We start from the raw sequence: 144179 nt of genomic DNA, 5'->3' as shown, positions 1-144179 counted from the left end.
GGTCTCACTGTGGGCAGACCACAGGCTCACTGCTTTAAAGGCGACCCGCGACAAGCAACAGGGCAACCGAAACTCAAAGTGGCACCTGCTTTATTTAGACAACATCGCTCTCACTTGCACTCATTTCATGAAACATTTTACTGATTTCTAGCGACGAGTGGCCTGGCTTGGGCGACATAAAGTAACAAAGCGCGGGCTGCAGGTGTGGATTCTGCAGTGCTCACGTGTCTTCCAATCGTAGCCTGCTTCAGCACACCTTGTGACTGTGCTGGTGCTTGAATGGCCTCTCCTTTGTTATGGCAGACAAAGACAGGAAGGACACGCCGGTCTCACTGTGGGCAGGCCACAGGCTCACTGCTTTGATGGCGACCCGCGACAAGCAACAGGGCAACCGAAACTCCAAGTGGCACCTGCTTTATTTAGACAACATCGCTCTCACTTGCACTCATTTCATGAAACATTTTACTGATTTCTAGCGACGAGTGGCCTGGCTTGGGCGACATAAAGTAACAAAGCGCGGGCTGCAGGTGTGGATTCTGCAGTGCTCACGTGTCTTCCAATCGTAGCCTGCTTCAGCACACCTTGTGACTGTGCTGGTGCTTGAATGGCCTCTCCTTTGTTGTGACAGACAAAGACAGGTGTAGGAATGAATGGAGAGAGTTTGTCACGGGCTCCTAGGCTTTGTGACAAAGCACATCTTACATCTCACATTGTAGGGCTCTTACGTAACACACCTGCAGGTATTTGTGTTCTGCAGTTTCCACTATGGAAACAGAAGTGTTTGCAATCCAGGTATAATTGCAGTTGCCTTTGTGAGCTGCTTTATAATGCTCTTGTTAAAGATGATATGTCCGCATGCTAATTCAAAGGCTGAAAATATTTATTGACAAAAGAAAAAAATCGAGCTGTGAATCACAGAAACAGGCAACAGAGATCAGCCAATGCCAGAAATGTGCCACTGATGCTTAAGGAGAGTCAAGGCCTAAACGCATAGGTTTTCGTATACAGGGCTCCAGTGGAGACCAAGTGATGAGTCTGAAACACGTGTTCCACCGGGCAGAATCTTACAATCATTAATACATAGGCAGACGACCTTCAAGCGGGTTCAAAAATATAAATTAGAAAATCCTAGATTCAAGAGCCAAGCATGGAAGCTGGACTTTACACGACCTACACTTCCTCGAGGGCATGGCTCAAGAGAGCAGAAAGATGGCTGCACCGGATACAGGTACGCTATGGCAACATTTTAAATATCAATTGTTGCGAACAAAAAAAAAGCGGATGTCTTTCTTTTTGTAATATTTATATGGTTGTCGGGATTTGCAGAAAACATCAACTATATAGAATTGTATGCTTTAAGGAAACGTGGACAGAAAAATCAATGATGATTTTGTTTAATGACTTAGGACAGCAATGTAGAAATATAGCTTGGCTAAGCAAAGCACTGTACTTCGAAAGGTGTTAAGATACGATGATCAGCGGCACACCCACCATGCTGATGCCCATTTCCCTCAATAAAAAACATACCTGCCTCCTATCACCACTATTCTTCATGAAACTATTTTAAATTCCTGGTCTTTCCCTCTCCCCATCTCACTCTGATACCCCCCCTGGTAAATTGCATCAAGGTAGCTGGCACCCTCTCATGCTATCCTGCCTGCCTCCCTCAGCATCCGCATATCCTATCCTCCAGCACACAAAAATACCCATCTTCCTACCATAGACAAATGCATGGTTTAATTCATGGCCATTTATAACGGCCTCACCTTTGCATGTGAAAGACAGGTCTTCCATGTTCAGTGTGGCAAAATTTGACAATTTCTGCAAGCGTGACGGATTACAGACCTGCTATTGCATCATGCGTGTATGTATGCATGTAGTAGTACTTATGAGAGCCTAGCTGTGGAGCATTGGAGCGCTGAACAGTAGGTATGAGCCCTTATTTACAATCCAGTAGTGTGTGGTACTTGTGTTTGAAGTGAGGGAGGTAGAATGTAAGTTGTATTGTGTAGTGTTCATTGAAAGCTTTGTCTGCATTTTTCTGAACTACAGGTTGTCGATGGGAATGTTTCATGTTCTAGGTGGGTAGATGGACAAGACCTTCTCCGTCTTCTCCATAGGTAGTTCTTCTCTTCCAATCTTGTGATGTCATGGCACTTGGTGTAACACGTTCCACCTAAGATGGCTAATTTCACAGTTAGGTATGCAAAGAAGTAATTTCTGATGGACTTATAAACTAGCAGCAGGTCTTGAAGTTGATGGACACCTGTAGGGGAGCCAGCATAGTACCTTCAATATTGGGATTATGTGGCCAGGCTTTTCAGGACGTTGATGCAGCAGCGTGTAGGATGTATTTCAGGAGTGCCAGTGTGATGTTCAGGATGCTGTTAAGCAGAGCATTGCCTCTACCTAACAAGGTAAGGCCCAAGGCTTGCACTGTTGTTCTGAAGTTGGGTTTCAGGATTGATGGGTGTTACCTGCCCCCTCACTGTGCTTGCTTCCCTGCCCCCTCACTGTGCTTGCTCTCCTAGGTGTGTGTGTGTGGCTCTGGGTGTGTGGGTGCAGAGTAGGGAGTGCAGAGTAGGGAGTGCAGAGTAGGGAGTTCAGAGTAGAGAGTGCAGAGTGACTAGGGAGTGCAGAGTGACTAGAGAGTGCAGAGTGACTAGGGAGTGCAGAGTGACTAGGGAGTGCAGAGTGACTAGGGAGTGCAGAGTGACTAGAGAGTGCAGAGTGACTAGAGACTGCAGAGTGACTGCAGAGTGACTAGGGAGTGCAGAGTGACTGCAGAGTGACTAGGGAGTGCAGAGTGACTGCAGAGGGACTAGGGAGTGCAGAGTGACTGCAGAGTGACTAGGGAGTGCAGAGTGACTGCAGAGTGACTAGGGAGTGCAGAGTGACTGCAGAGTGACTAGGGAGTGCAGAGTGACTGCAGAGTGACTAGGGAGTGCAGAGTGACTGTAGAGTGACTGCTAGGGAGTGCAGAGTGACTGCCGAGATTAAGCTAATGGCAATGTAAATGACAATGCCATTTATTTATCTGTTTTCAAAACCAACACATAAATACAAATTTTGTCATTTACAATGCCAATAGCTCTAACTTTTCCAAAGGCGAAACCATTGCATTGTAAATGCTTGTTCTTTCTCCCACTACAGACAACAGCAATCAGTCAGCCCACTTAAGCCATTAAGATAACTTCACTGCAAGGGAGAGCATTATTCTCTTTCACAAAGGGCACCTCTACAGAAAAGTATTACTCTTCAATGCCAGGATCTGCTATGGCAACGCATGCCTTTTTGAAGACCAACATTTTTTTTTCACCCAATTTATTTTTTAATTGGAGAGAGCCTGTAGCTTCAATACAATAACGTTTAATAAAAGCTGTAAGAGAAAAAAACAACAATTGAAAAACCCAAAGATTGGAAGCCAGTGCCAGAGCCATTGGCTTTGCCAGTGCTTGTTTACAATCGGAGTGCAACATGCACCCATCTGTGTATTTCTCGCCTGCCTAGAGAAAGGAGTTCTGCCTGCATTGGGGAATGGTGACACTCTTCCTTGGCAACTATCACCAAGGTTAGTGGCACGAGGCATAAGATTTCTTTTCATGGACCACTGGGCACTGCTGCCACCCTCCAGCCCCAGGTATGGGAGGCCCTCTCCTGTCAGCACAGCCTGCACACTTCTTTGGTCGCACCTCGGTGGAGTTAGGGAACCACACCATGCTCTTAGCCCCTCATTCCCTTCAGGAAGTTTGAGGAGTACTAAAGGACTACAAGGCCAATGAAATTCCCTCCCCACCAAGGAACTTCCCAGACTGATATATTTTCCAGAAACGTGCCTAAATACCTGCCCTCTTCTCCTTTTCAAGGCCTCAAGAGTTCAATAATTCAAAATTCTGAGTAGTGTAAGTCAGGGTTAATGCAGATTTCCCCCAATACAAAAAGTACAATAATTGACATGTTTATGCCAGTCTGAAGTGGTTTGGTAAGCTTTACTTGGGTGTTTTTATTTAGAAAACCAATTTTAAAAAAATTGATAAAAAGAGTACACAAATGGTACAGCATGACCATGAGTTCACCTTTATTCCGCGTGTTCAGGGACAAGGATACTCAAGAGAACACCTTCACATTTCTGTGTCAGGTGCTTCTCGGGAAAACAGGTTTATGCATATGACCTTCTTTCACCATCCACTCTCCTCTGGCTTCTGTTCACTCTCCTGCCCTGTGTCTGAGCCCTCGTCACTTCCTCTGAGCCTGTGTCCAGCTGTCAGGAACGGCTGCGTCTGGCCCTGGCTCCAAGGATAGACACACCCTGGTGCCATAGGCCACTCTCACGGTCCTTGAACCTTCTCTGTGCCGCCCTTAACCCCTCTCACATCTGATCTGGGTCCTGGTTGATGTTCAGGAGGAGGAAAGTCCACCCGTCTGTGCCTAGGAGTTTCTGCTTCTTCCTGACATCATTCAGAACACCCCCCCCCCCCCATTTTCAAGTTGTACTATAGTTGCTGGCTCGCTCCCATCTATGTGGCTGGTCCCTCTGCTTCCTGGGGGCAGTACAGACTTGTACTTCGAACAGAGAGAGATCATTGCAGGGCACATGCATTGGCGACTGTAGCCACTCAAATAAAAAACCCTTCACATTCGAACTCCCCGCCTCTTCTGTCAATTCCCAGAAATGTTGCGCTGCTTGAAGGCCTCGATTTAGGCACTTAGTGGCATATTACCAAGGCAGGCAAAATGAAATTATCGCCGCTTTTGCAGACGTTTTTCGGCCGCAATGCGGCGATAATTTCATTGCCCAATTAGCAAGCTGTCGCTAACATCAGTTAGCAACAGCTTTTAGATGATAGCGAGCGGTTTGGGGCCCGCTTTGCATGTCAGCGATTTTTATCGCTAATGAAATGCAAAGTGGGCGTACCCAATCTGTTAGCGACTGAAAGCACTCGCTAACATCGCTATCGCCTATTATCAACGCAGACGTAGCGACAAAAAAATTCACGCTAAGCGTGAATATCGCTGAAAACTAACGCCTGCTCAGACCAGTTCTTAGCCTGTATATCCAATGGGAGATGGATATTCAGGCTAAGTCCCCATTAGCGATAATGCCTGAATACAGCTGGATTTCCAGCGATATTCACGCATTTCACCGCTTTTGCCGGATATTTTATCGCTTTGGAGATAAACGTTGCTAATAGCACGTTATCTCTGCGATAAAATCCGGTTACGCGTGGCGATAAAAAAAATGTTGCTAAGCTTATTTAGCGATAAATATCGCTAGTTGTTGATAATAAAATGCTTTATTTCATTTGTCAATTCTCCTTACGCTTTCTCATGTTCTTTTTTTTTTTTTAACAATTCTCTTTATTAAAAAAAAGCATCAGAGAAAGGGAACACAGTACAGAAGAATCATGCCATAGCCAACACCTTCGGTGGGTATAGGAAGCCAGAGTACATACATGTCAGAAACTTTACGGAGATGGGGGTACATCAAAGACAGCATCCCTAGGTGGTACACAGATCTCTCCTCTATAGGTATTCCAAGGTCCCCATACTGAAACCAACTTTCGAGGGCGGCCTCTTGCGATAAAAACAGTCTTTTCCTGGAACATACTCCAATCTAAGTCATTTTTCTAGCTCTCAAGGGTGGGAGGCTGTTCGCATCCCCACTGCTGGGCAATATTCCTTTTAGCTAACATGAAACATAATGTGGCCCACTGTGTCTGCACAGAGTTAAGGTCCGTAGGTTCCCATATGTTGAGGAGGCATCTCCTCGCCTCTGCATCTTACGCCAGTACTCAGTGATATATCGACACTCCCAGATGATATGGAAGAACGTCCCAACAAGACCACACTTCCTCCTGCACAATCCAGAATCAAACAACCCCATCTGCATGAGGCGGCCCCCGTGACATAGACCCTATGTAGTATTTTTAAATGAACGAGACGCAACCGTGCAGGAATGGCAACCACTTTTGGAAAGGACACAGCGGATTGCCAGTCCTCATCATCCAGTTCTAGTCCGTCTCGCACCCACTAATCTCTCAACTCCCTAAGGAGATCCGCCCTGTGATTAATTAGTTTCTTATAGATCAAGGAGATCGTTTATTCGAGTAGGTGGCCCTATTGTAACTACCTCCAGGGAGGAGCCATTGATCCATAGCGTAGCCGGGATCGGCAACAGGGCCATATGTCCCGTGATTGATCGCGGCTAATTGAGAAGCCCAATAGTAGCGTTTAATATCTGGGAGGGCAATGCCTCCATCATACCAAGGGAGTGTCAGTTTTAGCTAAGGCGATGCGGGATCTGCCTTCCCATAAAAGACTACACTGCAACCCTTCCACCTCACGGAAATAACTGGCCGGAACTACATCTAGGGTATTCTGAAGGGCATAAAGTAAACGAGGCAGAGACATCATTTTAAAAAGAGCCGCTCGGCCCAACAAAGAGAGTGGAAGTTTCCTCCAGTTTGCAATGTCACTGTTAAGCCTCTGCAAAGGGGGAAGGAGATTCTTGGCGTACCTGATCGCTGGGTCAAGAGAAATGAAAATCCCCAAATATTTAAACCCACCTGTATTAATTTGAATGGGACAGTTTCGCGGAGTGACCAGAGGCTTCCCCCTAAGGACAAACAACAATGATTTCCCCCAATTAATGGAAAGCCCGGAGTTCTTACCAAAGGAGGCCAGGACGTCGCACACGACAATGAGGGACTTCCGAGGAGAGGTTAAATAAAGCAGAATATCGTCCGCATACAAGGAGATTCGGTCCTCCCAATCAGGGGACCACCGAATGCCCCGGATAGATGGCTCCCAGTGCAACCAAGCTGCCAGGGTTTCAAGTGCCAGCGAGAAAAGAAGAGGAAAGAGAGGGCAGCCCTGCCGAGTGCTCCGACCAAGACAAAAAGGCGCAGAGACCCGATTATTGACCACTATTTAGGCGCGTGGCTCAGTGTACAGTAAGCGCACCCAGCCAATAAAGTCAGGGCCAAATGCAAATTTAGTCTGGACCTCCCACAGATAGGACCTTTCTACGGTATCAAAAGTCATGGTTGCATCAAGTGAAGCAATTACAGCTGGTTCCTGCAGAGTATGGGCCCTGGCTATCACGCCATGCAGCCTGCGTAAATTCAGGGCTGTATTTCTGTGGGGAATAAAGCCCGATTGGTCTGAGTGGATCAGTCCACTAACCACTTTCACCAGCCTATTAGAGAGAAGCTTGGCCAGAATTTTGGGTTCGGCATTCAATAAAGAAATAGGCCTATAAGAAGCACAGCTAGTCTTTGGTTTACCCTCCTTGTGGATCACCACCACCGACGCAACTCTCTGATCACTGGGCAAGATCCCTTTTTCCCGGGCCTCAACAAACATACCTTTAAGGTAAGGGGCCAGTTTATCGGGCCTGAGTTTGTAAAGCTCAATTGGGAGTCCATTGGGTCCCAGTGCCTTACCCGAGTTCAAGGAACGAGCAGCTTGGGCTATTTCATCCGCTGTTAAGGCACTATCTATGAAATCCCGGTCCTCACTGGACAGACGAGGGAGCTTTATATCACGAAGCAACAAATGGGAGTCCTCCTCGGGACGATCTGAGACCGAGGTATAAACAGTTTGAAAGTATGCTGCAAAGCTATCAATGATACTCTGTGGATCGGTAATCGACACTCCCCCATCCCTAACAAGTTCCGTGACGACACGGTCAGCCCTGTCCTTCTTGTCCAACCAAGCAAAAAGTTTCACTGCCTTATCCCCGAGGTCATAAATCCTGCCCTGCTGCTCCCTACCAAGAGCCCTAGCACTATCAGTGACCAATAATTTATAATCATACTGCTTAAGGCTCAAAAGATGTAATTTAGCCTGCGTTACCTCCTGTTCCAGTTCCCCATCCAGACGACCAATCTCAATCTCTGCATCAACAACCTCTCTATTCCTTTCCTTTTTTGTTCCCTCTATCAGTGCCAGAGCCTGACCCCTGATAACCATTTTAAAGGCTTCCCAGAGAGACATGGAGGAGGACACCGAGCCTTCCTTATCCATAAAATAGTCATCCAGAGCCTTAATAAGGTCCTTGCAAAGTTTGGGGTTACATAGATACCCATGGTTGATGGGGGCTATCCTACCCGCTGTTCCGGAAGCGATACAAAGCCAAAACCAAAGCGGGGAATGATCAGAGATACCCTTGCGAGATGAACAGCTTCCGCAACACAAGACACCGTGGGCGCCGGAACCAAGCAATAATATAGACGGGAGAGGCTGCCGTGGGCACCGGAGTAAAACGTGTATTGTTTCTGATCAGAGTGAAGTAATCTCCAGCCGTCCACTAAGCCCATTGCATCAATAAAGTCGGGCAGCCATCGCTGAGCACTCCCCATATCCCGTGGGGAATGTCTATCCATGGTTCAAGAAACCACTGCGTTGAAGTCACCCCTCAAGATCAAGAGCCCTACCGGCAGTCCGAGCAGAAGCTTTCCCAAGTCAACAAATGAAGTGGACTGCATACCCGGGGGGACATAAACAGACAAGAGGTTGAGAACATGCCCTTCCCAACGGCCTGTAACGCCAACATATCTTCCCCTATCATCTTCCCACATGGAATCTACTACCAAAGGGAGCGCTTTCCGAGTCAGGATGCCCACCCCTCTGGAACCGGACGTGAATCCTGCATGGGCCACCAACTTGTACCCCATTCTGTGCATCGCCTTACATGAATTACCAACTAAATGTGTCTCTTGGAGCAAAACCACATCCGGCGTCTGGTGTTTAAGATACTGTAGAACCACACTACGTTTAATTTTGTCCCCAACCCATTCACATTCCAACTCAAAACCTTTAGGTCGCTACCCACCATTGTCATGTGTAAAAAGGAAGTGACAATCCTCTGACTGCAGCATGCTGATCAAATACAATATGCTGATGCCATCAACAATCCCCACAACTGGTGGAACCAACTGAAACAAACCCCCCCTGAAACTGAACCCTCCACCCCCCACCCTGCACCCCTGCATGAAGCTTGCGCTCATCCCCAACTAGCAGTGTGCCACTTCGCCCAAAGACTAATCTACAACTAACTAAAAGTAGTAAATGGAAGGAGGGCCCAAAATACCCCCCACCCCTGCCACTACTTCTTCAATCCAGGTTGGCTCCCAGCAATTTCTAATCTGACATAACAAAACAGGAGAATCATCGTGGACCCGCCCCACCCCTCCTTCATCCCATACAACAAATAAAGTCCTGCGATCTCCATTATGGGTTCTCCTATTGTTCATCCGCTTCATCTTGATCTCGATCCTCCGCATCGGTCGAATGCACACTTTCCAGCTAGTCCAACGCCACCTCAGGGCGATCGAAAAACCAGGTCTTCCCATTAAGTTCCACCCGGAGGCGGGCCGGAAACGTCATGGCAAATCTAATCCCCTTGTCTCTCATTTTCTTCTTATAGAGCGCATTGCTACCCAACCAGTGGGCTTCCCAGCGCTAATAGGAAACGTGAGGAATGACATGCTGTTCAAGTAATGAAATGAGTTTTTAGTTGCTTTCTGAAACTGAGCAAATTCTTATTGGCTGTTAGGCCAATTGGGAGGGAGTTCCAAAGCTTGGGTGCCAGATAAGCAAAGTATCACCCTCCGCGGGGGCGCTTGGTGGCGCACGAGCGGAATGGCCGCCATGGTGTGAGGCTCCTGCAGCCTGGTGCAGACATCCTGTAATTATACTCATGCCAAAGCTGAAAATCGCCCGGGAATGCAGTGACGAGTGTAGCCCACAGGTTGGAGCATCAGTGCTCCAAGTTTGAGAACGCTCTGGTGCGGACTGTCGATGCTGCAGCTGTTTGTTTGGACGGCCAAGACGGGGCATTGAGCGGCATGGAGCTGTCCCACGGTGCTGATCACCACGCAAGCACCGTGGCTCCCACGTGGCAGTGCTGGTGTAACGGAGGCCGCGGGGGAGCGGTGAGTCTATTCCCAACAGAGATGCTGCTAGCGTGCCCACATTGAGGCGAAGGGCCTGAAGTGTAGCGCTAAATCCTCCGAGAACTGTAGGGAGGAGGCAAAGCATATTACAGGCCTGAATCGGCACACAAGTGGCAGATCGGCCATAGGTGGAGGCCACAAACGAGCGCACATTGCGGATTGCACTGAGCTTGGTGGGGAGTGCCGAGTGCGACACGCAGGGGCAGACACCGCCTCAGACAGCGTCAATAGCCGGGAAAACGATGTAAATACTGCCTCAAACTACGGAAATACTGCAGTACACCCGAGTGGAGGGGCCGCAGTGGAGTTATTGAGAACTTGGGGGAAGGCGGTGCGCGAAGTCAGGGAGGGCGTGTTACCGATATCCCAGCTGCTATGTACTCCTGAAGTAAATTCCTCTCACTGGTTAATGGAGACCCTAAGTTGAGGTACTAGCCATCAGAGGAATAACTGCATCCGTGAAATCTAGGCAGGTACACAAGTTGCATATTGACTGACTGCTCTCATGTTTAGCATAGTTTCAGTGACTTGCGCTCCACATTCTTTCCAACTGCGACACTTAGCATGGGTAGAACAGATGCGCACCAGCCGCGCCTTAACTTTGAGGCAAAGAAAAGCACGTGTCTACAGACAACAGGGACTGATATTGGCGCAGAAGGGCCGTCGCAGGATTCGCAGTCCATACTGTGTAACAATATGCAGGCGATCCTCCAGGAAGTGCGCCAGGGTTTCACAAACATGGCAGATAAGATGGATACCCTATCCACATGCATGAATGCGATAGTCCATAAAATGGATAAACACGAGGAGCACATAAAAGATGCAGAACACCGCATATCAGAGACTGAAGACAGTGCAACCTGTATCCAAAGCACAGTAACGCAGATGGAAAAGTTGCTAAAAGTAATAGCCATAAAGAATGAGGACGATGAAGCGCGCAGTCGGAGGAACAACATTTGTGTGCTAGGAATACCGGAGAGTGCCAATACTGGCAAAATGGAGGAGTACATTGAAAAGTTATTGTTGGAAGTGGTAGGTGTGGAATTTCTATCTCCTCATTTCATCGCTGAGAGGGCACATCGTTCCCTTGGACCGAAACCTCCTCCTGGTAGTACCCCTAGGCCCATCATTGCACGCTTATTGAATTATAGGGACAGGGATGTGGCCCTAAAGGTGGAGAGAGAGAAGAAGCAGCTACACTTTGAGGGAGTACCTTTCACTATGTATCCGGATTTTACCACTCACTTGCAAGAGGATCGACGTAAATTCCTTCCTGTGAAGCAAAAGTTAAGACAAGCCCAAATTGATTATGCTCTCTTGTACCCTGCACTCCTTCGAGTTACCTACCAGGGTAAACAGATGTTCTATACCAAGCCTCATCAGGTTGAGGAATTCCTAAAACACCTAAAGATGCACAGGGCAGCATCTTCCTCACAGCCGGACTCGCCGAGATCACACTTACCGGCTTCAGAGTGATGACTACATGAGCAGCTGAATAGCCCACATGTCCTTGGCCAATAAGAATAGACATTGCACTGTGAAGACGAGGGAACTACCTCCCATATATGGCTTCATACTATTGGATAAATGATTTTTTGTAACAAAACATTACATTCGTTATTAAGAAAGTAAAGAGCACACAGCAGTGGAAGGTTATGTTTAAAAAAACATTTTGTTTATATTGATATAAATCACAAAACGAATTGATGGGGATAAAGATTGAGCAAAACTATACAATGACCATCATGAATAGCAACATATAAATATTTGATTGACAATTCTTAACAGGTTCTATTGCGTGAACCAAAAATAGTAAAAATAATTGAGTCCGATTCTAAAACAGAATCCCTTGTAGTCACCCTTTATCTTGATCGCTAACTGGCCTACAAGGGTACATTGGGTCTCCACGTTTGTATAGATTAAGACTATATCGGACAACTGGGAATCGGCACTTTTCCTCTTTAACAAAAATATACAAGGCAAAAATCCCTCCAGTATTGTCATATGCAACAGAATACATTCCGATGAAACAATGGACCTATATGGACCGCAAAGAGGGGAAAATCTTAAAAAAGATAATGAAAGTTTCTGATTCCACGCCAGTCCAAGCGCTGCGCTTGGAATTTTCAATCACAAGTTCATTCGCCACGGCAGTAGCCAACGTAATAAGGTGGACTTACAATCTTCTCCATGCAAAGGAGGGCACATTAAGATATTTGTTGAGGCAAGAAATCTTCGGGGGAGAATCTAAGAATCAGACGTTTTTTAAAAACATGACAATTGTAGAAATACTAAAAGGGTGGACAACAGCCCAAATGAAACTCTTCTTAAAATGCTTCACCCCGAAGTTAAGCTACGAATTAGACTACCAACATTGTAAAAAACTGTCAACATACAAATCCTATGTAGAATCTTTGGAATATAAGCATAACCAACCATATCTCGGGTTCTCATTGACTCACGGTGCAAGGAGGACAATCACCTTGTTAAGAATGGGCACATTACCCATACTAACTTACACAGTAAGATGGCTGCCAGGAGGAACATTGTTATGCCCCCTGTGTGAAGGGGGAGATCAAAACTTAGAACATTTGCTGTTCGTGTATCCAAACATAAAAGTATCTACTGCACGGACAAGATTCCTTGCCCCTATCTATCGATCTTGCAGAATCTCTCGAGTAAGCGAATTAATAGAACTATGTAAACAGCCACCAAATGAATTTGTCTGTTACAACTTTTACAAATTTCTTAAATCTTTTTTAACATTGTATTGATTGAAATGTGTAACTATTTCTTAATTTTTTGTAAATGTAAATTTGTGGTCCTCTGTTGAGTACCAATACAAATAAAACTTTTTGACTTTGACTTTTGACTTTTGTATAGATTCATACTGTTGGTGCGAACAATGGCAAGGATAAGATTTCTTACTCATAGGGGACACGTAGATTGGAAAAGACCAGGCACCTTCGAGGCCCACTAAGGGACGTGCTTGACGACACAGGCATTCCCCAAACGGCGAGGGGTACCACTGGACCACCTAGCAGTATTCCCCCCTACGGGTGATTCCCCTCTTGTTTAAACACAATCTGGTTGTTGATCAGGAAAAGTTACAAGAATGGTTTGTTTAATGGGCACTAGGGAGGGGGGTGGGTTGGACGGTACTGGCATGATTGGGATGCTTCAGTGGGTAGTGGAAGGGTGGTGTGTGGATTGACAAATATGCTTACAGGCATGTCTTATGGTATGGGTTTTTTAAATGTGAATCTCTTGCTGTTCGAATATGGTTCAATGTAGCTCTACCCTGTTTCAGTTATTACAATACACAAGAGTATGGTGGACATGGTGGATAACAAGTAACTGACTATCATGTCCTGGAATGTTAGGGCCCTGGGGGATCCAAGAAAGCGCAGGCAGATATTGTGATATTTCAGACAGTCAGCAGATAAGTATAGCATTGCTTCCGGAAACCCATATCGACCCACGGTCCTCGGGTGTGTTTGCTGGCAAACGGGCGGACAGCAGGTTTTTTTTTGTCATACTCCTCCTATGCCCGCAACACAGACATTGTGATAAAGAAACGAACGCCCCTTGCATTGGCGGGTGTAATGACAGACCCCCAGGGAAAATATGTAATAATATGGGGCCGATTGGGCAGAGATTCCATTACAATAGCTAACTGCTATGGCCCTAATATCTACACACCTAACTTCTTTAATAACATCTGGGGCAAGATTGCGGGTGTAGGGTCCATACATATAATATGGGGTGGGGACTTCAATGTAGCTCCTAACCCGACCTTGGATAGGACTCATACTGCAGCACATCACTATACCAACTTGCAAGCAACACTGCAGGGTATACTGAGAAGGGGGGATTGATAGATAGTTTACGCTATACCCACACCTAGGTAAAGGAGGGCACGCACTTCACGGCACATGCAGGGACGAGGGCACGGTTGGATTATTGTCTGCTCTCCAGAGGACTAGGACAGGCTATACGGAAGGTGCTTCATTCTCCCAGAATCTTTTCTGATCACTGCCCCGTGAAGCTTATGCTCACACTTCTGGGGTATGACACACCCAGATCCAGCTGGAGGCTGCAACCTACTGCCCTATTAGACACAGTCTTCCACACTGAATTGGGGGAAGAGATTTAAGATTTTTTTGTGCGAAATAAAGGTTCAGTGGAAAGTGTGAAAACGATATGGCAGGTCTTCAAGGTCACAATAAGAGGGTTTTGTATATCAAAAAGTTTTGGAGTGCTCAAGGATATTCAAACATGGCTCAGGCAACTGGAGCGGGACTTGAGGGCGCTTGAGGTGTGGATGAGTGATGGGGAAACGGGCCAAGCGCAGGCTGACTTCCGAGAGAAATTGTCGGAATATGAGGAAACTGCAGCGTGAGAGGTGAATTTCAGGGGAAGACACTGGGTGGCCCGCAGATACGGGGAGGGTGAGCGGCCAGGTAGAGCATTAGCCAAAGTATGCCCACTCTTTTCCATGGACATTTTAGAAATCACAGGACCGGGGGAGGTAGTGCATCGAGACACAAGTGACATACTTGAAGCGTTCACCTCACACTATAGCACGTTGTACACCACACAGCGCAGCGGTTCTCTAGATATGGATGACTGTTTGGGAGATGTTGCGCTTGGCTGCTTAAGCAACACGCAGAGAAAATTATTGTGCCTTCCGTTCGAACTGGACAAAATCAGAGAAGCAATAATGCAGCTGACAAATGGGAAGGCGCCTGGCTAGACGGCATACCCGCTAATTCTTTAAGCACTACATTGACATTATGGCCCCAGTTCTGAAGGAGATATATGAGGAATCCTTGGAACAGGAAGTGCTCCCTCCCTCGATGAGGGAAGTGCTAATCACATCCCTTCTGAAGCCAGGTAAACGCCCGAGTCGTGAGACTCTTTCAGACCACTTTCACTTATAAATTGTGACACGAAAATACTGTCAAAAATCTTGGCTAATAGGTTGACCCTTTTAATGGACAAACGTATTTTCCCCGACCAATCGGGATTCGTCCCAGGCAGAGCCACAACTCACAACCTTAGAACCTTGTTCTCTCTCCTTCAGAATGTGGCTTCTGAATTCCCATTAGCTGCAGTTTTTTTTGATGCCACTAAGGCGTTAGATTCTGTGGAGTGGGATTATTTATTCAGCGTCTTACAGTACATGGGTTTTCCCCTTCTATTTATCTCCTGGATTAGGTTGTTATATCAGCAACCTACTGCCAAGGTGTTGTTTAATAGTCATCTCTCTCCAGCGCTTTCCATTCCGAGAGGCACGCGGCAGGGTTGCCCATTATCTCCACTACTTTTCACTATAGTGGTGGAACCGCCGGCATCCAGACTCCGTCAACATCACCACGAGAGGGTGTTTCGCTGCTGTTTCTGTCAAATCCTGATATCCCTATACTCAGATGACATTTCGTTGTATGTTAGAGACCCACAACAAAATGTAAACCCTATATAACTGGAATTTCTCATCTTTGGCCGGCTTTCATGGATTGGTTTCAATTGGGGGAAATCTCAGTTTTTACCTTTAATGCCAGAGGTCGCCAAATTTACACTAGACTTCCCTCTGGACTGGTGCGACACTGACTTGCGCTACCTAGGTTTACAGCTGGCCAGGGACAGGACACTGTTGTACGTCTCAACTATGGTACAGCCATCACGAACCTTGCAGACAATGTTACTCGCTGGATATCATTGCCCCTCTCGCTCGCAGGCCGCGCGTCCCTCATCAAAATGGTTGTTCTCCCGCAATTTTCATATTTATTCATGAATATACCTTATAATCCTGGCCCACATTTCTTTAAGACTCTACGTACTGAGCTGCTATGACTTCTGTGGGGAGGTAAGCAGTCGCAGCTCAAGTGGTCTAAACTCACAAGGCCCTATGCTCAGGGAGGTTTTGACATACCTGACTTTGAAGTTTATTTTCTCAGTGCACAGGCCCACTATGCATATTATTGGGTTAACCCCCCAAAATACATGCAGCAGGTCGCTACGGAGGACTCTCCTACTGACGGGTCTTATACATTCCACAGCTCGTACGCGTGCGACACCACCCACCATGGTCACAAGTAAGGTGGATGCATGGAATCGAATTACGGGCCTCCTTGATGCTCCCCTGTTGTACTCCTCGATGTTGCCACTGTCTTATCATCCCAGCATACCGCTGCTCCAGGAAAAAAGGCTTTAACAAGGTGTGCCAAAAGGTTAATGTCGCTACATGGGGTGATTTGTTTCATGACGGTGTATTCCGCTCATCGGTCCACTTTTTTCATGAGGTTCAGCCCTCACCTCTGGATTTTTTCTTATACGTTAGATTACGACAAGGGATACCCGCAGGAACCCATGAATCTTGTACCCCTGCACCTCATGCTGTGATCTGTGGACGGCAAGCATCTAGTATCTGGATTATACAATAACATATGTATGCAGCAAGTGGGTGCTCCTAGCCCAGCCCAAGCGCATTGGGCTGCAGAACTGGGGAGGAAGTCACTGATGAGAAATGGACATACTGTTGTCTCCAGACCTCAGGGATCTCTGCTAGTTGTAGATTGCGTGTAGTACACTAAACATTTTTACACCGCCTGTACTACTCCTGGTTAAAATGTTCAGATATCAGCTGTCTGATCATGATTGTTGTGAGAGGTGTAGGAGGCCAGCAGCTGGATTTCTCCACTTAGCATGGGAATGTCCAAAGGTACAGGAGTTTTGGGAGCAGGTCCATGCTTGCGCTTGAGAAAATGACAAATAGCACATTAGCAAGGTATCCTTTGGTGGCACTCTTAAGATACCCAAAACACATTGCAAATTCCTAGCTGTATCTTTTTTACTTGCAAAACGCAGAGTGGCGTGTCGATGGGGCAGGGGGAGAGCTCCAAAGTTCAAAGACCGGTAGTGAAGAGGAAGGAAGAGATAGAGAAAAAGGAAAAGAGAGAGAAAGAGGTTGAACAAGGAGTGAGCAGAGAGATTAAGTGAGAGTTCACTTTGTACTTGCATGTCAGAGCTTTCAATCCCCACATTATACTTTGCTGGGCAGCTGAGAGGGATAGTGCACACGTTGCAGATATCTATGCTTGAGGGTCTGGCAGAAAGGTTAAAGTGGACAGTTTGTACTGGTGTTGTGTAGTTCTGCACGTTTAGACAACAAAAACTATGTGATTGGTGACCAGACTGATTCCAAACACCCCTATAGGATATGTTGGCCTGAAGACCATCTAGCTCACAGTGCCACTATAAGCCCCCACAACCTTACCAAGGAGCGAATGGTTTCTGGCAACTATAAAATATGACAACCCTGTCCCCTCAGGGATCTTAGAAACAGTACAGTCCTTTTTGCTCAGTCACTCGTGCTCACTTTGTTTTAGAGAGATATACAGAATAAACTATGGGGACGTTCTCAATACATATTTATTGAACCAGCGTCATTCTAGCTTAAAATACATGTGCTGCAACAACCATGAGACAGAAACAGATATATATGGTTATAAACACCAACAGAGTAAATAAAAGGTAGAATTCTACCATAGTGCTAAAACATTGAATACATGCAGGTATATAAATACATGACATTAGTAATGCGTGCCCCTACGATGCAATGCTAACTAGATGTACCTATGTGTACCTAGCAAGTATGTAGATGTATAGCCAAGCATCCCCCTAGGAAAGGGCCAACCCCATTACCTGATGTGAGAGAGCGTAGGACCCAGTCTTGGTCTCCAGTTGAACACCCAGCGAGGGATATCAGACCACGGCGTGCTGGAGTATCTGCATGTAGGTACTGCAATGTCCCGTGCCAGCATGGAAGTCTTTCTCCTCTGGTTTTCTCAGCCAATATGTGGTGCTTAAATTCCCAAAGGTACCCTCAGGGGTTCTACCTAGATGCATCATGGTATTGTGGGCACGTCGGCCAAAGATGGCAATCGTGATGAACCTTATACAGAGTTATTATGCAGAAGTTGGTAATCCTGCTGTGATACTGAGAATCCTCATGCATAATAAATGAGGCTAGTTTTCAGAGAAAATCACACAACATTTATGCAGCACCTAACTAGGGAAAAGGTTAGCACCAAACCCGGTATGTGGAACAATGGTAGGATGAATATAGGTAAAAGGTTGTGTACCTACCTAGACCTATATTGGGGTACATTGGGTTTCATAACACTGGGAACAACGGGGCATATTATCAAGGGGGTTTATCTCCGCTTTTTTGGCTTTAAAAGCCAAGAAAGCGGAGATAAAATTATCTCCCTATTACCAAGCTGTCGCTAACACCAGTTAGTGACAGCTAAAAGGAGATAGCGACCATCTTGGGCCCCGCTTTGCATGTCAGTGATATTTATCACTAATGACATGCAAAGTGGGCGTGCCAAGATGTTAGCGACTGGAAACAGTCCCTAACATCGCTATCTCCTATTACCAACTTTTGGAGATATTCGCGCTAAGCGCGAATATCTCCAAAAGCTAACACCTGCCCTGAGCAGTTCTTAGCCATGTTATCCAATGGGAGGTGGATAACATGGCTAAGAGCATTTGCTCGATAATGCAGGAATATCGCTGACTTTTCAGCGATATTCATGCATTGCGGCCGTTTTTTATCGCATTTGCGATAATCCTTGCTAATAGCAAGGTTTATCTGCGATAAAAATCGCCGATGTGCGGCGATAATTTTTGTCTCTAAACAAGTTAGAGACAAAAATTATCGCTAGTTGTTGGTAATATGCCCCAACATTCCCAAACTTTCTGACTTTTACCAAAACAGATTCCATCATTTTTTCTAAAACAATCACTCCTGAACAGTTAACCCTGACTTTCAGTAGCCTCAGACTACAAAAGAAATAGACTGTCTCCCATGGTGTGAAGTGAGAGGAGGGACCGGCAGCTAGAGAAGAAACACACCCTCTTTGCAGGGTGCCTGTTACCTGACACAAATGTAAATGTATGCAATTAGTTAATCAGCAAGTCTAAAAGCTGCTGGCTTATGTATGAAGTACACTTATAGGGCGAGCTTGGCAGAGAGTTCAAGAACTTACAGGGGCTTACAGACTGCCATTGCTTACTTTTGGTTGCCTTTATTGTCAGTCTCATTTGCTTGCCTCCATTTCAATGTCCCAACTTGTCCATCTCGTATCTTTTCCTCATTTTCAGCATTGCATGCTTATTATTTATCTTATTGGCTGGCTTCTATCCTTCCACTGATCACTTTTAGCAAACTTTTTTTCTTCGAGGTTGAGTATTACATGAGAGTGCGTGTGTTTTTTTTAACTCCTACCTTCCAGCCTCTATGTGCTTGTCCCAAATTCCCACCCCTGTGAAATGTTTCACTCATCCACCCCTCTCGCACTTTGTTGTTCTCCCCCTCGTGTGCATCTCTTCCCCCGCTTTTGATCTATCATTTTGCGTGCTTCTCGCTTTCTTCTTTGCTTCTCCCCCCTGTGCTCTGTGTTCTTCTCTCCCCTGTACCCTAGCGCTGTGTCCTTCACTCCTTCTTTGTTTCTCCTCCAATACCAGTGTTGCTCACTGCTATGTGTGATGCTTACCCTTCCTCTTTCTCATTCTCACCTCCATTTTGCCAACCACCTGCATCCCCAAAAAATGTGGCATACATGTGGAGATTACAGCCTTTCATGAGGCTTTCCTTGATTAGTGTAAGGTGATGAATTATGGGAGAGCTTTGTGGAAATAGGTATTTTATAAGCTAAAGGGCAGTAGCATTAGACAGGTCCTGAAACTGCTGCTCATTCATGGGCGGTGCATGGGCGCTCCCAGGCATCTATCCATGTATCTTGATGGAAACCCATATTTACAAAGACTTGTTAACATGGGTTTGTGATTGAATGGTGTGCCTATCTGAGGCTGGTGTAACGAGGAGAGATATCTTTAGTTCTCCTTGTTACTTCCTCTTTGCATTTGTCCTGCATTCTGCAGCACGCATGTGAAGAGGAAATAGCCGCAAAGGATAGGGTTCCCTTCCTGCACAAAAAACTTACCTGACCACAATGTTTTGGCACAATTCAGTCAGTTACAAGTGCCCTAGTGCTAGGAGAAAGCAGAACTGTGCCCATATCTTTGAAAGTACAGTGCTATTGTGCTCTTTCTGTTTTAGGTAACTTCAGTTGCTGTACTGTGTTGCATGAAATGTTAGTAAATATATCCCCATTAATAATTTGGCACAGGCGTCCAGAAATAAATGTTGTATTGGGCCTTGTACAGCGCTCCACTGCCTTTTTAGCTAGAGTCACACTACAGTAGTAACATATTTCATTCATACATACATACAAAAAATCAGTTTGTTAGGAAAAAAGGCTAATTTCCATAGAATAAGCAAGAAATGTATCCAAGGGTCCAGCTCCGAGCATTTGTCTGGCAGGTTACAGAGGGGCGATACATGATTTTGGGATTAGTGCACACCAGCTTTGTTATGTTTGACATTTTTATTTGTGCTCTTTGTTCTCCATTAACTGGAAGACGAAGTGGCCGAACGCAAAACGGTGAGAGGACTCCGCAGAATTAGATGAAGGCATCATAGTTGTACATTGGCCTTGGGCTGTATGGGGGCTTCCTGAAGGTTTGTGTTTGGGGTTCTCTTGAAGGGTTGGCCCCCTTCATTACAGGGGCTACAAGGGCCTTGGTATGCCCCTGCACCAAAGACCTCCTTCTGCAGAGAATCCTTCACTATCAACCTCCAATAGTGCCCCTCATCTCTATTTAGACCCTCTCTCATGTGTATTCCATTTCTTTTGTAGTGCTGCTCATCCTAATGTAGAGTGTGAAGAGAGCTTTACCTCAGACATATTATTCAGAGACAATAACTCATATAGGTGTGTAAGTCAATGTATAGGAAATGTTGCTTAACACAACGAGGGCTGCAAGGTGTAGGAGTCATATGTCACCCATACTGGTAGGTATTATATGCAGGGCCACTGGAATTATGCAGCAGAGGAGAGCCAAATTATGCTGCAGACTTGACTGAATTAACGTCAAGAAAAGGGAAATTATGCAGCCGAATGTGGCAAACTTCGTGATAGCATTACTAAAGTATTGTCTCCTTTTTACACTTGGTAACACTTTCTGGGCATAGGTTGCCCATCATTAGTGCCAGTTTAACACCCAAATATAGCAATATGCGAAAGAAAGGTGACCAGTCAACCTTTGCAAAGGACCTTTAGCATGTGTCACTGCGTTTTTAACAACTTTTGAACCATTTGAGCTAGAAACTATTTTTATTTTTAATTAAAATCTTCCGATTTTGCAGCAGATGATGGATTATGTGACAAATGCGGCAAATCCATAATTAGATGAAAAACGCAGCAGCCGCACAATTGCATAATTTCAGTGGCCCTGACTATATGTTAAGAGTGCTTGCCTTAAACAAATTCAAACTCAGAATTTCAAACATAACATAGTAGTTAGGATTGTCTTTACTAATTAATATTTATTATTATCCAAATGAATTATTTTATCTGCATGTTACACTTTGTGCTTTGCAAGAGGCGCATTATCCCTCTGCGCTACTTTATGATGACACAAAACTGGGATTAGGCAAAACTCAGATCTCTCCAAGAGGTACATTAATCACCAGAGTTAAAATTGAAATTTTTCTTATGACCTGAAAATTGAAGGCACAAAAAGAAGTCTTTTTTTTTCATTTCAGAAATATTTTATTATGCATTTTTCAAAAAACAAACAAGCAGGGGAAAAGAAACAGTGATATAATACATGGGTTACATTTAGAGGACCTCAGGTCTGATATGCAAAGCTCTGGATGTATAATTGGGACCCGATAGTCTAATACATAAACAGAGCTCAGGAGCAGGTAACCCATAAGAGTGTTTTCCTTTAAATCTGTCGGACATTTCGAAATGCAGCACAGTTCACCAGCATGGCTCCTTGACAAAAGCAGAATGCCGTGCCATAGACCGATGCAGGAGAAGGCACACCACATGCTGTAAATACAATGGGACCCATTGTCATTCTGTATGTGACAATCAGCCGCAGACACAATGGCCATGGGCCAGTCCGCAGTCTGTGTGGAGTCAGGGAGGGGCTGCTGCAGCCTCTAGAATTTAAAAGAGAAGTGCAAGCTGCCCCCACAGAGAGTACATTACAACTCTTGGGCCTTCTCGCAGGGGAACTGCACAGCTTGAGGAAATTCCCAAAATTGCAGACAAAAGGTGTCCTTGAAAGGAATTATGATGGACAATGGACGGTCTGTGAAATGTATGGACAGGTGTTCAGCCAAGGAGTGCAGTTTTAGGTGCCAGAATCCCAGAGGCTTGTGATCATGTTGGTTTTATTAGTGCTGGTAAGAGGCTAATCTGTTGTGTGAACTAACAGCAATCATTCAAGTCTCCAAGGTAAAAATTATAGCACCCTTCACAAACACCATGTATTCCCCACTTACAATCGAACAATAGCAGGAGGGGTAGCGAGAGGACTACAGGCAGCCAGCGTCCATGCCGCTGTAGGCTTCACCAGTGGGAAGCGGGCTGTGCCAGTGGTAGAAGTTGACAGTAGGATTTTTTTGTTCACTGGCGGGCGCCAAGAAGAATTGCAGGTGGTGTCACCAACAACCACAACCCAAATAATGTTGGTCGTACATGACGGTTGCAAAGCAGCTCTTCCACCAGCTGGCGAAGGAACGGAAAACGGATGGACCGCCTGAGGGTGAATATCAAAATATCGAGCTAAGAATATTTGAAAAAAAATAACGATTGGTAAGTAAATCTATATTTTCTATACCTAACTCCACATTTAGGCACATATGTGATACATATAGCTCCTAACTCCACATATATGTACATATGCGATACATATAGCTTCAAGGTATGTAAATGGGAAGTTCGGAAGATACTTCCTGTATGCACCTACCTCTCAATATTTTGTCCCTGGATTCTGTCATTATTATTCTTATATGATAATATTCTGTGGGGGGGGGGGGGGGGGGGGGCGTGATATCTAGTAGTACAACCTTGTCTGATGAATCAGTCTCTTTTTACCCCTATGCCTTGTAGGCCTCATGCACGAGATCAACCATGTCTCTTCAACAATCTAGGAATACTAATTTTGAGCACATTTACCATGTAAAGTGCAAAATACTCTTAGCCCTTGAATGTCACATGGTCTATTCGTCCTTTTGACTCTTTTGTGATCCCTTCTTGAGTGAGGAAAAACCCTCCAGCCACAGCAGTTAGGGGTCGGGTCAGTAGAGGGTCAAATTATGTCCTTCTCATCCAGTGTCATAAGGATGCACTAACTGAATTACATCGCATGGATACTGTTCCTCAACATCACTGCAGGGGGTTCCTTCTCTATCTGAGAACATGGCATTTCAGGTTTGGTAAGACTGCGACGGCTTTATGCAATGACCTGCAGGGGCACTTCTTGATCGGTTTCTCGTTGAGCCAAGAAAGACCCAATAAGCACTGCCATGGCATCAACAACGACTTCAACGCACACAGACGGGTCACAGCAAGCCATGTAGCTGTTTGCGTCTGCTCACGTCAATGCGGCTTGACATTCTAGAGACCAGCAGAATTCCTGTCCATTTTTTATAAAATCCCTTAATGGTCCACTAATGGTGGCAAAGATTCGGAGATATACCACTGTAGCTAGTGATGTCAAGAAAAGAGCAAAGAGGAAGCAGTGGGCAGTGTCAGCATAATCTTTTTATCAGCCAGGCTTCATGCCGTCATGATTAAAAAGGTGTCCTTAGAATTTCAGAAATTCTGACAGAAACAGCATTTCTCTGTGTTGAGTGTGAAGTTGGTATCAGCTAGAGCCTTGCAAATGTTTATGAGACTCTCATCATGTTCCTGTTGTGACTTTCCAAATAGTAAACTATTGCTGTAGTTCTGGGAGCTACAATCACGTTGCATATTTTCTCCTGAATTACCTGTTCTAAGACAGCTCACCAACTCCGAGGTTTGTAACTGGAGAGACCCATGGAAGCTGCAAAGGTGGTGCCCAAGCTTAAGAACTCTGCCAGATGTTGACGTCTTTGATTCAATTCCATTCAATCACTAATGACATGCAAAGTGGGCGTGGTGTGGTGTGGCTCACTGGTTAGAGGCGGCAGACCCGGAAGCAGAGGTCGGCCCGGGACCAGGGTTCGATTCCTGATGCGGCAGGGTCTTGGGCCAAGGTTAGCGGACTCGATAATTCTCGCCTCGGTGCCTTCTCCAACCATGGGTCCCACTCAGCAACTCTGGGCAATAGGTTGCTTAATCTCTACTAACGGCCCCATCAGTGCCGGGGATGCTTGTCTTCACCTTGGAGATGCCCAGGAGGGACCATCTCACAGGGAAAGCCAGGATGGGTTCCCCAGCTGTATACAGCGCCAGGACGCCCCTTTGCTGGGGCAGCTGTGCGCTTTACAAGTATACGACATTTAACATTTAACATTCCAGCTTAGACAAGACTGGCATCCCTTTATGGAGATGCATCATGCCTTGGACTGCAGGGACAAGTGTCTCTCTTGGTCAGGAGATCTTGCTGTCTCAAGTCCACATCTGCTGATCTGGCCACTGGATTGTCTTCACATCATCAAGGCAATCGCAGACAGCAATGGTGTCTGCCCGGCCCCAGCTCAATAACGTCTGGTTGCTGATTTCAACCTCAACTGACTTCTGGATGTTGAAAGGTGTGCCTCTGAAGTGCTGGGCCCTGGCTTGATGCTTTCATCTGTGCACAGACAGAGCTCTGATTCTGTAGGAGCTCAGGAAGGCGCCTGGTAGTGCCAGGACATTTCTCCATCTACATCAGTGACATTCCATGACATACCACCTGCAGCAATCTGAACGTCAGCGCGGTGCAAAAACTCACCGTTCTGTCATCTGCTGCACTGAAAATGTACCTTATATTCTCACTGTTTGACTTTATGATTTTGTATGAAGTCCTACATGAACTAAACACAATATCACACACTTCCTCCCTCGCACATGCATTCAGAAAGGGAAACCAGTCCCACTCCAAGTCGCTCCGCCGGTGATAATTCCGACCCGACAGTGCCCAGGACTCAAATGGCTAGGTAAAATTGCCCAGGTATGGTGATCAGAATAATGGTTGACTATGATTGGTCTCAGGGTCTTGGGAGAAACGCAAGGTGGGTCCAAAAGAACACAAAGGTTGCAAATGTGTTTAAAAGTCTTCTGAATATTGGTTAACGAACTTCTGTAGACATATAAATTCCAAGCAGGAAGTTAGAGCTTCAAGTCAAGTCAAGTCAAGTTAAAATTTGTATAGCGCACTACTCACCCGGAGGGTCTCAAGGCGATTGAGGGGGGTTGTTACTTATCAAATAGCCAAGTTTTGAGTTGTTTTCTGAAGGAGAGGTGGTTCTGTGTAAGGCGGAGGTGGGAGGGGAGAGAGTTCCAGGTTTTGGCCGCCAGGTAGGAGAAAGATCTTCCTCCCATGGTGGTTTTACGGATACGTGGAATCGTGGCGAGTGCTTGATTGGACGATCGTAGTTGGCGATTGGGGGTGTAAAAGGTTAGGCGCGTGTTGAGGTATTTGGGTCCTAGGTCGTAGAGGGCTTTGTGTGCGTGGGTGAGAAGACGGAACGTTATTCTCTTGCTGACGGGGAGCCAATGAAGGTCTCTCAGGTGAACGGAAATGTGGTTGTGGCGGGGTATGTCTAGGATGAGTCTGGCGGAGGCGTTCTGAATGCGTTGGAGTTTTTTCTGTACTTTGGCTGTGGTTCCAGCGTATAGGGTGTTTCCGTAGTCCAGTCGGCTTGTGACAAGTGCTTGAGTGACCGTCTTTCTTGTTTCGGTGGGGATCCATCGGAAAATCTTTTTGAGCATGCGTAGGATGTTAAAGCAGGATGTTAAAGCATGATGATGAGATGGCGTTGACTTGTCTGGTCATCGAGAGGGAGGAGTCTAGAATGAATCCCAGGTTGCGAGCATGGTCCGTTGGTTTGGGCGCGCTGCCTAGGGCTGGTGGCCACCATGAGTCGTCCCAAGCGGAGGGTGAAGATCCTAGGATGAGGACTTCCGTCTTGTCTGAATTAAGGTTTAAGCGGCTGTTCTTCATCCATTCGGCTACGTCTTTCATCCCTTCGTGTAGGTTGGTTTTGGCGGTGTTTGGGTCTTTGGTGAGGGAGAGGACTGTGTGTCGTCAGCGTAGGAGATGATGTTGAGGTTGTGTTGGCATGCGATGGATGCAAGGGGGCTCATGTAGACGTTGAAGAGAGTGGGGCTGAGCGAGGAGCCTTGGGGAACACCGCAGATTACTTCGGTGGCCTCTGATCTGAAAGGGGGGAGGCGGACTCTCTGGGTTCTTCCGGCGAAGAACGATATGATCCAATCCAATGCTTTTCCTCGTATTCCGATGTTGTTTGAGGCGTTGTACCAGGGTGCTATGACAGACCGTGTCAAACGCTGCGGAGAGGTCAAGGAGGATGAGGGAAACTGTTGTGGTATTCAAATAAAAGCAGTAAGAGACTGACACAGAATTCTGAAATATCAAAGGACAGTTTATTCCACTCATATGAGGTGAGGCTGCGTCGCCCAAAAGCCATGGCAAATGAATGAGACAGTCTGAGGAATTCAGAAGGCTGACGCCTTATATACATTTTCAGACTTACACAGTAAGCATACATGAAAAGGGGCAGTCTTGGCTCCTGTGAGCACACAAAGAATACCTAATATGGACATATAGTTTCTCTTTGTTGAACCAAGTGGGAGGAACTAACAGTTTCAGAACGTAGTAACACATTCCTATGTAAAACTAATCAGTAACAGATGCAGACTCTACCAGGCATTTCTGAGCATGCGTGAAAGTGGAGGAGGCTAAATATATCATGTTACTAGGCAGACTTCAGGCGCAGCTAAAAGGAAGGTAGGACAAAGCACATAGTGAGCACATGGCAGCACATGGTAGACAAGATGGCCTCCAGAAACTAAAATGGCTTCTAAAAAGCGGATAAGATAACTTCTAAATACAAGATGGCTTCTGCTAACGCTAACCCATTTTTACCAATTTACAACAGTTGCCCGTTTTAGCGTTTGCTGAAGACATTCATATGATCTAGTAGGAACACGGAGAACAGGTGCTCATTAATTTGCATACAATTTCCTAATTCATTTCTAAATAAGCAGTGTCCATCCTAATCATTTCAGCAAGGGTATGACCAGGAATACTAAAGAACGGGACATTATGTCATAAACATACATACTAACAGTAGGGGAAGTGATGACCACTATTACAGAGAAAATTAACATTTTCACAACCCTAAGCAACAGCAAATCCTAAAATCTTTCAGAAAACACTATATACTCATACGAAACAGTGGCAATGCAATCCTTCAATGCTCTCAAGTTGGGTAAGGATACTGTTCCACAGAGAATGAACTTCTATTCTACCTGTACTAAAAAGAATACTACTCTAAAATACTGCAAGCAAGATAATAAAAATTAATTCCACAACACCCAGTATCTTAACTTTTCAGGAATCACTTCTATAACCACGACTTATGCCCAGAGTCCAGTTCCAAGTCTCTCTGGCAGACTTTTATTGCTCATCGAATCTCCTCATCCATTGCAGCATGGGCCTCTTCATTTCAGGCCTTCCATAGAAATGTATCTCAGCATCCGTTGGAGTGCCCTTTTTGGCAAACACTCATAGTTCAGTCGAAAGTCTCAATGTCTCAAGGCAGTGCAACAGTGTCTCTCATCTGCGGCAGACACTACGGCAGACACTACAAATGATGTGCTCTTCGTGATCAAGGGCACAAAGCATTTCGTGCAGATCCAAACACTATTGCAAAATCAGCAGCACTTTCAGACTCCAACAATCCTTATTCAGTGTCAGAGGACGCTCAAGCTGCTCTTTCATGGGCACCAGAATGTAGTGCCTCTTTGCCAATCTCGAATTCTCCATTTCACTGCTCTTCCGTTAGGCAAAAGGGGAAAAGGGAACGATGTTGCCAAACTCAGGCAAAGACTCAGGCCAAGACTCAGACAAAAGGGCTCAAGGGGCTCAGGCCAAAACTTAGGCCAAGGGCTCAGGGGCTGTACACTGCCAGAGGTTGCCAGTACATAACAGGTACCTTTTTGCCCTTTTCTGAAATTTTTTCCATTCTGTTGCAAAATCAAAGAAGCTCCTTTTCTTCTGTCGTAGAATGCTAGCCAATAAGGCAAACAAAGAACTTGGAAATACCATTGATGGTGTGCAGATTCCTTACTGGGTGCTGGGACTATAGACCAAAACTTCCTGCTTTCATCTATGGCTGTCAAGGATAGGAGTTAGAATTCGTCTTGGTCATTCGTTCTGCAGGGGGACACTCTCCCTTTAACTCTGTAATATCCTGCAGAACCTAGTGATGTAGAAGATATGACACAATTGTTGGTAAACTGTCAAAATATCGATTTTTTTATTTCGACTTACACTTATATCGAGTTGCTAATATCGATGGGACAGAATATCGATGTCCAGAATATCGATGGGCAGAATATCGACCCTAAGGTAAGTAATATCGAAATTACTTATATCGATAGCATATATATCGATGTAAGTAATATCGACATTACTTATATCGATAGCATATATATCGATGTAAGTAATTTCGATTTACTAATATGTGTTAGAAATATTAGTTAAGTATTTAAATTAATTGTTATAATATGTGTTTAATATGTCTTTATAAATAAAAAATATATAAAAGTAAATAATATGTTTTACTACCAGAGCGGGTTGTGGGTTTATAGGGGATAGGGTGGGAAGTAATTTATTTGTAATTAAATAATTATTTTTCAATGATTAATTTATTTTGCAATTAAATATTAATTGGCAATAAATTATTTTAATTGATTAATTGATTAATTAATTGCTAATTTATGTATTTTTTTAAGTAAATTATATGTTTTACTACTGGAGCGGGTTGTGGGTTTATAGGGGAATAGGGTGGGAAGTAATTTATTTGTAATTAAATAATTATTTTTCAATGATTAATTTATTTTGCAATTAAATATTAATTGGCAATGAATTATTTTAATAGATTAATTGATTAATTAATTGATAATGTATGTATATTTTTAAGTAAATTATATGTTTTACTACTGGAGCGGGTTGTGGGTTTATAGGGGAATAGGGTGGGAAGTAATTTATTTGTAATTAAATAATTATTTTTTAATGATTAATTTATTTTGCAATTCAATAGTAATTGGCAATGAATTATTTTCATTGATTAATTGATTAATTAATTGCTAATTTATGTATTTTTTTAAGTAAATTATATGTTTTACTACTGGAGCGGGTTGTGGGTTTATAGGGGAATAGGGTGGGAAGTAATTTAATTGTAATATTTATTAATTTTGGGTAAAGGAGTATTTTTAGGGTTCAGGGTCAGTTTTTAGTTTTTGGGTAAAGGGGTATTTTTAGGGTTCAGAGTTAGTTTTCAGTTTTTGGGTAAAGGGGTATTTTTAGGGTTCAGGGTCAGTTTTTAGTTTTTGGGTAAAGGGTTTTTTTTAGGGTTCAGGGTCAGTTTTCAGTTTTTGGGTAAAGGGGTATTTTTAGGGTTCAGGGTCAGTTTTCAGTTTTTGGGTAAAGGGGTATTTTTAGGGTTCAGGGTCAGTTTTCAGTTTTTTGGTAAAGGGGTATTTTTAGCGTTCAGGGTCAGTTTTCAGTTTTTGGGTAAAGGGGTATTTTTAGGGTTCAGGGTCAGTTTTCAGTTTTTGGGTAAAGGGGTATTTTTTGGGTTCAGGGTCAGTTTTCAGTTCTTGGGTAAAGGGGTATTTTTAGGGTTCAGGGTCAGTTTTCAGTTTTTGGGTAAAGGGGTATTTTTAGGGTTCAGGGTCAGTTTTAGGTTTTTGGGTAAAGGGGTATTTTTAGGGTTCAGGGTCAGTTTTCCCTACTGTTGCACCTACTGGAGTGGGAATAGTAATTAGTGTTAAGTAATTATATATTATATATGATTTTTAATTATTATTTTTTAAATTAAATATGTATTATTATTTTTTTACCATTATTACATATATTTAAATATGTTTAAGTAATTAATAAGTATTATTTACAGTATTTTTTATGTTATTTTAAATTTAAAAAAATCGATGTATTTAACAACGATATTTTTAACATCGATATTATTTGTTCGATATTTTGGTACTTACCATGTTGTACATAGGGCGTCGATATTTTTGCTATTGATATAATTACGCCGATATTTGTGTAGGTCGAAATTCTGTCTGTCGAAATTCTGTCATAGATCCACAATTGTTAATTTCCTTCAATTTAGCACAAAAAACAAGTCAATATTTAACAAGTGGATTGCAATCAGTTGGCCTGCAATCTTCAAGAGTGTGGTCATACGCCCTGGGACTATCATTATCTAAAATACACTATCATTCTCATAAAAAGCAAAACAATGGCTCTAGCCTCTTCAATTGGGTATCCATATGAGAGCATATCCTCTGCCATCTAAGGGTAAATAATTACATAAACATTCTATCTGAATGGATGTCCTTACATATAGGGGCATCATCTAATGGGTAAACATTTTCCTCAATGAGAAAATCTAAGTGTTCCTAAATCCCTCATCTAGAACACCTCAAAAGCGAAATCACATAAAACAGATGATCAGGGACATTAAAAAAAGGCTAATTTATCAAAATGGGGAAACAGAAGAACAAGAGCTATATACTTCTAATATTTCCATTATTAAAACACATGTGGTCTATCAAATATTAAACAGCAGAAAAAAGAACTGAGAACCTAATTAGAATGGGCATTATTTTTCACATTTCAAGCATGAACATACAGTGTCTCCCATTGAGATGAAAAACTTTTCACACTATTATTAAGTCAGTTAACCAGTCTATCACGAAGTTGACAGTCAGACTGGAAAGCATCAAAAATATAGGCCTAAAGAAAAGTCTTAAAGAGAAAGAAACAGTCTGGTCAGGTCATACTAAAGGGAATTATACATAATGTGGTGGTTCCTATTACATCTCTGCAGTCTGGGCACAATGCAACGTCTGGGGAGAAGCGCTACACCATACACAGTAATCTCAGCTAATGGTCCAGTTCCTTCTTCAAGGGAAAAATGAAAAATTTAGAAAAATGAAAAATTTAGGTCACCTTTTAACAAGAGCCACGAATCTATAATTGCATCCTTAGGTCCAATCAAGGATATGTATATAAATCTAGGCCTGCCTGTTCCTTAAGGGAGAAGAGCAGTATCTGTATTGTGGCTTCTTGTATATCTCTTTTATTTTACTTCAATACTATTATGTCCAAATTTTAACATTCACTGGTGAGGCGATGTATTTTCATGATCACAGTATGCAAACATCATATCTGTGAAATTTTGTATAAACGCAAATATTAACCACGTGGTGTAGAGCGACACATACCATCATACATGTCTCTTCACAACACAGGCAAATTTGTAATAATATCAAAAAGCAGCTAATAGAACAAAACAACATCATGATCAAACCATCAAATATACATGCAGTATAGTAAGCGCAAAAAGCATAGACAAAGCACAATAGCACTTGTAATCAAGCAAAAACGCATGCATTCATGCACCCCAAAACCCAAAATACAGGCCTGCTTAATTTGTCAGAAACGAAATCAAAATCAAATTGTACCAAACTTACGCTTTAATTTACTCACACCCCGCTTTTGCCAGGGGATCACCAGTTGCTTGTTATCAAAACTGGCAAATAAACCTTACCGTGTCACTGGTGACACTTAGTGAACAGCAAGAACGATTCATAAGGAAAAAATATAAAATCATGAAAAAAAAACACACAAACATTTCATTTCAAAGAAGTCATAATAAAAACCCATCTCTTTTTAACATACTACTAACACAGCGCATAACAAAGTAAATCTCAACTGTTGACCAACCATCCTTCTTTTAAAACATGCTAACCCACTTTAATATTGACTGTCCAAAAATAAAGCTTTTTCACAGACACACTGCGTCCCTTGCACCAGCCTTTCCATGTGGCCCTATTCGACCCCTGACCCTCAAGGCCCTGGGAGCCTGCCAGCCCTTCATGGCCCTGGGAGCCTGCCAGCCCCTCATGGCCCTGGGAGCCTGCCAGCCCCTCAAGGCCCCTCCTCTCCCCAAAGCCCCTGAGGCCCTGCTTTTTCCCTTTCTTCAAGGCTGGTCAAGAATGCACTTCTCAAAAACAAAAGCCTCGTGCAACCCATCTAATGTGCAAGCTTGAATTTTCTGTGAGACAGAGAAGCTTGCACCAAGCAGTCATTGCTCCATCTGTCTTCACTTACTCCTAAACCCCCTTTTCACTGACCTTAAGGTCAAACCCTGCCAGGCGAACCCTGCGGTCCTTTCAGGCCCCAGATCCTATTCCCTCACTCAAACTGACAAAGCCAGAAACCCTTCCCCACTCATTCTAAGCTACAAAATCAACCCTGTTGAAAACCACATGTTATATAAATGACTTCTTTTAGGGATAAAATACATTTAGTCCTATATTATAAAAGCATTTACTGTGAACAAGTTGCAGAACATAATAACATAGCATACCAGCATTATATTAAATGTTTGCTACCACCCTATGCAATGGTACTCATTTATCAACTCCACAAAGATAGAAGACAAAATAGGCCCTGCCAAAATTTGAATTTTCAATCCTGATATTAAACATAAACCTCTGCACCGGACACAGTGGCTCACTAAGCTATGAAGAACAACCTCGAATAATAACAACCCACAAGTTTGTAATATACACAAATATACATTTTCTGAAAGCCAGAAACACTGCAAAGCAATAGTAAGTGACAGGAGTGCTGTTAAAAAGTCAATGTAACGCAACTTCGATTTTTTTTACTTTGGGGCACTTAAAAATGAAAATCCTGCAGTTGCATTACTAATTAATCAACCCCAGAATGTGCTTTACAAATTACAAAGAGCAAACATGAAGTATCTCGCATGTAATGGCTTAGAAGAATGAGCCTTCAGCCTGCGCCAAGTAAAACCTTAACATGCAAATATCCTAATTATGCATTCACACATCACTGAAATCAAATTTTAATTTTAGGAGGTCATAGTATGAGTATTAAGCTTTATGAATATCTAAAAACGATTTTAAAAAACACATATTTTTTTTCAAATGATTTTTCCATTATTAATAATGTCTTTTTTATTTATTTTTCCTCTAAACCCAATCTTACTTGCTAAATCCATATTTAAAAACCAAACTGCATCTTTTGCCTATCAGTTTAGATGCAGTCATGTATGAGCCTACGCACAAAAGCCTAACTTAGAACAAGACAGATTTTCGCGCCAGAATTGTTTTTAAAAAAGAGGACATTTGAGCAACAACCCAAGAATATAGTTTGAAAAAGTATTAAAAGAAAGGAAAACCGCAAGAAAAATGTTTTCCTGTGATACAAAATAATGAACCTTACTTTTGTAACCCTCCAAAACCTTTATTCTGAAATGCTAAATTCAGAGCGTGGGCTAGGCTTCTGGCTGAATAAACATTCCAATGTCATTTATGGCCTGTAAAAAAACAACAGCTGCCGTTCTTAAGGCAGGAAATGGCCTGCACAAAGCTGACCCCAGAACTTTCAGTCTTACTGAAAACAGAAACTGTTCAGAAACGTGTGTGCCACAAGATGCATTTAAACGTAGCAAAAATTCACTTTAGCTGAAGTTTTAAGATTTTACATGTATGAAAATGCATGTAAGTAAAAAAAAGGCTACAATTTTGTTTTCCCTACCAAACACACAATTTAATTTTGAGGCCTTTCATGTTCCTAGTGAATGTAAATTTTAACTTTATCTAATTTAAGCATTTAACATTTTGCACATATGTGCCTTTGTTTAATCTATAAATTAAAAAGCAACATATAGCGATTTTTGCAGATAACATAGCAAAGTACTGCATTCTTATTTAATCTCCACCTAATATCAATTAATCCAACATTTTCCTTAACAGACTGAAAACATCAAGAAATCCACAATCACGCATTGAGCTCATTTCACACAGAAACAGAAAGATTTCAAACATTTAGGACACACAATACAGCGCTTAAGGCATGTGTTTCATAAATTCGCGCCAACGCTATTCACAAGCAGAAATTACACTAACAAGAAAAAAACCACATTTAAACACACATTAAACCCACAGATCAATACATAAGACTGAAACAAAGACAAGCCACAACGGAACTTAAACCAAACCAATTGTAAATGCTAGTCGTACGTCATATTTACAAGGAACGTTTGGCAATGATGTTTCAATTCACAATTTTTTTGACTGGCAGAGCACCAAAAACCGCTCTGCATTCCCCATTCATAAAAGTGCACAGAACAAAGGATCCTTACATGTATTATGGCCATATTTTAGTTCCCTGGGGATACAAAATCACCAAGGAAGAAATATGTTTTCGCACCTAAACCTATTTAGGTATCCCTTCTAAGGGAAGCCGGCTCATTTACTTCACATCACATTATGGTACCTTTCACAGAAGCAACACATTTTAACATGTGAGCTTAACCAAAGACAACAGGCATGCCAAAAATAGTGCAAAGTATACACTACTATCAAAGGTGGAGGAAATATCCTCGCATGACCTGCCTATATGAGTTGCAACACATACATATCACATCACATCATATCAAATCATATTCATATCATATTCTTCAAAGGTCAAACACAATCCAAAGTAGACAAGTCTATCTCAAATACAAAACCTAGAACAGGTGCCGCAAAATTACTTTTACCAAACATAAGCTGTCCAAATTCTAACTGCCAAGTTTTATCTAACAGTCTATCTTTTTATGTTACATTTTAATACTCACGCCAAAAGTGTTCTCAGTCAGGGGTGACTTCCTGGGGAGGATCAGAAATCAGGAAGGACAGAAACACACCGAGCCGCAGACACAAGGAATCACAAGAAGCGCCGTGCACAGCATACCTTCTTTACAGAAACCAATCCCATGCTGCTCAGTAGTTTTCTGCCTCCTGGCAAGATGATCACTCCTTCAGATAGCCACCTCTCTGATGACTCCTGGCTCTGGCTCGCCATTTGTGGTATTCAAATAAAAGCAGTAAGAGACTGACACAGAATTCTGAAATATCAAAGGACAGTTTATTCCACTCATATGAGGTGAGGCTGCGTTGCCCAAAAGCCATGGCAAATGAATGAGACAGTCTGAGGAATTCAGACGGCTGACGCCTTATATACATTTTCAGACTTACACAGTAAGCATACATGAAAAGGGGCAGTCTTGGCTCCTGTGAGCACACAAAGAATACCTAATATGGACATATAGTTTCTCTTTGTTGGACCAAGTGGGAGGAACTAACAGTTTCAGAACGTAGTGAACACATTCCTATGTAAAACTAATCAGTAACAGATGCAGACTCTACCAGGCATTTCTGAGCATGCGTGAAAGTGGAGGAGGCTAAATATATCCTGTTACTAGGCAGACGTCAGGCGCAGCTAAAAGGAAGGTAGGACAAAGCACATAGTGAGCACATGGCAGCACATGGTAGACAAGATGGCCTCCAGAAACTAAAATGGCTTCTAAAAAGCGGATAAGATAACTTCTAAATACAAGATGGCTTCTGCTAACGCTAACCCATTTCTACCAATTTACAACACTGTTTCCCCGTTGTCGAGTAGTGATCGGATGTCGTCTGTGGCTGCGATGAGGGCGGTCTCAGTGCTGTGTTTGGCTCGGAAACCGGACTGTGAGCGGTCGAGGGAGCCGTTAGACTCGAGGAAGGCGGCGAGCTGATTGTTGACGGCCTTCTCTATGACTTTGGCAGGGAAAGGGAGGAGCGAGATGGGGCGGTAGTTCTTAAGTTTAGTGGGGTCTGCTGTAGGTTTCTTCAGGAGGGCACTGAGTTCGGCATGTTTCCAGCTTTCCGGGAAGGTAGCGGTGTTGAGGGAGCAGTTGATGATATTCCGGAGGTGGGGTGCGATGATGAAGTCGGCCTTGTTGAAGATGTGGTGGGGGCATGGGTCGGTTGGTGATCCGGAGTGAATGGAGTTCATCAAGCGGATGGTGTCTTCGGTGCTGATCGGGTTCCAGGCGTCAAGGGTGGTGGTGGGGGGCTTCAGTTCGGTGGTAAGGGGGGTGGACTGGTCGCCGAAGCTGTTATGTATGTCAGCGATTTTACTGTGGAAGAACGAGGCTAGAGAGTTGCAGAGGCCTTGAGAGGGAGTGATGTCGTTGGTGTCAGCGCTGGGATTGGTAAGCTCTTTGACGATGTTGAAGAGTTCCTTGCTGTTGTGGGCGTTGTTGTCGAGTCGCTCCTTGAATGCTGCTTTCTTGGTGGATCGGATCAGCTGGTGGTGTTTGCGGGTGGCCTCCTTGAGGGCGGTCATGTTGTCTGTGGTTGGGTTTCTTCGCCAGGCTTTCTCGAGGGTGCGGCAGTTCTTTTTGGAGTTCTTGAGGTCGTCATTGAACCAAGAGGCTTTTTTGCTACCTGGCTTGTTGTGTTGCTTTTTCAGGGGAGCTAATTTGTCGGCGCAGTGGGTGATCCTTTGTGCGAGATTGATGGCTGCTTGATTTGGATCCGATGATTTGGCGAGAGGGTTTTGGTTTAGCGATGTGGTGAGCTGGTCGGTGGTGAGTTTGTTCCCGTTTCTGCGGGGGACTTGTTGTGGGTGGTGGTGAGTCGTGGTCTTTCTGAAGTTGAAACGTACGCAGCTGTGGTCCGTCCAGTGGAGTCCTGTGGCGTGATTGAAGGAGACGTGCTTGCTGGAGGAGAAGATCGGGTCGAGCGTGTGTCCGGCATAGTGGGTGGGGGTATTCACCAGTTGTTTGAGTCCGAGATTGGAGAGGTTGTCCAGAAGGGTGATGGTATTGTTGTTGTTGTTCTTTTCCAGGTGGAAGTTGAGGTCCCCTAGGAGAATGTAGTCCTCGGAGGGGAGGGCGTGTGGGCTGATGAAGTCAGTGATGTCTTCGCAGAATTGTGTGCGGGGTCCAGGTGGTCTGTAGATGAGGGTGCCTCTAAGTGTGGTTTTGGGGTAGGTGTGTATCTGGGAGTGGAGGTGTTCGGCGGCTGTGAGGGTGTCGTCGGAGCTGGTCGTGATGCAGATGGTTTTCTTGTGGACGATGGCGATGCCTCCTCCTGTCTGGTTGATGCGGTCCTTTCGGATGATCTTGTAACCGTCCGGGATGGTAGCGCTCACAGGAGGGGATAACTCCTGTTAAAGGACGCGCTGTTTGCTGATGGAGACGGGTTGTATACAGAACTTCTGTAGACATAAAAATTCCAAGCAGGAAGTTAGAGCTTCAGTAGTGGTAGCGCTCACGGGAGCGGATAGCTCCTCATAAAGAACACGCCGTATGCTGATGGAGACGAGTTTGTATACCATCTGAGGCCGTTCTGTGCTCCGTATCTGGAGCACAGAACGGCCTCAGATGGTATACGAACCCTTCTCATGAGCATGCCTCATGAGCACAATGAGGCATGTTCATTTGCAACATTTGTCACTTTATGGGAAGCACGGTGCATTTGTTGTGAAGATGTTAGTATTGGAATCACTAAACATACACACTACACTCTCCATGGTGTAGGTGCATGCTCTTGAGCAACAGTATGAACTAATGGCACCAATTCGACCGTGAGGGAATAAACCTGAAAAGTTCTTAACATTTTTTTAACACAGTATGGATAACATCATGTATTATTTGTTATTGTAGAGTTTCCCTGACAAAGGGATTTCTGAAATACATTGGGAACCCGGCACAGGAAAACCTCAAGTGAAATTCATAATGTACTGAGTATATTAATAACTTGTATAATAAAGAAGACATGAGAAATGTGTCAATACAAACTTGGTTACTGTTGTTCTTGTCAGCATTATTAGTGAGCACATTGTTTTACTGCTGGTGCACTGGCTAATGAGCTAGAAAGATAAAATGATATAATAATTGAATTAGAAATCTTGCGAAATAACATTGCACCATATGGGCAAGAGTAGAGCACCTTGATGCATGTGACAGAGTCTGTACACATCGATTTGTTGATACTACACATGAGGCACCATTTAAACCCTTTTAAACTGCAAGTTAACTGCAATTGTGACTGCCTGTATAGTAGTAAAATATAGCAATATTGGGTGTTTAGTGGAGTTCTGAAAACTCTTGGGCCCGATGCCACTACACCTGCAGCACCATTCAAATCATGGCCCTGTTGTCTGCAAGGTAATTAAACTTGTGACTGCCAGTTTAGTTTAAAATAATTTTAGCAATTATCAGGGTTTAGTGGGGTCCCTAGAGCTTTAGACCTCAGTGCTACTGCACCTGCTGCACCATTGAAATCATGACCCTATTATATGTAAGGTAACTGCACTTGTGACTGCCTGTTTAGTAGTAAAATAAGCAATATTTGGTGTTTAGAGGAGTTCTAGCAACTTTTGGCCCTTGATCATAATGACCAAATAGTTGACATTGAAAAGATCAATCCTATAATGCCTACAAGTGCAAGGAAAAGTACTGAGGCTAAAGCATCTACCTTACACAACTAAGTAGTAGAAAACAAGCATTCCAGCATACTGTTAGAAGCTGTCTGCCTGGGCCGTGGGAAGAGATCTTATCTTGACAGTGAATGGGGCTTAAACAGTGTGAAGAGCTTTAGTGAAAGTTCTGCAATGCGTGCAGCCCGGGGATGTTAACACAAAAAAAAGAAGTCACACAAAAGGGAATGAACACATTAAGTGGGCGATGGGAACTGATAAGAGCCCACTTTTAACTTCTATTAAATACAAGAGATTTGACAAGCACAGCGCCAGCGCTGTGCAGGCGAAACCTAAAAAAGGGGGCTGAGTGAAATAAATATTTGTCTATGTTAAGCGAGGAGAAAAGATTGATCTCAGGTTTTCTGGTTTCACTTTGTTCAGTTCAGCCACTCTGGGCCCGATTCACAAAACTAACTTAAGACAAAATCCTAAACTTACTACTTTTGGTATTCACAGAAGTTTGTCTTAAGACAGACTTAAGACAGACTTAAGTTAGGGATCTGTCTTAAGTTTGTCTTAAGACAAACGTAAGACAAAATCCTAACTTCTGTGAATACCAAAAGTAGTAAGTTTAGGATGTTGTCTTAAGTTAGTTCTGTGAATCGGCCCCTAAATGAGTATCTTTGTCTTTCGCCCTTTACATTAAATGTTAATAATTTGTCTTTCATTCTTGAAGTATACGATAAGAGCATTAGTGGCAGGAAGATACCACATGAATGTTTCAATTGTTTTGGGTATAAAGTTCCTGTAGTGTGCAACCGGCTATTAAGGACCCCTATGATGTCAAAGGCAGCCTGAGGCCCGGGCAGGGTTAAAGGGATGAATAAACAAGGTGGAGACCGCACGGTGTCTTCCAGTGGCCCCAACCCACTGCAAGCCATGCAGGAAAAAATAAAATGGCAATAAGAAGATATCATTGCCAATTTATTTTACTGGCACAGTGCAGCAGCGCCAGCCCAAAGTCCAGAGACATAGTGTGTGTGTCAGCAGCAGAGGAGAACTGAAGCAGGACTGACTGGGCTCCCCAAAGTGTGCATGTCACTTTGGCCGACTGTTTTGCGCCGGCCAAAGTGACATGCTCACTCTGAAGCTCTCCACATAGCTGTCTTAAGACAGCTGGGTGGAGACTAAGCACAGGCCTCCAGGGCCTGAGGAGGGTCCAGCCAGCCCACTCTATCCAATCCAGGCACTTCTCTCATGCTATTTAGCAGCATAAGAGCAGCGTCTGGATTGATTAGAGGAACTCTTCATGCATGAGAGAAGGAGAAGAAAACCAAGAAGGATGCGCTGCCCCGTGGGTAAATGCTGTTTTATTTTATTTTATTTGATATGTGTAATGCATGTAAATGTAGTGGTTGTTTTTTATTTTTTTTAGTTAGTGTACATTTTTATTTGGGCTTTTAGAGGAAAGGGGTATTATATTTTGGTGTTTTGGAGGGAGGGGTGGTTTACTTTGGGTTTTCGGAGGGAAGGGGTGTTTTTTGGGGGGGAAGTAGTGGGCACTTCACTTCCTCCACCACTTTTAAAGAGTACCAGCCGTCCCTGGGGTCTTCTCCTTTAGTAAACACCTGTGTGTACACATAGTTCATCTCTGCTGATGGTAGATTGCTGAGACAGGGCCTCTGCCTAAAGCACCAGAGTTCAAACAAGTATTGGCAAAGCCAATAGGTCTTGCTTATGCAAGAGCAATTGGCCTTGCCAATATGTTTTAGCCATGTTGTAAACCAGTGTGGATGCTGTACAGCATGGCTTAAAGTTAGGGGAATAGAGGAGACTGTTGTAAAGAGGAGAGTGGTAGAATGGAGTGGTGAAAAGTGAAGTAGACTGGTAAAGAGTGGAGTAGAGTGGCGATGTGTGGAGTAGAGTGGCGAATAGTGGAGTAGAGAGGCAAAGGGTGGAGTACAGTGGAGTGCTGTGTAGAGTGGAGCAGTGTAGAGGGGAGGGGCATACAGTGGAGGGGTATAAAGTGGATGAGCATATAGTGGAGAGGCATAGAGTGCGGGGGCATAGAGTGGAATAAAGTGTTGTAGAGTGGGGTGTTGAATAGTGGCATAGAGTAGAGCATTGTAGAACAGAGTGGGATAGAGTAGAGTAGAGTAGAGTGGCAGAGAATGGAGTGGTACAGAGTAGAGTGGCACATAGGCATGGTGGAGTAAAGTCGTGGAGTGGCATAGAGTGGAGTAGAGTCATAGAGTAGAGTGGAGTGGCATAGAGTGTAGTGGTGTACAGTGGAGTAGTGTCACCTAGAGTGAAATGGCGCATAGTGGAGTGGCATACAGTGGAGTAGAGTGGAGTGTAGTAGCATGGAGTAGAGTGACGTAGAGTGAAGCAGAGTGGCATAGAGTGGAGTGGAGTGGTGTACAGTGGAGTAGTGTCACCTAGAGTGAAATGGCGCATGGTAGAGTGGCATACAGTGGAGTAGAGTGGAGTGTAGTAGCATGGAGTAGAGTGGAGCAGAGTGGCATAGAGTGGAGAGGGCAGAGATGGGGCAAGGGAGAAACGAGGAAAAAAGCGATTGAAGACAGAATCTCCACCCATGCACACAAAAGCAAGGAACTCTTCAGCATCATCAAGGAGTTCGCCCAACCCACCAGCGAGTCTACTAACATCCCTCCCTCACAAGACCTCTGCGACAAACTCAGCACCCTTTTTCACCACAAAATCAAGAGCATCTATGACAACTTCGACGAAGACAACCAACACACTGAACCCTCACCAACCACCCCCGACAACCGGAAACCAGCGATTGATGACTGGACAGCCCTCACCACCAAAGACACACTGAAGACAATGAAGTCAATCCACTCAGGGGCCCCCAAGGACCCCTGCCCCCACCACATCTTCAACAGAGCCGCTGACACCATCGCACCCATGCTCTGCCACACCATCAACCGCTTCCTGGCGACCGCCTCGTTCCCCGACGACTGGAAACACGCCGAGGTCAACCCCCTCCTGAAGAAACTCTCAGCGGACCCCACCGACCTCAAAAACTTCAGACCCATCTCCCTGCTCCCTTTCCCAAGTCATCGAGAAAGCCATCAACAGCCAACTCGCCACATTCATTGAAGAACACAACATCCTCGACTCCTCCCAATCCGGCTTCAGAAAAAACCACAGTACGGAAACCGCCCTCCTCGCCGCAACAGACAACATCTGCACCCTACTGGACAAAGGAGAAACAATAGCCCTCATCCTCCTAGACCTATCAGCGGCGTTCGACACAGTCTCCCACCGCACCCTAATACGCAGACTCTACGACGCAGGAATCCAGGACAAGGCCCTCTACTGGATCTGCTCCTTCCTCTCCGGCAGGACGCAACGGGTCAGACTCCCCCTTTCCTCTCAGACCCCACACCTACCACCTGCGGAGTCCCCCCGGGCTCCTCCCTCAGCCCGACGCTCTTCAACGTCTACATGGCTCCACTTGCCCCCATCGTCAGAACCTACGGACTCAACATCGTGTCATACGCAGACGACACCCAGCTCATCATCTCCCTATCCAACGAGCCCAACACCGCCAGGCGCAACTTTCGAGAAGGCATGGAAGCCGTCCCCAAATGGATGAAAAACAGCTGCCTACAACTAAACATCAACAAACCAGAAGTACTCATCATGGGCCCAAACCCCGACGCCTGGAGCGACACCTGGTGGCCCACCGCCCTCGGAAACCCGCCAACCCCCACATACCACGCACGCAACCTGGGAATGAAGCTGGACTCCGAGCTCAAAATGGACCGCCAGATCAACTCTGTCTCATCTTCCTGCTTCCACACCCTCCACCTCCTTCGTAAGACCTTCAAATGGATCCCCCTCGAACACCGAAAGACAGTCACTCACGCCCTGGTCACTACGGCAACGCACTCTACACCGGAATAAACAAAAACCTCATCCACAAGCTACAGAACATCCACAATGCCGCCGCAAGACTGGTCCTCAACCTGCCAAAACACTGCCACATCTCCCAGCACCTGCGCACACTTCACTGGCTCCCCGTCGAGGCGAGAATCACCTTTAAGATGCTCACCCACGCAAACAAGGCCCTCCTCAGCCCCGGACCAGCATACCTGAACAGCCGGCTCAAATTCCATGCACCCCAAAGGACCCTACAATCAGCCCAGCTCTCCTACGCCGAGGTCCTCCGCACCAGAAAGACCAGATTGGGAGGCGCTCCTTCTCCTTCCTCGCGGCCAAAGCATGGAACGCCCCCTCCGCGCCACCTCAGACAGACAACATCGCTCCCCATCTTCGCAAGAAACCTCAAAACCTGGCTCTTCGACAGACCCCCTCATTGATGGAATGGAACCTGCACCCCCCCACCCCTAGAGCCAAGAGACCCTTACGGGTGAGTAGTTGCGCTTTAACAAACTCCTGATTGATAGGGTGTCATACAATGGAGAGGCATAGAGTAGAGGGGCGTAGAGTGGAGTTAAGTGTTTTAGAGGGGAATGGAGGAGAAGAGTGGAGAAGTGTAAAGTGGAGTGTAATAAAGTGTCATAGAGTGAAGATGTGTAAAATGGCATAGAGTGGGGTAGAGTGGCATAAAGTGTTGTGGAGTGTTATAGAGTGGCGTTGAGTGGAGTGGCATAGAAGGGAGTGGCGTGTCATAGAGTGAAGTGGTGTAGTAGAGTTAAGTAGAGTGGCATAGAGTGAAGTGGTATTGAGTGGCCTGGAGTGGAGTGCGGTGGAGTGGAGTGGAGTGCGGTGTAGTGGAGTGTGGTGTAGTGGAGTGAAGTGTCGTAGAGTGGAGTTGAGTGCCATAGAGTGAAGTGTCTTAGAGTGGAGGGGCATAAAGTAGAGTAGAGTGAAGAAGAGTGGAGTGGTGTAGAGTGAAGTGGCGTAGTTTGTAGTATGCATGGTGTGATAGTGCACTGCCATTGTAGACAACACATTTTCAGTTGAAATGACCATTATATTTGCACATGCAGTTTTACTGATACAACTATATTGTGCACGAACGATATTTTTTGGGAAATGGCATCATCCAGTGTACTGATTTGCTTTGATCATATTAAAATATTTGTTTACACCACACTTACGAATTACAAAAAAATGTGCTTCATTTGTGCTTTCCTAATTCTGATATATTCTAAAATATTTGCTCAGTTCATTTACAGACATTTCAATTTTGCTGTGTGCTAGCAAATAAACAGTTTCTTTCCCAGTACTGGGCAAGATTGTCACATAAATCCTCTTATTTTGAAGTCAGACAAAGAAAAGTACACACCAAGCTCCCTCGGAAGACCGAGCCTGACATTTGACCTCTGTCTTTGAATGTGCCGCAAATATGATAAGATAAGAACAAAAGGTAACTACCTCCCTCTGCTGGCCACTGTACAGAATACTTTTTATGAAAAGTGGTCGAGCTTTACAATTACCAAACATCAGGGAATAAAATCCACTAAACACCAACACGCCAACACAAGAATGATCAAGGTTACCTCTCCATAGAGGGTCCACTCTCATCAGCAGCACTTGATATGACAAGGAAGGTACCCTAGGCAGATTTGAGGGTCTGGAGATAAGTGCTAGCATTGTAGATGAAACACAGACCTGCAACAACTTACCGCCTTCCTTCCTGGCTGTGGACAGTCTCATTGGTCTGCACATTTCCACCATTATTAGAGATGGATGGCTATCTCTTTTTGGCTATCTCTTTTTATAACACAACACCAGAACACCTTCCCCACACTGCAGGGTCTTGTCATTTAATAGCTGCCAATTGTTGCTAAAGATACCGGTGAGGGGGGTTTAGATAATTATTTTTTATTATTGTGAATGCCTAGCGATAGAAAGTGTTGACACTACCTTGTCTGAGCGCCTTTTTTATTGACATTTCTTAAATATAGCATACAGTTTACACACAACAAAGTCATATTCTAAATGTTCCAGCAATAGTAACGTCCAAAAATAACCATGACATTCTTCAATTCTGTGTACATTAATTGCCCGATACATTGTCCGCTCCGCCGGTTGGGAAGGATGAAGTGAGTTAATCATACAATGTACAACTATTGCAGTCCCTGCTTCCGCAGTTCCACGACAACTAGCTGCAAGTCTTAGGGCGATATACTATATGTGGAGAAGTGTGGCTCAAAGGTTAGAGCGGCAGACCCTGATGCAGAAGTCTGGCCAGGGAACAGGGTTCAATTCCTGCCTCGGCAGGTCTTGGCTCAATTTCCTCGGACCTGTTAATTCTCGCCTTGGTGTCTATTCTAATCATGGGTCCCACTCTGCAACTCTGGGCAATAGCTTGCTTAATCTCCACAACAGCCCCAACAATGCTAGGATGCCTGGCTTCACCTTGGGGGTGCTCAGGAGTGGGCACTTCACAAGGAAAGGCCAGGAAGGGTTCCTCAGCGGTATTCGTACAAGTGCTGAGATGCCTCCGGGTAGTCGTGCGCTATACAAGTACCTCTACATTTACTATACCCAAAGAGGGGTCATGTATATTTTAGGACATGGGTCCTGAGATGCGTGCATTATTTGCACCAGGGCCGGACTGGGAACCAAAACCGGCCCTGGCAAAGTGCTCGGCCACCCCCTCTGGGCGTTGTGGGTGCCCACCTAGTCAGTGGGGGCAGGAGGGCCCTTTTCTGGCGCCGGTCGCTCCCGGGTGTGCAGGCATATATGCGCGCAATGGGTCTCAGATGTCCCCAGAGCGTCCTTAAATGGTTCTGGTGAAATCCGTCTCACAACATTTGCATTCACCATACTCAGGGCCTCATTTATGAAAAGTGGCGCATCACTGCGTGAAAACAGAGATGGGTCACTTTTCATTGCGCCCTCCTTGCGACACCAATGATGCGTCATATTTACAGTATGACGCATCTTGGCACAAGGAGTAACAGATACGTCAGTATTTCTGACGTATCTGTAGGTGTAAAAATGACGCATAGCTGGAGTGTGTCACAAAAGTGGCACAACTCCAGCAATGGGTCATTACACATGGGAAAGTCCCATGTTCAATGTGCCTGCATCAGTCTTACGCCTTCCATGTGGCAGGAGTAAGATATTGACACATTTAAGTCCTAGAAGTGCCGCAGTGAAATCTCATAGATTTCACTCCGTCAGTTCTACAACCCTTTCTTGCGTCGGAACGCCCCCACCCCTGCATACATTATACCTGGTGCAGGTATAATGTGGTGCAGGGGTTTCCAAAGTGACGCAACTCACTAGGTGCGTCACTTTGTAAATATGACGCAACATGCACATTTGTTACACCACTGGTGCGTCACAAAAAGTGACGCACCGGCGGCGTAAAAGTGACGCAAGGCCTCATAAATAAGGCCCTCAGTACGTAAGTCACCGGAAAAGGACTAAAGGCGACGGCACGATAAGTCGGGGCTGGTACACAGATGGCAACATTTGGGAGTAAAGAAGATGGTGATTTATAAAAATAAATGTTCCAATTGTCTTGCATGTATGTGAAGGATTCTCTCAGTGGGAGTAAGCTGAAAATGGAATTTTGGTTTAAAAACATGCGGGCAAATGTACTAAGGGCTTGTGTTGCCTTTGCGTCATGCAAGGCGATACAAGGCAACGCAAGTCCTTGGGTGGGATTTACAAAGCCACCTACACCTGGCTCTGCATGGTTTAGTAAATCCAGAGTAACTCAAGGCTGCCCAAATCTCTGCTTTGTTTTGCTCTGCGTTGAGAAGGCATTCCATGGGTGGAGCACGGGTGTTGCCATTGCATCCACCCATGGATTTTGAAGCAATCCCAAATATACATAATTCAGTAAACCTGGGACTGTGGCATAATGGTACCCCTTCACAAGTGAGGCATAACAAGGAGAAGTCTGTATATTTCTACTTGCTATTTCTATTTCCTCTTTTCACGTATGCTGCAGCCTTGGAATTCATACTACACCTTTCGATAGTGCCGTAAATGGGAATTTGAGCAAATCTCCTCTTCCTTCTGGCCGCCCTCTTTAGGTTCCCCACCCACTCCCGTTCCCTCTGTCAAGACCCTTGGGTTCAAACTTAATAATCAACTCTCCCTCCACTCTCAAGTCAGTGCGGTCGGTTCCTCAGCCTTCCTCTCCCTCCGAACAATCCGCAAAGTATCCCGGTTTTTTTCCCCATCCCCCCTCAAACTTATACTTTTGGCCATGGTGACGTCTCGCTTGGACTACGGCAATGCCCTCTATCATGGCATGCCAGCGTACCTCAAGAAACCGCCTGGTGTACGCGAGCTCTAGAAATATTTTTAAATTCAAATTCAAATCTCTGGGCCCTGGCACTTACTCTTTTATAAAATCAAGCAGTGGGTCAAAGGCCCAGGTGTGCAATACTGAGCTTTGGGGTAGGTTGAGGGGCAGTTCGCTCACCAGCAAGCAGAGTCCTCTAGTATCTCCAGCATGACCTGGATGTTTTCATGGTTCTGAATCTTCAGTTGTTAGTATAGATTAGCTGCATTGCAGGTCTTCATGGCACCAGAGCAGGATCTCATCTCGAGGTAGGGCTTCACTCAGGCCTCAGTGGGCTGGGCTTTGGCTATATTGTCCTCTTGGTCAGGACAGCTCATCTTCTTGCCCTTACAAGCAAGGACAGCAGCTTCAACCTTGCTGTCTGATCCTGGCCTTAGTTCCAGCCTTCAGAACAGTGAAGGGGTGTATTTAAAGGGAAGCTTAGACGCTGGCAGAAAGACAAGGGTTAATCTTGTCACCTTGAAGATTCTGACTGGCTGTGTTTTTGGAAGCGCTGGCAGCCTTTTTTTGAGTTTTTCTTTTTATGGAATATAAGAGTTTCATATTTGATTGCCTAAGAATTGCCTTTCTATGGTCCTTATTTATATTGTGGGTCGATTTCCCTCTTTTGATGTATGGTTCATCTCCACTTTCTTCTCACTGTGACCATATGTGCATCCATTACAAACAGCTAGTAGCTTAACATACTGGACCACCCGCCCCATTCCAGAACCAGAGAATGGCACAATGGGCTATATATGACACGTTGATGCTTACATTATATGACAAGATCAATAAGTGAATTTATTGGAGAACCTGTACATGTGTCTTCAGGATCCGCAAATGTAGACATGTGGGGCCTTTATTCAGGGGACCTCGCAAGGCTAGTCACGGATGTTATGTTATGTTATGTTATAGCTTATTTATATAGCTCACGTACGTTGGTTTCTTGGCGCGGTTTGGAAAGGTGATGGGTGGTAATTTTATTCACGTGATTACTCGAATGCCTGTCTGAAGAGCCATGTTTTTTTGAGTTTGCGGAAGGTCATGAGGTCTGTACAGGATCTGACCTCTAGGGACATGGAGTTCCAGTATCTTTGGCCCAGTGTGGAGAATCTTGATCCTCAAAATCGTTTCTGTTTGAAAGAAGGTGTTGTCAAGAGGTGCAAGTGGGCAGATCTCAGATTGCGGGTTGGATTATGTTTGTTGATCATGCTGTTAATGAATTTTGGGTTACTGCCATTCAAGGATTTAAAGATATACATCCCAGCTTGAAGGCGCATCTCTGTGATATAGGGAGCCAGTGTAGTTTATTCAGAAGGGGTGAGACGTGTTGGCGTTTGTTTTCCGGCAGAATCAATCTGGCCACCTGGTTCTGTATCAATTGGAGACAGTGGGTAAGGTATGCCGGGATGCCATAGTATAGGGAGTTGGCATAGTCAATATGTGAGATCACCATGGCGAGGACTGCCTGGAGTTTAGCTTCCTGAGTTAGAATCCTGCTGATTTTCTCTATTTTCCTTAGTTGGAAAGCAGGTGGAAATGACAGATCCAATTTGAGATTTTATGGTGAGGTCACTATTGACCACAACTCCCAGAGTCTTGGCATGATTAGTTGGAGTCGGGGTTGTCCCAGTTCTGTGGGCCAGAACTGGGAGCTCCAGGGGTTGAGTGAGCCTCCCGTAAGGATCACTTCTGTTTTATCTGGGTTTAATTTCAGTTGATTACTGTTCATCCAGTCACGGATGAACAGCATTGTCGACTGAAATTCGTGAACGGAGGTCAAGGAGTTATTGATAGGGAATACTAATTGGAAATCATCCGCATAGTTGAAGGTTTGAATATTCCTTTCTTTTAGCACGTGAATCAGAGGGAGAGGGTAGAGGTTGAATAAGTTAGGTGAAAATGAGGATCCCTGGGGGACTCCACAGGTAGTTTTAATCATGGGGGTCGTGAAACCGCCAAGATGGACTGACTGAGATCAGTTTGTAAGGAATGATCTAGCCCATTCGAGGGCTGGTCCTTCAATACCCGCATCTCTGACACGGTCGATCAGGATGTTATGGTCGACCGTGTCAAAGGCGGCTGAGAGATCCAGTAGCACCAGAGCTTGGGGGAGACCTTTGTCTGCCTTTTCTCTCAGAGTATCCAATACTGATAGTATCACTGATTCTGTGGAGTGGGCTGGACGGAAACCTACTTGATGTGCATCTAGATATTCAGATTGCTCCAGAAAGGCAGGTAAGCATTTAGGTACATGGCCTTCAAGCTATTTAGCTAGGTAGGGGAGCAATGAGATCGGTCGATTGTTAGTAAGGGTTTTTGGCTCAGCTCCTGGCTTTTTTAGCAAGGGGATGATTATGGCCTCTTTGAAGGACTCTGGTACCTGACCCTGGAGCAGTGCCTCATTTAAGAGGGTCCCGGCTGGGCTTGGGCAGGCAGTAAATGCTTCCTTTAGGATCCAAGGGGGAGAGCAGTCCCTTGGAAAACCAGATTTTACTTTAACTAACAGATCTGTGCATGTTTTTTGACTTATTAACGGAAATTGTTCCAGCTTTTGTAGGTTCTTAGGTTTTGTGGACCATACAGGACTTGGACAGCTGGGAATACTATTTTTAATGGTTTTGATTTTTTTAATGAAAAAATTGTTTAAGGATTCACATAGGGATTGAGAGGGATTGGGTTACACTGTTACTCTATCCGGGTTGGATAGCTCAATAATGATTGAGAAGATGTCTTTGGAGCGGTTTGTGGAGTTGATGATTTTGGACGAGAAGTATTTGGCCTTGGTAGCCATTATAGCCTTTTTATAAGTACCACATACTTCTAGGTAAGTGTTTTTGTCGTCGGGAAAGAATTGATTTCTCCACTTCCTCTCTGCGTGACGTAGGTCAAGTTAAATTTTTTTTAACTAATGGGCGGACCATCTTTGGGCTTCGTGCCAACGGGCATGACGTAATTTCTTGAGGGGGGCATGTTTGTTGCTAGCTGTCGTCAACCAGTCTGAAAGGTCTTTCTCGCTTTGATTAATAGATGGATGAACAAGAGGAATAGTGTTGGTCAGGGGCTCTACAAATTGATCTTTATTGACAGTATTCCAGCTCCTGCATGAACCAGGATTGTGATGAATTGTTTTAGGGTGAGTAGGGATATATGTGGTAAATTTAATAAAATAGTGGTCGGACCATATGCACGGGGTGACTTCTAAATTGGTTACAGAAAGGTTGTTGGACCATACCTGATCTAATATGTGCCCTTTTATATGTGTTGCCGTGGAGATAAGCTGGCTTAGGTTGAGCCCTACGAGCAGGTCTGTTAGTTCGACTGAGTTAGATCCCCCTGCTGAGTCATTGGCCCAGTAGTTGAAGTCACCGACCATCAGTATTTTAGCATGATTATTTACAATTTGTGGCATTTGATCGCTCAGTGACTTTGGGAACTGGGGCATGTTCTGTGGTGGTCTGTAGAGTAACATGCAGACTAAAGGAGTAAGGTCAGATTCTAATTTAAGTACTAGGGTGTCGGTTTGAGGTATATCTAGGGGAGTGAGTGCCATAAATTTAAGTTTTTGATGCACAATGGCTGCTACTCCCTCTCCCTTTTTTCTTTGTGGACGGTTGGCTTGGATGATATAGAACTCGTCAGGTAGTGCTGCTAAAATGTCGGGGGCGGAGTCCTGTGTTAGCCAGGTCTCAGTTAATAGTAAAATGTCTGGTTTCTCTGACGTTAGCAGGTTATGTATATCGAGTTGGTGTTTGGGCAGGGAGCGGATGTTTAAGTAGATAATCGAGAGACCTTTTTCTTCATTCATAGCCTGAGGAACAATATGTACCATAGTAGTCGTGGGATGGTTAAATTCTGGGAAGGAAGATCCTAATTTCCTTATCCCATTTCTGCTTAGTCTGGCTAGCGTGAGGTTGTTAACGGCTAACTCTTTGGAATGAAGTTTTTTTAATTCAGCCGTGGAGTAAGTTGTGATTTTGGCATGGTGACTTGCCCCTTGCCCCTGCCGGCCGCGGACGGGTGCAGACGGGCGTGCCTTCGGTGCGCCGTTGGCACTCCCGCGCTGCTATCTGCATTAGTAGCCGTAATCAGCCTTGGCTCTTCCCCCTTCTTCACTGATTGGCGCTCTGCGGTGGCGTGTCTACCAGGAAGTGAGCCGGGCCAGCAATGAGGTACAATGAAGCGCGTCAATTCAATTCAATAGTGACAGTTTTTTAAAAGGTGAAACAGTTCAAAGTGCTCAATTCAATATAAGATTCTCCAATTTTAAAAAGCATGAAACAGCGTGTGCGGCAATTGTTTCATGCAGCGGCACCTTTTTCCAGGTGATCGTTCTTGCGCTGCTACCGGCATTGGTAGCCGTAGTCAGCCTTGGCTTCTCCCTCCCTCTTCCCTGATTGGCGCTCTGCGGTGGCGTCTCTACCAGGAAGTGAGTCGGATATGACACTTGATCTAACATCATGCGATTTCAGGCAACCCAGTGGATCTTGTTATACCTCAGAATATAAATATGTATAATTAGAAAAATATATGTAGGCTTTCAAGTTTTCAGGTTTATTTGTTGTGAATTCTGGTGGGAATGTTTCAGTTTTTTCCAATGTTTTAAAAACTATGAAGACTAGTGGTTATTAGGGTTTACTCTTTTTTGCTACAAACATAATCATGGAGATGGTATTTTTAAATGCTTATAAAGAAATTTGCTTTCATTTCCTTCCTTCCATCATTCATTCTTGTTGCCAATTATTCCTACATTCTTTCCGGCCTCTAAAATCCTTCTGTGTACCCTTTCATTGAAGATGCGCTTTCAAGTACCTTTTCATCATTTCACTTAACTCCCTATTTGTCTAATTTCCCAGTTCTAAATTCCTCTTTCCAGCAGTCCAGTCCCAACTCATGTCAAGAATGCACATACATTGAGGTATATTTTCACATTATTTACATTTGATTTTCGCAGATAAATGTTTAATGGTGATCATTTAACACATATTCTTGCTGCTCTGTTCTTTAGCCAAATGGCAGAAATTTGCAGAATGAACATTTTCCATCTAGGACATGCAATGTATATATAGTGGTGTGCTACGTGCTCAAATATTGCAAGTCAGTAGTGTCTTGAGATACCATGAAAAAACTAAACTGATACATTTATATTTACTGTCTGGCCAGGAATTATTCCTTCCCTACCTGGCCATAGGGAGACACTTGCTACACAATTAGTAGATGCATACTGCTACTTACTGTTAGCTACAGGGACTTTGGTGGCAGCAAACTGAGGTGCTGCATTAAGAAGCTGCTAAGGTAGCAACGAAGCTTCATCACCTGCAGGAAATCTTGGGTCATTTGCATGTGCAGTTCATTATGGGAATGAAGTTTATTTCACATTGTTGGGCCGAGTCTGTGGGATTTTGGATTTATTTGAGGAACTCTAAGGGTCGATTTTTGCATAGCATGAGGGTATTTATTTGTTTATTGAAAGTAGTTTGGGGTCTGTGTTCATTTGTGACTGTGGCTCAAGGCATGTTACCCTTGGATTCTGTGAAGAGCGTCATAGGGTGAAGAGCGCAGCTCAGTATCTTTCCATTAAATGTGGTCAGACTGTAACAATGCCAAGTGTCGAGGGTTTTTTTGGGCACCATAAGTTCCAAGTTTTTTTCACATGGAGGAAGTAAGAAAGTTGACCCCTGGTGGTCATGCAGGTTGTTTCTACATCAGTGTGCAGGCTCAGAATGGGTCCATGTGCCCGTTGTTGCTGAAAGGGCACAATCTGCAGCACTTACTAGGAAACTACTGGCCGTACTGTCTACAGCTTATGCACTAACTCAAAGAGTATGCAGTAAAAGTAGTGCAGTTTCACCAAACCCAGTTCATGGATCTCTTTCCATTGCCCATAGGCACTGAACATGTTCATGATATGGCCTCTCATCCTTCTATATGAAGGGATGCAGCTCCTAAAGCTAAAGGCGTGTTTTAGCCCATCAGAACATAAACTGAAGAGCAGTAGTGCTGGGTGTGGTGTTTCATGGGAGGGCAATAATTCTGGAGGCCCCTATGTTATCCATGATCTTTGTTGCCACAAAGATTCTCTCATAAGAGCTTACAGAAATCAAAACTGTCCAGCTCTTAACGACGGAGGATGGAATCATAGAGGTACTCTTCGCTCTGGACTGAGACATTGTTGAGAGTTCAGCTGCAAACCAGCTTGCCACTGTGCAGCAACTTGCAGTGAACAGGGAGCTGAAGCCAGAATTCTCCTTAGGGACATAAGAGGCTTAGCTTGGCTCAAGTGGGTCGTACTGGGAACCCCCTTCGTGGAAAAGAGAATACAGGTAGGGGTTGCATTTATACTGTTTGACACCAGAGGGTGCCAAACCAGTAAAAGGGCAAAAAATTCGGTGGTTTCCGGTTTCTACTGGAAGCCAAATATTCCCTTTGTTGGTGTTTTATTGATCGGTATTAGCTAAAAAACTGAAAACCTAAATATATGTTGTGTATAAACCTACTGTGTAGCTTGCTCACTAGAAATGCCCCAATAATGGTAGTGTTCTCCATTTAATCATAAACTTCTTTTTCATGCTTGCTGGTTTCAGACCAAACCTATGTGCACAATAGTCTTGACTGTGCAGCACCTTACCTTAGAGGTTGGTTCACTCGATCGAATATCAATAAAACCTGACACACCAACAGACTCTCTCTATGCCCTTCTCTAACCCCCGTCTTTTACAAGTCAGCTGCCTTCACCCACCTGCTAAACTACTGTGATTAGGATTGGAGTCTGTGACCTTGGATCGAGACAGTATTTGTGGCCTGTGCTCAGTTTTCCAACTGTTTATAGCCAGCATTTCTCAAGCTGTTTTTGTAAGTCACCTCTTTCAGATCTTTGAGATATAAAGGTCTATACGTCTGCTGTTTAAGTTTTCCGAATATTGCTCTTCTTCCCACTAGTCCTTAACACCCTCATCTCATCACCTATATAAAACCTCTTTTCCACCGACTCCAACCCATCTCTCAACCCCTCTCCTCTGCATTCTTTTTTAGTTGGGCACACAGCGGTGCTTGCTGGGAAATCTCAGCCTCCTCGCTTCCTCTCAAGGCTGCGTGAAAAAGTGTAAATGCACATTTAGGAACAAGAACGCTTGGATTCTGCCTACTGGGTGGTTGCGTGGGGGTGTAGTAACGGAGGGTCTGGGATCATGACACTACTTCTTTCTCACAAAGCCTTGCTCCCACAGGAGGTTTTGAAATCTGGGTTCAGCTTAGATTGATTTGATTGATTTGAATATTTATTGAGATCATGGCTACCAGATTGCCTCATGCTGCTAGAACTGTTGGGGGGGGGGGGGGGCCGACAAACCACAGCCCAGTCTTTACTGGGAGTCTGAGGGCTGCACAAGATTCAGCCCTTTCTAAACGCCCACATATGCACAGTGGACTGCTCTGAATCCAGATCTGCAGCAGTGCGCCTGCTCCAACACCCTTATTAAGGAACCACCACTAGCAATCTGGTAACCTTTTACTATTGATTAAACTGATATTAATAAGGGGAAGTCAGCATCTTCTGAGGGCAGAGGGGTGAGCCAGTAGATATTTTGATTTTAAATCAGTACATGGAGCATAATCATTTACCCTGCAAAGATTTAGATTCTTCACTTTTGGGGTAATATCCAGTTCCCAGAAGGTGCTAACACCTTTTTCCTTTACTGATAATTATTTTAGCTGCCTTTTTTTTTTGTACTATAAATATAACCACATTAAGTTTAACGAAGTAAAGCTCTTGTATGTTGATTGACTTTCATTTTGTATGATTATTACATATACTTAACTTGAGTTCCAAATTTACAAACCCTTCCTGAAGGAAGCCTTGACTACTCGTCTGAAATTTAATGTTGAACGTATCATCGGAGTGCAAATCAAACATGATGGATCCTAGGCCTTGGGACATCACCGCCACACCCATCACCCTTGGCTTGGACAGCTAGTTGAGCAAGATGGCAATGTCAAAACTGCCTGATACCTTTAGTAACGTGAGGATTACAGTACCACTGTCACCAGCTACCAGAATGAGGCCATCACGCACAGACATCAGCTCTGACTTAGCTCCCTTTATCAGAGAAACCCATCCTGGTGCCAGTGACTTAACACGGCCTACTCCCAACTACAGCACAAGGATGCAGTGGCCCCTAAATACAAGAAAGGAGAATGCCACATCAAATGTTGGTTTTAAATAAAAATGCAGAAATAGCCAAGTGCAGTTCTTAACTCAGACCTCTAGACCCTAGTGACACTGCACCTACTGCACTAGTTATAGCTACTCCATATCCTGGTGTAAGTCTAGAAATCCAGCAGCTTCCATTCATCATCAGAAGATGGTCAGGTTATGGACACACTCTCAAGCCAATGTCTACCATTTTTCTATCAGAAATACTGCAAGAAGAGAGGTATAGATATGATGCCACAGAAGATGGGCATCTTACCGTCAGAACTCTGAGTCAGACGGAGTAACTCTTGTGTCTGATATGCGCAGGACGGACCTTTTAGTGGAAAACGATATTGCAGCTGCCAAAGGTCGGGGAATAGGGCACTTTTTGGGTCACTCTTGAGCATTCTCCTGATTTTATAGATGCTTACACTCTGCTCTGAGGCGTCTCCTGCAGAGTTGGTAGTTTTATCTGATGATTATTATCCTCTCACACGCCTGAGGTATGTCTCTTGGAGGTGCTGGACACTCATATATTTTATTTTTTAACAATTCTGTGGGGTGGATAATCATTATTGACGGGCTATTTACAGTTGCATGGGAAGTGTTATGCTTTCTATTGGTGGCTTTATAGGTGACATGTTCTTAAAGGAAACCTTTGCATTACATCTAACTATTGAAGATTGATGGTCTTCTTTTGGCACATGTTTGTTGCTGGCATTTGATTATTTAATTATAAATCCGCCCTGTACGTCAGCTTGCTATACTACCTTTGCTCCTCTACTGCAAAACCTTTGATCAATAACTACCATATGATTAATATCGTGATTTGTTCCCCCTGGCATTGGTTACACTCTTCTTTATTCCTCCTTTCTCATGGCACACTGCTGGTGGTTTGTTTGGCTGGTCATAATTCATTTTTCTATTTTAATTTCAGTTTTTCTACATTTTAACACGTCTGACATATCACATTCTCGTGTATTGAGAAAATGTATGTTACCCAGTACATTTTTCTTTCCTCCTTACAGTCAGTGATACTCAGAAACTCACACAGAGATTGCACAAAAATTGAAGATATTCCCAGTCTTGGACATGACAACCTCTTTCTACCGCAGTTCTCAAGCTATTACTCTGAATGAAATCTTTCAATCGTGTCTCTGCACGTAAGAGACCAAAACACGATCCTCCATCTCCAGACAAATGTACTTTTTCTCTATCTCTGGAAGTTTTGTTGGAAGAAATAAGTGCTCTTCGCCATCATGTACAAAAAACTTTGTAAAAGATTCCAATCCTTGGGTGAGACATGGCCTTGCTTGGAAAAAGGGATCTCAGAAGCTGAACTGAGAGTAGGTGATATAGAAGATAAATCTTCTCAAATTAATTCTCTGCAGAAGGAAGTAAACCCTCTCAAAAGGTAAGAAGATGATTTAGATAATAGATGCAATAACGTAAAATTGATGGTCTCCCAGAGCAAATTAGGGGAAATTATCTGACTTTGTTTCTCACATCCTTATTTGTAAGGTGTTATGCCGAATTCTACAATTTTGAATATCCAGAGAGCTCACAAACTACGCAGAGGAAGAGATCAGCTTCTTCCATATCCAAACCTAGATGAATCATAATTCTGTTCCTTGAATTCAGAGACAAAAATAAAATCATCAATGCAGTGAAAACAAAGAAACAAGTATTTTGGTCTCAAAACAAATTCTGTGAAATTTCTGTGAAGATGTTTATAAAGTCATCACAAATTGAAGGAAATCATTTTTGAATCTTCACCCAGCTCTCACAGCTATGAATGTAAGATATGGATTAATTCATCTGTGTTTGTTCAAAGTACCCTACAAAAACAAACCTATCACTTATAATGACCCTGCAAAACTCAGATCATTTTTATCTAGTTATACTAAAGATGCACAAGAAATTTCTTTATTATGATCACCAGGCTTCCTATTCATGTGTGTTGCTGTGTTTCTTATACATTAAAACATGTATACATTATTTTACATTTTTATTGCAGGTTTCATACTTGTTTTATCTCTCATATATAAAGTAATTCATTACCGGACTCTTCTGCCCCTTGGATGTGTCATCTTCATCATGTGCTTTCTCCACTCTCATTCCTTATGTTCCCATGAAAGCATGTCCTTCATTTGCCATTCGCTTGGCTTGTACTGTCTTTCTTTTCTCTTATAATCATCTTTGTTTTTCTTATCTTCCATCCTCTTCCCTTGTTCAGATGCTTCCTTTCCTCTTGTTTATTTTTCTTGTTTCTTATCCCCATTCAAATATTGTCTGTTTCACATATAGCCCCTTAAATAATTGTAGAACTTTTCTGATATTCATATTTTCAAAATGTTGCTATTCAGAATAATGTATTTGATTGTGAAAGGTTTAAATAACTCAAATAAAAGGGAGAGCTATGTTTCATTTTGACAATTTATACCCAAACTAGATCTATTACAAGAAACCCATTTATTGGATTTCCAAAAAGAATCTAGATTTGTACTGGAAAACATTATGAACTTAGAACATTAATTAATGCTTCTAACTCTACAGAAACCTTGGACAAAGGGACTAAAGCTAAACTTCTTTTCAACAGGGTCTCCACTGGTAAATCTTCTACATTACTTCTGAAAAGTAGTGTGGGATAATATGGAGGTTGTAACAAATCTGGAAAGCTATTAGCAAATCATCTTAAATCTAGGTTGAAGTGTACTAACGTGGAGTCTCTGTTGAATATCCCACATGGGGTCATGGGGAATATGATGTATAATGCACGACAGACAGTGTCTAGAGGAGTGGGTCACCCCACGTGGGTATGCTAGCTCTGCATGACTTGTGCGGGGAAGGTAAAAATTCCTTTTTTTATATATAACCCTCACACACTCTAGTATTGTCATGCTTCATCATTGGGTTCACCCTGACTCCTAACGGCCAGGGTGGGCTCAACCATGTTTCAGGGAGCACTTAGAATAAGGGTGACAAGAGGGTTTAACTAGAGATTAAAAATCCCTCACCTTTAACTAGGTATCCCTTTATTCGTGGAGACAGTGGGGAAACTAAAATAAGACTCGTAATATGGACTATTATGGTCCTATGACCCTAGATGTTAAGACCGACATGTTTCAGCCCTACTCTAAGGCCTAACAAGGTCTGGGGCTTTCATCAGGGTATCAGATCAATACCTCGCTGGTAATTAGGTCAATGTTCTGAAAATGCTGGAGCGGTAAAGGCGAAAAATAAATCCATTAATTCTTTTAATGATTCTACCCCTTTAACGGTTTCAGAATTCCAGAAGTATGTAATTGTAGTATCTTATTTAGGAAGAATTTCGATTCTAGTTTAAAGCATCAATCATATAGGTTTTTAACTACAATGGATGACCCCAGAGTACACCTGTACAATTTTCCAAAATGTATGAAACTTTGGAAACAAGTACAGAAACAGATTACTTAAATGTTTCAAGTAAAACTCCCTTTCAAATGCACACATTTTTTTCTTGGAAGCCTAGCCAAAGTGTTTTTTTCACAACCTTCAAACTCTAAATTAGAGGACATTTTACTGGCCATTGTCTTCCAACAATAACTAATAATTGGAATAGTACATTAACAATTTATTTGCAGTTTCTCTTGATCATCGATTTGATAGAGGATAGACTCTAATGCCTTCTTCATTTGCTAAAAAAAATTGTTGCGGCCAGCCCTTACTATATTTCTTGATACTGTTAGACTCAACTCTTTGACCATAATACAAAGCTAATTTTAAACCTCTGTAATTTAATCCACGTTGTATTTGAAAATATATTGATCTAGAAATATTTGCAACATTTTGTAACTTTTAAACATCTTTTAGTCTAAGTTACTTGTAAAACTATTTTGTGAACTAATGATAATGTATTCTACAAACATAATAGATAATTATTTTTAAATTTTTCCCTTCCCTTGTTCCTTTTTACTTCAAAGACCAGCTTCAATAGAGATTACTATATTTTAATAAGTAATTAATAATTGAGTTCTTAGATATTTTCAAGATAATTTGTATATTCTTTATATTTTCTTATATTTCAGCAAAGGGTATATTTTAGTAGATTTGTAACAAAAGAAGTGAGCACACAGAAGAAATCATCAAATCTCAAGAGAATCAAATTGGATCCTCTTTATTGGTACATGTTGCTCAATCTCTCATCAGGATCTAGCCATGTTTCATCACAGATGTATAACCAGTGACTTCATCAGGGCATTTATTAAAGATCTTAAAAGGTCCTCCAAAATAAGTAGCCAGTTGTAGTCTTAAAAATTTGTCTGCATATACTGCTAGTCAATGCCCCTGTTGTTATGGCAATATTATATGTGTGTGTTTGCACAGATTCAGAGATTCAGAGCATCGCCTGTGATATGTATGGACACCTTCCAGTGTGATCATGTCTTATAATGCTATCTAGTTCGATTCGATCTTCTATGCTTCACAGGAATTTTTGTAAATACCATAAGCTGGTTGTCTCGACTACTATTTCTTGTGGTTTTGCAGTCCCTTCTGAGGGAATGATTTCTTTTTAAAGGCATATGAGCTGAGCTGGGGTGAGCAATGCATAACTGCAGAGGGAATCATTGCATGGAAGCTATCCAATTCATGTAGACACTCAGTGGATAGAATATGGTAATGGGGAACAATCGCGCAAAGGAGTCACAATAGAGGTATAACAGGGAGCAGTGATCCTTGTCCCCATCATATGTGCTTCATTTTTGTAATTTTAATCAATAACATTTTGATTTAATTTGTTTGAACCTTTGTGCGTATTTCTTAACTTTAATTTAGTCTTAGTTTTGCTGTTATATCACACATAAATAATCTCTGTGGAATGCCTCATTGCTTGTGCTAAGCTACCAAGGGTACGTTGAAGTATACAAAAAAGTGATGGATGGAATGCTTGAATTAATTTTAGCCACTGGTAATTACTCGGGCCGCATCCCGGTCCATCGTTATTTTGCACACCTTGCCACCTCAGTTTGTACCCAGCCATATACAAATTTGGTTTGACCCTGTCCCAATGGGAACGGACCAGCCCAAAGTGCTACCAAAGGCAAGCACAGGGAGGCATATGAGAGATGCATGTAAGGAGCACATATTCACAATAGGATGCACAGAACAACATGAAATATGTGCAGGATAGACAAATGCCTTGCATACTTCAATTACCTTGCTTTGAAAACATTCAAGAATGCTGAAACATAAACTTCTCCATAGATTCTATCCATCTGGGTCAGTGCTGGTTCATATGAGATATGGCTCAGACAGTTACTGTGTAAGGCGGTGTGGGCAGGAGGGAACCTTTGTCCATACACTTTTGGAATGCACGAGTATCCAGAGATATTGGGAGGCGGTAGCAAATCTTATGGAAGAAGTGTTGGTGCAGAAGATAGACTGTAACATTAAATTGGCCCTCCTAAATATCTGGGGCCCTACCGACCAAAACTCCAGGGAGCGCACATGGGTTAACTTGAGGCTGATGGTAGCAAAGCGCAATATTGCGAGATTGTGGAGGGCTCAGAATCCACCTGGTATTAAGTACTGGGGCAAAGATATGGACTGGTGTTTGTTCACGGAAAAGTCCATCTATGAAGCCAGGGGATTCCCGAATAAATGGACGCAAGTTTAGGGACAATGGAACATTCAAAGAGGAGAGATATGTGAACCTCCAAGATCGAGAGAAGATATTGTAAAAGGGATCTGAATGTGTCTCAATGGGGATTGAAAGTATTGTTTTGACACCGTTATATCTTAAGTACCTTTTGTAGTGTAACAATTTTGCCAATGTACCTGTAACATGATTTTTTCATCAATCGTGCCTTGATTTCAATAAAAAAAAGATTTATAAAAAGAAAAGAATGCTGAAACATGAATGCAGAATACTGTTAGAGCTATTTGATATCCTTTGTCTCGTTAGGTTTGGCATGGAGATAATGTAAATTTCACAGATCTTTCCACTGATGTCTTAGGTATTCTCAGCAGATTCTTTTTTTTAGCCCACTGACATTATAAAATATTTCCATGGATTATTAAACATTTTTCCACAGATCTGGATTTCCTCTAGCTACAACTGTGCATAATTACCGTTTTGTTTGTTTCAATCTCTCGCTACTATTATAGTGCAAGAGAGTGCTCTGAAGCAGCCAAAAGATATCAACTGAGAGCTGTGTAAACTACCAAACTAAATATATTTGTTAATCAGTCTGCAAGGACACTTTATGACAAAAGTTAAAGCAATAAGTATAATGTTATTATGCTTGAGAACTTATAAATCAGTAAATAACATGACCAGCAATTCTTTTAATAAACCACAATCACAAAGGGCTGTGACTTTAAAACCTATGAGAACTTTATTATTCAGAGTTGCAGCTGGGCAAAATTTCATTGTGATATATTTTTATTACAATTCAGATCATATACAAATGCACAGCATACAATTTTCTAGACAAAAGTTAGAAATATACCTTAAACCCAAAAAAAACACAATCAAGAAAAAACACAACCTGCCTGAATCAATAGCTAGGCGGAATATCGTGCCACAGTTTTATGGAGCAAAAGAGTTGCAATAGAGCCAAGTGATTCAAAACGTACAAAAAGAACAGCTCAAATCATTTTACATAAAAGATATACATCATTTTTATTTAAAATCTTCAATGTTTAATATAAGACATTCAAAGTAAACATAAAAATTAAAAGTATACAGTGTCTCACAGGGTACAAACATAGCAAGATCACAACTAATAAAGATGAACACTCGTTCTGAAAAAATAGAAACAATACCCCCTAAAACGACCATCATACCATCCCTCATAATACATACATAACATTTAAACTACAAGTTAACGATACCCTTTCTTATATACTCATGCACGCTTGTCAAGTAAACATTACACAGATGTCATACGTTCCATATTTTCTAATGGGACACTAAACTGCAAACAAATTGAATTGCTGAAGTATTCTGTTCCTTGTATTCCAATACTAGGTGTGTGCTTAAACATGTCAGAAAATTTTGTTCAAATAATACAAATTGAAATTCCAGAGATCAGAGTCATCAGAGTTTTAAAAAAATTCAGAAAAAAATCACAACCTTCTTTCCCAATGGTCCCACTCCTGCGAAATTAGCACTGTAGAGCCTGCCACAAGTATGTCCCTCTCATTGACAACTAGAGGCGCCATCTTTAGGCAGTGCGCACTCTAGTCTTTTGGCGCCTGGGGCTATTTAAATGCGTGTGGCGCTGATGGGCAGCGCCTGGAAGGGTTATGTGATCTCTGTTTGCTCATTTGCATATATTTGCAGCTACCGTTTTTGAAAAAGAATAAACAAATATTTTATCGCATTGTATATGAATTTGATTTGAAAGGTGGAAACAGTTTTTACCGATTGGGAATTGGGAAAAGTAGGGGCTTTGGCACTTTTGACATTCTCTGACAGGTCCAGGAGCCTGGTTCCTTCCTAGTCCATCTCCTTGACAACTAGAGGCGCCATCTTTCGGCAGTGCGCACTCTAGTCTTCTGGCGCCTGGGCTAATTAAATGCGTGTGGTGCGAACGCCAGCACCTGGAAGGGTTGTGTGATCTCTGTTTGCTCATTTGCACAAATTCGCTGCTACCGTTTTCAGAAAAGAACAAACAAATATTTTATCGCATTGTATATGATTTTGATTCGAAAGGGGGAAACTGTTTTTACCGATTGGGAATTTGGAAGGGTAGGGGCTTTGGCCCTTTTGACATTCTCTGACAGGTCCATCTCCTTGACAACTAGAGGCGCCATCTGTGGGCAGTGCGCATTCTAGTCTTCTGATGCCCGGGCTATTTAAATGCACCTGGCGCGAACGCACAGCGGGCGAACCCGTCAGCGTCCCGGATGCGGCCAGCAACGCTGCCTGACTGGTACCAGACCAGGAGATTAGAATACGTTACTCAGGGGATGTTCTGCGGGGTTGGAATTCCAACATCTCCCCCCTCTGAGGTAATTGGTATGTTTCCTTAGACAACAACAATATATGCCCGGTTTGTAGTTTCAGGCTGGGATTGAGACTGGCTAGTTCCAACCAAGCTCGCTCCCCTTCTCTCCATCCTAGAAGGTCTCCACCATCTCTGCAGCACTAATTAATGTTCGATCCCTTAGGAAACATTATGCTGAGGTTTTCGATCTTCTTGACGACAGCTCGCTAGACCTGTTATTCATTACGGAGTCATGGCTTGACTCTACGGCAGACCCCGTTGTTACCCTCGCCACACCTGAGGGATTTAAGATTGTCAGGGCCGACCGCCCAGAAGGAAGGGGGGGGGCGAGTTGGCCATTTTCTATAAGGATAAATGGGAGTCACGCAGGGGGATGTGACGTTATGGGGAGGCTACAAGGCCCTTGATTTTAGTATTTGTTTCTCAGACCATTTTACTTTGGGTGGCTCTTTGCTTTATAGGCCCCCTGGTCCGGTGGTACCTTTTATGCAGGCATATGGGGATAACATAGCTTCCAGGGTGTTGAAATTCTCTCACTACATTGCTTTAGGGGATCTCAATTTTCATCTTGACCAGGCTGAGGCTAAGGACACATGATTTCCTGGACATTCTCCCTTTGGCCCAGCTGGACCAACGGGTTAGTTTCCCTACCCATCAGGCCGGCCATATACTGGACCCAATCTGCTCTAACTCGATCTGTGACCCATGCCCAGTTTCCTGGTCTGACCACTTCATGACACACTTTTCATGGGACGTGTTGAATGTTGAGCCTGTGACACATTCATTTTGCAAACCAGCCTGTGGCAGAATCGACCCTGGCATGCTCAATCAAGTCTTGGAAACTTCTAGACCTATCCTCTCGGGCAACCTTGAGGATCAACTTGATGGCTTTACCAATTGGGTTTCCAATGTAGTGGACTCACTAGCTCCACAGTGCTCTCCTAGGTTGTCTAGGAAATCCCCGTCTTAACCCTGGTTCAGCCAGGAACTTAAAACACTTAAACATGAATGTAAAACTCCTGAGCGAGCGTGGCGTCGCAGTGATTACTGCCCCGCAGCCAAGCTGTAGCTCAGGATCAAACAAAAGGTCTACTAAGCAGTGGATGGACAGAGCAGTCCACTTCATATACTATAACTATCCCCAGAGTGAAAGAATTGTCTATGTTGGATCTCAATTGCCGTGCAAATCCTTCTGCTCCCACAGAACTTGCAACTAAATGGAGTTGCAGGTAATTCCTACAATTAATCAGGGGATGCTGTATTGGTAGCAGAACAAATGCCAATGACACCTGGAAATCTGTTAAAGAAGCAAGGATGGGAGTGTTTAATAAATGGCTAACATTTTAGTATGCTGGTTTGTGGAGCAACCATATATAAAGTAGGAGAATTATAATGCTTTAACCACCAACAAGAGGTTTGGTTTCTACCAAACTAGATTTCATTCAGAGGAATGTTGACTGGAAGCAATGGAGGTTCTTTTATGACTGTTCCCTAATTTAGTGTACAACTGTTTTCCACAATGGGTCATTTGTATTTTAATTATTTTAAGAAATGTTAATGATGAGTTTGTAGCACATTATATTGGCAGATAAGAAAACGTTGGTAGAGGCAGATGAATCCCACAAATTGGTCAATGAGGAGAAAAGATTAAAATAAATATACAAATCTTTGGTGGAAGTCAAACGAAAACATTGTATTCTAGAAAAAGCTCAGAGCAATAATAACAGACTTTGAGAATCGAAAAGTGGTACTACTGAGGAAATTTTAAACCTCTGTGAACCGACCAATGGAATTCAGGAGAGAGTGACAAACTCCAATATTATTGGTAAATTAAGGGCTTAAAGTTTCCAGAAAACGGTTGGAGATTTTTTTCCAGCCAAGGAGGAGAGTAACTCCTAACTCCACTTCCTGGATGGAAAGGGCAATGCATCACCTTTACATTTGTTGGGGAACAACTTTTTTCGCAGGGAAATGTTGTTTTCCCCAAGGAAGAGAAAACATGAAAATAACTCTTTGCATTTACATAGGAGGCTACAAGGCTCTTTTCATTTGCACTGGGTTCTACATTATGTAGAGCTCTGTGCAACAGGAATAGAAGCCTGTGGGATGTTTGCATGATATTCCCAGTGGGGTGTCTGTAAATCAGCACCTGGCAGAGCTTTCCAGATGTACTCCTGAAAACGTTGGTGCACAATTTGAGTCAGTGGTTTGTGGTGCTTGGCACCGGAACTTAATTGCCAGCACTGGCTATAATGACAGTCAACAAGAGGTTGGCGCTAACTGTCTAATTTTGAGATGAGAACAACAAGAGCTTTAATAAGTACATATATATTAAAATTAATAATGCACTCCATTATTATAGCTTTAGGAGGCCTGGAATAGTCTGAATTGCCACACTTTTAGGAGTGCCATAGTCAGTAGTTGTAATGGTATTGTAATTTCCAACACTGACAGGGCAATGGGTGGTACAGGCTGCAGTGGCCTTCCGGGAAGGGTCCTGGCACTTTTACTTTTATTTTTTTACAAATTAAACACCAAGACTGTCCTGGATCACAAAATGGCTACAAAGAAGAAAATCACAAGCGTTTGTCCCTACAACATTGGGTCATGTTGCCAGTGCTGGGCTTTCCCTTAGCCAAAAAACTAACCGTGTGCTCTTGGCTGAAATCAGTTTCTCCAATTGCTACCATATGCATGGTTCCTTTAAAGGAAAGTTCAGGACTGGAACCATGATGTGTATCAGTGACGCAGATGTGCACCCCATACAATTACTAGAAAGAAGGATGGAGAATAGGAGGAGTTAGAGCATCATCAAACAGGATTTTACCTTATCAGAAGTACAGGGTTGGAGGAAGAAAGTGCTGGAGAACCCCCTTGTGCCTAGCTCACTGAGAACACTGTCCCAGGCTGAGGCATCCAATCAAAGTCCTTCTTACTGGGTCTTACCAAGGGTGCTAGCCCTTTGAATTGAAGGTGTTCCTGTGTGACTGACAGATAGAACCATGGATTACAATTGACTACTGCAAGGTTTGTAACATCCTGAGCCTTTTTGGATTGCCTCAGTCTTGGCCATAGTTGTGTTATTGTTATAATCGTCATAGCGCGATACTGGTACTGACTTGGTTGATCTTTTCTTTGAGGACCTCAACTTTTTCACTTGTACAGGTAAGACAACTTGGCCTTCAATGCAGCAGCTGTGGGTGGATTTATGGGTTCCTTTGCCTTTGTCATGAAATCCATTACGTTCTTGTGCGCCTCCTGGAAGAGCTCGGCTCCCAGGGCCTCCTCCACCCGCCCACGCCATGCCTCCAGCATCGGGCGGTCTTTGAAGATGTCAAAGCCAAGTGCAAAAGGCTGCATGAAAAACAAGAGGGTATGAGTTCTGGTTCAGTTCTGCATGGATTGAGCACTTGCTGTCCAAATCTGTGCATAACCTTGAAAAGAATGGTCCAAATCTGCTGGGTTTCACCCAGGCTGTCATATTGCTGAGGGTGATAAAGTGAGTGCCCCTGGCATAACAATATTATCCAATATTTAAGTGCTTATGCAATGTGATCTACTGTGTAAAGATCAATAACAGCAAATTATTCTTTTATTATTTCTACTAACAATACAATAATCCCTTCCCCCGATTGTAGGCAATATATACTAGTCTGATTTGGTAGAAATAGGCTTTGCCGTCAGTCAGAATAACCTCCATCCCCTCCTCAAATGTTTTCAATCTGTCCTGAATTCAAATTTAATTACATTTGAAGATTATAGTTCATTAACGGTTATAGGAAAAGTATGTAAACATTTTAAGAAAAATTCTTTAAACTTCAACAAACTGTATCATACATTACAAAATTATAACAAATCTAAGCACGCAAAACTGAATATTGTTCAAATATAATAATAAAGCATTTTATAAAGTGCATGGTTACACCTAAACTGTGTGTCCCAGAGCTGAGACCTAACCTGACCAGAAAGAGGAGGCTAACAGTGGAAGCAAACCGCTAGACAGTGACATCTGACCAAAACAACCAAGTTTTGAGTGCTTTACGAAAAGTCCATTCTGCTGGTTCAGCTCCCAGGTTCATCGAGAGGGAGTTCCAAATTAAAGCCGCTAAAGGACCAAGCCCGTAACCTAACGCCCTGCACCTGCGGTACCATCGCTAAGTTGGCCCTGTCGGATCTAATATTAAGTGATGGAATGGGAGGCTTCACCATATATCGTAAGTACTTAGTGCCATTGCCCATTAATATTTTGTGGCTGTAGCACATAACCTTATAGATGATTCTCTTTTCCACTACGAGCCAATGAAGCGAGTCCAGGGTGCTCGAGATCGACGACCTTCTGGAAAGATTCAGAACTAAGCGAGCTGCCGCATTTTGTATCCGTTTGAGTTTCTTCAGGCTTTTCTTAGTAGCCCCAAGATAGAGGACATTGCATTAATCTATTTGGAAGGTTACTAAAGCATGCACAATGAACCATACTCCCACGTTTTATTTTTTAGATTTGGGGGAAAGAGGTCTGACCCAGGACCTCCGGCCACCAGGCCAATGTCCAGATGGAGGAAGATTTGCCTACTATCAGTACCTCTGATTTGTTGCCGTTCAGTTTAAGACAGCAGCTTGTCATCCAGGAGGCACATTTTCCCAGGCACAGGGAAAACTGGAATGTAGCCATATTATCATCCTGAGAAAGATTGACAATCAGCTGCGTATGACACAATTTTCACATCGTGCCTTCTAACTGTAGAACTTCTAACTAAAAATGAAATTATTTTTTAAACAATATTGTTAACTTGGGCTGACTTTAAAATGTCCAATGAATTATTTTCCTTAAAAAAATTTGGGGGGGGGGGCGTGGCTAGCGGCCGAACATGGCGGCAGCATAGAGGACTAGCTCCGGCAGGGAAGCGGCCTCTCAGACTATCCGTACTATAATCCGTGGCTGAATCAGACCTCAGACGGAGGCACCGAACGCCCGGGACCGGGCGGGACTGGCGGCGAGCACCCGGACGACAATCGGAGGCCGGACGACGGAGTTACCGTCGAGTGTCGGTGTGATCGAAACACAGGCCTGAATCCGGGGAAACCAGTGACGAGTGAAGCCGACCGGAAGTGCGACCTGCCCGGCAACGAAGGACCGGAAGTGGTCGGGACTGGGGAAGAATCCCGCGAAACGACCAGCGGGCAAGGTCTTTGTCCTGGGAAACGACGTGAGCCAGAACAGGGGGCTGTACACTGCCGGAGGGGCGGAGGGACTATCCGGTGGCTGCTTTCGCAGCAGTAACCCTGAGATACCGAGACGATAGTGCACCGCCGGAAAGAGCGGAACGTCCGGTACGACAAGAATACTGTGGCGATAACCCCCATCCACACTGGGGCTCTTCCCTGGATCGGACTACAGGCCGCATCATATTGGTGGCCGCTCCCTTTCCTCCTGATCCCTTCGTTCCGAAGGCCTGAGCTACAACTAAGAGGACATTATGGCGGGAAAGGGCTCTAAAGGCGGCACGACCCAAACACGTAACGAACGGTACACTAATGATAAAACCGCGTCCCCTCCGGCGGATGGACGGCACACCTCCGCGAAAACGGCGGACAACATGGGGACGAAGAAGGCGACCCTGGATGATGTCATAAGAGCGCTCACGCAGGTCCAGACGAAGGTGGGCTCCATCTCGACCGAAATAACTCTCATTCGGGCAGATCTCCACAAAATGGCCGAGAAAGTGGGGTCGCTTGAGCTGGTCACGAAATCGCTGGTGGAGGACGTGTCAGAACTCCAGACGGCTATGGAGGCGGTCGTCGCAAAGAACAAACTCCTAAAGGACAAGCTGGACGACCAGGAAGGGCGCTCCAGAAGAAATAATATACGAATTCTCGGAGTTCCGGAATCGGAAGGTACAAGAGCAACGGATCTTTACGTGGAGGACCTCATCAAATCGCACCTTCAACCCAAAGGACTATCAGCATTCTTCTCAGTCGAACGGGCACACAGAGTCCCGGGCGGCCAGCCTAAACCAGGGGCATCCCCCAGACCGATCCTGGCGAGACTGTTTAATTTTCGTGATCGGGATGCCATCCTCCAAGCAGCGCGGGTTTCCCCACCTGTGAAGATTCAGAACTCCACATTGGCATTCTTCCCGGACTACACGGCGGAGGTGGCCAGACGGTGAAAAACATTTCTGGACGTAAAGAAGGAACTCAGGAAACGAGAGATTCAATACTCAATGATCTTTCCGGCTAAACTGCAGGTGGTGGCGGAGAACAGGACATGGTTTTTTGATAACCCAGAAACTGCCCGAGACTGGCTGGATGGCTGGCGTCCTGCCTCTCAATCTCGCCGCCCGGGACGAACTAAAAATGGCCAACAATCGAAGGAATGTGACGACGTCCGGGAGGAAGACTTAGACAACGACAGAAGCTCGCCGATGAGAGACAATGTTGATGCAGACCAGGAGGTGGATATATGACAACCCGGCAGGTATGAGACATTCTTGATATGGGACTCCCGCCGGGACTGCCATGGACACTGGGCCGAGGGCCTCTGCAGAGGGTATGAGGGGTCGCTGTTTCTGGAGTATTCCTCACCCCCAGCGAGCAAGTAACCGTGTGTTTTTATCTGGGTGGGTTTAAGCACTCTGCTAAATTGGGGTGGCGGGCAGTTTTGAGTCCGTGTGGCAGGGAAGCAGGGCGGGTGGGAGTTCGGGGTATGGGGGGGTTTCTAAGGTTTGTTAGTTTGTATTGTTTGGCTCTACTGTTTACAATGACAATCATTATAGTCACATTATGCCGAATTTCACACACCGGGCGTACCGGTACTGATCTGACGACACTGAACTAGTTCCAGCATGTGGCTGGAGGCACATGGGGGGGATGGGTTTCCATCGAACACACTACTGCCTCGCCCTATGGGTTTTTGTTTGAATTCACGATCTCGCGATGGCAGGACCACCACAGCCCAGTAACGTTACGGACGGTCCCGAGATGGGGCCTGTGCCACCGCTACAGATAATGTCGTGGAATGTCAGGGGTTTGGGGGACAAGGTGAAGAGAGGGTTGGTTCTCCAGAGAATCAGAAGGTTAAATTGCGACCTGGTCCTTCTCCAAGAGACGCATTTAGTGGGTGCAGCTAGCAGGGCCTTAGATAGGCGAGGATACCGCATGGTCACACATTCAGATTTCACTTCGGGGTCCCGTGGGACAGGCATCTTAGTGAAGAAGGCGTCACGATTCATACAACAGGCTACTAAGACAGATGGCCATGGCTGCTTTGCTGCGGTCTGTGGGCAGTGGGAAGGCGTCTCCATTAATGTGGTGTCTGTGTATATCCCGCCAGCACTACATTCATCGGCACTTCCGGACCTGGGAAAGTTCCTTCTAGAACTCCCGGATGGAGACCTAGTGGTGGGAGGAGACTTTAATGCACTGGCTCATGTCACACAGGATAGGTTCCCGAATCGAACGAACTCCAAAGGCCCGACCAGATTCAGTGAATTCATGGAGGCACAGGGATTGGTTGACATATGGCGGCACCTACACCCCGAGGATCGACAGTACTCTTACTATTCGGCCACACACGATTGCCTGTCCCGTATTGATTATTTTCTTACACTGGGGGGTGGCCGACTCACAATCAATGATGTACAGATAAGACCCCGGGGTATATCAGATCATTCCCCCTTGACCATAACCATGTCCTCAACAGCGACAGCGCGTAAGAGAATTTATCCAATCTACCCTGGCTATCTCAAAATTCCTCCTGTCCGCAAAGCCTTAAAGAAAGCAACTAAACACTACTTTACTGAAAATGCCGGCTCAGTGTCTTCCCCGACGACCCTGTGGGAAGCATACAAAACTGTGTTGAGAGGGCAGGCGATTGCGACAATCACGAACCATAAACGCACACAGAAACAGGAACTACTAGCACTAGAATTGAAACTAGAACAGGCTAATGCGGCCCATATGGCACTTCCATCGGAGGACACACGCCACTCACTCCACCTCTGCCAACAGCAACATGACGATCTTCTCAGACGGAGGACACTAGAAAATATTGAGACGACTGCGCATAGGGTCTATGATATAGGTGATAAAGCCAACAAATTGCTGGCCTGATTGGATAAAAAAAGTGAAGGCAGTAGGCACATTCTACAATTACAGGATCCGGAGGGGACATATCATACGCGCCCCTCTGAGATCATAGACATCTTAGCAGGCCACTTCCAAGCAGTCTACACTCCAAGAGAGGTGGTCACGGTTGAAGCGGCAGTGATGGCGCTTCAAGATGTAGAGGTTGAGACGCTATCGCCGGAGGCGGTGTCTGAATTGGAGGCAGACCTCACGGAGGAGGAGCTTCGAATGGCAATTGGTGCGCTACACACGGGTAAGGCGCTGGGCCCTAACGGGATACCGATTGAGTGGTTCCAAGCAATGTCAGACACCCTGAGCTCGCCGCTATTGGCCGTGTTCGTAGAATGTCGAGAAACAGGGGTTCTGCCCTTGGATCAACGACTGGCGACTATAGTGACCATCCCGAAGCCAGGCAAACCGCCCACAGACTGTGCATCGTATCGCCCAATCTCGCTTCTCAACGCAGAAGCAAAAATTCTGGCGAAACTGATTGCGAATAGACTGACCCCGCACTTAAAACACCTGATCCACCCGGATCAGTCAGGCTTCATGCCACATAGAAGCACGGCGTTAAACCTCTGGCGTGTGCATGGAGCATTGGCACGCGCCCATTTGCTAAAGGAGCCGGCGGCCATTCTGTCACTAGATGCCAGAATGGCTTTTGATATGGTAGAGTGGCAATATTTATTCGCAGTCCTGGCCCGGATGGGTTTTGGCCCTAAATTTCTCTCCTGGATTAAGCTCCTGTACACGGACCCGGTTGCTCATATAGCAGCCAATGACCACATCTCCCGAGCGATCCCTCTGGCAAGAGGGACGCGTCAGGGTTGTCCGTTATCCCCTCTACTATTTGCACTGGTGTTGGAACCGCTCGCTACTGTTATTAGGACCACGCCACTGCTGAAAGGAATAACGTGGGGTGACGCCTGGGAAGATAGAGTATCCTTATATGCTGATGACATGCTGGTTTATCTATCTAACCCAGAGGCGAGTGTCCCAATATTGTTAGCACTTTGTGATAAGCATGGTTTGACCTCCGGATATACGATCAATTGGACAAAGTCAGTCCTTTACGTACTGAAAGGTCCTGCGCCGCTCCTCCCCGAACACTGCCCGTTGGTAGTGGCCGATACTTCCTTTAAATATCTGGGCATACACGTAACCGGTGACGCGGGTGTATTTTACGATCAGAACCTGGCACCCCCGCTCACTCGCCAGAAGGCAGATGTCCGTCACTGGAAAGCCTTGCCTCTCACGCTGCTGGGGCGCGCAGCATTATTTAAGATGATGACACTCCCGCGCCTCTTATATGTACCGGAGAATACCCCAGATATGATCTCACCTTCATACTTCCGAAAAGTGACGGCAGTAGTGACCGATCTGTTGTGGGGAGAACGTCCGCCCAGGATAGCACATGTTAAGCTCAATCGTGGGTGGTATGACGGAGGGACAGCCTTGCCAAAAATGCAACTTTATTATTGGGCGTCACAGCTCAAAGTAATTAATCAATTGATCCACGCCCCGCATGACGACCCGGCATATCTAGCATATAGGGCGCAATTAGGAACACATAGTTTACTGGCCCCACTGTACAATCCAAGCCTCCTAAAACGATTGCTCGGTCCAACCAAACACACAGTAACAATATGGTATAGGGCGCTCACACGGCTCAAATGGAAGGGAGTCATTACCAAGCTTACTTCACTATGGGACACTAAACAATTAGGCTGTCTTAGGTCCAGTAAAGGTTTTACCCAATGGGATAATATTGGAATCTCAACGGTGGGGGACCTATGGACCACTGCAGGGGTGATCCCTTTCCCGCAACTGCAGCAACAATATGCACTAGGCCCCACTGAAACCTACAGATACATACAAATAAGACATGCACTAATGGCAGTACTTGAGCCAGGGTCACCTGTCCCAGAGTCCTCACCCTTGGAAGACCGACTTCTCACAGACTTGCAAACACGCGCTTCCTCGCTTACATATCGCAAGTTACTAAACAACCTCCCAGACCCCCTACAACGATTGAAAGAGAAATGGGAAACTGAATTAGGTGCCATGGACGAGACGGATTGGAATGCCGCTCTAGCGTCACCAAGGGAGGCAGGGGTTTTGGCCCGGTTTAGGCTCATACAACTAAAAATACTGCATAGAGTGTACTACACCAGGACCTCTCTTCATAAAATGCACAGGGCGGAAACCCCATATTGTCTTAGGGGGTGTGGGGAGGAGGGCACACTACTGCATACACTGTGGGAATGTCCGGCCATATCGAGTTACTGGCAGCAAGTCATGCGAACCATTTCCCAGACCCTTGATACTTCCTTAACACCGGAACCACGAATGTGCTTGCTGAATATTTGGGAAGGGACTGATTTGACACTCCGGAAACAACAGTGGGTCACTATTGGGACTATGGTGGCCAAACGTGACATTGCACAGAGGTGGGGGGTGGCAGAAACACCTACTCTAGCACTGTGGTGTAGGACGATGGATAAACTGATGTTGACCGAACGCACAGTGTATAAACTGAGAGCTAACCCCAACAAGTGGAACAAGGTATGGGAAGCATGGAACAGATATAGGGGGGATTTATATGAGCCACTGCCGGAAGACGAGGGCGACAGCTCAGAAGATGAAGAGGAGATGGATGAATGAGATAGAGGGAACTGTATAGAGGTGGGTGGGGGGATAGGATTTGTCTGATGGGGACTTTATTTCGTTTGGTGCTCGGAGAGGGAAGGGTACCAGCCTGGGAACCTGGAATCGGCAACTGACAATGAACTTGACTGTGATGTTTCACTGTGACTATACATTAAGAAAGAGTCTATTTTTTCTGTTCTTGTTAATTTATAGCAAAAAATAACATAAAAGTAAGATTTCACGTATTCCGTCATTGTATCCTCATTGCACTATGCATCATGCCAAACATTTGCTGCCGGACCGGAAGGTTGTGGGCTAAATAGCTGTGTAACAGTACGAAACAGTGATTGACTGCATAACATTTTCCTGAGATATGATGTACTGATGTTGTATTGATGGCAAATTTCAATAAAAATCTTACACCAAAAAGAAATAAATAAAAAAAAAAAAATTGGGAGACAATAGGCTCCAACTCTAAAAAGAAGTAACATGAGATTAAAACAATACTTGCAGGGGGCGTGGCTTAGCGCCCGTTGGAGATGGCGGTACCGGCGTGAGCGCTCCGCTACGGCTGGGGTAAACAAGCGGACCGCGTCGGACATAGCCTCGCCGAGTTCAAGATTTAGTCGTCGGAGTGCGTCCTGACTACAATGCGGCCCTTCACATGAGCTTGTGTGCTCATTTTCAACATATTACAGATGACGCTGCAAGATCGCGGCTGTGTGACGGCCGCGGCCGCCATCTTGTGCAAAGTCTTCTTCACGCAGCGCTCCTCACAGCTACATAATCGGCGCTTTTAGTATCCTCGTTCCTATGCTTGGCAACATCCTCCTCCCTCATGGTGGGTCTTATTCTGCAAATAATTGACTGCTCTCTACTTCACAAACGGCCGTTGATATTTTACAGTGGCATTTCTCTTCACTTTTTTCCTATGTGCGCAAGCGGCCATTTTGATGCCTCGATGTCTTCAAGCTCCCTCATCGCAATTCTGTTTGCGCAATAACGCCCATTCTGCCTCATCTATGCAAAATAACTGATTTTAGTCTATGTTGGACGCTTGTCTCATCCCTATTCTCTACATTGGCAGTAAACCTACATCCTTCGTCTCAACACTGTATATTGCAGGAACTCATTAGCTATTATCGATTGGAAGATTGCATTCTTGTATAGGTGATTTCCTCTTTTCCTGATTTTAGCAGTCCTTCCTCTTCGTTCCTGCCAGTGCTCTTCCTGTTCTCCATACACGTTGTGACTCCATCATTTCAACTTTTCAACCCACTATTGATGGTGGTATTAGCCTTTTTCTCATATTGGTGTCTACTACTACTGGATGGTAAAGGGTCTCCTCCACTTTTTGTCACCTGCTGCTGCTTTGGCTGTAGTTTACCAACCTGATGGGCAAACTTATAACGAACTGCACCGACAAAGCCTCAAAGCGCACTTTCATCAAAAATTCTAAGGTTTTCTCAGCATTGGCCCAACTAGAATCTTCTCAGGAATTTCCGGCTCTTATGTCGAAGTCAGCCATGGAACCCCTTCCTCAACCCAACGGGAAGAATACAGTTAAGCGGCTGAAAAAGATCCCCCCTCGCCCACTGCCTCTGCTTCGGCTCCGTCTACCTCTATTGACTTGTTATTGGAAGAGATAAGGGCACTCCGCCCTTTCATGGAAGAAACCAATGCTAAATTACAGGTCTTAACCGATAACTGGGCTCAAATGGAGGCGAGGGTCACATCTGTGGAGCATAGTGTAACTTCGCTTCAGGAATCTTCTGTTAAAACTGTCCACATGCACTCTCAGATCTCCTCTCTTCAAAAGCAAGTTGAGGACCTTGAGAACAGAAATAGACGCAATAATTTGCGAATCTACGGCCTTGTGGAGGATTGCGAGGGGAGTGATCCTATAGCTTTCTTCAAGTCCTTCCTTCCTAAACTTCTGCATCTGCCGGAAGACACCGTACTTAACATACAAAGGGCTCACAGGCTTGGTCGAGCCCCCTCATCTACTTCTCCTTCGGTAAATCCCAGAGGTGTCATCATGTATTTCCTACAATACACTGACCTTTTGAAGGTTCTTTCAGCAGCTAGAGCCGCTCCTCGTCTCACTTGGTCTGGATCCTCCTTGTTTTTTGCACAGGATTACGCTAGAGCTACGGCCAATCGTCGCACTTCGTTTAATTGGTGCCCGTTATGGTCTTTTCCATCCTTGTCTCTTCCGGGTCACTTATAACAACAAGACCACGACCTACGAGGATCCTGTACGACTCCAGAGCTTCCACAACTCCTGCCACGCATCGACCATGGATACATCTGGTCCCTCTTTGGCATTCCCTCCTTGACTTATGTGACTAATGTAACCTTTTCCTATTTGCATTCCAGTGTTATTCGCATAAGTTTTTGCATAGGTTTATTACTCTTATTATAGTTACTTATGCCTTATGTCTTCACTTCCTCTTTCCAGGTTACTCTTCCTGTTCAGTATGTTTACTGTCTTTTTCCCCTTTTTACATATAGTGCCTTTATTGATATGTCCTTTGCGTTGTCTATTTGATTGTACTGTTATATTTCTTTCCGTAATGATTTCCTTCTTTTTCCACAGATGATCCCCTGTGCTTCATGTTTCGCCAGCCGGGTGGTCTGCTTGTCCTGACCGCCTTGTCTCCTCCAGTTGGCTCTACCCCCCGTCTTACACGTCTGGTTCCCCTTCCTGTTTGTATTCCCTCATTTTCCCTACCCGTAAGTACATTTCCTTTCCTTATTGTCATGTTCATCTTTGATCCTATCCTCAACTCTTCTTTCCTTTCGCCCTCTTTTTTCTTTCTATTTTCCAAGGTGTCATTTTTCCTATTCCTTTTTCAAATTCTTTTTATCCAATTCTTTTCTACTTTACCATCTTTATTACTTCTTCGCCTTCCCTTCTCATGTATCTTTCATACTTTACTTGTTAGCCCGTATTGCAGCAATTTCCCCTCTTTCATGTTTTCTTAATGTCAGTACGTATTGTTTCATTGAACATTAAAGGTCTAAACTCTCCCATTAAGAGACAACAAATTCTTTCCCACCTTGCTAAATTGAATGTAGATTTCGCTTTCTTACAAGAAACGCACTTAACTGAAGCAGAATCTGTTAAGCTTAGAAGGGGCTGGGTGGGAGAGGTACATTTTGCTCCCGGAGATGGCAAGCGTAATGGAGTTGCTATTCTTATTCGTAAGTCTCTTACTTATTCTGTTTTAGAAACTGACTTCGACTCTGATGGTAGATGGTCATTTGTCAAGCTTTCCTTGAGTGGTGTTCCACTCTCCCTTCTTAACATTTATGCTCCCACAGGTGGTCATCCGAATTTTTGGCGTGAGATGGTTACTCGCATTACCAGTCTCATAGATGATCACTTTATCTTAGCGGGACACTGCAATCAACCTCTTGACCCTTTTCTAGACCGAAATTCTAAGACCTCTTTTGTCCCAAACAAACCTCATAAGCTTTTCACCCATGCTATTTCACAGCATAAACTCATTGATGCCTGGCGCTTATGTAATCCAACAACCAAAGAATTCACTTTTTATTCCCCCTGACATCATTCCCAATCACGCATTGATTATATTTTTGTATCCCATCACCTTGCACAATCCCTCATTCATGCTGAAATTGGCCCTATTCTTTTGTCTGACCATGCTCCTGTCCATATTGATATTGATATCCTACCCAAGATTAATGGGCCAAAGAGGTGGCGTTTTAACAACTCCCTACTTTTAGATCTTAAATTTACCTCCTCTTTTATTGACTTTTTTAATGAATACTTTATTTTTAATGACACTCCCTCCATCCCTACCCACACAATCTGGGATGCTTTCAAAGCCACGGCTAGAGATTTCATCATCCGCTTTGTGTCTGCAAAACAGAGAGATGCACGTAAGCATAATAGTGACCTCCTCCACAGAATCAAGAGTTTGGAGCACTCCTACTATACCTCCCACTCCAAGGAAAGCTTGACAGCACTTATTGATGCTAAGTTGAAATTTAACAAGAAATCTACAGAGGATGCTTCTCTTTACTTGTTGAAATCTAGCTCCAAATTCTATGGTGGGAAAAATAAAGCTGGGAAAATTCTAGCTAATTATTTAAAAATTAAGCACAACAAGCTCAATATCGGATCTGTATTTTATGAAAATGATATCCCTCGACACAAAGATGCTGATATTCTGGATGAATTTTCTCAGTTCTATTCAACCCTTTACTCCTCCGAAACTCATCCTACTTCTCAATCACTCTCTGATTTCTTCTCTACAATTCGCAAACCAGACCATTTCCCTATTGATTTAACTTCTTTGGAATTGGATATCACCCAGAAGGAATTACTATCTGCTCTAAACTCTCTCAAAAAAGATAAAGCTACGGGACCTGATGATTTCACTGTTGAGTTCTATCTTCATTTCTCCGCATTACTGATTCCCAAGTTGCATTCTCTTATTGACTCCTTTGTAACCTTGGGTGGGTCTTCGGGTACCTTTGCTGATGCACATATTTGCATTATTCCCAAGGAGGGCAAAGATTCTAGATATTGTAAGAATTATAGATCAATTTCCCTTGTCAATATTGATTATAAAATTTATGCCAAATCTCTGGCAGCCCGATTGGACTCCTTTTTACCTGATTTACTTGGTCCTGAGCAATCTGGTTTTGTTAAATGTTGTTTTATTACTGATAATACTAGGCTTTTATTTAATGTTTTGTCCAAATCTCCACGCTTTTCAGGTTCCCTAGCAGCTATTGCCTTGGGCGCAGAAAAAGCGTTTGATAGAGTAGAATGGACCTATCTTTTTTCAGCCCTTAAATGGTTTGGTTTTGGTCCCAAATTTTTGTCCTTAATTTCCTTTCTTTATTCCAATCCTAGAGCAGCGGTTTTTGCAAATGGTCTGGTTTCCCCTTTCTTTGACCTGGGCAGAGGTGTCCGACAAGGCTGCCCATTATCTCCCTTTCTCTTCAACTTAGCTCTGGAACCCTTCCTTTCCAAACTCAGACAAAATCCTGACATTCATGGCTTTCACAATCTCATATTAAGCTTGCTGCTTACGCTGATGATATTCTGCTCTTTATTTCTAACCCCACTGTTTCTATCCCCGCCTTTTTTTCTGAAGTTCATGAATATTCGCTGATTTCTGGATATAAACTGAACAATGACAAATGCGAAATTTTACCCCTCACTAAATTTACTTTCAAACCTGATTTTGCTGCTTCCAACTTCACCTGGAACTCTTCTCATATCAAGTATTTAGGTTTACATGTTACTCCCTCCATCACAGATACGGTTTCACTTTGCCTCAGTAAATGTATCCAGAAGTTAACTGATCTAACTACCAAGTGGCACCCACTCTATCTCTCTTGGTGGGGACGCCTTGATACTATTAAAATGATGTTATCCCCTATTGTTTTGTATACCATCTCTAATATTCCTGTCTCTATTCCCATGAAATTCTTTAGAAAGATTCACTCTATTCTTGCTTCTTTTCTTTGGTCCAGCAAAAAACCCCGAATGTCTCTTTTCCGATTAACACGCCCTAAATCAGAAGGAGGTGTCAATTTTCCTGATTTTCCTACTTATCGTAAAGCTTTTCTTTTACGTCAAGCCTCCTTTTGGTTGCAGGATCCTGAAGAACCCTGTCCTCTTTGGGTTACTGTGGAACGTCTTTCTCTTTCACCTTTTACCTTTGCTGAATTTCTATCTTTTTCTCGCAAACCACAGATATCATCCACTCCTATACATAAATACACAACCAAGTTGCTTCTAGCCTCTCCCCCACCTATCCCTTCCTCTGTTGCTGATTTTTTATCCTCTACTATTTGGCACAATAACAATATCCTTATTAATGGCAAACCGTTCTATTGGAAATCCTGGCGACAGAGGGGTTTGATTTGGGTTTCTCAACTTTTCTCTCACTCCACCTCTCTGTCTTTTCACTTGCTACGCCTCTCTTTTGATTTACCTGCCTCCTTTGCTCGTAATTATCTCTTACTGAAAGAAGCAATCTTGCCTATTTATACCCAGTTTCTGCATTCTCATAATCTCTCTTCAGCCCCTATTCCCACCTCACTACTTCACTCTTTCCTGACTACTCATTCCAAAGCTTCCCTTATCTATGCATTCCTACGCTCTAAATCTCTTCCTCGTCCAAAATCTAAAGTAGAGGAGCAATGGAAAAGTGACTTTGCTACTTCTTGGTCCATTTCACTTTGGGACAAGCTTTGGGTAAAACTTCGTAAGTCCTCCAGAGCTGCCACTCTTACTCAAACTCTATTTTTCATTTATAATAGGCTCCTTTTTACACCACACTTGCTTCACAACAGATTCTCCTCTGTTGGTCTTGCTCTACTCCTACTGCTACTTTGTTCCACATGCTCTTCTCCTGCACTATTATTCAAGACTTCTGGGAGCGAATTTGGTCCCAAATTAATGATATCTTTCACACCCAAATCCCTTTTACTTTTACTCATATTTTTCTTGGTAGTCTCTCTCCGTGCTGTGACCACGTCATTTTTGATATACGAATTATTGATTTACTGATAGCGGTTGCATTCCAACAAATTACTGCTAATTGGAAAGATTTTACGAAGTTATCGATTAAGGCATGGTGGTATAATGTTTGTCATAACCATAGATTAGATACTGCCTTTGTTTTTCCTCCACAATTAGCAATGAAGCGCACTGTTTTATGGCTCCCTATAACAATGTACCTTGATGCCTCTGCTAAAAAATCGTTTCATTTGTTACCAACTCAGCAAGAAATACCCAAACCTCCTTGATTGACTTTATCGTTCCTAATTATTTTCATGTATATCAGATTAACTATTCTTTTCCTCTTCTCTTTCTTAATATTTGCTTTCACTTGATTTTCACCTGATGTACATATTCATTGTATTTTTTCTTTGGTTATGTATGCACAGATTTACCAGCTTATTTTGCTCCTCTTCTGTATCATTTATTTTACTGTATTGACACCTCTTTATTTTCAATAAATTTTATTCTGAACTTAAAAAAACAATACTTGCAGGAGACTCAGCTTTTCTGTCACGCAAACGACAAATCAGTCACAGCCCTGAAGCAGCCCCTATAGGGAATGATCCATTCTGCCTATTCTGGTATTCAATTCAGTGCAGAAATATTTGCAACCATTATCTTGCAGTTGTCCATAGAGCTAGATTGCAGCAAGACTGCCCAGTGCCTATCTTGTCATGCTCAACTCATGGTTCACAAGACTGTACTATTCTGATTAGCTGTCCAGCTCAAACTGCTGGGGTAAGCTTCAGAGATCTCAATCTGATAAAACTCAGTAGCATAGCTATACAACTATCCATATTAGTTCCAATAAAATCCATACCTCTATTGCTTAGCTCTAAATACAAATTCCAATAAAATCCTCACCCCAGTTGCCTAGAGACCTTTAAGGTCACAGTTGGCATTACACATGAAAAATCATTAGGTTCAACACCTCTTGGGTGTTTATCACTGCTACTTCTCGCCTCCTTATTTAAAAAAAGAAAAAGAAAAAGCAGACCAGTCTGATTTCCAGCTCATTATAGAGAAGTAGGGGCCAGATGTACCAAGCACTTAGCAGACTCAAACACTCCAGTTCAGTGTTTGGAACCGTTAAATGCTTTTTCCTACGTATTAATTTCATTTAAAGAGTCGGAATAGTAGGATTCTGACTGGATACCAATTCGGTATCTGGAAAGGGCATATTGTAGGTGCACTTTACAAATATGTAATCAATATCTTACGTACCAATGTTTTGTGAGCGAAATCTGGTTGGAAAACTTTGAAAATGTACAGATTCAAAGTAGGTAGTAATGCATTTACAAAAGCGAAGGGGTCCCCTTTGAAAGTTTCCCTTTTGTGATTGTTAAAAAAAGTTTGTTTAAGAATAGGCAGTGGTTTTGTGGACCACTGCTGTTAAAAAAGTGTGTCTAAGAATAGGCAGTGGTTTTGGGGACCACTGCCAATGATTAAAGAAACTTTCAAAGAAAGAAAACCTTTGTTTCTAAATGCAGCCCAATTTCCATTAAGAAAAACAAGCTGCATTTAAAATAAAATTGCATTATTGAAAAGCAGTCACAGGCATTGCAATCTGCTGGCCCCAGCAGGCCTCCATTCTTAGTGTGTTGCAATTTGCAAAATAGCTCTTTTTTTTAATATATATTTTTATTAAAGAAATGACAAACATTTCATTTCAGTGTAGATAATCCCATCTCGCAAAATACCGTTATTGTCACATTGTTTATGAGTTCAATTACATGCATACCTTATACGTTTTGCTCTCTGTTCCCAACCCTCCTCAGTTCTAACTCAACCATTGGTGACACACATATCTCTCCTCTGTATAAATTCTATTTGGACCATTTCCTGTCCCATTTCTTTGGGCATCCTCTCGCAATAAAGACCTCTTTCTCTGCTATCATTGTGATTCGGATTTTTAAGAACTGATTTATTAGTACAAAGTTGTATCTTAAAATCTTTACTGGTCACAATTTGAGACCAGTATTTTGCGTCTAGATATCAGTACATCTGACACTGATGCGCTGAAGGTTTAACTAGTGACTACTGCACATGTGGTTATTGGTACTAACATAGTGCACTGCTGCCACAATGCCTGCTTCTTAGTGTTGTTACCATGCCCAATGAAGTTCATGCAGAGCTTGGAGAAATGATTGGAATAGGAATGGGTAGACTTGCATTTTATGCATGAATGCCAAATTTGTTCTAGTATCATGTTGCAGTAAACCCAGTGCTAAGGCATATGAGGAATGTGAGGGGCAGCTGATACATACTGGGGCCCAGAGCTTTAGTCAACTTTACCCATGAGGGCTTCTTTCTTTTTGTTAACTAAGCTTTTTTCCATTTTCCATAATTAAGAATGAACATTCCATGTGTTTCATCAATTGATTCACCTGTCTTGTGGTTGATTGCAGTAAAATAGTGGAGAAAGTACAAAGATGAAAAAACAACTGCTGTGAAGAAACACCGAGTGACACTTGGGCATGGATAGAGAAAAAGTACATTCACATTAGTATAAAGCATATTAGAGATTTGTGGTTACCTCAAATCAACAAGAGAGAACTCGTGGAACCTACATACTAACATTTGAGTTTATTAAGCAAGAGAACATGCAAGTAGTACATTCTCTAGCCCAATAATTAAATATTCAGGCATTGATTAACCATAATGGGGCGCCGGTGCATGGAGGTGGCACCAAATCCCTGTGGGCCCATTCAACTGAGAATTAGTTTGACAATCTTTTGGGACTCAATGTTTGGGTTCTTAAGTTTTCTTAAGAGCTCTACGCTGGAGCCTACCGCCCATTCTGGGACACCCACCACCTGCATGTTATTTCTCCTTCCTTGCCCCTCGTAGTCTTCTAGCTTTACTAGGATGGTGTCATTTTCGGTGAACAGACAAAATATTGAGTCATTTATTCTGAACTACAACAATATTGACTTTAAAATATTGAAGTACAAGAATATCGACAGCAAGTAGATCGTTGCACAGAATATCGACAGTAAGGTAAGAAATATCACTTTTTTTAATATCGAAGACAGTAATATCGTTTGTAAAAATATCTTTGATAATATCACTATATATATATTAATGTTCTGTATTTTAGTATATTTTTTAAAAGTATGTTAAAAGTATATGATGAATTTTTTTGTATAAGTGTAGTTATTTTTTACGTATGTGTTACATTTTTAGTAGTAAATACTTTTATGAAAATACATTTTTGTTTATTTTATTTATGTATTATTTATAAATTATTTATTATCAATTAATTGGGTAATTATTAATTAATAGATAATATATTAATTGTGTTATTTTTTTAGGCGTGGGTTTGGGGTTTATAGGGGTTTGGGGTTTAAGGGGTGGGAAGTAATTTAAGTATAATAAAGTAATTATTAATTTTTATTTCTAAATATTTATAATTAATGTATTATTAATTAATTATTATTTTTTATTAATTAATTCATTGGTAATTATATTACTAGTGTTTTTAGTAGTGGGTGTATAGGGGAATAGGATGGGAAGTAATTTAATTATAATAAAGTAATTATTAAAATGTATTTATTAGTACTTATAATTAATTTATTAGTAATCAATTCATAATTGGTTATCTAATTTTAATAATTATTTAATTGATAAGTATGTTAATTTTAACCCTCTGCTATCCAACGTTTTCTCTACTGTTGCACTCACTGGAGTAGAAATAGTTATTTTTATTCCTACACTATCCAACACTTTACCTACTGTTGCACTCTCTGGTGTGGGAATAGTAAATTTTACCCCTACGCTATCCAACACTTTCCCTACTGTTGCACTCACTGGAGTGGAAATAGTAATTTTTACCCCTCCACAATCCAACACTTTCTCTACTGTTGCACTTACTGGAGTGGGATAGTTCTTTTTATTCCAAAGCTATCCAACACTTTCCCTATTGTTGCACTCTCTGGAGTGGAAATAGTACATTTTATCCCTACACTATCCAACACTTTTCCTACTGTTGCACTCACTGGAGTGGGAATAGTCATGCTTAACCCTCCCCAATCCAACAAGTTCCCTACTGTTGCACTCACAGGAGTGGGTATAGTAATCTTTTACCCTCCGCTATCCAAACCTTACCCCACTGTTGCACTTTCTGGAGTGGGAATACTCAATTTTACCCCCAAATCTAGCCAACTCTTTCTCTACTTTTGCACTCTCTGGAGTGGGAATAGTAATTTGTACATCTTCGCTATCCAATACTTTCCCTACTGTTGCACTCAGTGGAGTGGGAATAGTAATTTTACCCCTCTGCTATCCAAAACTTTCCCTAACATTGCACTCACTGTAGTGGGAATATCCAATATTTTCTCTACTGTTTTAGTTAATGTAATGTAAAATGTAGTTTAAAAAGATTTTAAAAAATGTAATACTTTAATTTGTCATATGTGTTTTTTGTTTTTAATTTATTTTATTGATGTATGTATATATATGTATTTTTAATTTCTAATATGTTTTAACAATGTATAAGATATTAAAATTAATATTTATAAATAATATCAAGTATATATATATATATATATTATATTTTATACATATAAATGTTCCATTTATTTTTACATATGTATTACTTATAATTTTAAACATTTTCGATAATTTAAACTATTTTCTTAATTATATGTGGTATTTACTTTATTTTATATATTTTTTTAACAGTAAAAAAACCCGTTAATTTTAACAACAATATTTTTAACAATATTTTTTTCAATATTTTTGTACTTACCATTATGTATATAGGACTTCGATATTCTGGACATCGATATTTTTGTATCAATATTTTTGTACCTCGATGTCTGTCTGTCAGTGATCCGTCATTTTCCCTGGGAACTTGTGCCACTATTGTCCGGAAGGACTTGGTGTCTCTCTGCAATGTGCTCCATATGAGTGACTCGGTCACTGATTTTCTTGAGGTCTGCCTACAAGAGGGTCATTTCAATCATGACTGTATCTATTTTTAGTTCCAGTGCACCTTTAATTACCTGGATTGCAGCCATGATGTCTTTCAGAGAGGGTTCCGGCATGGCTTGCTAGCACTTTGACTGTTTTCTAGGCGCTCAGTCCATTTGCTGCCCCTACCTCACTTTCCCTTTGACCCTCCATTTTGTTTGTGTTGCTGTTCCCTGGCACGCCCCTCCTCCCCGCTACCGCCTCCCAGCTGCTGCCCCTCCCACGCTCCGCCCCCCCACTTTCCATGTTAGACAGATGTCCCAACGCGCAGCGTCCACGCGCTGCGGCCACGCCGAAGGTGCACCAAAGGTAAGCCCGTCTACGCCCGTCCGCGCCTGGACCGCGCCCAACGCCAGACCCCCTGGTCCTCGTAATGCCCACCCCTCCCGCATTACTTACGATGCCACCACCCTCCTAGCCCTTAACCCCGGCCGTTCCCCCAACTACGTCCAAGCCGCTCCTGGACACACCCATGGACCCTTCTCCTGCAACTCCTGCAAGTTCGACGGCACCAAGAACAACTCCTCATCTACGAACACACAACAGATATCCGACCCCAACCACCTACAATGCATCCTGCTCAACACCCGCTCAGTCCACAGGCACGCCATCGACCTCTGGAATCTACTAGACACCATCTCTCCGGACGTCGCCTTCCTAACAGAAACATGGATGAACGCCTCTTCTGCCCCAGACATCACCATTGCCATACCGGAAGGCTATAAGATCATTCGTAAGGACCGGACCGGCCACACAGGAGGAGGTATCGCTATCGTCCATAAGAAATCCATCCGCATCTCAACCAGCTCAGACGTCAATTTCGCCAACACTGAACACCTTCACTTCCAGATCCACATCGACCCCAAGACCACACTCAGAGGCACCCTCCTTTACAGGCCACCAGGACCTCGCGCACAATTTAGTGAAGACATCACGGACTTCATCACTCCACACACGCTCCCCTCCGAGGATTACATCCTTTTGGGAGACCTCAACTTTCACCTTGAAAAGAACAACGACCACAACACCACCACCCTTCTGGACAACCTCGCCAACCTCGGACTCAAACAACTTGTCACTACCCCCACCCACATCGCAGGTCACACACTCGACCCTATCTTCACCTCCAGCAAACATGTCGACTTTAGCCACACCACAGCTCTCCTTTGGACTGACCACAGCTGCGTTCACTTTACCTACAACAAGCCCACATCCAACAACCACCCCCAACCCACTCTGCAAAGAAACTGGAACAAAATCACCATCGACCAGATCTCCTCATCGCTTCTTCTAAACCCCCCAGCCCACTCCTCAAACCCCGACCAAGCAGCCACCAACCTCACCCAATGGATATCCAACAGCGCCGACATCCTAGCACCACTGAAAAAACGACAAATCAAACTAGGCAGCAAGAAGGCCTCCTGGCTCAACGATGATCTTAAGAAATCCAAGAAACTCTGTCGCTCCCTTGAGAAGGCCTGGAAAAAAGACCCAACCACCAGCACCAAGGACGCCTTCAAAAACGCCACCCGCATACACCACCAACTGATCCGGAATGCCAAGAAAGCCGCTTTCAAGGACCGACTAGATAACAATGTCCACAACAGCAAGGAATTATTCAACATCGTCAAGGAATTTACCAACCCCTCAGCCAACTCCAACGACATCACCCCCTCTCAAGCCCTCTGCGACTCCCTAGCCTCATTCTTCCACAACAAAATTGCAGACATCCACAACAGCTTCGACAACCGACCCGAAGACCAACCCACCCAACCCCCTGCAGGACCCCCACCCCCCTTGAACATCCTCAATGACTGGAAGCTAATCTCCACTGAGGACACCATCCGTCTGATGAACTCTATCCACTCAGGATCCCCCACAGACCCATGCCCTCACCACATCTTTAACAAAGCAGACTCCATTATAGCACCGCACCTCCGAGACGTCATCAACTGCTCCCTCAACTCCGCAACCTTCCCGGAAAGCTGGAAACATGCCGAACTCAGCGCCCTCCTGAAGAAACCCACAGCTGACCCCACCGAACTCAAAAACTACCGCCCTATCTCACTCCTTCCATTCCCGGCCAAAGTCATCGAGAAAGCGGTCAACAACCAGCTCGCCGCATTCCTCGAAACCAGCAAATCCCTCGACTCCTCACAATCCGGCTTCCGAGCCAAGCAAAGCACTGAAACCGCCCTCATCGCAGCAACAGACGACATTCGAACTCTACTGGACAATGGAGACACAGTCGCCCTCATCCTCCTCGACCTCTCCGCAGCCTTCGACACGGTCTGTCATAGCACCCTTTTACAACGCCTCAGAAACGTCGGAATCCAAGGAAAAGCACTGGAATGGATCACCTCGTTCCTCACCGGAAGAACCCAGAGAGTCCGCCTTCCACCATTCAAGTCAGAGGCCACTGAAGTCATCTGCGGCGTACCACAAGGATCTTCACTCAGCTCCAACCTCTTCAACGTATACATGAGCCCCCTCGCGGTCATCGCACGCCAACACAACCTCAACATCATCTCCTACGCCGATGACACTCAACTGATCCTATCTCTCACCAGAGACCCTAACACTGCCAAAACCAACCTGCATGAAGGAATGAAAGAAGTAGCCGACTGGATGAAGCACAGCCGTCTGAAACTGAACTCAGACAAAACAGAAGTCCTCATCCTAGGCACCTCCCCCTCCGCCTGGGATGACTCTTGGTGGCCAGAGGCCCTTGGAAAAGCACCCATCCCGACGGACAACGCACGGAACCTGGGCGTCATCCTGGATTCCTCACTCTCGATGAACAGACAAGTCAACGCCGTTTCTTCATCTTGCTTCAACATTCTTCGCATGCTCAAAAAAACATTTCGTTGGATCCCCACCGAAACTAGAAAAACGGTCACCCACGCTCTGGTCACGAGCCGACTGGACTACGGAAACACCCTCTACGCCGGTACCACCGCAAAACTCCAGAAAAAACTCCAACGCATCCAGAACGCCTCAGCCAGGCTCATATTAGACATCCCGCGTAAAGAACACATCTCTGGTCACCTGAAAAACCTCCACTGGCTCCCCGTCAATAAGAGGATTACTATCCGGCTCCTGACCCACGCACACAAAGCACTCTACGAAATCGGACCCGAATGCCTCAACACACGACTGTCCTTCTACACCCCCTCCCGCCAGCTACGATCCTCCAACCAAGCCCTTGCCACTGTACCTCGCATCAACAAAACCACCATGGGAGGTAGATCCTTCTCCTACCTGGCAGCTAAAACCTGGAACTCTCTTCCCACTCACCTTCGCCTTACTCAGAACCACCTAGCATTCAGAAAGCAACTTAAAACGTGGATATTTGACAAGTAATTCCCCACCCTTCCTCAAGCGCCTTGAGACCCTCTGGGTATGTAGCGCGCTATATAAATTTATTGACTTGACTTGACTTGACTTGTCTGTGGTAAGCAAGACAAGGCCTGTGCTTCTTCACGTTTGTGGAGCTTGTTCAGGCATCGTTGTCATGGCAATAGTGTACTTGACAATTTTGCTCTGCGATTGCCTTTGGATCCCTTACCCCCCGCCATCCCACCCGGGCTGTATTGACATATGTGAGCTCGCCTGTTGATGTATGTAGTTCTGCTCCAACCCTTGCGGGTCTCAAGGGTGTCATCTCCGCTGCTCAACCTAGGTGTTGGGGAGGATCAGTGCCCCCGTCTCTTCAGCCTGTTGGGATTCCCCACTCAACACTCCTTGGCTTGGTCTTCAAGTGGCCCCTTCTAGTTGTGAGGGGGTGCCAGTTCCAGTGTCAGTCACCCAGGGGTTTTTCAGGTGCCCTGAGGAGGGGGGTGTAGAAGGTGGAGAGGTCACGCCCCCCTCGAATTACCTCCACTTGTCCGTTAAGGAGCTGCTGCCTCTGGTTGTTGCTGCTTTGGAGACAGCTGCAGGCCGGGGTAGTCTGCCAGGTTCTCATCCTGACCCAGGTACCTCCCTCAGGGCATTCACACATGATGTTGCAGCCCTTATGGAGATCTGCATAGTTCTGATTATGCTCAGGTGTTCAGTGGCCCGATCGACTCTCCAGCTACCTCTGGGTTATTTATCCTCTGTGCTGTGTCTTGCAGTTGCAAGAGGCCCAATCCTCTTTGCTCCATGGCAGGAGCCCTGCTTTCTTAACTCGGGACTGCATTGATGGTCGCTAGGCCATTGCGGCTCTCCCGGCGTGGTCTGTATCAGAGCCATCTTGGAGCAGCACCTGCAGAAGCAGACTGCACCTCTCGCCAACCATGTCACTTGTGGCTGGGGCTGAGGTAAGAGCTGATAACTGGACGGGGCGTCCTGCCGCAGTGCAGCCTAGGTGCAGCACATACAGGACCAAGCCTGGACCACACCGCACCGCTCCTCTCCTCTCCTCCACCATGTCATTGGTGTCTTCAAGGCTGGTGTGAGTTCCCAGGTATGCCCCGAGATTGCTGCTTAGTGTTTGGTGGGAAGAGAGTCACTAGGCAAGGATGATTGTGCAAATTGTGCCGGGGATTGCGATCTAGGCTGTCAGAGACGCCCTAGCAAGCAGCTATTTTGCTCGGCATTCGCCCACGCCCCTACTCCCCAACACTGTCTTGGTAGTAGAATATCAAGGATAGAATATCAAGGGACAAGACATTGAAAGGTAAATGCATAAAGGGAAGAATATATTTACTACTCCCAACTCCACATCCACATACCTTAAAGATATATGTACCGCATAGCTACGTATATGTGGAATTTGGTATAGAAAATCTAGAATTACCTACCTGTCAATATTTTTCTTTTGATATTTTTTCTCTGGATTCTGTCATATCGATATTGTGGGTTTGATATTCAGGTTGACCAAACCCAGGCAGAGAATCAAGAAAGGGGGGCGATGCTATCACATTTCCTGGTGTTTCTGATCAGCCTTGTGCCAGAGAAGAGTACAACCTTGAGAGGAGGTAGATATGTCTAAAGAAGTGCAGTTGAACACTTAAAGGAGAATGAAAGGTTGGATTGGTGTCACTACAACGCATGCTTTTACATCGCATGCCTTTACAACGCGGTTTTTACCACGCAGTCCATTACAACGCATAATGCTTTTAGGCGCTGGATAGTGAATTATTTAATTTACTATTCCAACTCCAGTCCCCGTGGATAGCAGGGAAGGTGTTGGATAGTAAATTAAATATATTCCCTATCCTAGAGCGCCCCCCAGCGCAATGCGTTGTAATGGTATGTGTTGTACTGGTTGCGATGTAATGGTAGTGCGTTGTAAAAAATGCGTTGTAAGTGATGTTCCCCTGAAAGGTTTGATGTTTCCCAGTAGCTTCGGTTGATATCTAGCACACTCGGTGGTATCCTTGACATGTACATCGAGAGAAAAAGAGATGTATCAAGAGTTGAAGCTGACAGATTTAGCTGAATTCACAGTCTTGGGAAAGATGTTCAGGTATTTTCTTTTATTTTTTGAGTCCAGTAAAGCAGAAATTCTTGCGAACCATTGGGCGGGAGGAGAAATTCAGTGTTTTAAGTAATACCCCTGAGCTTCCACTGAAACACCTACAGCCAAGTTCAGTAAGGTAAGCAGCAGGGAGCCAATACATCTGAGGTAAAGCAGGATTTCATCATCGTCCTAATGGAAAGTAATGATACATTTGGTATACACCATGCCAAGGTGCTCAAAACAAAGGTTGAAAAGTAGGAATAGAGTCCTGAAGTACTCTATAGGGCACAGCTGTGGGAGCGGATATGGGATTGCCTATTTTAATACAATTGAATCTGTTGGTTAGGTAAGGCCTAAGCTACTTTAGCCATGTGCCTTTGATACCCTTTCTATCATCCGAAGTGTATAGAGCATTATGGGCGATGGTTCTGGAGTGATCAGAAAGTACTAAGATGCATGATGTGCTTTGGTCAGGAAAAATAAGTCTCCTATTTATGATAAAAATTAACCAGATAAGTTCCTTGCTGGGTCTCTCCAGATGTTTAATACAGAGGCAGACGAGAATTACTCAATCCACAGGTATTATTGTCACCCAGATGAATGGTTATAGATGCATTTACTTTGAATACTAAGTCCATGACCGGTATAGACCAGGCTGGAGTACTCAACGCAGATGGGAGAGGTAAAGCTGAAAGTTTTTAGGAGACAGTGGTGAGTGGGAGCCTCTATAAGGGCCTATTATGGATCTCTCAAGCTATAGATTACTAAACGAGCCCATCTACAGGATTGATGGGGTGCAGCAGGAAATGTAAAGCACTCCTTATAGGCATGGCGATTACAGCAGGAACTCATTTGGGTGAGAAAAAGGAACCCAACATTATCAACAAGTCAATGAATTTGGCTCTGTACCTCGCAGCAAAATGGTGCCATGCAAAATGAAGGTTCTAAAAATATGTCTAGATAGAGCAAATAGACTTATGTGCAAAGGCGTGTACAGATAAATCAGTGACATAACTTGATATTGACAATTTGCTTGGTTGGCTAACAGCAGAGAGTTAAATTGGCAGAAAGGAGTCATCAGATTACACAGCATTTTCAGTTTTAGGTGTCCTGTAGTACAGGTGTTGGTCATTTCCCTGTAAGTAGCATTTGTAGTATAGGCTACCCTGCCCTAAGGGAGAACTTCCTACTAAAAGTTTCTAATTTCTTTGGATACCTGGCCAAGGACCTCTTTAGCGAATAGCCATATTGCCTATCTACTCCTGTGATGGATTTAAAATTTGCCCTCCCAAAAGTGTGTCAGGTGACTAACAGACACTGGAAGAAGACCAGTTGGTCAAAGATAGTTTTAAAACAAGTGCCTATGTTTAAGCAAGCTCTGAGTTGTTGGTAGCTGATAATTCACTTAGCTGACACATTACATTTATCACCCTCTGGCTTAAGAATAATACAGCATCTTCTTATGTCACGTCACTACATCCTCGATCTGCTGATATCACTAGGGCATTGCTGGGACAGGCACTGACAGCCTCATGTGTTTATATTTCTACTACCCTCTTCTGCATAGTCCCCTAAGTATGGAATATAAAACAGGCCATTTCCCATTTATCAGGTAGCTAAAAATCTCTTTGCAAGGGTCCGGTTCCTATCTTTCCCAGGCTCTCACCTCCATGAGGTCCACGACAGCCACCACGTCGGCCAAGGAGATCTCATCGCCGATGATGAAGGGCTTGTCCTTCAGGAACTTCTGCTGAAACTGGTCCAGGATCATATTCAGCTGTTTCAGGACGACTTCCATCCTTTCAGAGTCCATTTCTTTATCCAAAAGCATGGGGGTCAGGACCTGCAGGAAGAAGGGAGCTTGAGTACCCATCTTGCGCAGAGCTGACTTCATCTTAGCAGAAGGTGGACATTTCCTTCTTGAGCCACCAGATAAATAAGGGCAAAGAAAGAAACGGATGAAACTGTACTTTATTCATACACAGAGAAAAACATAGGCTTTTGGGGAAGTAAGTTATGGGACAACAACCCATTACTCCTGAGAACAGGGGGAGGCTATCACTTATCACTCCTGATGGGGATGGCCAATGCAATGAGTTTCAGCACTATATACATTGATATTAACATATCATATCAATATTCAAGAACAGTATAGCATAAAGAAACGTCTAGAGACAAAGTGTATGTTTCTTGGTGAAATTTTCCTCTTTATTTTTCACAAGCAGATTTTCTTTTTAACATTGCACATGTCATAGCCTCATACAACGCGTTTCGCCTCCAATGAGACTTCGTCAGGGCTTCAACGTATGACATACAACGTATTCCTTATATAATCTTAAGATTTCAGTTCCAATGGTCATGGGATATCTATAGGTCACAAGGTACTCGGCAGCGGCATAATAACCGACCGCTTGTGTAATCAGCATCCAGTTTTCTGCAGCGGTCCCTTCGATTACCATGTGTTCCTCCTTATGCCAGCCGCCACAATTAACAAGAGGAAATCTGTCTCGCGGGAAGAGCTTCCAAGTTATTGATCTGTTGCCATCCCACTTCCGGTCTTGGAACCGACTAGCAAAGAACAGAGGGAGACATTAGAGGCCTCTTTTTCTTTGAGAATCGGTATGGTTGAATAAGGCACTTTATGAGTTGGAACGAGTTTTCCAACTCCCAATGTGACTTTAGTATATTGCACAATATTGCTTGGCAGCCACAAAGCCCATGATTTTGATAATCGTACGAGCTAATGAAATTGATTGATAATGGGGAAATTCCAGCTTTCTAAACAGAAGGATGGCTTGCAGCCCCACTCCAGCTCTGGGTAAATACTAAGGGAGTTATTTAAAAGCCCCTTGCGCTGCCTGGGCGACACTTTTAATTTTGGAAAAAGTGACAAACCAGAGGTGCAAGGGGCTTGTAAATTAGCTCATGAGGGGTCTGTTTACTAAGATTTAAAGCCGTATTTGCATCACAAAAGGGACGCAGAACAATGCAAAATCTTTTTGAACCTATTTAGTTTCCAGCGTAAAACCAGGTTCACGCTGGACAATAACTTGAAAGTAACGAAAACCAGTGCTTAGCCCTGCTTTGCATTACTTAGTTCTAAAGGGGCGTACCATGAGTGATGCATGAGTGTTCCCATGCAACCACCCAAGGTTTCTGACACTAACCCCTATTCACTTAAAAAGTAGATCAGGTTTAGCGCGAGAGAATAGCGCCCATTTCAAATAGGCACTACAAAGGAGAAATTCTTTATTTTCTGACTTTGTTTGTGTGCAGCACTGTTCAGCACACATACAAAGTGCGGAAAGGCTTCAAGTTGGTCTAAGCATAGTATTGTGTGCTGGAAGGGTTCCCTTACAGTACATAACCTATACTGGACTCACGGAGACATCCTTGCGCTACGGTGCAAAGGTGTGTCTGTGGTGCATGGCAGCATATTCTGCACTGGACTTAGGGAGAGGGGAGGAGAGTGCCATATTTCTGTAAATATGGCGCTCTCCTGCTACCTCCTTCTCGTGCAGCATTTGCGGCCGCTGCATTGCGCTCTATGAGAATCTAGGAAATCTGCCCCTTAGTTTGCCCGCAAGCTTCTGTTGTAATGGGATGTTTTTTTCACACTATTTTTCATTATAGCTCCCAGGAGAAAAAAACTAGTATCCAGAGATACTCCACACCAATCCTCCCAAAACCCTTACACATGGTAATCACTTGCGGCTTTTGTCTGTATAATTCCCAAATGGACTTATGGGCAGTCTAAGGCGATAGACTCCACACCTTAAGGCACACCCAAAGAAGGATATATGTGGAGCTTGAGCTCTGTTAGATGACAATGTTCAGGGCTCTGTGTTTAACAAAGCACACGCAAACAAAAGACAACCCTCACCTGAGAGTGTCCCACCTATATACCCCAGCTATACAAACGAAAAGTGCATAGGACAGGGAGAGAACAGGAGTGCTATAAAGCATCTGAGAAAGATCACCTACTAGGATAGACATTTCGATGCATAATGATCACCTTGCCTACCTGACAGTACATTTAAGGACACCCTTCACTAATGCATGTCCATTGCTATACACTCATCAGCCTTCCTATCCCTGGCAGGCATCCTGGGACGTATAAGGATCTTACAACACTCCCGGAGGAGTGATCAGCACTCTCCATGAATAAAGAGAATCTAGATACGAATGCATAGTAATCCATAACCCTAGTCCCTATACTGCTGATGCCCTCTCATTCCATCCTTTCAGGACACCATGGTTCTAGTCCTGGAATTTTCTTTCGCAAATCAATGTTACCACACGTGCCCCTGCCATTTCAGATCAATGGGAACCACCCAAGGCTACAAGTCCCCAAAAACTATAGGTTGTCTAATAAAAGCTCAGGATTGCAAACATGGTGTCCAGCTACATGGAGCTAGGTGGCAACCTTATTCCGTTCTCTATTTTAAAAAAAGCTAGGTGTGAAAGCGGCCAGTAAAACGACAGACGCTTTGTTGGGATAACATTATGACATTTATTGAAGCTGCGTGGTAACCTGATGACCTCAGCCACAGCCTCTCTCCAGAGTCAGCTACACACAGTCGCCCCGGCGCTCACCTTGGAACCTGGTCGCGGTGACATTCTAAGTGATGTCACCGCGAGCAGCTCCATTACATGCGGAGCCGCCGGGGGGGGGGGAACAAAGGTGGGAGATACCACACATCCCCCTCCCCTGCGGAATGAAACATGAGAATTAACAGAAGAACAATAGTATATCAGAAAATCACATCATAACATATTGATCAAAATGTCTTGGGGGTCTGGTCCCTCTCCTGCTAGACCTACCACCTGGGTGGGGGACCGGCAACGGCTTCCTAGTGTTTGCACGTTTGCTCTCTCCCGCATCACTTTTCCCCTCCCCTTCACTATTCGAGTCATGCCTGGGTGGGTGAAACCTCACTACTCTTCCCAGGTTCCAGATCTTCCCCTCTTGAGTCTTCACAGCATTTTTGAACAGTTTTGTGATCTTGGTTGTACTACTGTCTCCTGACCAACTTGCTCTACCAGTAGGAGTCCTTATCTTGATGTTATCCCCTACTTTGAACTCGGCCTCCCGTGTTGATTTGAGCCGGTCATACCTTTCTTTCCTTTCCATCATGGCTCCCTCTTGTTTTTCCAGGCTTTTCGCTTCTTTTGAGTGATCCGACCTTCCCTTGTGCCACCCCATCCATCCTGGGGATAGCTTGGTGTTAGGTACTCTTGCCCGGAGCAATTCAAAGGGGGTGACTCCCGTTGTTTGGTGCGGGGTGAACCTGTACGCTTCCACCCGCCTCCATATTTCTTCCTTCCAGCTTAATCCACTGGCCTTGGCTAGTTGGATGCTTTCCTTGAGGGTTTTATTGAAACGCTCGATCATGCCGTTGGCCTCGGGGTGATACAGAGCACACCATTTGTGAGTGATACCTCTCCCCTCCAGGAAGTCTTCCATCTCTTTGGAACACAATTGCACCCCATTGTCTGTGAGTAGGCTGCTGGGTAGCCCTTCCCTTACAAATAACTCTTGCATGAACTCTATGACAACCTTCGTTGTGACTTCGCTCACAAGTCTCACCTCCGGCCACCTAGAATACATGTCCATGAGCACCAGAATGTACGGCGTGCGTACTTCTCCCGTCAATGGACCCACAATGTCCAGTGCCAATTCCTCCCAGGGTCCTGACGGCGGCGGCCTGCACACCATAGGAGGTGTCATTTGTTTCAAGATTTTGTCACTGTTGCTGCACGGAATGCAGTCCCTAATTTTCCTTTCAATTGCAAGGTCCATGCTTGGCCACCAGTAGCTCTCTCTCAGCCTTTGCTTCGTCTTGGTGATACCCATGTGGCCTTCATGGGCTATCTCAACTAGGCTTTCTCTCACCGATGCAGGTGGTACTAGTCTTGTTCCCCTGAACAGGCATTCATCGACTATGGACAGCTCGTCTTTGACGACCCAGTACGGCAGCAGAGTCTCCTCCCTTTTATCTTCGTGTATCCACCTGCCCTTTATTCTTTTGCACACCTCCTCCAAGATTTCATCTTCCTTCATTGCGTTTTTCCATGTTTCTTCTCCTAATGCCCTCTGGATTGCGCAGACATTTTCCATCTGATGTTCATCCACTTCATCATCTGCCCTGTCATGCGTCTCCTTCGCTTCCTCTTCATTTACGAGTCTCGACAAACAGTCTGCTGCAAAATTTTGCGTTCCCGGAACGTACTCGACGCAGAAGGTGTATTCTTGAAGACTGACCACCCACCGCCTGATCCTGCTGGAGATGGCATCTAGGCCCTTCTTGCTGAAGACTTCTACTAACGGCTTGTGGTCAGTACGCAGCGTGAACTGTGTGCCCCACAGGAAGTCTCTGAATTTTCCCAAAGCCCAGGAAACTGCCAGAGCCTCTTTTTCGATCACCGAGTAGTTGTTTTCAGACTTCTGAAGTGATCTAGAGGCGAATGCTATTGTTTCTTCACCGTCTTCGCCTATTTGAGTGAGGACTGCTCCCAGCCCTTTAGCGCTTGCATCAGTGGTGACCACTGTCGCCCGGTTGGGTATGTAGGACTTCAAGCTGGGGGCTTCTGCCAGTGCCCTACTTACATCTTCGAACTCCCTCTGACACTCCTGACTCCAGTTGAACTCCGTCTCTTTCTTCAATAACAGCCTGATGGCGCACGTCCTTCCTGCAAGGTTCCTTATGAATTTTCCGTAGAACTCTATCATTCCCATAAACGACTTGATTTCGTCCTTGCTTGTGGGGGGCATCAAACTTACAATGGTGTACTGGAGCTCGGCTTTGGGGCACATTCCTTCGGCTGTCACCTTGTGTCCCAAAAAGTCTAATTCTGCGCAGACAAAGACACACTTTTCTTTTTTCACCGTTAGGCCTTGCGACTTGAACCTTCCCAGCACACGTCTCAGCCTCTCATCATGCTCTTCATGGTCTTTTGCAAATATCAGCACATCGTCCTGATAACACACGACGCCTGGGATGCCTTTCAAGATGGTCCCCATGAGCCTCTGAAACACGGCAGCCGCCGAGACTAACCCAAAAGGCATCCTTTTGAACTTGTACGCGCCCATGGGTGTTACAAACGCCGTGAGTTCTTGCGACTCTTCATGCAGTTTGATCTGAAAGTACGCTGAGGTGAGGTCGAGGGTGGAGAACACTTTAGTCCCCTCTAGCCTGCTCATCATCTGGGTGATGTTCGGAAGGGGAAACCGATCGACCACAACCTCTCTGTTCAGTGCTCTCAGATCGATGCAGAGCCGAACCGACCCATCTTTTTTCTTTGCGGACACAATGGGCGCCAACCATTCCGTCGCTTCCACCAGTTCGATGACTCCTGCCTTGCACAATTTCTCCAGTTCAGACTTCACCTCTTCTTGGATGGCAATCGGAAGCTCCCTGACCTTGGCCACGACTGGCTTAGCATTCTCCTTCAACTTTATCTTGTGACAGCAGTTCTTTAAGCATCCTAGCTCTTCTCTGAATACTTCTTTGAACTCAGACACTACGTCTTCCTTACGTTCCATTATCTCCTGTATCAAGATCTGGGGGTTACTATTAGGATTGAGATAGACCCCCAACTCCTTCTGCGCTTGCCACCCCAAAATGTTATCCCCGACTGTAGACACATACACCTTGGACACTGTTGACCTGTTCTTGTATTCTATTTTGTCCCAAAAGTACCCTTTCATAGAGATGGGGCGCCCAGCATATCCTCCAGGTCTCACATCCATTCTCCTCAGAATTATCTTCCCCATGGACACACAGGCGAATTCTCTAGCATTAATGATTGTTATTCTAGAGCAGGAATCGAACAATGCCTCTAACTCAGTGCTCCCCGCTTTTATGGTGTCTTTGAGGCTGCTGACCTGACCCCCATCAACCTGCACTAAAATTTCTTCACACATGGTGTCATTATGGCATTTGACCTGACTTTCTTGACTTGCACCACAATTTCATCACAGACTATGTTCGTCCTGTCTCTACTCTGTCTGCTGAACCCTTGCCCACTTTTGCAATACTGCTTAAAGTAACCTTTCTTCCCACATTTGTTACATGTGAACCTTAGGGCAGGACACTCTTTGCCATTGGCTAGATGCCCCTGTTTGCCACATCTGTAACAGGTGCCCTTGAATGATCTAACCATCCCTCTATTCTCCTTCTGCTCTCTACCCGTTGCTTTCTGGCCTTTGATCACAGACACGGCCTCACATTCGGTCACCACTTCACTCACAACGGGCTTATCATCGTTTCTTTTCTCCCCAGTGTCTTGCTTTATTTCCTTGACACACTGCAACATGTGCTCAACTTGTTTTGCTATAATCAAAACCTCCCTCAAGGGCGATCATCCTTAAGCCATAGCTCCTCACGTACACGTTCCATTCTGCAAGCTAACACACACTGATCCCTGATCCTTTCTTCACTTGCACCACCAAACTTGCAAGTCGCAGCTAATTTCCTCAACTCAGAGACAAAATCTTCAATAGATTCCCCCTCCTTCTGTGCTCTCTTCCCAAAATGGTACCTCTCCATTATGGTGCTCGTCTTAGGGAGGTAATGTAAATCTAATTTCTTCAGACTAACTTCTAACTCATTGAGGCCTCTCGCTTCCTGCGTTCCTAAATCCGGGAGGTGATCTAGAACCTCTTCTCCCTCTGCCCCTAAGTAGTATGCTAGTAATGCTACCTTCCTCTCAAGACCAAGGTTTGGCCCGCACACAGTGGCATAATTCAAAAATACTTTCTTCCACTTTTTCCATTGAACACTAGGATCACCTGAGTTAGTAAGAAGGGTGGAGGAGTCACACTCTGCATGGTATCGTGTACAGAGCGTTAGAGCAACTAAGAGCCCCAAACCATAAGAGTATTGCTAGGCTACAAAGATGGGTGGGAGACAGTGCTAGGTACAGTGTCACAGAGCGCTAAGATGACTAGAATGCCAACACACTGGGTAACTTGCTAGTCACTTTTGTACAGAATGGGGCACAGTGCTATTTTCAAACCTCTAATACAGAAAGGCACAGTGAATCAACTACCACACAATTTTTTTTTTTTAGTTTTTTTTTTAACGCTAGTAGGCACCGTGGCGAGCATGCCAGTCCATGGGGATGCACACCATACACAAGAAGGTGCCTTTCCTTAGAATTGCACAGGGGAATCCTTAACAACCAGTGAAGAGCCCACAGCTACGGTTACTCCTTCCGCCGAGGCGTCTGACACTGCCAACACTCCTCAGTGCAGACCGCCACAGGCCTTTGAAGAGAGTTCTGCACAAGTTCCAGGGTTTTACACAGTTCACGAAATAGTGGCGTCACTGTCAATCACCACGTGGGGGGAAATCGCAAAAGTTTTGCTTCCTAATGGTGCGAAACAGCAGGGGATGGTGCGCTGCTTACGCCACCCGTCACTTCACTAAGTGCGTCAAAATACAGCAATGATCACTTGAAGAGAGTCCTGGCGCACTGACGTCTTCCTGCTGAAGGCAATGCGATCGCTTAATGGGGGCGCGAGGTTGGCCTGTCAAAAATCACGCTGTGCTGTCACAATCCTCGTTGCATTTGCTCTCTTCAGACATCACAGGCCATAAACTGCACCTCTTGCTTCCTTTCCTCGGCGCTACGCTGCAAGTGAGTAGGACCCGGGTAGACTAGTCCTCTCCCTACGCTTCTGTGACTGCCTGTCAAGCTCACCTCAGAATTCTTTTGAGAAGTCGGAACTGCGCGCCTTGCTCTGCCGGCTGGCTGTTAGATACCGGTGTCCACTTGATGTAGGTGGCGCTTCACTTCATCGCTCAATAGACACCGGCACTGACATTCGCCTCACACGCTTCACTGACCCCATACGCAAATCCAGTTTAACCAAGTCGTCACTCGTGGGTGTTGACACAGCGCGCCTAGGGCAGCTTGCAGGCGTACCTTACTTCTGGCTTTGATGCAGACGGGGACTTTTCTTCTTTCCGACCAGCAGTCGCCTTTCCCACAGAGCTTGCTGCACTTCAGATTGCCACGGGATTAACACTTCTTCCCTCGACTCCACTGTTGTCCTTATTTCGCCAATACTTCCGCGACTCCGTCTGCTTCAGGAGCATTAAAACATTTTTTTCGTCAGCTGTCACCTTCCGTTTATTCATGCGTGTTGAGGTCGCAGGTTTAAACTTTCCCTCGTCGCCAGTGTGAAAGCGGCCAGTAAAACGACAGACGCTTTGTTGGGATAACCTTATGACATTTATTGAAGCTGCGTGGTAACCTGACGACCTCAGCCACAGCCTTTCTCCAGAGTCAGCTCCACACAGTCGCCCCGGCGCTCGCCTTGGAACCTGGTCGCGGTGACATTTTAAGTGATGTCACCGCGAGCAGCTCCATTACATGCTGAGCCGCCGGGGGGGGAACAAAGGTGGGAGATACCACACTAGGTATATAGATCGCGTCACAGGGGAAGAGTAAAAGCAACAAAACACAAATGAATGAACCATTACACCCTAAACCAGACATCTGAAAAACAGATATACTCAAAAACAAGCATTTCCAGGCACTATTCCATGCCCTCTGCTGCTTACCTTGCACCAGAAGACCTCTGAGCTATATGCCCGCACCGCGGTGTGCTGCCAAGCGAAATACTCGTCCACCCTAGTGCGCTTCTCTAGATCTGCTGGGTACCAGTGGTCCGGGGTGTCAAACTTGCGGGACAGGTAGAGGAGAATTGCAATGCTGCAAGGAGGTGGCACAAGAGAATTAAAGCCACAACTGATAAACATGCTTGAACGTAATAAAGTAAAGCCACAACAGTAATGTTACTGGACGATCTGAAAGCAAAAACCCAAACTGTGTTCCCTGCTTATTTGAGTAAATATTAATCTTGACTATTCCTCTGGCTAACCAGTTAAGACTGTCAACTTTTTTTTTCATTCAGGGACCAACCTCATTTAGTTGGAGTAAGGCATTGGGTCGGAATTTGAGAATTCCGAGGGGTATTTGATATTTATCACACTTGATAAAATCCAACACCCGGCTTTCTGAAATTATTGGGTAAGATTAATAGCATCTATTCTGTGTTTTTGCCCTGTAATGGGAAACAAAATACAGATTTTGGGGTCTACAACAAAAAAAAATCTGCATATCCCTGTAATTACCAGGAATTGTTTTCCTGTTAAATTACCGAAATTTAATGAGGATTTCAGATTTTTTGATTTTTTAACACCCTATAATTAGCGAATGCGATTAAGTCTATACAAGCCCTATCTGGTGGATACTACTTAGTAAATTTCCCCTCTAATAGATAGCAGATTCCTCACCTTATGAGTGAGTCGAAAAGCAGTACCTACCAGAAAGCGGGACTGGTGAGTGCCTATTTAACCAAGGAAATCCTGTAACAGAGCCATGCGAAGTATCCGTCACTCAGTGCCTGAGCTGCCAGGCAGTAGTAGTTAGCAAAGGTATGTAGAAAAGACCAATGGCTGTCTGGTAAATGCCAACCATGGGAATGCCCGTGGCAGGAGCAGTAGAAGCTGTCATGGCCATCATATAGTGTGCACAAATGATAGCTGTGTGAATTTAGTGGCCAAGGCATGGCAGATCTTTATAGAAAGTGTGACCCTACATGAAATAGCACGCATGGTCACCTCTTTTCCTTTCTTAGCACCTCCAAACCCTACAAAAAGATCATGTTGTCATAGTAGGAGACAGCTCGTCTGTGGTCTAGCCTGTGCAGCCACTTCTCTTCTTCGAAGATTGAGGTAGGGCCAATAAAGATGGGAGGGCAATAGACTGGTCAGTGTAGATGGATGCAAGAACTTTCTGTATGAACAAGTCCATAGAACCGTCTTTCTTGGTAGAAGACAGTGAACGGTAGATGGTCCTGCAACTTTCTGATCATGTGGGCCAAAGTAATAGAAGTCATGAAAACTGTTCAACATCAAGAGATGAACAGAGAAACTGTGCATTGGTTGCAGTGGTGATGCTCTGAGAAAAGTCAATACTAAACCCTACTGCAGAAGAACACATGGCATGATCAGAGACATATGCAATTTACATTTCAAGAGCCGTATCACTAGAGGCGGTCTGAATAATTCAGGCTGGGTGGGAAGACATAAGAAAATGCAGATAGGGCATTAAAATAGTCTTTCACGATAGAGACTGCTAAACCTTGCTAAGAAAGGAAAAGTGCGAATTGCAGAATGTTGGAAAAGCAAGCCGTTAAGGGTTTTAATCTATGGACTGGCACAAAGGAGCAAATGTAATCCAATGGATTAACCCGGTAGCTGTTTCAGGAAGCCGAGATGACATTCGCTATCTTTCGTGGCAGACACAGCTCAATCTCCTTAAGTGTAGACGAGGCATCTGAAGATTGCAGTGGAGGACACGGCCACCCTGCTGTGAAAGCAGATCTATTCTGTGTTGAAGGGCAAGAGTGGGCTGAATGCTAAGTTTGAACAGATTTAAGTACCAAATCCTCCTCACCCACTTTTGGGCAATGACAGTGTGTCGAAATCACACTAGAAAGTGGCTCTGCCCATCACATTTGAATGGAGCTCCCACTCACAATCTTCAGGAGACTCAAGATATAACCATCACAATCGGAGAGCCTGTCAAACAGACTGCCACCAGGAAAAAGCCCTTTTGCAGATCCCACCACCACAAGCACAGCATGTTCCAGAACATTGTCAAGGACCCCGCAGTAACCAGTTGGATGATATAATAAATGGGATATTTTACCTTCATTTTAACTCAAGAATGGTGTGCACAAAATATCTAGAAGGTATGAATGTTTGTATACCTTCACTTAACTCCATATATGAACCTTGACAATATATTGATATGTAAGGTATGCAGATGTGGAGTCAAGAACAGTAAGTTTCTGCTTACCTAAATGCACTCGCCTTCAATAAATTGTGATCCTCGACATTTTGGCCATGATATTTTGGTTTATATAGAAAGACAATGGTTCCTATGGCATACGATTTTAAATCACTTAATATTTATAACAGGCTCAATGGCAATGGAAACTTTGGAAGGAGGGTGGCAAAGGAAAGAGAGACGCACACTAGTACCATAAAGGACATTTCCTTATATTTAAGAATTTGATCATGAAAAATACATGTAGATAACTTGCGACATACAAATATTACACAAAGTGCAGTGTATCCCAAGTGAATAATAAGTGAACCAAGAAAGTGTATAAAAAAGTGAACTATACAGGTTTCAGCTGTGAATATTTACAAAAGACAGGAAACTAGACTCTAAACCAATTATATCAACAAATGATTAGCCAGCTGCTATAAAATTATAGAAACTGTGTTGGTCTGATTTGTTTCCTGAAGCGTCGACGGCGTTTCGACCATTAGAATAAAGGTCTCATCAGGACTGGGCAGTGAGGGACATCTATCAAAATACAGAAACAAAAATAGTTTGTAACTATTGGCAGTCGCCATGAATAAATAATATTCATGAATAAAGTCAGGGAGGTTTTGTACCTTGCACCAGGGTGTAGATAGCCCAAGCGTGTGATAGTAAATTGAATTTACTTACAGTGAACCCGGCCGGGCACTGTCAGAAACAGGGAGAGACCAAGCGTCAATGTAATATATCTGGAAATGACTGAGTCCTCAAAAAACGGGGGTGCCCAATTACAAATGCAACTTACCACTGTAGCCACAGTTGGTAGCGTGTCTTTGTTTTATTTACTTTCGAATATTGAATATTCGCGGTCAATGCCGTTCACCGCCAAGTTTCACAGGTGTGCTAAAGATAAAAAGTGAAACTGAGTCAACCGCTCTTGTAGAGCGAAATACTTCCGCTATCTTTCCTAGTTAGTTACAGGCTTTTACAGGGCTTCCACATACCTTGGCGCTTTCGAATCGTGCTGCTCGATGGCGGCTCCGATCAAACCTCTAGTAAGGGGAGTGTCACGGAAGGCGGCGTGATCGCCGTTATGACATGAAGGGCGGTGTGTGTCAGCATAGAAAGAGGACTTGCGCGTCCTCATAGTATTTACTCTTGCAAATGGCCACTGTGCCGATATCTACGTATTATATCTCGTTCTTTCATAGCTACCAGTTCAAGTAATGAGCATTTTACAAATAACAAATCACAATTGCATTATATAACCAGTGAATTACAATGGAGCTCTACAATTTCATGGGCACCCACCCTTATGAAAACATAATGAAGCCACAACTATATACAGGCATTAACACATATATACATTTTTAAAAAAACATTTTGCAAAAGAAGACTCCTTTCTTTACAGAAACACTGAATGCACAATGTCAATATTTGGAATTACATTATTGCACATACTAGATCCATTAACGATGTTACACCATCGAGTCAACCAATTGAATGTTTACAGAATCTAACATATTATCTATGTCATATTGGATACAAAACCTCTCCATTCATCGGCCGTATTAAGACCTTTATTTATGGAATTGATCTTATCAATCCAATGGCACTCGCGACGCTGCAATATTTGGGCAATATCGCCGCCTCTTTCTGGTAATGTTGCGATATCAATCACTTGCCACCTCATTTCATCCGCAGAATGGTTTAACTCTTTGAAGTGGGCAACAAGAGGTGCAGTCAAAACAGATTTCCTTATGCGGCTGCGGTGTTGTCCTATTCTGGCCTTTACTAGTTGTTGCGTTTGACCAATATAGGGTAATCTCCTTAAGTGTAGACGAGGCATCTGAAGATTGCAGTGGAGGACACGGCCACCCTGCTGTGAAAGCAGATCTATTCTGTGTTGAAGGGCAAGAGTGGGCTGAATGCTAAGTTTGAACAGATTTAAGTACCAAATCCTCCTCACCCACTTTTGGGCAATGACAGTGTGTCGAAATCACACTAGAAAGTGGCTCTGCCCATCACATTTGAATGGAGCTCCCACTCACAATCTTCAGGAGACTCAAGATATAACCATCACAATCGGAGAGCCTGTCAAACAGACTGCCACCAGGAAAAAGCCCTTTTGCAGATCCCACCACCACAAGCACAGCATGTTCCAGAACATTGTCAAGGACCCCGCAGTAACCAGTTGGATGATATAATAAATGGGATATTTTACCTTCATTTTAACTCAAGAATGGTGTGCACAAAATATCTAGAAGGTATGAATGTTTGTATACCTTCACTTAACTCCATATATGAACCTTGACAATATATTGATATGTAAGGTATGCAGATGTGGAGTCAAGAACAGTAAGTTTCTGCTTACCTAAATGCACTCGCCTTCAATAAATTGTGATCCTCGACATTTTGGCCATGATATTTTGGTGGCAAAATATTTTGGAGCTGATATTTCAATCTATAACAATGGATGGTAGTGATGTTGTCCGAGAGTACCTGCACAACATGCTCAAGATTGAGGAAATAAACTCTTTTGGGCTTGATTAAGAGATTAAAAGCCTTGCTCTATAATGTCTCTTGGATGTGTGCCCCAGAGAAACAAATATGTATTCATAACAATGACTGCAAGCCTGCAGAGGACAGAAGGGATGGACCCTTGAGATGCTGGAGAAGCATATTAATCATGGAGGTGTGGGAGAGCGGAACAGAAGCCATCCACTTGGTTCCGGTTCAGTGAGGACCTGGCCTTTCTGTTTGGGCTGGCTTGTTCCCATTGGAGCAGGGTTAAGACTGATTTGCATATGGTTGAGTCCACACTGAAGTGGGATGGTGTCAAATATAACAATGGATTGGGATGCAGCCCTGAGTAATTTCCAATTCAAGCATTCCCTCCATTACTTTTTCTATACCTTCGAACCAGGACAGTCCAGAAGACCATTGGGATTTAGCCAAGAGGATTGATGGATAGCCCTGTGGCCAGTCAAAAGGACTTGATCTTCACAAATTGGCAGGTGGATTCAGGAACTCTGCGTTAAGTTTTTTAAGAACTGTGGTTAGATCCATAGAGCACAAGGAAGAGATCAGTGATGGGGATTTGCATCAGCCGAATCTCTGAATGGTCCTGGAAGGGTGACATTTCTTCGAGGAAGGACAGACTTCTTCTTGTGGCATTTCTGGTGCTCTCTGAAGGAGAACCCCTAGCAGGATCACTGTCAAGAGACTTAGCTATGGAAGGGGAGACGCACTTTTCAGAGGTGGCCTTATGGTCCTGAAACAAGCTTCCTACTCCCTGGAATTTTTGGGGTGGATTAGATGCAGAAGTCAAAGTCACTTAGAGGATCATCGGGCTCAGCAAATAAATTGCAGTGGGTTTGAACCCCAATATTTTGGGAGGGGATTTTGAATCAAATCTACAGTCACAGATGTGAGGAAAGTTTGGTAAACACACACTGACGTTTGACACTTCGCCTATCTGTGCACTCACTCCTTTCTTCTTTATTCTAGAACCCTTACCCTCGTTAGGTAAATGCAGTATAATTGTTAGATTATGTTTCAATGCTACTTATTACACTGTAGTGGCTTTTCACTGACTAATTGACGCGGCCGGCCCATAGTGGTTGTAGGCGGCTTGCTGTGTATCAGAATGCTTACTATCATTGATTGCTCTGATCCTATTTGCTTCATAATTGCTGGTGGCCGGCCACTTGGTGGATGTAGGCTAAAACCCTGTGTTTGTCTTTTATTACTAATAAAAATTTTATTAAAAAAATTAAAAAAAAGTTTGGTAAACACTGAAGAAGAGCTCCAGAACCTCATTGGTAAAGCTTGGAAATATAGGAACTGCTGCCATTGTGATGGGCAGCACTATATGTAGTTGATTCCGTCACATCTGAGCTGGATAAAGCCACTATGGGAGCAATGTGATGACACCTTGTGGTGGTAGAGAACTACTACTGAGGAAAATAAATTCTGGATCCAGTCCTCACCTTATGAATGTCTCCAGAATATATTCATAAGGTGAGAAATATGTGGGCAGAATTATCAATCATAAGCTTTATTTACATTTGGGTGTTTAAGTGATGGTGTTATCCTATGAGACGAGGCAAAGATTTTGGAGTTGAGGATTGGTCTGCGGTATGAGGTTAAGTTTAGAGACTGAGTTAATGTGTAGGCTTTGAGATTATGGTTAGCGGTTATGATTATATTTAATTTTAGGAGTCAGGGAAAGGTTTAGGAGCTTGGTTGGGGAGTTTGCTGTTTGAGTTTTACTTAGGGCTTACACTTATTGGTGGAGTTAGGTTACAGGTTAGGTTTAGTGGTGGGAGTTAGGTTTAGCAATTAGGCCTAGAAATTATAGTTAGGCTTAATGGTTAGGTTTGGTGGATGCAGGTTGGTGTAGCAGTTGCATTTAGTCATGGTGGTTAATTTAAGTGGACTAGATTAGGTTTAGCTTCAGGATTAGGGTAGCTCCTAGATACTGGGCTACCAGCAAACGAATGCATTTGTTGAAATGAAGCAATCCAAATTAAGCAAATTCCAAATCTTAATAATATGGGCCAATCAAAAGTAACCCCAGCCCTTACATCAGCTCTATGGACCGCCCACCCAGAATGTGCAACCTTTCAAACTCTGCTTCAAGCATCAATGTCCTGATAGCCATGCTGGTGATGGTGCAGGAGGCAGGTGAGAAACATGGATGGATGCAGTGATATGATACTAATACTGTTAACAAGAAGGAACTTGTAAAAACGTGTACATTCACAGTATATTTACCGTCATATTTATAAACACCTATCCCCTGATCAATGGATCTTATCTTTATCTACTTTGGAGTATAAAATGATGAGCCTGATGAAGTTTTCCTGCAACCACCTCCTTACTGGAGATGCGGCACCGTGCCACCTTGAACCCTCACCTCTCTGCCAAGGTGAAGTCTCCATCCTTCAGGGCTGGAACTTTCCGCAGTGAATTCACTTCCTGGAACTCTTCACTGTTATTTTCACCTAGGAGGAACAAAACATTAGAGTGTTGAATCCAGGGCAGCCCGACACCACAGCCTATGGTTTAGGAGATACAGGAGGTCATTTTAACTTTTTTCACTATACAGATCCTTCCAGCATTTTTCCTCAAGAGGATGTGGTACTCACCTAGAAAAGAGAGTACATAGGTGTGAAACCCAAAGATGATGCCGCCCGATACAACACCATAGTGGTGATCACTTAACACCACCAGTGGCCAATATTGGTTGAGAATTTTGGGTTGATAACTGGTACACGAAGATACCAGCAATTTATCAAGTTCACTCTCTTTTGATTAGAATACGTTCAATTTGTGGAAACTCAGTGACCTTAACATACTTTTCTTATTACATTACTTACCTGTGTTTTCACTTACTTTTTGAACTCTCTCTTTAAACTTAACATATGTTTGGACCTCCCCCCATTAGATTTTTTGCAATGGATTAGAAGTGTCAGTATGTGGTTAGAAGCCATAAGAAAGGGAGCTGGGGTAAAGTGGTGTTACCCAGGATGGGTGTAGCTGAGGGGTGCACAAGAGCACTGTGGGAAGGATACAGATTGAAAATATTGTTAATCTCACAAGTCCCATAGCGCATACTCAAGTGGACCCATTTCAATACACATCTGTCTCACCACCTCTACGCACCCATGCTTCTCACCTCAATCTCCAAATTTCCTCTACACAGCTGCTGCTCTGCCTGCTGCCCGCCCTGAGCTGGTTCCCACTTCACACACTGTGAAAAGGGCCATCTAATGTGTGTAGTGAGAAGTTTAAGCGTGTCATTATTCTGTGCAGTTTGGCACACTCAAGTATGCTTTGTGGGTCAGAGTGCAGCTTCAACCAATCAGCAACTTATAAACAAATAGTTTTATAGGTTTTCTTAATGCGTTATATGGGCTGGGTTTCAGGTTATGGGCCGTGTAGCCCCATGTAAAGCCCTCTTGCCAAATATCCTCAAACCCTCGACTGCACAGCATCTCACCCTGACCCTTCCAGGCACTTGTTCAGTCTGGCCCGGGGCGCTGCCTCCAGGTGGTTACGTGTATGTGTTGAGCTAGATGCACTTAGCATTTGTATATGCTTTGTTACTGCAGAACCCCTGCTCAGCAGTACTAATGCATTCCATTAGCACTGCACAATGATGCAGAGCTAATGATGAAGTGTCCCAGGCCAGTGGCCTTGTATGGGTCGGGCTCACGGTCGCCTGCTCTACTCCCACAAAACCTCCTTCATGTCCTTGCTCAGGTTCAAACTGCTGACTAGTCTCGCCACAGCTCTGCCTCAAGGGCTAGGCTGAATGTCACTGTATTGAGGGCCAGGTTTACTAAGAAATCATGCAAACGTTGCGTGAGGGGGAGAGAGCCGAACAGTGCCATATCTCCTAATATGGGGCACTGGCCTCCTCTCTCCCAGCACCAGTGCACTTTTGTTAGCCATGCACCATTGCAGACGCCTTGATCAATACTGCATGGGTATGAGTGTTCTCTTAAGCATAGGTCTAAAAACTATGCTTTATGGCTTTTCCCACTTTGTATGTGTGTGTGCTGAACAATGCAGCACATGTGCACAGTAGGAAAACAAGGGGAAATGAAAACATTTCTTCTGGTTGCACCTGCTTCAAGGAGGAGCAGGATTTTGACAGAAATCCATGTCTATACATCTTTGTAGATAGAGATTTGCATCAAAATCCGTGGGAGGTTCCACTGAAACACCCATTGAGCTCCCCCTTGAGGCAAAGTAAGGCATGGCAGCGCACCACACAGCTTGACATTACTTTACAATACTGGGATGGTAAATTTCACCTCAGAACTTTGCGTCGGGTAACACAAACCTAACGCAATGCGATAATAAATCTGGCTTTGAGTGTCACTCCATCGTTGGACCTACATCACCACCATTACATGGTATCATTTTGGGAGTGGGGGGCTTTTATTTATTTATTTCAGTTACCCTTACCATATTTTATTTATTAAATGGACCCTTACCTTGATTTTGTTTGTAGAGGTGGCGATGTAGCGCCCCGTGATGTAATGGCCTCTTTGTGGTGGTATATACGAAGGACTGCTATTATTCACAGAGTCTGACGAAGAGGATCCTGGTCTGCTGTATCACACCAGCCATGAGGATTCTCCTACGGCCAATGAGGACACCAACCTACCTCTGTGTCGACTAAGGAAGTGGTAAATTCGCCTCCTTCCCTCTTATCGATTGCGTGGTCCATCGTTATGAGAGCGGAATAGCCGTCTACATGTCCAGACTGAGCCAGGTGCTTATGGGACAGAGACTTTTTAGAGCTTGAGTCTGTAGAACACTAATAGGGTCTAAGGAGCTTTAGAGCACAGGACTCACTGGGAGGCACTCAGATCCTTTGAGCACCAAGGCGCCCTCTCCTGGACAGTGTGGGGCAAACTTGGGGCAATCATAAGGTGACGAATACAAGTAAGCAGAATTATCCATCAGAAGGTTTGTTGACACTTGGGGGTTTAGATGAGGGGGTTTATCTTAGGAAAGGGGCATAGGTTTAGGGGTTGAGGATTGGCCTGTGGTTGCATTTAGAGACTGAGCTCATGTGTAGGCCTTGAGATTAAGGTTAGCGGTTAGGATTCGATTTGTATTAGAAGCTTAAGAAATCATTACGGTGTGAAGAGCTTGGGGTAGATGGACAAACATTACTTGCAAACTGGAGCTTTTTTCAGAAGCCATATTTTGCACTTGCACAAAGGGGTCTCAGTTTTGGGTAGACGTCTTCTTTAAGTTCATATGATCACGGGCCTGAACTTGCAACCAGAGGACAGGGTCATACTATTCAGTGATTTTCAGCTGAAAGGAAGGGGACGGCAAAGAAGAATACAATAAGACTTTTCAGGGGATTAACGGTAGCAAACAATGTGATGCTTTCCAATTGGAAGTCAAGTTGATCAAAGTACAAATATTCTTGGGTTCCAGATGTTTTCCAACTAGACTGCGACGAAGAACTCTTTTAGAGCTGCAATAACAGGATGTATCTTTCATTTGATGTTGAACTTCCTGGAGCTTCAGTTGGTAGACTGACATTAGGGAAGTTGTCAGCAGACAACATTTCACGTACCTCTTTCCTCCTCTCTCTTAGCATTAAACTGAGTGCTTATTTGTTGCATATTTGGGCCTCCTTCAATGGAGTTAATAGGAATGTGAGAAAGCAAGCAGTATTGTGGAACCTCACATTGGACTTGTATCAACTGCCATGGCACTGTTCTTTCTAAATGCACCAATATGATACTATATGAATGTTCCTGAATATTGGCAATTTAATGTTTTGGGGCCATTCCACAAAGGCGTAAAAAAGAGTATATAAAAGAGTATTAGAGAAGTATTACTTTACAAGTTTCAAAATGCCCCTTCGTTTTTAGTAAAAGCCCATCTGCGATTACGACCCCCCCACGCTTACTCTTCTTAGTCACATGAAGTCGGGAAATGCTGGACCAGAGGGGATCCTGACATGCTCGGGTGACCTCCTCAATTCCTTCCTTTCCCAATCAAATCCCTGGATCCATTTAGGTCACCCCTCTGAGCCCTGCTCCTCCCCTGATGGTCTCTTACTCGTCTTCATCGCGTGAAGTCTGGAGATGCCGGAGCAGAGGGGATCCTGGCATGCTCCTTTCTTACCCACGCAAACCCCTGGATCCATCTAGGTGATCTCTCTGAGCTCTCTTCCATCCCAACCTACTGGTGGTCCCTAAGACCCCTCTTAGTGATCTTATCGATCCCTCCCAGGGGGTCTCCTGGATCTCACTCTGTGCAGTTAGAAACCAGAAGAGCCAATGGCCTGTGACTAAACGGCAGATTACATGACTCGCAGGGTCCGACCAAATTATAGGCAGGGCCACTGGAATTATGTGACTGTGGAGGGGCTAAATTATGCAGCAGGGACGAGTAAATTATGCAGCAAGAAAAGGCAAATTATGCGGCATTATGCAGCACAATTTGAGATAGTATCACTTTATTATTTTGTTATTTTTAAACTTGTTAAAACTGTGGGCATTAGTTGTACCCCATTAGTACCAGTTTCACACTAAAATATAGCAATAAGCAACAGAAAGGTGACCAGTCAACCTTTTCAAAGGGCCTTCTACTGCGCAGCAAGACATCACTACAGTATTACTAACTTTTGAACTGTGTGAGCTAGAAGCTAAATTTTCTTTTGTTAAAATCTAAAGATTATGGATTATATGGCAAACGTGGCAAATCTACAATTATGCCAAAATCGCTACAAACGCACAATCGCAAAATGCCATTGTCCCTAAGTATAGGGCAGTCTAGCACTGCAAGAAGGGCACAAGGGTGCCTGTATGGCCTGTTTTTGCTGTTGATTACACAAACATTGCCTGCAGCAAGCACAAATGCATGCAGTCTCCCATACCACATGGAAAGCCTGTATAAAGCATGGGGACGCTCTTGTTTGCCGTAGCGCTGTTCCTGGCGCTACTGTCGGATTTCTTGTAGCCTGCTGTACCTGTGTCCACTACTCGCCGCACCCGCTCCGCGGGTGCCGCTTCGCCCCATTTGGCTGGGGGCTGTTCAGAGACCTTGTTGAGGAGCCTGGAGTTGGTTGTGGGAGCGAGGCGCAGCGGGGCTGCGAGCGTGTGCAGGGACTCCATTGCCCAGGAGTCCCTGCGTGACCTGCAAGACCTTCCGGTCCGCTCTCCCCGTGGCCCGCCCACCGCCGACAGGAGGGTACTTTACCTCCTCTTGCTGCACTGCTCCTTGGGACGCTCTTGTTTGCCGTAGCGCTGTTCCTGGCGCTACTGTCGGATTTCTTGTAGCCTGCTGTACCTGTGTCCACTACTCGCCGCACCCGCTCCGCGGGTGCCGCTTCGCCCCATTTGGCTGGGGGCTGTTCAGAGACCTTGTTGAGGAGCCTGGAGTTGGTTGTGGGAGCGAGGCGCAGCGGGGCTGCGAGCGTGTGCAGGGACTCCATTGCCCAGGAGTCCCTGCGTGACCTGCAAGACCTTCCGGTCCGCTCTCCCCGTGGCCCGCCCACCGCCGACAGGAGGGTACTTTACCTCCTCTTGCTGCACTGCTCCTTGGGACGCTCTTGTTTGCCGTAGCGCTGTTCCTGGCGCTACTGTCGGATTTCTTGTAGCCTGCTGTACCTGTGTCCACTACTCGCCCCATTTGGCTGGGGGCTGTTCAGAGACCTTGTTGAGGAGCCTGGAGTTGGTTGTGGGAGCGAGGCGCAGCGGGGCTGCGAGCGTGTGCAGGGACTCCATTGCCCAGGAGTCCCTGCGTGACCTGCAAGACCTTCCGGTCCGCTCTCCCCGTGGCCCGCCCACCGCCGACAGGAGGGTACTTTACCTCCTCTTGCTGCACTGCTCCTTGGGACGCTCTTGTTTGCCGTAGCGCTGTTCCTGGCGCTACTGTCGGATTTCTTGTAGCCTGCTGTACCTGTGTCCACTACTCGCCGCACCCGCTCCGCGGGTGCCGCTTCGCCCCATTTGGCTGGGGGCTGTTCAGAGACCTTGTTGAGGAGCCTGGAGTTGGTTGTGGGAGCGAGGCGCAGCGGGGCTGCGAGCGTGTGCAGGGACTCCATTGCCCAGGAGTCCCTGCGTGACCTGCAAGACCTTCCGGTCCGCTCTCCCCGTGGCCCGCCCACCGCCGACAGGAGGGTACTTTACCTCCTCTTGCTGCACTGCTCCTTGGGACGCTCTTGTTTGCCGTAGCGCTGTTCCTGGCGCTACTGTCGGATTTCTTGTAGCCTGCTGTACCTGTGTCCACTACTCGCCGCACCCGCTCCGCGGGTGCCGCTTCGCCCCATTTGGCTGGGGGCTGTTCAGAGACCTTGTTGAGGAGCCTGGAGTTGGTTGTGGGAGCGAGGCGCAGCGGGGCTGCGAGCGTGTGCAGGGACTCCATTGCCCAGGAGTCCCTGCGTGACCTGCAAGACCTTCCGGTCCGCTCTCCCCGTGGCCCGCCCACTGCCTACAAACGGTCCATATATCCAAGTCCGAGTCTCCCGCGACGCGGGTCGCGCGCGGGACAAAGCCCGGGGCGAAGACCGGGCAAAGAGCGGGCCGTTTGAGGCCGTTCGAGGTCTGAGCGGTCTGGTCTGGGCCCCCTCTCTTACACTCTTGCCTCGTACTTTGTGCTTGCCTATTTTGTTGCCCGGGTTGTTAGCCACAGTAAGTCCACATGTGTACCCGCGTCACACGCAATAGGGCGGCCAAGGGAGGGTTGGCACATAATGGGCCTATGGACGATTTTATTACGCGGACAACCAAGGCGATAGACCATGAAATTGATAAACTGCAAACTAGAGTGTCCCTTGACTTGGAAGCGGCCAGGAAGCTGTCACTCGAATTTGCCTCCCATAAGAAATCCTCCCTTGGACACATAGCCACTGCTATTTCCCCTAATCACACCGGCATGCGGGAGGGTGTTATAGCGGTGGTTGATGTCCACGATACGCCTGCTCTGCCCACTCCCTCTCCATTTCTAGGTCCACCTGCTCTGCCTGACGGCCCGCTCACTGTTGAGGACAGTCCTCTTGTTCCCCTTATTTCTTCCCCACAATCACTAGATATATCCCTGGCCTCCACCTCATATGGCGGTCTCGATAACATTCCGGGGAATCCCAATAAGAGAAAACGTTCTCCCAGCCTAACTTCCCCCCGGAAGAAACTGCCAATGATGGGCGCAAATTTGCCCACCAGCGATAACAGTCCGGCCATGCCTTTCCTCTCCCCATTGGCTCCTCGTGGTGAAAATATTGTGGGGCAAGTCCCTTTAGATTCTGGAGGCACCTCACAACCTGAGAGATCAGACACGGGCTGGACAAATCAGGATGGGAGGGAGAGGGAATTTATAGGAGTGGTTTGGGAGTCTTTAAAAAATCTTCTATCTCCCCTGGATTTAAGGCTTTCCCGTATAGAGAACAATCTCCTTGAAATGGAGAAAAGTATTATCGCCTTGGCCACTCTTGGCCTGAGAGGCCTTGAACGTCAGGGGTTGATTGATAGCAATACGATTACAGAGGTTCCTACCCCACCTCCCACAGCTATCCCTGGTTTGCCCCCTAATCCCACTTTGCCCTGTCCTACCCACCCTATTCCCAAACCCCGTACCAGGAGTCTCATTACTGCAAATCCGTCCCCCCAGGCCAGGGCTAACACCTTAAATGCCCCAGCAACACAATCTCATACTGGCACTACATCAGCTGCACCAAGAGCCCGGAACCCAACTAGCTCTAGCTCCCGCCCTGCCCAGGCGCCTCGGAACCACACTACACCAGCCACACCGAGAGTTCAGAATCCAGCTAACACTAGTTCCCGTCCCGTCCAGGCCCACCGGAATAAACCCCCCACTCATTCTGCTAGTGGTCCCCATACCAGGAGCAATTTTCGAGGAGGTTATATCGACCTCCCTCCTGAAGCAAATGATTATATGGTGGTTTTGACGGGTGTCCCGGAATTGGAGAATGGCCAATATGAAGATCAGCATTCCCTACGCAATAAAGTTATGCACTGGCTTAACATATATAGACCTATTCCCAACGGAAGGAGGAGTAGAGTCTTAACGACACGAAGAGTTCCATGGGTGGGCACTACGAGGAAATTGACCCCCGGTGACTGTATAGTCGTAACTTTTGACGATGTGTATACGGCCAGGCACATCTGGTCTCCTGGGAACCAAGATTGGGGTTCCTCTATTGCCCCGAGGCCTTTGTCATTCTTCTATCCCCCTCGTGCTGTTTGTCCGCAGGGGGGTTCTTGGCCCACAGTCCCCCAACAGCCTAGTTGGGAATTCCTTCCTACTGTGTTTAACCCAAACAGTTGTTGGCCTGGAAATGTAACTTCAGTTAGGTTTGGCAGCCTGGAGGATGTCGATTGACTCCTAACGCCCCCAACAAGAGTACTACCAAGTAATCCCAATGGTTTCATATCGGAGATGGGGAGATTATCCTTGACGGCCACCGTGGGTGTGATTAGTACTTCCTCTCCTACCCAGTCCCCAATCCAGGCCCCCCTTACACAGGATCTGGTGCACCTCTCCTCAGTTGTCTGTCCTCCCACTACTCCCCTAGCTGCAAACCTGATTGCCCCTGATATCTCGTCACCTGCAGCTTCTCTCCAATCTTCTAGGGTCGATGATATCCATGTCATCTCTCCAGCTTCTGAGCCACAGTCTGGTAAGACCTTGACAGGTGTTCCCCAGCTTAAAATATTAAGCTGGAATGTGGCAGGGCTTGCCCGGAATTTTGACAAACCTGATTGGATCTCTTTTATGGAGCCCTTCGGGATCTGCCTTTTACAAGAAACTTGGTGCCTGGAGCCCGTGCACAGGGTCGGCTTCACCACCTACTCTGTGCCGGCCTCCAGGTCTAAAGGCAGTAAAGGCCGTCCTTCTGGTGGCCTTCTCATCTGGGTAAGTGTATCACTGGGGCTCACAGTAAAACAAATAAATTCACCATCCCCAGATCTTTTGAGACTCACTATGCAATGCCCGGGGGGCAAGACCCTAGAGCTTTTCAACATGTACTTAAGGGGGGCCAGGGCTGGGAACTTGAGCCCCTTGTCTTTAACTGGAGTTGAAGAGGAGCTAATTGGTTGCAATATTGACTCCCTCACTATTCTGGGCGGGATTTCAATTGTTGCTTTGAGCCTCTGGCCTGCGATGACATTTTGGATACATGGGAGGACGATGCCAAGAGAGGCATTCCCTTGCTTGCTCTCAACCCCATCAGGAAATGGACACAGAATGCTATTGATATCAACGCACTTTGCTTGGAATACTCCCTCAGAGCCACTAATGGTCGTTGTAAGTCAGATACTGGGGGTGCACACACATATAACAGGATTGGACACACCTCCAGAATCGACTACGTGCTGTTAAACTTTAACCTGTGGGAATATGCCCTCGATATGGTTGTCCATCAATCCACGGATAGTGACCACAATCCTTTGATCGTCTCGCTTGCTCTCCCGTGGGATCTAGGGGCCACAGCATCATCCCGGCCAACTTGGAAATCATCCCACGAAGTTGTCCCATCAAATTGCGGGAGGCGACTAAAGTGGGCTAAGGTTGCCTCTGATGTTACAAGAATGGCCCAAGTTCAGTCCATAATGATGGAAGCCAAGTGTATCGCAGGCACGCTGGACTGTGACTCTCCTATCCTTGTGCCATTTGTGGAGACTATTGTATCACTTAGCAATCTTTTTCTGGTTCCGGAGGGGAGGGGGGGGTCCAAGCAGAGAAACGAGACTAAGGGTAGAGATCAATGGTATTCCCACGCTTGTCGCCAAGCAAAAAGTGAACTAATTATGGCGGTCAGCGCTAAAGATCAGGCTTTGATTTCACAAGCTAGGAAAAACTATAAGAAGACTCAAGCTGCGGCAAAGGTCACTCATGAAACCAATTTCTGGAGCGATTTAATGGAGGCTGGTTCTAGAAAGGACTCAAGGGCATTCTGGGCTCTGATTAGAGGTAGGGATAGGCCTGTTGACTCCCTGCTTACATGTAATATAACAGGGGAGGTTTGGTGGGCCCACTTTTCTAAACTATACTCTAACTCCTCGGGGGCATCGGGTCCTAATAGGAGTACTAGTCATATAGTACCAGCTGACAACTCTCTTCTTGGCCCCATTTTTTCATCTAGGGAGGTGGAGATAGCAATCAGGTGCATCGTCCCCAACAAGGCGGCAGGCCCAGATGGAGTCCCCGGTGACTTGCTTCGTAGCAATGTCGAGGTTTGGAGCCTATACATTGCTAAACTCCTGAATGAGGCAATGGTGGGTGGCGGTTTCCCGGATTCTTGGAGGGGTGCGGAAGTTGTCCCCATTTTTAAAAAGGGCTGCAGGGACGATCCGGCCAACTACCGACCCATAAGTCTGCTTGATTCCACCCAGAAGGCAGCAGGGAAGGTAGTTTTGGGTAGGATCTTGCAGTGGGCCGAGGAAATGAAGGTTTTGTCTGACTTTCAGGCCGGCTTCAGATCTGGAACCGGCACGATTGAGCAGACATTCCGTTTCCTAATGCTTTATTGGAAAGTGGTCAAACTGGGCAAGGGCAGTCTGTATCTCGCTTTCATCGATTTACGGACTGCCTTTGACCTTGTTCCACGTAACCAACTCTGGGCTGTACTTGAGGGCATGGGCATGCCCGCGTACTTGTTAGCCTTAACCATCAAATTCCACGAAAGCAATTTTGCCCAAATTAGATGGGGTCAGCAGGGCCAAAAAACATCTCGGATTCCTGTTGACAGGGGCGTCCGCCAGGGGTGTGTGCTAGCTCCCACTCTGTTTTCCTTATATCTAAACGGAGTGGTAGAGCACCTTCTACAATTGTCAGCAGATGCTCCTTCCCTGGCGGGTAGGAAGATACCAACGCTCCTGTTCGCAGATGACACCCTGCTGATATCGAAATCCCCGAAGGGCCTCCAAACTTTGCTAACGAGGTTCCAGGGCTTCTGCGACACAAGGGGCTTGGCTATTAACATCAACAAAACCAAGTTCCTTGTGTTGAATCCCCCCAGGAAGACAGTCTACCCGCCAACAATAGATGCAGTACCTTTAGAAAGGGTCAGGGAATTTGATTATTTAGGAATCAGACTTTGTGATACTATGTCTTGGAAGGCGCATCACCAAAAATCCATCTTGACTTACAGGAGGGTCACGGGTGCCCTCTTAAAAGAGCATCGCGCCTCACCCCTTAAACCCATCGGGGTGATACTTGACATCTACAAGGCAAAGGCTGTGAGCGCGGCACTATACGGGGCCGAAATGTGGGGTACCCAGAAATCTGACACCCTGTCTCATCTGGAGAATAAGTTCCACAAAGATCTAATGTGGCTCCCTCATAGCTCTCCTACTCTACCCCTTCTACTTGATACAGGCACACGATCCATAGCTGATCAGGCCAAGCTACGTCCCCTCCTTCTGTGGGCCCGTATATGGAATGTCCCTGAACTTTCAAGCTATGCTGATGCATTAAGTGAGCTTCTTTCAACCCCGGGTTGGCATAAGATCGGTTGGCTACTTGGTGTAAAGCGCCTCCTTTGCGACTTAGGCCTGGGTGATGCTTGGGCTAGCAGATCTGCGCCACCCAAACAGCTGCTAAAGAAAATATTCTGGCTGTGGGTGGATAATGAGAGAGTCTCCCAACCGAATCTGTGTAGATCAGCTGAGGAGTTCTTGGCTAGCAAATCCCGTCCCTCTAGAGAACCCTACCTCGATGTGATCTTGAATCCATCAGATAGGGCGTTGTATTTTAAATTTAGGGCCGGGGTTTTGCCTGTAAGCGCAAGGACAGCTAAATGGAAACCACCATGGCAAACCGTGGAAACTTGCCCTTTCTGTACAACTAGGGTCGAATCTATTCCTCATTTGTTATTCGAATGCCCAGCCTACGCTGCTCCCCGCCGCAGATGGTTGAAACCGCTCTGCGCAAGGCTGGGCACTCGGTCACATTTACAGGCCTTACAGCTGTTAAGATCTGACCCTCACCCGCTGTTTGCTTGCGGTCTGGCAAAATTTCTGGGTTGGGCTTGGAGGATAAGAACCGCGAGGAGGAAGCTCCTCCAGTAAGGATGCCAATTTATATTCTAGTGGCCTGGTTATTTTCTGTATGTGTCCTTTTTAACATCATTCCTCTCAGAAACAGATAATTGTATACTTGCACAAATGTTCTTAGATAGGATGTTTTTTATCAGGTTGTATATTTTTAGCATTTTTGTCGAGATTTTGTCAGTTTTGATGTATAACTGTTTTTATGCTCACATTGATTTTATTGCAATGCTTTTATGAAATGAAACATTTCGAAATAAAGCTATACAACAACAACAACAGTATAAAGCATGACTCTACAAATTCAAAACTGCCCCGATTTGCAATTCAGGGTCACTGTTTTAGCTATCTGTTTCGCTAATGGGGTCAATTTTATGTTGGTGTCTGTGCCTATATTCCTCCCCATTCTAACCCTGACAACTGGTATGTACACCGTGCACCTGGGCTCAAATCGCAGCTTCCCATCTTGCCAAAGTGTGTGATTCAGGACAAGCAGGTTGTCCTAGCTCATGCATTGCAACGTCTACACATTGTTGCACAAACTTAATGCTTATGTTCAGAAATGAAAAATGGTAAGAGACGTCTATCAGAGAAGAAATGTGATGAAATGTCTTAAATCGAAATTAACGTAAAAATCAAAAAAAGTAACTGGGGCCGTATTACACATTAATACTGTTTATGGCCGGCGCACCTTTAATAAGGCGTGCCGGGCACAAACAGTGATAATGCGCTTCATTATAATATATGCGCTGCCCTCAGGGCAGCGCTGAACTTGCGCTCCCCTCAGGGCAGCACATTCATGTGAAAACGCGGAGCAGCCGATCCGTGTTTTCACTGTGCATGGAGCACTTGTCTACATTTTCAAAGGGGTTTAGATATCCCCTTGCAGGCGGGTACAGTCAATTTAATTCCATTTATTAAAGTTTTGGAACTCCAATGAGGTTCACTTAAAAAGATACATACCAAATAATACACAAAAAGTGCAATAAAACCATGTAACAACACAGTAATGACAAGGCAGTCCGAATACAATTTTTCCAGCATATAGCAGTTTCAAGGGGTAACATTTTTTAATTTAGCAGCCAACAATGAGAAAACAGGGCACATCCTGAATTGTGCAGAAACAGTTAGAAAGCAACCAGGACAACATAGAGCCCTTTCATGGAACAAAGTTTGGAATTAGCAGCCAAGAATGAGAGAACAGGGCATATCCTGAACTGTGCAAGTAAAAAATAGAAAGCAACCAGATCATGTGCAAATTTACAATTTAAGGTAAAAAATTAAATAAGCAAAAGCCCTTAAAAATGGTAGACAGAACAATGCGAGATACATTCGTAATTAGGAGAGGATATTACGACTACAGAGAGAGTCAACAGCTCAGAAATTATACCCATTTGAGAAATATACAATTAAAATATGTACATAAATTCCGTTAAAAAGTTGAACAATTTTACACACACTGCTTCATTTTTGGGATTTAAAAGAAAGTTGCGAGCTGAAGCTACATCCATAACACCATTTTGTAAAAACATCGGCCTAAGCCAGCGACGACGATGAAAGGCCAGTGCCGAACAAACAAACAAAATATGATTCAGGTTTTGGATGCTCAGTTCACAAAAATCACAATCACTGCACCCGCCTGCAAGAGGATGTCTTTGGGGTCCGTGGAACCCCCTTTACTCCCTCAGAGGGCTGCTCTCAGGGGATGCCCTGACAGTGCACCACCTTTGAAATGGCGCAATGTCAGTGCGCTTCCTGAGGGCTGCATTGACTCTGCACCAGCGTCTGTAATATGGTGTGGGCGCAGAGTCAAAGGAATTCCCTCATTTGCATAGGGCACGCCCCTATGCTAATAAGGGAACACCCTCTGTTGATAGTGCTGGCGCTTTAAGTGCAGGAGTGAAAAAGGGGTTAACCCTACAAACTCCAGGACCTGGGTCCGAATGTCAATATAGAAAACAGTGGTCCTGGTTAAGTTACAATTTATATGCAATGTTCAGTATCTAACGCATCTAAATAACACCCACCATAGATTCATTTATCATACAGTAGAAATAATATGTATACATTTAGACCAAGTGTATATTTTGTATGCATTTATTTATGCATAGTTCATATTGACGCAATATTACTTTTGCGAGCTTTGAGCTTATATCCAAGAACATGAATAACACATAAAAACTAAAATGCAATTATAAAGTCATTACATTTCAATGTGCTCTCAGAAGAAAAAGAAGGGGAAATGTGCAAGTTGTGAGGGACCGGGTAAAGGTGGTGTGACTGGTTCAAGAACATCACGTAGAAATCAAGATGCCTTTACAATCATTATGTACATGGTTCCAAAAATGCATCTGACATAGGTTAAAATTCATTAATTTCTTTATATCCTATGTCGTGCTAGAGTAGCGCGGTCTACGTTTCGACCCCCAAAGAACGCTGTACGGGTGACTGTTGCCTCATGATGGGGTCTTCATCAGGACTGAGAGTTGTGAGAGCATCATCAAGACGGTAGGAATCTTTGCCGTCTGGGAGTGGGCCTGGTGGCGCTCCTGGGAAATTTGCGGAACTGCTCCTGAAAAATATAGGCAGGTTGCTCCAGGCTTACGTCCTGTTATTCTTTGTTATTAGGCGCGTTGGAACGTGCCGTCCATGGTCCGACCTCTGGGGTTCTGGGCTGGAAATGAGCAATAAGCTCAAAGCTCGCAAAAGTAATATTGCGTCAATATGAACTATGCATAAATAAATGCATACAAAATATACACTTGGTCTAAATGTATACATATTATTTCTACTGTATGATAAATGAATCTATGGTGGGTGTTATTTAGATGCGTTAGATACTGAACATTGCATATAAATTGTAACTTAACCAGGACCACTGTTTTCTATATTGGCGCTTTAAGTGCGCCAGCGCTATCGGTGTTATAGAAGGGAACGCACAAGCGTCTGTGCCCCCTTCTATAATACGAAAGTGCTGTGGCGCGCGCAAAGCGTGCGCAAACGCCTGTTGCGCTCCCAGAGCACCTTCCGTAATACGGTCCCTGGAGTCTCCTCCAGATAACAAGGTGGAAGAAGTCTGCAGCTGGAAGCAAAGGTCGAGCCTGTTAGAAGTCCATCACACTCTTTCTTCCTGCACAGCCCCTTTCACTCCACCCCAGGTAACTTTAGTGCTGGCTGTGACCCTCAAAAAGAGCTCAGACCCTCCCAGGGTGAGAGACTGGGGACAGGATGAGTCCCAACACATGCTGTGCCTGCTCAGTTTGGCCAGTGCTTGAAATGGGAATTTGAAAAAATAAGTTTCTAAGAAGTGCCTGTACTCTCCAATTAAAAGTATTACTGTGGTTCTTGAGAAGTCCCAGCACTCTCCCTTTCAAAATAAAGAAGTGCCGGTACTACGTACCGGGAAGTACCGGCCAATTTAAAGCACTAAGGGGCATATTACCAACAACTAGCGATAATTTTTGTCTCTAACTTGTTTAGAGACAAAAATTATCGCCGCACATCGGCGATTTTTATCGCAGATAAACCTTGCTATTAGCGAGGTTTATCGCAAATGCGATAAAAAACGGCCGCAATGCATGAATATCGCTGAAAAGTCAGCGATATTCATGCATTATCGAGCAAATGCTCTTAGCCATGTTATCCACCTCCCATTGGATAACATGGCTAAGAACTGCTCAGGGCAGGTGTTAGCTTTTGGAGATATTCACGCTTAGCGCGAATATCTCCAAAAGTTGGTAATAGGAGATAGCGATGTTAGGGACTGTTTCCAGTCTCTAACATCTTGGCACGCCCACTTTGCATGTCATTAGTGATAAATATCACTGACATGCAAAGCGGGGCCCAAGATGGTCGCTATCTCCTTTTAGCTGTCACTAACTGGTGTTAGCGACAGCTTGGTAATAGGGAGATAATTTTATCTCCGCTTTCTTGGCTTTTAAAGCCAAAAAAGCGGAGATAAACCCCCTTGATAATATGCCCCTAAGTTTGGCCCATTATTATCCGACTGCGCAAGACAAGGACCCAGACATTCTCTGTGCTTGGTTATCACGAGCTCCGATCTTCGCTTTGAGGTTACAGACGCCTTTAAGGTCAAGCGCAAGCGGCCGAGCCGGCCCAGGAAAATGTGATTTTATCTGCGGATGAAAAAACCGGCCCACCAACAGGCTGTTGTTGCCTCAGGAGTCAGGCCGCCCGGGCAATGCCCGATAGCCCGATCTGCCAATCTGACACCTATTTGTATTCGGCACGTCATCTGTAATCATCGCACAGACAGACCCCTGCCTTTCGATTGCTCGGCTCTTAAGCTCCCAAAGAGGGCCGTCAGGTGTCTCTCGTCCACCCTGACCCACCGCCCGGCCTCACTCACCTTTAAACAGGTCCACCAGCTTGAACTCGAAGTCGATGTTGTTCTTCTTGGCGAAGAGGTAGACAGCGCGGCAGGGCTGGGACATGAGATCCAGGAACAGCTGCAGCATCCTGGGGACAGAGCTGACAGGCGCCGGAGAGAAGGGACCCGCAGGGTGGGAGAGCCCAGGGCGAGGAGAGCACAGCTGGAGGGAAGGGAACCCCTCAAGGTGGGAGAGGCCAAGACGAGGAGAGCACAGCTGGAGGGAAGGGAACCCCTCAAGGTGGGAGAGGCCAAGACGAGGAGAGCGCAGTGAGAGGGGAGTGGGGGAGTGAGGCCGGAGGGAATTGCAAGGCAGGAGGTAAGAGAACACCTGTGTAGAGAGAGGTTAGGACACTGAGAGCAAATTAAGATAGAAGAGAGAGGCCCCGTGGGGAGTGCAGACCGGTCCAAGGAGGAGAGAAGGAGCCCCGCCGAAGAGGGTGGAGGGCACTGTTGTGTGAGGACAGATCTTACCTCACAAGCTCACACACAAACACACTCCAGAGCGGAGTGAGGGACGGGACCAGTGAGGCTCAGGACACCAGCAAGGTCGGCTGACTCCTGCAAGCGGCCACGCCCCTCCCAACTAAGCACGCCCACACGGATGCCTAACAGCCCTTCTCAGTTCAAGAAAGGACCCAGCATGCTTTAAAGTGGCTGTAAATCATCCTCCTGACACGGCACAGGTGACAGGTAGGCCGGTCACAGTTAGAAGGGAGGGACTTCTGATGGTGCACCAAGCAAGCGCCCTGACTTACTTAGTGCTGAGTTCTGCGCTAGCTGGAGCCCCTCACACAGAAGTGCAGCTTTGTTTATTATTTGGTCGAATAGTGGAGCACTAATCAAGTGCCCCGACTTGGCGCAGTGAAGCCTCTAACACAAAAGTGCAGCTTTGTTCACAATCCATTTTCTGTGTCCCGGGGTATGACTTGACTAGCGACTCCAGGCCGCGTGATGCGGCCCCACATTCAACCTGCAGGTGAAAGAGGACCCCAGGCTCGCCGTGATCACATGTTGAGGATAAAAGCAATGGTCATAAATTGAGCATATAAGCCATGATCACATAATGATGACAAAAGCCATAATTATGTAGAGAGAGAGGAACAGGCCATGGATTAGGCAAGTCACTTCAAGTCAAACTTTATTCGGCCGAGTTGACACCCATAAAAGTGCACAAACAATATATAAAAAAGCAATATGTAGTAAAAGCGGTTTAACTATAAATACACAAAACAGCAGAAAAATCATTATGCTCAAACTAATAAAGATGACAACAGTACATGTTCCCACAATCAGTCTCTCTTTCTAGTTTTCAGACAACAGGATATGAAATGTACACAGCATAACTCAACTTGGGGATAGCGAATTGTTGAATGTGAGAAAAAGCCTCCTCATGAGGCCTAGTAGAAAAGCTGGTAAAAGGGGTATGGGGAAACGTTGGCTGTGAGGTGCGTAAAGACCACAGAAAAGGATAAGGTGCAACGCGCTCTCTTTAGATTTACCATCACATGGACCCACAGGGAGGGAAAAGAACCACGATCCTCGAGTGGGGAACGCCACTAGAAACAACGAGATTAAAGCGTAACCTTGTAAGAAGAAACCTAGGCCATTCTTTGAGATGATTTGGCGATAAATCTCCAGGACGGGGCTCACAGTGGTACTCCCAGATCCCTCACCTAGAGGTCAGCCCTATGCTCATTAAAACACTTTTTAAAAACAAGCTTTTAACCACATCCGGACCTAGGTGCTGGTAACTTTCGGGTTTAAGTGTAGTTCTGAGACCCCTAACTCAGTAAAGAAGTCCTTAATATATGTCAACGGTGGTATTCTGGTAACATTATCTAAGGCAAGCCAATCCGATACAATGTCTTTAGTGAAGTGGGCTTCTGGCTTTCTCCAAGCTCTTAACCATGTTAGAAGGGGTTGCAGTTTAATATAGTCTTCAACAAAGCCCAGCTCCACCTCAGCATGGCAACAGCGAATGGGCGAGGATTGTGGAACTGCCAGGTGTCTTTGTATACATTTATTCTCAACCTTTTGTATTGAGCTAAACTTTGTGTACCTCCAAACTCCTGCAGCAAAAGTACCAACTGACAAACATTTGCTTTTATATGCTGACTATTTCCTTTACTGGTTTATGGCCAACCCTCCTAGCAAATTGAAAGACATAAACAATAGATCTTTGAAATTGGAGTGCTCTGATTTTTAACAAAAATCTCCAGTTGGAAGTTGCAACCAATGGAATTCCCAGATAGGTGAAATTAGGGACTTTAGCCACTTCTGCACCCGAGATAGTAAATTTCTGGGATTTAGAAAATCTGTGGCCACATTTCATGATGCAAGATTTGGATAGGTTTGTCTTCAGACCCAGACCAAACATAAAATAGGACAAATTTACCCAGTAGTATCTGCAGCCTATTAGCAGTCCTAGCTATAAGAGCCACGTCATCCGCGTACAAATGGACCAGAACGATGTGGGAACCTATTTTAACCAAATCTCTACCTTTTTTTCACAGGAAGTCTTCCAAACCATTACTATAAAGTAAACAAGCACTTACGATGCAATAGGTCTCGCAATTGTGAGATTTTGAGCTATTGGCCTTATAAATGGCAATGCCTTTATATATTATTACAAGGCATTGTCATTTACAATACCAATAGTTCAAACTTTTGCAAACGCGATACCTATTGCAGAGCGCGGTGTCCGTTAAGCAGGTGCTACGCTCACTATTAAAGTAAAAAAAAAGAGATAAAGCGCGGTGTCCCTGAAGCCTGTGCCGTGCTCCGTATTAAAGTAAAAAAACAAAAACAAACAGAGCGCGGTGTCCCTGAAGCGGGCGCCGCGCTCAGTATGAAAGTTTAAAAAAAATGAAACAGAGCGTGATGTACCTGAAGCGGACGCTGCATTCAACATGAAAGTTTAAAAAAGAAAATTGAAACTGAGTGCGGTGTCCCTAAAGAGGGCGTCGCTCTGTACATGCAAGTTAGAGCGGCTTAGCGCTTTATAAGAAAAGCGGCCACCATTATCCAGTGTGGGCGCGCTGCAAATACAAAAAAAGCAGCTGCCATTGTCCATATCAGTGTCAATAAACAAAATAGTGCTCACGACTTATAATGCAGACCTTGTAACAAGTAAGTAAAAGGTCTAGTCGTTATGGGAGGTAACAAAATGCAGACAAGGCGGTACCAAGGAGGGACTGACAGGCCTAATCATAAATTGAAAGCCAAAGTTTACGAAGGACCATGACACAAGCCAATTAAAAATATGGGTGGAGAGTGGGGCTTCCAGTGCATACTCCAACACAGCATGCCTGGCAGAGCGAGCAGCGCATGCACACTGCTGCTAGGCTAGATATAAAAACAGAAAAGGTGCTAAGACTCAGTCTTTATGTACACCAAAAGAAGCATACATTTTTGGTGATAACTCTCACCCTGCACCATGGAACCCTAATCTTTAGGCCGTTACACAGAATTAAAGGCTCAGGTAACGTTCATAAGTAACCGCTAGATGTATAGTTTCTCTCTAGGCTATCTAATATGTTTGTGTAATAAGGTAGAGGTTAAGACTCTGATCCACAGTGCCAACTCTGGAACGAAACCTAGCTGCACATCAGACAAAGCCGTATTCTCATGTGCCCATTCTTCAAGGTGCGATAATACCACCCTCCCCAAGATTTTAAAAGTGCTATCCAGCAGTGAGATAGGGCGATAACAACTAGGCTGGGCCTTGTCCCCCCATTTAACTATGGGGTCAACTACCTGCCAAGATGGAACCAATGGGCCTACTATAGCCACTTTTAAAGACATTTGTAACAATGGGGGTCCAGGAAGAGAGATACTCTGTGAATAAGCCCACCAGGAAACCAACCTGCATTATCAGGGCAGGATTTTTTTTTTTCATAAGGAGGCTTTTCATGATATTAGCACCAAGAGACATGAATGCATCAATAATAGCCGCAGGGTCACCCTCCTGGGTTAGACACTGTTGGATTGATGCCAGGTTATTCTCCACAAGTTCCTTCATAAATTGGACCTCATCCACCTGATGCCACTTAATGCGGACCCCTCTATTCTTTGTAAATTCAATGGCCTTGCACGAGGTGGCAGCATCTGCGGCACAAAGAAACAAAGGCGGATGCAAAGTAAGGGGGTTATGATGACTATTACCAGTGACTACTTCATGGTTCAAGAAAAGGGGGACCAAGTTAGAGGAAAACAAAATGCGACCTTCAACAGTGCATGGTCTAGAGCCATGAGAAGTAAGAGGCGAATTAGTAGTAGAAGACTTAAATTTCTGTGCAAAAACTCAATTGTTAGTTAAATTATTCTACTTAAAGCATTCCCATAGGGAGTGCGTTTAAAGTGCATACAGGGTAAATCCGGGTCATCGTAAAGCCCCTAGATAACGAATGATGAATTTTCCAGCTTTGTTATCACTCAGGGGATCTTAACCATGTCCATTTTTTGTAAGAATATAACTGCCAGAACCCTCTTTAGAGGGTCACTTGCAGGCAGAGGTTACTGGGCCCCACTGTAGGGTGCAGTGAGCTTTTACTCCTGCTGCCTGAATTTCTATGAGTCCTGAGTAACTGACCCAAGTAGCACCCCTTCACCACTTGACTGTCAGTGGTAGCACGGGTCGAGCAGTCCAAGCATCTTCAGGGAGTGGTAGATTCAAGGTAACTCAAAATACCCAGTGTGGTCACAACAATATCTTTCATCTAGCCCAATATTTTTTGGGGTAAGAAAAGCAGTATTTATTCTAGCACCTTCTAGTTGCCTCGTGCTCTGCTCGCTAGGATCCACTTGGCAGGATCCCCGCACTGAAGGGTATCTTGGCGCTGAATAATAAATGTTTATTGTTACCCAACTCTATGGTACTCATTGTATCGACCTTAGAAGGATGAAAGGCTGAGTGGACTCCCCGGGATTTAAACCTGTGACCATGAGGTCGAACACTGGCCCCAACAGTGGACGCATTAGTCAACTCAGCCACCAGATCTGGCCTATGTTATAGAGGGTTGTGCAATTTAGAATGTTGGGGGGAATCATGAGGATTTGTGGTGTGAGAGTTGGAGCTGGTGTTGCGGAGTGGCTGTTTCCCTGTCTGCTCCTATTATTTTGTAATAAACTTCCTTGCCACCAGACGTCTGGTTCATCTTCTTCACAAAAGGCCTAAATCTTCCTCTGTATCATGATTCCCTGGTTGACAGTGCAAACCTTATCAATCCCACCACCTCCCTAACAATGAGCCCAGGCCCCACTGACCAGTATCTCTTACTGGAATCAAAGAGAGCTTTGATGAGCACAGTGGATACACGGCTCCCGTTCCTCCAGTGCGTGTGTTTCCACCCCAGCCATGAGGAATATCAGCAAGCCGCGCCTCCTGTCTAAGGGTTGCAATATTCACCTCCACTAGCATTTCAGGCACTCAGCTTCTACAATGCAACCCAAAGGCATACATGTAATGTACCATCCACATTCACATATAAATCCCAGCACACACACAGAAGTATCAAGTGCTGAGTAGTGCTAAGCACAGTCCATGCAGGCCAAGGGTGAGTTAAATATACAGCCATGGACCTTTCCCCAAGTGGACTGGTAGGCACCACTCCAGTGGCACGGGTAGAAATACCTGTTCACACTACTGATTCCTATGAAACACAAAACAGATATACAGCCACCACTGTGCTTGTGTCACTTAACTCCAGGTAAGGGCAGTAGCTCTCTACCACTAGGAGGACAGTGCTTGGTGCGTCCCTCCCGATCAAACAAGTCCACATCACCATGAGACAAGCTTAGGGCATGACGCACACACACACACTTATGATCTGTCTTCGCCCATGACTAAACATCGGTATCAGTGGCCCAGATAGTCATGCAGCCGGGTACTTAGGGCAGAGATGCATGTCCATTACCACTCAGGAAACCTTTCCATCCCAACACTAACCTTAGAACTTCTAAGGAGTTAGCTGATGTTTGGTTCAAAGGAGCTGAAAAGACCTCCTGTGTGCATATTGAAATTCTTTCCGTAGCATTAAAAATTCTAGCCAAAAATAAAAGTGCTGCATAAGCTTTTGTTTTTATAGATAATTTTTCTTAGTTGAGTTTGTTTGGACGCTTTGCTAACTTAGGGGCATATTTACAATGAAATATCAGAGCGCGTAGCTGTGCCAAATTTGGCAGGGCAGCACTCTGACATTTACAAAATGCAGAAATGCCCGTATTTACAATAATACAGCACACCCCTGTGTTTTCACTAGCCCAGGCGTTAAAATTAGCTGCCTTGATCCAACTCAGGCACCCGTGAACCATAGTGGAAGGGTGCCTACCGTGCAGGTAATGATTGTTTATGTGCAGAAAGATGTCCCTCCATGCACATAAACAATCCATAATGGTGATTTGTCACTTCTATGTGTGCTGCAAAATAGAGCACACATAGAAGTAGCAAATTGGCATTATTTAATGATTGTTTATGTGCAGGAAAGGACACATTCCTGCACATAAACAATCATTAATGGCGTTTTGCTCTTTCTATGTGTGCTGCATTTTGCATCGAAGATTTTTGTATTGTGGTGGTTTTAAAAAAACATAGCAATAAAGTAATTCACGTTTTAACAATAATATCAAAGGGTTGTATAATGGAACCATGCATGCTTTTACCACACAACGCATGTGTCTTTACCATGATTTTATTGTACCACACATGTGCATTTACCACCCATGCCTCTACCACAAACATTTAAAAATACCCTTCCCACCCAAACACCCATACCCACCCTAAACCCAAAAATATAACTGCCACCCAAACACTAAAATCCCTAAAAAACAAACCTTGCCACCCAAAAACCTTTAACCACCCTAAACCCAAAAAATAACCTTGTGCACATATATATATATATATATATATATATATATATATATATATATATATATATATATATATATATATATATATATATATATATATATATATATATATGTATATATATATATATATATATATATATACATATATATGTGTGTGTGTGTGTGTGTTACACTTACCTGTGAAATACTGACATTTGTGTTGTAAGACATGCATGTTAAAAGCATATACATGGTAAAAAAAATGCGTGGTAAAGATGCAAGGATTGTAATGGATGAGTTGTAAAAGTAATGCGTGGTTCTGGCTAATTTGTAAAGGCTGTTTCCCATATCAAAGTTATGATTTTATATCGTGCAACAGCTAAACATCTGCACACTTCAACCTTTGGCTCAAGCAATTTCTATCAGACTGTTTTTATTTGTCATGCATTCCACTAAAAGCTCCCTTTCACACATTCGGAAAAGCTTCTGTGGGAATGCATTCTTCCCAGTGCTTACCATTGGCTTTGTGTTTTGTAACTGACATTTGCTTGCTTTCTATTTGTTGGCATTATTTGTTTCAGGGTTTCCAGCTTGAGTTCGCCCCTTCCGTAGCCCATATCTTATTTACTGAATTGTTCCATCAGGCCTTTAAATCTTGCTCTTATCTTTTCACATTTGCTGTGCATTAAAAGACAGAGTTCAAATGACAGGCTCTGTCTTTCAAGAAAGCTTGGTGTTTACTTTTCTTTCTCTGACTTCAAAGTGAGAGGATTTTTGTGACAATCAACCTGGCTGCTGGCGGTGTGCTGGAAGAAGGCTGTACCATGTTATTTTTCTAGCACAAAACAACATTTAAATGACTGCATCTGAACTGTGGAGATATTTCAGAATATGTCTGAATTAGGAGAGCACAAATGAAGCACATTTTTTGGTAATTCTGGTGTGTTGTGGAAACAAATATTTTAATCCGATCAAAACAAATCAATACACTAGGAGATAACATTTCCAAAGATTATTGCTTGTGCGCTGTAAACGTTTGTCAGTAAAACTGTGTGCCTGTGCAAATTTAATGGTCATTTAATTTGAAGATGTGTTGTCTGTAATAGCAGTGCATTTTCACACCATTCATAATTCACTTTACCCAACTCCATTCTACTCTGTACCACTCAACACTATTCTACTCGAGTCTACGCCATTCCACACTGCATCACTTCAATCTACTTTGCACCACTCCAGTCTATGCCACTTCACTTTACGCCTCTTTACTTCACTCTGCACCACTCTACTCTGTTAACACACTCTACCCCACTCTAATCTACCATGCACCACTGCACTCTTCATCACTTCAGTCTAAGCCACTCACCATCTGTCACACTACTCTTCAACACTACACTCTATGCCAATGCACTGTATTCTGTAGCACTCCACTCTATGCCACTCTAATTTACTCAGAACCACTGCATTCAATCAATGCCACTGCACTCTGCCTGCATACTCGATTCTACCATGCACCATTCCATTCTAGGTCACTTCACTCTGAAACAATCTACTCTGTGCCACTCCACTCTATGCTGCACCACTCCACTCTGCTCCACTCTAATCTGCTTTGCACTACTCTGAGCCACTGAACTCTACTTTAACCACTGCACTCTACACCAATGCAGTCTACACCACTTTACTCAAAATCAATGCACTGCCCTCCACTGTGCTGTAGTCCAATATACACTTATGAAAGAAAAAGGAGGTTCCCCTGTAGTATATAGCAGGGAGGGGGATCTTAACACAGAGAAAGATTTGGAGTCCCTGTCTTAAACGTAGCAGACTAGGATTGCTGAGCCATCACTCATAGAAGGGGTCTAGCTAGAGAAAAATTCTACACATCCTTTCATAATACGATTTGGTAACACGAGCAAGGCAGAGTAGACAACTAAAGTAAAGTCAATTAAAATGAAACAACTAGTAGATACACCAGGCAAACAGTTTTTTTCAAATTAAAAAATCATGAAATTTATTCTTTACCTCCCGGCTGGGTTACAATCTAAAACATAATAAAAAAACAATTTTTAAAAAACCACCGAGCAGTGGCAATACAGTGAATATATGTACAGTCAAAGTAAAAACAGTTGACGCAGCGTTTCGGTGCTTGTCAATCTTGACACCTTCTTCAGGACATTTACAACATTTGACTCCGTATCTATAAATTAAATAAGAATATTTTAGCGTTTATTATGTACTTTATGCGTTTTTCTTACACTTGCCTTGCTCTTTTTTTAAAAAAGTTTAATACCTAGACATTCTTAAACATGCTTTACCCCTTAGTTTTAAACAACTAATACTAAGCGAATCCAACATTAGGAGACTCGACGTGGAACCTCATGGAGAGAGGGTTCTCATTGCATCTGAATCAGATTACTCATTTCATCCTGAAACTCTTGTTAACACCCATTATCTACCTGGGTTCACCCTTATGTGTCTATATATGCTTTATGACTCATACCTGTATTTCAAGTGGGAAGAACGTTTCAATTGCTTTCCAAAGTGATGTGAACTTCTCAGGAGTTTAATATCTCTTGAGCTATATAAATATAAGCACAATAGAGCCCGCTTAATTATCTCTTATCCTATCGAAGTCTCATCAAACAAGCTTATGGCCAATTTCATTATTATTTACCTTAAAGATCAAAAAATAAGATCTTCTATGCGCACGGAGGGGCCACCGTTGATCAAGGGAGTAGCTTCTTTAGGTCTTTAAACCTATACATATAAAGATCACATCTGTATGAACCACATACACATATATGTTGGTTTTGAAAAACAGCTCATGTTTATTTGCAACATGTCTCAGACCCAGTCTACTAACCTGCTTTGATATCAGGTGAGTCTCTTAGTATCTTTCTTTGATGATATTTAGTCATTCAATTCTTATCTTGGTGGGTAGAAGAGGATATCTGTGGATATACATCGAAAATAAGGTGGAGGGGACTTATAATATGGGTCTATATTTTTTTCAAGAAGTTGAAACAAGCCTACACGTTGTTGTGATGCCATTTCTAGGGGTTGTATACATTTTAATCCAGTGGGACAACGTGCATTTTATTTATATTAAATTGGCACAATGTAATTTAGATTTAAACCATTACCCTCTATATATATCTAGAACTCTATGTGCTCAAACGAACCCGGAGTATATAAATTTCTAAGCAAACAGGGATTGTTACTAACATCACCACTGATGGCAGGTCTCAATTTTATATAATTATCCCTCTTGTTAGTCATATTTATGCATAGAGACAGTCTCTAGATTATGAGCAGATCTCAAGGGACCTGCAGGTTGGGTCTCCTAATTTGAAACAGAGTTCCTAACGGGCAGAGTCCTGGCTCTATCTCCCCTCGGCCCAAAGAACCCTCGCCTACCTTTTAGTCAAAGTTCGGCCTCCCTGCTCCTCCGTGCTCTCGTCTTGATGAAAAATCGAAGTGTACGCTAGGTTCGTAGGGACAGCGTTTTTATACTGACGCTTCCCGTGTTGATCCGGAAGTGGATGATCACGGTGATTCCGCGATGTTAAACTGGGAATATTTTAGTGAATTATTCATCTATTGTTAGTTACCTATGACAGTACCTGTTAGAGGCGCATTTTGAAGGATGATTCCTTACTTTGCACCGAAAAACGGGCTAACTGACCTGGAAGTAGATTGCATAGATGCGCAACCTCAGCAATTGTCGATAATCCCAAAATATCGACATCGGGAATACTACTTTGCTTTATTGTGCATTCCACTGTCTGTGTTTACGCCTGTTATTCTAAATGTGCGTTTGTACATGCCTATTGTTAGACCTAATCGGTTAATAAAGGAGGCCATGTTGGATTGGGCAGATTGAACTTAACGTCTATGTAAAGTACGATGTGCAACTCTGTGGTTAGCTTAAATCCGAAGTTTTGTAGCACTTATCTGTAATCACATTCAATAATACTTGTTTACCAATGCAAAGCACTTCTTATTCGTTTTTATGGTCTATACGTTGTATAAATATGATCAAACGTTTCTATTCGCATTCTGTACATGTGATTCATTTTATACATACAATTTCGACAGTGCAAGTCCACGTTTGACAACAATTTCAATATACCTGCAATATATGGACAACAGTCCTATGTGACAGAAAACATAACAAATGCTATTTATACAAATACCAAAAAACGTTAATCCCATGCACATATTGTGACCATTTATCAAATTAATGGGGTAGTAGATTTATATGTTCATTCATTCATTTGTCCCTGCGTATGATATCTACCCACGTTTCCAAAAATTCCATTATTAACAACAATTTCATTGTTAACAACACCCGCATTTCGGGCGAGTTTTTATGATTATCTGATACTGATTTGTTAGTCCAAAGCAGCCTAACAGGAACTTGTAACGTTCTGTAAAGTTAAGCTGGTTATCGCATATTAATCCTATTTCTCAAGTGGGGCTTTTTCAATGATGCCACAGTATTCTGAGGCTGGATTGGGCAATATTACATGTTTTTATTCTATAACAGAGCTATAGTGGGATCAAGACCCCAGGTGGGAAAAAAAGGGGACTATGGACAGTGTGATTTTTACAGTAGGTTCCATCCTAATTTGATTTTTATAGGATTAATCTTTGCCATTCCTCTCTGTTGTTTAATCCAGTGCGAAAGGTGTTAAATAAAGACATGTAAAATTGTTCTCTTTTCTTTCTTTTGCTATTCCCATTTCCGCCTCTGGTGCTATGTGATATTACCTCGACCACGCACCATTTTAGATCTTCTAATTTGTGGTTGTGTGCTAGCCAATGTTCCACCAGCGGGGCGGATTTCTTCTGTGTCCTAATCGCAGACTTATGTTCTGTTATTCTAGTTTTTATCTCTCTAGCTGTTTCTCCGATATAGGCTTTATTGCAGGGGCACTTTATCATATATATCAGATCTTTAGTTTTACAATTTACAATTTTTTTTATCTTGTGTTCTATTCCATTATAAGATATTAAATTGCCCTTCATCTGTGATGAACAATTTGAACACATATTGCAGGCAAAATTCCCTGTCGGGAGGGGTGTTTTGTTAATTGTACTTTGGGTGTTACGGGTCTTTTCTTTAAAGGTATGGACCAGACAATTTTTTATTGTTCTCTTTCTCCGAAAGCTAAACATAGGTTTAGGATTATTTTCTCCTGGCCTATCATTGAGTAACGACCAATTACGATTTATGATATTTTTTATTTTGTTACTCGCTGCACTAAAATTGGTTACAAAGATTAGTCTGTCATTAGTTCTGTCATTTTTTTCTTTATTTTTATCAAAGAGTGCGTCTCTATTGTAATACTTTGCACGTTTATATGCTCGTTTGATTACATTTTTGGGGTATCCTCGATTTATGAGTTTGACGGATAGTGCATCTGCATGTTTATTAAAGTCTTGCATGTTGGTACAGTTTCGTCTAATCCGCAAGTATTGTCCGAACGGTATATTGTCTTTTTGGCTATTAGGGTGATTGCTCTTATAGTGTAACAGAGTGTTTCGATCAGTTGGTTTGGTATAAAGATCAACACCTAAGGCTGCATTATCTACTCTAATTCTAATATCTAGGAATTCAATTGTTTCCTTATTATAATTGGAAGTGAATTTGAGATTTTTATCGCCTAGATTTAACCAAAGAATAAATTCAGTAAGTAAATCAAGGGTACCGGTCCAAATAAAGAAAATGTCGTCGATGTATCTCGACCAACATGTAATGTTTTCGCTGAATGGTGCTATGTTATTAAATATATGCTTCTCCTCGAAGGCTGCTACATATAAACATGCCAGGCTTGGTGCACAGGTTGCCCCCATACTGGTCCCTTTTATCTGTTTAAAGAAATTGTTATTAAATAAAAAAATATTATTTTTTAAAATAATTTCTGCGCACTCAAGAATAAACATTGCTTGCTGGCTTAAGTCTTCTGCTCCTTTTTTAAGGAGGCCCTCTAACATCCTGATGGTGTCATCCTGTGGGATGTTTGTATAGAGGGCCTCTATGTCCAGGGTGACCAGCCATTGTGTAGTGATCTCATACGGTAAACCTTCTATTTTTTCAATCATACACGTTGTATCTTTTATGTATGCCTTCTGATTCGTTACAATCGGTTGAAGGAACCTATTTATATATTTACTCAGAGGTTCTGTAATAGAATCGATGGATGACACAATGGGCCGCATAGGCGGGTCAGCTATATTCTTGTGGACTTTAGGGAGCCCATAGAGGGCAGGGATAATTGGGGCCTCGTTTTTTAAAATTTCTATTCGTCCAAGCAAATTATCTCATCTTCTTTAGCTAAGTTGAGAAGCATATTAACTGTCAGGATCAACGCATTCCACTCCAGTCTACTTGAGGAGCAATAGTGTTCAGTATTGTTTAAAAGAAGCATCATTCTTTTATCATAATCTTCAGTATTCATTAAAACAATACTACCTCCCTTATCTCCAGGTTTAATAGTTAATTGATCATTGTTTTCTAGGTTTTTTAACGCAACTCTTTCATCTGGACTCAGATTATTAGTACCCGTAAACGGGTGCATTAATAGTTCTGAGATATTGCTTTCCACCACCTTTTCGAACAGGTCTACTTGTTTATTTACCATCTCTACATTGGGGGTCCAGGTAGAATTGGGTTTAAGACCCGATTTGTTAGTTGGGCCTTCTCTTGGAGGTTTATCTCTGAAGTAGTCTTGCAGTCTTATTTTTCTAAAAAATCCCTGAAGATCTCTTTCTAAATTGTATTTGTTAACTCAGGTGCTGATGGCAAAACCTAAGCCTTTTTCAAGAACATCTTTCTCTGTCCTATTTAGAGTGATGTCAGAGAGATTTATAATTGCCGCTTTTTGATTTAATCCCACTTCGGTTGACTCCTTGTATAGTATCTCCTCTGTTGTTGAGGTTGAGGGTAGAACTTCCCTCTCCCATTGCCTCTCGGGTGATTGTGATGGTTTTGGTGGTTCCCTCGGCCCCGTTGTCCTAAAAAAGGTAGCGACTCTCTATTCGGGGTTGAGGTGGATTCTACTGCTCTATTTTTCTCCCCTGTCTTCTCTTGTTCAGAGTCAGTACTTGTGTATGAAGAGTCAGTAAATGTCACTCGTTTTTTGGGGTATGTACGCCAAGGTTGTTGCCATTGATTTCCATTAGGGAAAGTCTCTCTGGGACGATCAAAAAAGTCCTTCTGTGTATAAGGATACACTATCTCAGTATTGTAATTGGAGATATCTTTGTTAAATGTATTCGTTTTTTTACCAAATAGATAGTCCCTGTAACTAGAGACGTCTTTTTGAATTTCCTCTAATTTTTTCTTTGCATCTTCCAATACTGAGGTATCTAATTTGGATTCTAGCTCTGCTATCTCTTTTCTCTCTATTATTAAAATGGAATTGGCCGTTTCAATTATTAACAACATCCAATCCCTGCAGCATCTATTGGCAATCAGCGTCCAATTTTCTATAAAATTTGCATGACGTATAAAAACACCAGGTTCGTTTTTAATCTGTAGGCCACTGGGGATTATGCCTTTCTTAAGGTAGTCAATTAGGAAATCCGCGTGTAATTCTGTGCGGACTAGTTTCTTTTTGTTGTTCCATAGTTCACGCCATTTGTCTTCATCATTATTGGTACTTGCAGTTGAGGTGAAATTTTTTGAAGTACCATTTACAATTTTATTAAACTCTTCTTCAAAGAACCCTTTAGTTTTTAAAGTGTCCATTTTCAATTGGGTACACTATATGGATCAGTGCCCTTAACTGATTCGTTGAGACACAAAAGCCTCCCAGCTAACAAGCTGTACAATTACTTATGAAAGAAAAAGGAGGTTCCCCTGTAGTATATAGCAGGGAGGGGGATCTTAACACAGAGAAAGATTTGGAGTCCCTGTCTTAAACGTTGCAGACTAGGATTGCTGAGCCATCACTCATAGAAGGGGTCTAGCTAGGGAAAAATTCTACACATCCTTTCATAATACAATTTGGTAACACGAGCAAGGCAGAGTAGACAACTAAAGCAAAGTCAATTAAAATGAAACAACTAGTAGATACACCACGCAAACAGTTTTTTTCAAATTAAAAAATCATGAAATTTATTCTTTACCTCCCGGCTGGGTTACAATCTAAAACATAATAAAAAAACAATTTTTAAAAAAACACCGAGCAGTGGCAATATTGTGAATATATGTACAGTCAAAGTAAAAACAGTCGACGCAGCGTTTCGGTGCTTGTCAATCTTGACACCTTCTTCAGGACATTTACAACATTTGACTCCGTATCTATAAATTAAATAAGAATATTTTAGCGTTTATTATGTACTTTATGAGTTTTTCTTACACTTGCCTTGCTCTTTTTTTAAACATGCTTTACCCCTTAGTTTTAAACAACTAATACAAAGCCAATCCAACATTAGGAGACTCGACGTGGAACCTCATGGAGAGAGGGTTCTCATTGCATCTGAATCAGATTACTCATTTCATCCTGAAACTCTTGTTAACACCCATTATCTACCTGGGTTCACCCTTATGTGTCTATATATGCTTTATGACTCATACCTGTATCTCAAGTGGGAAGAGCGTTTCAATTGCTTTCCAAAGTGTTGTGAACTTCTCAGGAGTTTAATATCTCTTGAGCTATATAAATATAAGCACAATAGAGCCCGCTTAATTATCTCTTATCCTATCGAAGTCTCATCAAACAAGCTTATGGCCAATTTCATTATTATTTACCTTAAAGATCAAAAAATAAGATCTTCTATGCGCACGGAGGGGCCACCGTTGATCAAGGGAGTAGCTTCTTTAGGTCTTTAAACCTATACATATAAAGATCACATCTGTATGAACCACATACACATATATGTTGGTTTTGAAAAACAGCTCATGTTTATTTGCAACATGTCTCAGACCCAGTCTACTAACCTGCTTTGATATCAGGTGAGTCTCTTAGTATCTTTCTTTGATGCTATTTAGTCATTCAATTCTTATCTTGGTGGGTAGAAGAGGATATCTGTGGATATACATCGAAAAAAAGGTGGAGGGGACTTATAATATGGGTCTATATTTTTTTCAAGAAGTTGAAACAAGCCTACACGTTGTTGTGATGCCATTTCTAGGGGTTGTATACATTTTAATCCAGTGGGACAACGTGCATTTTATTTATATTAAATTGGCACAATGTAATTTAGATTTAAACCATTACCCTCTATATATATCTAGAACTCTATGTGCTCAAACGAACCCGGAGTATATAAATTTCTAAGCAAACAGGGATTGTTACTAACATCACCACTGATGGCCAGGTCTCAATTTTATATAATTATCCCTCTTGTTAGTCATATTTATGCATAGAGACAGTCTCTAGATTATGAGCAGATCTCAAGGGACCTGCAGGTTGGGTCTCCTAATTTGAAACAGAGTTCCTAACGGGCAGAGTCCTGGCTCTATCTCCCCTCGGCCCAAAGAACCCTCGCCTACCTTTTAGTCAAAGTTCGGCCTCCCTGCTCCTCCGTGCTCTCGTCTTGATGAAACATCGAAGTGTACGCTAGGTTCGTAGGGACAGCGTTTTTATACTGACGCTTCCCGTGTTGATCCGGAAGTGGATGATCACGGTGATTCTGCGATGTTAAACTGGGAATATTTTAGTGAATTATTCATCTATTGTTAGTTACCTATGACAGTACCTGTTAGAGGCGCATTTTGAAGGATGATTCCTTACTTTGCACCGAAAAACCGGCTAGCTGACCAAGAAGTAGATTTCATAGATGCGCAACCTCAGCAATTGTCGATAATCCCAAAATATCGACATCGGGAATACTACTTTGCTTTATTGTGCATTCCACTGTCTGTGTTTACGCCTGTTATTCTAAATGTGCGTTTGTACATGCCTATTGTTAGACCTAATCGGTTAATAAAGGTGGCCATGTTGGATTGGGCAGATTGAACTTAACGTCTATGTAAAGTACGATGTGCAACTCTGTGGTTAGCTTAAATCCGAAGTTTTGTAGCACTTATCTGTAATCACATTCAATAATACTTGTTTACCAATGCAAAGCACTTCTTATTCGTTTTTATGGTCTATACGTTGTATAAATATGATCAAACGTTTCTATTCGCATTCTGTACATGTGATTCATTTTATACATACAATTTCGACAGTGCAAGTCCACGTTTGACAACAATTTCAATATACCTGCAATATATGGACAATAGTCCTATGTGACAGAAAACATAACAAATGCTATTTATACAAATACCAAAAAACGTTAATCCCATGCACATATTGTGACCATTTATCAAATTAATGGGGTAGTAGATTTATATGTTCATTCATTCATTTGTCCCTGCGTATGATATCTACCCACGTTTCCAAAAATTTCATTATTAACAACAATTTCATTGTTAACAACACCCGCATTTCGGGCGAGTTTTTATGATTATCTGATACTGATTTGTTAGTCCAAAGCAGCCTAACAGGAACTTGTAACGTTCTGTAAAGTTAAGCTGGTTATCACATATTAATCCTATTTCTCAAGGGGGGCTTTTTCAATGAAGCCACAGTATTCTGAGGCTGGATTGGGCAATGTTACATGTTTTTTTTCTATAACAGAGCTATAGTGGGATCAAGACCCCAGGTGGGAAAAAAAGGGAACTATGGACAGTGTGATTTTTACAGTAGGTTCCATCCTAATTTGATTTTTATAGGATTAATCTTTCCCATTCCTCTCTGTTGTTGAATCCAGTGCAAAAGGTGTTAAATAAAGACATGTAAAATTGCTCTCTTTTCTTTCTTTTGCTATTCCCATTTCCGCCTCTGGTGCTATGTGATATTACCTCGACCACGCACCATTTTAGATCTTCTAATTTGTGGTTGTGTGCTAGCCAATGTGCTAACCGTGCGCATAGAAGATCTTATTTTTTGATCTTTAAGGTAAATAATAATGAAATTGGCCATAAGCTTGTTTGATGAGACTTCGATAGGATAGAGATAATTAAGCGGGCTCTATTGTGCTTATATTTATATAGCTCAAGAGATATTAAACTCCTGAGAAGTTCACAACACTTTTGAAAGCAATTGAAACGCTCTTCCCACTTGAAATACAGGTATGAGTCATAAAGCATATATAGACACATAAGGGTGAACCCGGGTAGATAATTTGTGTTAACAAGAGTTTCAGGATGAAATGAGTAATCTGATTCAGATGCAATGAGAACCCTCTCTCCATGAGGTTCCACGTCGAGTCTCCTAATGTTGGATTCGCTTAGTATTAGTTGTTTAAAACTAAGGGGTAAAGCATGTTTAAGAATGTCTAGGTATTAAACTTTTCAAAAAAAAGAGCAAGGCAAGTGTAAGAAAAACTCATAAAGTACATAATAAACGCTAAAATATTCTTATTTAATTTATAGATACAGAGTCAAATGTTGTAAATGTCCTGAAGAAGGTGTCAAGATTGACAAGCACCGAAACGCTGCGTCGACTGTTTTTACTTTGACTGTACATATATTCACTGTATTGCCACTGCTCGGTGGTTTTTTAAAAATTGGTTTTTTATTATGTTTTAGATTGTAACCCAGCCGGGAGGTAAAGAATAAATTTCATGATTTTTTAATTTGAAAAACACTGTTTGCCTGGTGTATCTACTAGTTGTTTCATTTTAATTGACTTTACTTTAGTTGTCTACTCTGCCTTGCTCGTGTTACCAAATTGTATTATGAAAGGATGTGTAGAAGTTTTCCCTAGCTAGACCCCTTCTATGAGTGGTGGCTCAGCAATCCTAGTCTGCTACGTTTAAGACAGGGACTCCAAATCTTTCTCTGTCCAATATACACTGCAACACTGCACTCTACACCACCTTACTGAACATCATTGTACCCTAGGTCACTGTACTCTACACCACTCTATTCTACTCTGCACCACTGTACTCGATGGCTCTCGACTGTGCAGCATTCTACTCTATGCCACTGCACTTTAAGCCACTCTACTATACACCACTACACTCAACGAGTCTACTCTGCAACACTGCGCTCTCTGCCACTGAACTCAATACCACTGCACTATACACTACACAACTCTACTGCATACTACATTACTCTTCTGGGCATCTTTCGACTCTACGCTGCACCACTTCACTCTACTTCGCATGACTTCAATCTACACCACTTCACTCTATACCACTCTACTCTGCACCACTCTATACCAATGCACTGTAAATACTATCCTCTATGTCACTCTGCATCGCTCTAGTCTACACCAATCCACTCTAATCTACTCTGCACCACTGCACTTTACTCCATTCTACTCTTTTCCATTGCACTTTGCAACACTTTGCTCTACTTTGAAACAATCTACTCTACGCCACTGCAATCTACATCACACTATTCCACCATGCGCCATTCCACTCTACGCTTCAGCACTCTACGCCACTGCAATCTAATCTTCACCACACCACTCTACGCCATTCTATTCTGTGCCACTGCACTCTACTCTGGAAAAATCTACTCTATACCACTGCACTCTATGCCACTATATTCCACTTTATGTCCTTGCATTCTACACCACTGTAATCTATCCTGCAAAACCCCACTTCACTCTGCACCACTGTAGTCTATGCTATGCAGCTGCACTCTACCCCACTGCACTCAAGGCCAAAGCACGTTACTCAATACCAGTACACTCTATGCCAGTCTACTCTGCCTCACTGCACTGTAAGTCACTCTGCTCTGCAACACTCTACACCTCTCTACTATACACAACTGCACTCAACATCACTGAACTCTACGGCACTCTATTCTACCCTGTACCACTGTACTATATTACCACTGCTCTCTATGCCACTCTTCTCAGTAACACTCTAATCTACACCACTGCACTCAATGCTACTCTACCCCACTGCAGATTGTGCCACTCTACTCTACACCACCGCACTCTAAGCCACTCT

The 144179-nt window shown here is 44.0% G+C and overlaps 1 protein-coding gene across 1 annotated transcript; it reads right to left on the bottom strand.

The window, feature by feature from the left end:
- Positions 1 to 61178: 61178 nt before the first annotated feature.
- GSTT2B (glutathione S-transferase theta 2B) lies at positions 61179 to 124901 on the bottom strand. Its single transcript, XM_086942763.1, has 5 exons — positions 124347 to 124901; positions 108340 to 108427; positions 101141 to 101291; positions 92233 to 92409; positions 61179 to 66174 (listed from the first exon to the last, which is right to left on the bottom strand). The coding sequence occupies exons 1-5, from the start codon at positions 124453 to 124455 to the stop codon at positions 65974 to 65976; spliced, it is 726 nt and encodes a 241-aa protein (XP_086798889.1). The 5' UTR covers positions 124456 to 124901; the 3' UTR covers positions 61179 to 65973.
- Positions 124902 to 144179: the final 19278 nt, after the last annotated feature.

This window comes from Lissotriton vulgaris, chromosome 11, assembly GCF_964263255.1.
Source record: "Lissotriton vulgaris chromosome 11, aLisVul1.2, whole genome shotgun sequence".
NCBI classification, from domain to species: Eukaryota; Metazoa; Chordata; class Amphibia; order Caudata; family Salamandridae; genus Lissotriton; species Lissotriton vulgaris.
This window is presented reverse-complemented; position numbering and strand designations above follow the sequence as displayed.

Coding starts and splice junctions, on each gene's coding strand:
- GSTT2B (XM_086942763.1), bottom strand. CDS start 124,455: ATGCTGCAGCTGTTCCTGGATCTCATGTCCCAGCCCTGCCGCGCTGTC. Junction 108,428..124,346: donor GCTGGTGGACCTGTTTAAAG/GTGAGTGAGGCC, acceptor TGTTCCTCCTAG/GTGAAAATAACAGTGAAGAG. Junction 66,175..92,232: donor CTGTCGTGGACCTCATGGAG/GTGAGAGCCTGG, acceptor TTTTTCATGCAG/CCTTTTGCACTTGGCTTTGA.